Here is a 128,263-nt window from a genome sequence, read left to right on the forward strand (position 1 = left end):
TAAATTTTGGAAAAGAAACATTAGCCCCCCACTTCTATGGAAAGAAAGGTGATCTAATTCCCCTCTTAAAATCCACCCCCATGATCTCCATGAAGGCACCTGACTCCTTCTCTTGTGGATTCATATCCCACCACTCCCCAAGGCCACAGTTCCAATCACTGGACCCAGATAAACTTATCAATTTTTATTTTAAGGCAGAAATAATCAATAGATATCAAGGTTTCAAGACAACTCAACAGCTGGTTTGTTTCTGAGTCCTCTGTCATGATCCAAATTACAGACATGTCCTTTCAGCCAGGGTCTGTGAATTGGCACCGCAGGTTGATGAGTCAGGCCAGTGGTTGCCATCAACATCTTCATCCCTGTCACAGGTATCTTCAGTGGAAAGGAGCATTAACTCCCCCTGGGCCATGTCCATCCTGTGGGAGGGGGACACTGGACAGAACCAAGGCACACCCTGAGTACGGGGACAGAGGCAGAGCAGGTGGAGGCTGAGCCCCTCCCTGCTGCTGACATCCTGCCAAGAGTGGATTCCTCAAGAGACAGAAGGGCCAAAAGACTCAGAGCCTTGAAAAGCCATTCAAGGAACAGGGCGTGGGTGTGTGCTACTGGGTCCCTGTTCCTCAGTCACAAAACTTGTGACTTTCCTCCTAAAATCCCCAGAGCGCTGAGTAACATCCAGGGAAGTCTGGGGAGGAGGTGGGGAGGGAGTTGAGACAGGTGTCCCTGGTGACACAAGAGCCCTCTCTCTCCACTCTATTTCCCTCCCTCTGAGGCATCCCAGCCCTCACAAAGTACCCAACTCCCTCCTACCATGCACTCAAGTCTTGGGTTACAGAGCTTTGGTAGGTCTTTCAGATATCCAGTAGATTATGGCATCCACTATCAAGGTGGGCATGTAACTCATGGGGAGGTAGAGGAGCTTGGCGTCCCAGCCACATGAGTATCGAGTGCGGGGGTGGCAGGCTGTTAGGGCATGTTCCATGCAGTTCGTCACCAAGTACAGGTTGTTGCAACATCTTGACTTCAATTTTTCCACCGATTTCTTGACTGTCCAAAGGGAATGACATATTCTCATGTTCTAATCTTCTTGCTTTGGGATCAACTTGGGAGAAAAACTTCTACAAGCATCCCACCTTTCCCCAGTCATCTCTAGGTTGAATCCATGGATTTCATTGGAGTGTGTCCCAACTCCTGCTACAGGAACAGTCTCCACACTAAGCCCCCTCTGCCTCTATTCCTGGGAATAGAGCAGAAACTGAGGTCTCTACAAACACCAGAAATCTAAGCACCTGAAAACCAGCTGTTCTAATGCCAGCTTGTCAGGAGTCCATGCATGTCTTCCCTCTCTGGCTTCAGTTTCCTCCACAAATAATGAGGGCACCAGAGGAAACTGTGGCCCCTAGGTCTAACAAGCCTGGCTCTTCCTGAGGTGACCAGGTGACCCCATGGGACCACGGGGATGGAGTTCAATATCCCCACTGAGTGGGCTGAGTCAGAGCCTGGAGGTCCAGCCCAGTCTGTAGGAGACACTAGTGATGGGCCCAGGCTGCCACACAAAGGTTTGTTTCCCTCCCCTCAGTCCACAGCTCACTCACTAGATTCTAGGAACTTCTCCCCATAGACCTCCTTGGCCTCTGGGCTGGCCTGATCCCATGCTTCCTGGATGGCCCCAGAAATCTTCTCAGAGTTGGTTACTTCCGTGTTGAAGAAACCAGGCTCGATCATAGCCACCTTCACCCCAAAGTAGCAGAGCTCCCTCCTGCAAGGCAGACAGGAAGAGGGGCAAGGACTTCAGAAACCTTGGGGGCAAACACAACAAACAAACAAGCAAACCCTATATACACCTAACTTGGGATAAACTCAAAAGCTCAGACAGATTCTAAGGACAGCATCCAGGTGGAGAAAATAATGATGATGTATAGTCTCTGCATCAGGTGTGCACATGTTTCCCAGGATTGTCCATACGCGTGCTGGCTAGCTCACATTCTACCTCTTCTGCTGCGAAAGCACCACTTTCATGCCATCTCCTCCTATTTCCCTTCACATCCAATCCATCTCCAGACTTTGCCCATTCTACCTTCTGCACCCCGCTCCCTATTCTGCCTTCTGTCCTCTAAGGAACACCTCTGCCTACATCTCAGCTCCCCAACACCCAGAGCCAACCTCTGCCCTGTAGCCAGTGGGTTCTCCAGAGGCTGATTTGATCAAATTGCTCCCCTGAGTAAATCCCTTCCACGGGGTCCTGCTGCCAACAGCATGAAGGTTTGCAGCCTGTCCGGAGCCCCCCTGCCTCCATGAGACCACCCAGGCCCACCTGCCCAGCATCCCCTGCCTGACCAGGCCTTGTTCACTAGCCTAGAGGACCCCATAGCATAGTCAGTCAGCCATTACTCACCCTGGGCTTGGGCTCGAGTTGTTCCCTCATATTGGAGGCCTTCTGACCCTACTTTGCCAGGTTTCCAAGTTTACTTCTTCAATCCTCAGCTCAGGCCCTTCTCCAGGACTCTCCCGTTGTTCCACTGGCCGCCACCACCACCATAGCTAGCTAAGTTAGTCACGACCATCCTGATTGATGGTCACGCCATTTGTGTCTGTCTTGTCCTTTTCTCAGCTGTCAGACATTTTAGCTCAGTTGTCCTCAGACACATTTGTTGTGCACTCACAGAAGTGAGTATCTGTTGAACTGAGTCAAATCTTGGACCTCCATGTCGAGGGCCCCCTGAAGCTGAATATTATAGGAATCATGGACATGAGCTCTGTAGCCAAGTGATCTCAGGTCCAATTCTGCCTCAGACATTTCCCAACCATGGGCCCTCCCCCAGGGCAACCATAGGTGAAACCAACTCTGTAGGCCTGGGGCCCATCCCAATGCCCAGGACATGGGAAGGTGTTTCCCAATGAATTCCTGGCACAAAGCAAGAGAGAGGCATCTGGAAGGAAGAGCCTCTAAGACTGTGAGCAAATGATCCCCCTGGAAAATCTCCCCCAGAAACACAGAGGCAGGAAGACTGAAGGATGGCCTCTGTCCCAGTCCAATACCTGAGGGAGTCCGAGAAAGCCTCAACGCCATACTTGGAGATGCAGTAGCCTCCACTCAGAAGGGACACCCGGCCCATGATGCTGGAGATGTTGACCACGCGGCCCCTCGCCTTCCTCACTAGAGGCAGCAGGCTCAGGGTCACCTCTATCAACCCCAATAGGTTCACGTCCAGTATCTTCATGAAGTCCTGCTTGGTCAGCCACTCATTGGGTGCGAAGGGAATGGAGATGCCAGCATTATTCACCAGGCCCCAGAGTCCTGGTTATGGGGTGGGGAGAGAGCAACATTGTGTGCCTAAGTAAGAAACAACTGTGGTTCCAAGTCACCTTCCAATCCACTTTTTTACCACATCAACAACATCTACACCCATAAAGGAAACGAGTGCAAGAGAGGAAGTAGGAATGCAGTGGCTGCAGGGCATCAGAGTTTGCATGCGCGCTGAGCTATTGGACCGCAGGGATGTTCCTTCTCATCTTGCTGCTCCTCAAGGCCTGGCTTACAGGAGGCCATAAGTGCATCTTTGTCAAGAGTATGCCGAGTGGGGCGCCTGGGTGGCTTAGTCGGTTAAGCGTCCGACTTTCGCTTGGGTCATGATCTCGCGGTTCGTGGGTTCGAGCCCCGCGTCGGGCTCTGTGCTGACTGCCAGCTCAGAGCCTGGAGCTTGTTTCAGTCTGTGACTCCCTCTCTCTCTGACCCTCCCCTGCTCTCTCTCTCTCTCTCTCTCTCTCCTAGAAATAAATAAAAAATATTAAAAAAAAAAAAAAAAAGAGTATGCCCGGGGCACCTGGGTGGCTGAGTCGGGTAAGCGGGTAAGCCTCTGACTCTTGATTTCAGCTGATGTCATGATCTCGTGACTTGTGAGATTGAGCCCTGCATCGGGCCCTGTGCTCACAGCTGGAGCCTGCTTGGGATTCTCTCTCTCTCTCTCTCTCTCTCTCTCTGTCCCTCCCCCACTTTTGCATGCTCGCTCTTTCTCAAAAAAAAAATCATTAAAAAAATATCTTTAAAAAAGAAAAAAAAAGATTTGACAATGAAAATGCTGATCATAGGATACATAACTATGTAACAGATTCTGGAAACTGACATTTGGAAAATGTCCTTTTATCTTTATCCTCTTCTATGTTGTATACAATGAGCACGTTTTACATTTTTAATCACAAAAACAAAAACATCAATGGTGTCTTCTTTCCCGAAAAGGGCAGGCAGCATAATAGAGGGGAAAGAACAGGACCCCTCACCCATATTTGACCAAAAGTCCCTTCAGCTCCCTCATAAGCCTCAGCGTCCTCATAAGTTAAGTGGGGCTGATCTTAAAGCCCTGCAGAGGGCCTGGTGGGAAGAAAATGTGTACCTGCTGAGATCAGGAGCCTGGATCTAGCCTGGCCCAGCCCCACGCGGCCCCAGAGCAAGCCCCCAGGGCCCAACAACTCCTCCAGACTACTGGCCCTAAACTCAGGCTGGGCTCATTTAACCCTGGGCTCAGATTCGGGCACTACAGGCCTTCTCCTCAGGAAACTCCAAAGCTCGAGGCTTCAAAGATCAAAATATCCTGAGAAACTTCCCAGTTAGCAGAAGAGAAGTTTCCCTTGCACAGAGAGAAGCAACAAAGAGACACAAACAGGACTCTGTGCAGTACCTCTGTCCCCCACACGCTCCTTCACCCACTGAGTGGCCGCAGAGATGCTCTCTGTCTTGGTGACGTCCAGGATTACCGTCTCCAGCCTGTCTGACGTCTGGTCTCTCAGCTGCTCGGCCCCCTTCTCAGTCAGGCACGCGGCCAGCACCCTCAAGCCTCGCAGGTCCAGCTGACTGGCCAGCAGGTTCCCGAAGCCCGAGTCACAGCCCGTAATGAAGACGTACTTGTCTTGGAGGTTGCTCACCACCTGCCTCTCCCGGTACCAGCGCAAGAGGTAGTACAGGCCCACGAGGGCCGCCAGGTACAGCCACATGGCTCTGCAGGGAACACACAGGCTGAAATGAAACAAGAGTGTTAGCCTCCAGGCTGTCTAACATGGAGTCCTGAAGTTGTTCCTGGTCACTACCTTTAGTGAGTACTATTGATTTCTGGCCCCAACTTGTATCTCTTTGGTACACTCATGCTGTTTCTACTAGATGCAGATTTCACAAAGAACCCTTCGACATCAGGATATTTTTCTCAGTCACCTTCTCCTGGTCCTTCCACTCCTACACACACACACACACACACACACACACACACACTGGAGTCCCTTGTGTCTTAAGTCTCATAGTTCAGAACTATCTTCTTACTTTGTTCAAGCCTGGAACTCTGTCTCCCTGACCTACTGGAGATTCTTATAAAGAAGATAGATACGTTTTGACTCAAGACACATGTGGTTTCAACACCCAGCTCTGCTACCAGATAGCTGTGTGACCCTGGGCTGCCAGCTTACCCTCTGAGCCAGGGTTTCCTTATCTGAGCCAGATAAGGATTCAGAATTCATTTCTGAGAAGACTAAGTCACTGCCACTCTCACTGAGATTGGAGAAGGCAAAATGTTTAAGGAACAGATCCCCTCCAGATACAGTAGTTCTCTGGGGCAGAAACGTGTTCAGGAGCCTCAGAGGGTGTCTGACCTCAGAGGCGAAGACGGGGGAGAAGGGAATGAAGGTGGGCATGTGCAAGAGAGGGAGAGACTGCTCCCAGCTGCTGGGAGGGTGGAAAGGAAGCACTTCAGCAAAGCGGGGCTCACAGCTGCTACTCTATCAGCGGGCCCTGGGTGCTTGCTCGCCTTGCCCTCTGCCCCTCCCACATCCAGAATCTCAGACACAGACTCCCAAGGCAGAAAACACTGGCTCGCATGGGACCTAAAACCTCACTCAAGCAGGGAGGGCTGTGGGCCCCATAACTGCAAAGGGTGTCCGTTCAGTTGTATCCCGATGATGGTGGGGAGGAGGCGGGAGCCACCCCCTCAGCAGACTAAAGATGGGACTGGAGACTGGACGGAACAGATGTCCATGGAGGGGCTTCAGGGTGAGGCGGATGGTGCCATACCATAAAAGGAGAGTGGACAGAGCTGGCGATGGGACAGAAGCAGAAGCCAGTGTGACTGCTCTGGGCATGATCCACATTTACACAGCTCTGACTGGTAAGGAAAGGGAGAGTCACTGGAAAGGGGGAAGAGAGGTTTCCCCATGGGAACCATAGGCTCAATTGTCCCCGGCTCTCCCCCAGCAGGTGAAAAGGACAGAGAGGGGTACAGATGAAGCCTTTAGTTGAAACTGTTATGTGCAGAGAAGTGACTGTAGTCCTGAAAGCGTTCATCTCTTAAGGCGGGACGTGCTGGCAGCCTGGCAAGGCCTGGTCCTGCCGAGCCTCACCTGTTTCTGCTTCCTGGGGGTCACTGCCAGGACCCTCCTACAAGGGCTTCCTTAAGGGTGGGGGAGAAGAAGGCAAGAGGAGGAAGGAGCCCTGGAAACTCTCAGGGACCCAAAGAGACACATACATCCAAACTCCACTAAGGGATAAGGCCATGTTCTTTACCTGCAAGGAACCACAAATCCCTTCACCACCAACTTTCAAGGGGCCATGCAGCAGGCCCATCTCCAAGCCCTAAGCGCCTGCCGCTTCACTCTTGTAAATCCTCAGAACAACGTGACCACCTGCCAGGGGTGCCAGGAGCACCAGAGTTCATTTCTCTGAAATCACAGAAAGTGCAGAGGATAGTAAGAGAGAAAGAGGCTGGGGTGCCACTCACTTACTTGGGAGCTGTGGGGCCCAGAAAGAGAAACTCTGCAGAGGCGCCAGGGGGATGCAAACTCGCTGCTGCGAATCTCTGCGCTGAGATCCTGCACAGGACGTCGCGACGCTGAGATCCCCACGCACGCCCCTGAGGAAGGGCAACTCCTCCAGACTCCCCCCACAGCACCTGGAAGCCAAGAGCGCGCTGGAGCGGAGGCGCGCGCCCCCTGGTGGTGCCCTGCCGAAGCTCAGCAGGACCGCCTTCCCGTGCGCGTGTCCCCCGCCCGCCACCATTCCTTCTTCTCCACCCAGTGTGGCTCTTCTGAAGAGGGGAGCCATAGGTGATGGAAAAGGGAGCTGGGAAGGACAGGGAGTAAGTACTAATTGTGCAACTTGTTTCCAGGCCTACAGGTATGCAGCTTCCACTATCTGGAGTGGGAACGCAAAAACGCAGACACAACCGTGCCTTCACGGTGAGGATTTGATGCATGGATGTCATCGGAGTGTGTCCGACTCTTCCCACAGGAACAGTCTCCACACTAAGCCCCCTCTGCCTCTATTCCTGAGAATAGAGCAGAAACTGAGGTCTCTACAAACACCAGAAATCTAAGCACCTGAAAACCAGCTGTTCTAATGCCAGCTTGTCAGGAGTCCATGCATGTCTTCCCTCTCTGGCTTCAGTTTCCTCCACAAATAATGAGGGCACCAGAGGAAACTGTGGCCCCTAGGTCTAACAAGCCTGGCTCTTCCTGAGGTGACCAGGTGACCCCATGGGACCACGGGGATGGAGTTCAATATCCCCACTGTGTGGGCTGAGTCAGAGCCTGGAGGTCCAGCCCAGTCTGTAGGAGGCACTAGTGATGGGCCCAGGCTGCCACACAAAGGTTTGTTTCCCTCCCCTCAGTCCACAGCTCACTCACTAGATTCCAGGAACTTCTCCCCATAGATCTCCTTGGCCTCTGGGCTGGCCTGATCCCATGCTTCCTGGATGGCCCCAGAAATCTTCTCAGAGTTGGTTACTTCCATGTTGAAGAAACCAGGCTCGATCATAGCCACCTTCACCCCAAAGTAGGAGAGTCAGCACATCTACAGGGATCTTGGGGGAGGTACCAGGGATCAGGAAGTGGAGGGAGGGGGCGGATCCTGAGGGAGTGACAAAGGCCAGGAGATGGATAGGAAATTGCAGGGTGGGGAAGAGTGGAGGCATGCTGGGAGGCTGCTGGGTCATGCCAGTTTCTCTGGGGGCCTTCCAGTGTCTGTCAGTCCCTCAGAGCCTCCTCTTGCTTGCACTAACCTTGCACACCTGCACATGCATTCTCTTGGGAAATCATAGGGAGGAAACAATTGTCCTTCATCTTGTGAAAGCAAAGACCATTCACCTCCCCTTTTTCAACCTCTCCCCAGGTCATCCCATGCTTCTCTCAGCCTCCATGAAGGAGACTTTGCTTTCACTCAAGAAATTTCCCAGAATTCCAAAGGCTGAGTCCCCTCCACAGAAGTATATGCTGCACCCTACTTTTTTTTTCCTACCCCCATCCATGAGAAGTGCTTCAAGAGCAGTCATTTTTTAACCTCTTGGACATTGTGGACCCTTTTGAGAATGTAAGGAAGACTCTAAGCCCCATAAAAATGACTTAACACAATATATAGGATTTTGAGTATGGTTTTCAGGGAGTTCACAGACCACCTGAAGCCATTAAGTGCCAGGAATCTAGGTCAAGAAATCCTATAATAAGGATTTACTGAAGTCCTAGTGGTGTGACTTTCTCTGTGCCTCACAACACGATAGAAGTCTTGCCTATGACAGTGTAAAACAATTTAATGAGGATAACAGTACATGGCAAGAACCTTGTAATCATACCTGACGAATGGTGAGTATTCAATAAATGCTAACTGTTACTACATTTCTTTGCAATAATTCATAGTGGCACTGGGAATATTCTTGACCTTCCATGTAAGAAACAGAACACCAGACAACTAAATGAAAGAGGAAGCTGCCGTCGATCCAACTGAGAGAAAAATGGCTCATAGTGATGGGACTAGGAAGAGGTATCTCAAGGTAATTCCACAAGAAGGGATTGCTCCTTCCTCATCCCCAAACGGTGGAAAAGGAACATGCTTATGCCAAGCACTTTACATATCTCATAGGTCCCATACAATAACCCCAGAAGGAAGCATCAGTAACCTCACTTTACATATAAAGAAACTGAGACTCAGGAAGGTCAAGTGACTTGTGCAGTCACACAGCTCCTAAGTGATAGAACATGGTGTCAAAGTCAGGTCTGGTCCCTGAAGTAGTGTTATCTCCACTGTGCCTCAGTGAAGAGCCAATAAGCAGGAAAGAGCTGAGCAGAGCCAAGGACAGAGTCGCTGGACCACATCCCTCTTTGGGGCACCTGGGGAGTTCCTAATCTGGTGCTGTTGGGCAGATAAGGCTGCCTCCCTGGCATGGGAAAGCTGTGGCAGGAGGGCAAAATGACTTCTGTGGCTGGACTTGGCTTCTGTACTCAATGACCCGCTGGAAGCGAAGCTGGGAGTGGAAGGACAGTCGTTGCCAAACTCCTCAGCCTAACCCAGTCCATAGTCCATCTGCCCTCAACACACAAAGTAAGGTCCTGAGCCACACAGGCCAGACAGGCAGGGGGATTCCTGGGACAGCCTGCTCACCCCTCCTTCCAGGGTCCAGGCACAAGCCCTTGGCCCCCACCTGACCCTGGGAAGCTGCCTGCTTTTATCTGTGCCTTCAATAACTCCTCCCTGATACCTTCCTTCCTTTCTGATTGTTGATCACAATATCTTGTCTACATTTTTTGGAAAAAAAAAGTTGGGGAGGTGTAGGGAGGAGAAAGAGCAAATTTCCAGGAATTGTTTTGCAGCTGCTGTTCCTGTTACTTGGAGCAAAGCTGTGTGCTGCTCCCCTCCTCCTCAGGTTGGCAAGAAGCCTGGGTCCTGCCCTCTCTGTCTTTCCCTTCCTTCCAATCTCTCTCTCTCCAGCTGCATACCTCCTCCCTCCTAAGAAAAACAGCCACATGAAAACTGCAGAGCTGTCACTTATTTCTTCCTGAGGGAGCAGCTTTCCCTCTGTGTCTCTGCCAGAAGGCACCCCATCATTTCCTCCTGCTGCAAATACACATTCAGTGATGTGGGGAAGGGGGGCCAGGGAGCAGGTGGAGGGTGATGTCTCCATATGGGAGGGAAAAGATCCTGGGGTCAAAGATTCTGGAGACCCAGGAGACATGAGCTATTCAATGCTGTCTTGAGAGGAGTGGAAATGGCAATGAGTCAGAATATGTAGAGAGAGCGGAGACCAGAACTGGGTCTTGCTGGAGGGTGCTTGGTCTAGTAGACCCTTCGTCTGCATGGGTCAAAGTTATGGAGAAGGAAGTGAGAATTCTCAGAAGGCTCCCCATTGAAAAATGATATCCATAGGATAGAAACTGAGATTCAAAAGAGAGAGAAAACAGAACTGTCTGAAAAATCAAAGTAAACCACATTTTACATTGTCATAGCTCATCATGACGGAGTTCTTGATCTAGGGGCGGTCTGATGTGTGAGTAGACATGTGACATAATAAGAAATATGCATATGGTCTCTGCCCCCCCCCAATTCCTGAGCTCTTAAATCCTTTGGAATTTCCTAGATAGTTTCAGGATGGGGACTGACTCCCAGAAACACCAAGCCTTGCTTAGAAGCCTGGAACTCCTAACCTCACCTCTTGTCCTCTGGGAAGAAGTCAGAGACCAGAGTTATAAGTAATAATAAATCATGCCTATATGTTGAAGCAGGCTTAAAAATTCCTAAACTATCAAGCTCACAGAGCTTCTGGGACAGTGAACATATATCCACATGCCAGGAGGCCAGTGGACCCAACTCCATGGGAACAAAGCTCAGGACCCTTCCCGACCTCCTTATCTGACTGTTCATTTGTATCCTTTATAATAAACCAGCGAACAAAGTAAATGTTTCCCAGAGTTTCGTGACCTATTCTAGCAAATTATTGACACTGAGGTGGGGGCATTATGGGGCTTTGTTACCATGTTGGACAGAGTCATGTTTGTAACTGGCATCTAAAGTGGGAACTAAGGGAACTGAGACCTTAAACCTGAGGAGTCTGACGCTAACTTCAGATTGGTGTCAGAATTGATAAATTTTAGGATTTCCACTGTTATAGGGTGCCCAGGGAGTTGGAAAATTAATTGGTACTGGAGAAAAACCCCTACATATTTGGCATCAGAAGTGTTATAAATAGAAAATGCTTTTCTATAGAAGGGTTTAAGAAAACTGCAAAATTAAAAATACCCCTCTCATGGAGATAGTTGCACAACAATGGGAATATCCTTACTTAATTAATTAACAAAAGTATTAATTACTTTACTTAATTAATCTCTACACCCAATGTGTGGCTTGAACTCACGACCCCCAGATCAAGAGTCACATGTTCTACCTACTGAGCCAGCCAGGCACCCCTTACTTAATGCTACTGAACTGTATAATTAAAAATAGTTAAACTGGTGGGACACCTGGGTGGCTCAGTTGGTTAAGCATCAGACTTCAGCTCAGGTCGTGATCTCACAGTTCATGAGTTCAAGCCCCACGATGGGCTCTGTGCTGACAGCTCAGAGCCTGGAGCCTGCTTCAGATTCTGTCTCCCTCTCTCTTTCTCTCTCTCTCTCTGCATCTCTGCATGCTCTGTTTGAGTCTCTACAAAATAAACCCTTTTCAAAAAATAGCTAAAATGGTAAATTTGATGTTATATTTATTTCACTACAACAAAAAATTAATTAGCAAACTTAAAAAAAATCACCTCTTTGAATGGATAAACAAAATGTAGCATATCCATGCAGTGGAACATTACTCAGCCATAAAAGGTAATGAAATACAGATACATGCTACAATGAGGGTGAGCCTCAAAAACAATATGTTAAGTGAAAAAAAAAAGACACAAGGCTCACACATTTTATGATTCCATTTATATTAAATAGCCATGATAGGTAAATCCACAGAGACAGAGAGCAGAATGGTTATTGCCAGGGGCTGGTGGAAGAGGGAAGTAGGGAATACTTAACAGGTATGAGGTTGTCTTTGGGGGTTTTGAAAATGTTAGGACCTAGATAGACATGGTGGTTACATAATAACATGAATGTACTAAATGCCACCAAATTGTACACTTAAAGCTAGTTAATATTGTTATGGGAACTTCACCTTGATGAAATGTGCACACACAATTCCCTCCAGCCAACATACCTTGCGATGTGAGGCTTATGGGACGGGCTATCTCTCGGGGCTTAATGGCCCATCCTTTCCCCCCACAGGGGATACCACAGGGTAGCTCAGGGATCAAACGATTAACTGAGGTGAAAGTAGTCTGAGAAGCAGGAGGCTCTGCTGACACGAGATCTTCACCAAAAACATGCATCCATGGACTCTGAGCCTTGCCCTCTAGCTTGGAAGGAGAGAGAAGCTTGGTGTCTGTCTCTCTCTCAGCCACCCTTGGCCACACTTCACGGGAAGTATGAGGCAGTAGGGGAAGGATGCTGTTCTCCCCCTCCCCGTCTAGGAAGCTCCCTGAAGCTCAATGCAACCCCCTTTCCTACCGCACATTTAATCTTCTCTCTGTCTCTAGATCCTCCACCCAGGGCCAAGATGCAGGCTGGGGAGAATGGCAAGGGATGGGTGCGAGCCAGCTGTGAAGGGCAGAGTAACTAAAAGCCTGGCTGATTTTCAGATTTATTTTAGCCTGCCCACCCCCATCCAGTCTTGCTTTTGTAGGAACCAGCAGACAGGGGAGAGTGGGATTCCAAGCCAATTTAGGGTAGAAAACACATACATGTGTAAAGTAAGAGGGCCAGCCCTCTGCTAAGCACTTCACCTTGTTAGCTCAATTAATTCCCACAACATCCGTTAGTAGATATTATCGTCCCATTTTGCAGAGGAGGGGACTGAGGCTTAAAAAGGTAAATTCACTAGCTAGTGACTCAAGAGTCTGGATTTTAATGCTTGCAGCCTGACTCCTCCCCGCCCCTGGCACACTGGGTCTTCTGCTGTGACTTCCCCTCTATCTGGATTGGGGGAAGGCAGGAAAAACACTGACCCTCTCCCACAGAGCCTCAGCCAGTGATACTGCTTCCTGGATGAGAAGGACGGCCCTGAAGCCCACAGCAAAGCCAGCCCCACGGCCACAGTCCCTTCAGTCTCCGTGCAGCTCCCCAGCAGCCCAGACCCACTGGACCTCCAGGACCAGAGGCGCTCACGACAGAAACTCAGGTGGGTGTCAGCCTGTCTCAGGGAAGAAGGGAATCAGGGCTTTCCTGCACAATCCACAGATGTTCCTAGGGATAAATCAGAGGTGTGTGTGTGTGTGTGTGTGTGTGTGTATGTGTGTGCGCGCGCGCGCGCGTGTCCCACATCCATAGCCCAGATGGTGAGACAGAGTAAGACTTCACATGAAAGGGCCAAGGGGTGGCTAGGGCTGGAGACAGGATGGGACTGGCCAGGCCGGGGAGGAATCTGGTCGGGCACCAACAGTTCTGGTCTCTGCCACCGCTGAGTCCTAACAAAATGTCTCTGCTCACAGGTGAAAGCTGGCAAGGGAGTTGTGTGCTATTTATCTGCAGTTTGAATGTTTAAACTGCCTTCCTTGCCTCTTCAGACCCAGAATCTTTCCCCAAAGCCTCCTGGTCCTGGTGGCCCACTAACTTGAGACGTAAGGCTGCTTTTGAGGTCTTTGTTCTCTTCCAACCCTCTCTTCTCCCTACCAGGCATTTGCTGGTCCTGATGTCAGGCAAGGGCAACACGGGGCCTACCCCCACAGAGGGGTTCACCACAGCACCTGCCAGTGACTTTGGAGAGATCCACAACTGGAATGAACTGCTCTACTTCTTCAACCACACTTTGCCCGAGTGCCACATGGAGCTGAGAGAAGACACCAAGCAAGTGACCCTCTTTGTCCTCTACCTGGCCATCTTTGTGGTGGGGCTGGTGGAGAATCTCCTGGTGATCTGCGTCAATTGGCGCTGCCTGGGCCAGGCAGGGCTGCTGAACCTCTACATCTTCAACATGGCCATAGCGGACCTGGGCATCATCCTATCTCTGCCTGTGTGGATGCTGGAGGTCATGCTGGACTACACCTGGCTCTGGGGCAGCTTCTCCTGCCGCTTCACTCACTACTTCTACTTTGCCAACATGTACAGCAGCATCTTCTTCCTGGTGTGCCTCAGCATTGACCGCTACATCACCCTCACCACCACCTCTCCCTCCTGGCAGCGCCACCAGCACCAGATGCGGCGGGCCGTGTGTGCAGGTGTCTGGGTCCTCTCGGCCATCATCCCACTGCCTGAGGTGGTGCACATCCAGCTGGTGGAGAGCTCGGAGCCCATGTGCCTCTTCATGGCACCCTTTGAAACATACAACACATGGGCCCTGGTGGTGGCCCTGTCCACCACCGTCCTGGGCTTCATGCTGCCCTTCCCACTCCTAGTGATCTTCAACGTGCTGACGGCCTGCCGCCTTCGGCGCGCAGGATGGCCAGAGGGCCGGCGCCACTGCCTGCTGGTGTGTGCCTATGTGACCGTCTTTGCCATCTGCTGGCTGCCCTACCATGTGACCCTGCTGCTGCTCACGCTGCACGGGACCCATGTCTCCCTCCACTGCTACCTGGTCCACCTGCTGTACTTCTTCTACGACATCATCGACTGCTTCTCCATGCTCCACTGTGTCGCCAACCCTATCCTTTACAACTTTCTCAGCCCAAGGTTCCGGGACCAGCTGCTGAGCGCTGTGGTCCATTACCTCCCCAAGGTCCGGGCCAGGGGGGACAGACGTGCTTCCTCCTCCTCCTCCTCCTCCACTCAGCACTCCATCATCATCACCAAGGAGGGTGCCCAGCCCGCCCAAGCAGGCCCCAGCACCACCCAAGCCTGAACCTCTAAGTGCCAACTACCTCATCCATTCCTGCCCCTCAGGGTCTCCTAGGCAACTGAGGTAGCTCCTACTCTTCTCCATCAGCAAACTAGAAAGCTAGAGATATAGGTAAGAGACTTTGGGAAAGGGTCAGAACACTTATGGTCAATTTTGAGTACGTCTTACAATATTGAGGTGGGGAGGAGGAGAGGAGCCAGGGAGGTGTAGAGAACAGGTCCTTGGTGTTGTAGTATTTGTCTCGGTCCTCGGGACTAAAGAAGACACTCAGGAAAAAAAAAAAAAAGGTGAAATAAATAACAGAGACAGCCATGACTCTGGCTCTTTCAAAACTCGGTCCTTCCAGCTGGAATAGGCTAAAGGGATGATCAGCAGAGAGATGCATTCATTTCAGCAATCCCCCTGGCCAGAAGGAGTGTGCTCCACAGCGACCTCACACAACTTTCCTCTGTTTGTGTGCTTGCTGTTCTCCCGGCACACTATGCAGGCCGAGAGGACAAGAGGTCAGAGGCCAAGGAACCAGGAGGCCTCAGCAGGACGTTCCTAGCATCCTCAGTGAGATGACAAATGGAGAGGGTGAAGCAGAGGTCTGGCTCCCCACCCTCCCCACCATCCAGGAAGTGGCTCCATTTCCTTGCTGACACTCTCTCCTTCATCCACCCTACTTCCCTTCCCCCAAAGCAGAGGAGCCATCTCAGAGTTAGTGCTCCTCACAGCTCACTTGCTCTCTGCTTCAGATCTAGGGTATATCCAGACTTCCAGAAAGGGAGGCTATCAGAAACCCATCCCCATCCCTCCCTTTCTTTCCATATCATGGGCAAATATCAAGGGATATCCATTCCGGGAGCAGACCTTGGGACAGCCAGCAGCAGGCACTGACAGATGCTCTGTCCCTCAGCCCTTGTCCCCTGCATGGGATGGGGAGGTAGAAATTTTCTGATTCTGTCACAGGGCAGAACTCCGGTATTCTTCTTTTTTTAAAAAAATGCTTATTTATTCATCTTTGAGAGAAAAAGAGAGTACAAGCAGGGAGGGGCCGAGAGAGGGCGAGACCCAAGATCCAAAGCAGGCTCCGGGCTCTGAGTGGTCAGCACAGAGCCTAACGTGGGGTGTGAACTCATGAACTGTGAAATCATGACCTGAGCTGAAGTCGGATGCTTAACCAACTGAGCCACCCAGGTGCCCCACTCGGGTATTCTTCTAAGTCAGTTGTCACCCTTGAACTTCATTCTCCCTGGCCAGGTCTTTTCATAATTTTCTTGTCCTGCAACTTCTATTCATGCTTGTCCGATAGATAGGAAAAGTCTTCTTATCAACAAGTAGGTCCTCTGGGGGTTCCTGGGTGGCTCAGTCAGTTAAGTGTCCAATTCTTGATCTCAGCTCAGATCACGATCTCAAGGTTCGTGAGTTCGAACAGTGCAGAGCCTGCTTGGGATTCCTCTCTCTCTCTGCTCCTCCCCTACTCATGCTCTGTTTCTCAAAATAAAAATCAATTTAAAAAATCTTAAAAATAGGTAGGGCTCTCTAAAAGATTCATTTATCGGGGCACCTGGGGGGTTCAGTCAGTTGAGCGTCCAACTTCAGCTCAGGTCATGATCTTGTGGTTCATGAGTTCGAGCCAGGCGCTAGGCTCCATGCTGACAGCTCAGACCCTGGAGCCTGCTTTGGATTCTATGTCTCCCTCTCTCTCTGCCCCTCCCCTGCTCACGCTCTATCTCTCTCTCTCTAAAATAAAATAAAACACTTAAAAAAAATTTTTTTTAAAGACTCATTTATCAGTTGGGAATAGGCCTGTGTCCATGAAGGCAAAACCTAAGATCAGGACAGAGCACTGGTTGCACGTCTCTGGCCTCCTAATCCTGCCTGTGGAGAATGAAGGGCCTGTGTACGTGATCACTGGGAGCCTCTGTCCTGCTTAAGTTCTCAGTGTTTCTGGAATGTTTACCTTGGAATGAGCCAGAGCACTGACCCAGAGCACTCTTCTCCTCTGTTCTTAGATATCTGAAACCATATTCACCAGATGCATGAAACGCTGCTCCAACAGTGTACATACCTGTTTGTCAGGAGCACAGAGGGAGATCCTCCTATGATCCTCCTGCTTGCTGGGCCCAAATCTGAAAGGGTCTTAAGTGACAGATAAGCAGCTGCTCAGTGGCAGAGCTAGAGTCTTTTCAGCCAGAAGAGTCCAGGTTGTACCATGGAGTTGCAGTAAAGGCTTAACCTAATAATATAGAAAATGCATTAAACAGACTCTCTTCCCTTGTGCTCATATGAAAACCAAGCCAAAATCTGATGCCTATATCACTGCCTCCTCTGACTTGGGCTCTAGAAGTTTCCTAAAGGAAACCCAATTTTACACCTGTCACAACCCAGGTGACCTCAGAGGCCATCCCCCCACGGTCTCACTCTTCTCACAGATTTCTCTGGCAACCGTTCTCACCCAGGGAAGCATGAATACATTCTTAGGGCCTCAGGAGGACAGAGACCCTGCAATGCTGACTCTGTAGCAAGGCTGCTCCGCTCAGCACTTACTGTGCACTGATGAGGGCCATGCCTGGCCCGTGCTGAGACCAAATGGCCCAAATGGGCTGAGGTCTATCTCCTTTTATGCGGAGGCACATTTGTTATCGACCTCGTGAGATTATGCCAAACCTCTGCCTCCTTCCTGGATTGGCCTCTGTCTGCTCCGACATACTGTGTCAGTGAATCAGATGGCACTGGCAGGACAATTTGAGGCCAGATCTCTGGTCCAACTAGACATGAGCAGAGTCCCACTACTCTCTGGGCCAATGGAAGATCCCCTCAGGGAGGTTTCCCTTGGAAAGGTTGGGTTATTGACTTAATTTCCCACTAAAAACAGGTCAACAAGTTAGCCCTGGGGAATTCCAGCTGCAGGAAAGGAAACTTGTCACCTGGAAGAATGTTGGCAGCTGCTGAGAATGCTGGCGCTCCCGGGTGCTGGGCCCTGACCTCCTCAACAACGGACAGTAACCCCAGTCAAGAGGAAAAGAATTCCCGTTTCAAATTTCTTTTTTTTTATTCTAAATAAAAACCACACTTTGTGCTGAACAATGGAATATAAAAGAATCAGATGTACAACGATTTTAGACATCTACTGTTTGGGAAAAGAAGTTTACAAAATATACAAAACTTTACAGCAATAGATAGTAAACACTTAAATATTAGGAGGTCAGTACTCATTAATTTAATGGAAGGAAGTTAGACGTCAACAACTCTTCTTGGTTTCGTAAGAGACTTTCACTAGCAGAGGCGGCAGGGGAGGGCGGGCTGGACAGGGGAGGGGTGTTAAAGAAACCTTGAAATCAAAACAGTTTCATTTCAATTCGGGTGTTCAGCTTACGACACGTGATCACGATGAAATTGATGCTGTGTGCCTGCACTTCCTGACTCACTCAGTGCAGGCCTGAGGCAAAAAGAGGTGTGGGGACCTCCAGATGGCCAGACTTCTCCACACAGCCCACTCCCGTGCCAACAAAATCAGTGTCCATCTATAAAAGGATTTAAATTCGCTTCCAAAGATGAGCAGTCTCAGGACTAGGGCACAGCATGAGGCCAGAAGACGAAGAAAATCCATCAGTAGCAAAACCTGACTGGGGAGAAGGTATTTAAGCCCAAAGGTTTGTCCTGGAGACAAAGGGGTGCTGACAGATCGGGAAGGAAGAAAGTCAAAAACAAATTTTAACCACTTCCTGGTTCTTAGGGGCCACCTTTCCTAAGGGCCCAACTCCCACCTCCTTTTTTTCCACCTAGTCATGAACTATAGAGGCTCCCTGGGGTCTTAAAATTTAGGACCAAGTACTAAAGTACAGCAGCACATCCCAGCAGGCGCTGTGGCATCAATGAGCCATCAATGGGTCACAGGAGAAGCGGTAATGAGTACCTCTGACCAGCTTCCCTCCTCTGGCCAAAAGCAGTCTCTGCTATTTATTTCCATGTGCCATACAAGTATTACCTTTTCCCCTTAAGAAACAGGTTGGGAATAGCCTCATGTTGGTTTAATGCTCTATATTCGCCATCTTGAAATTCTTCATTTTTAAACAAGGGGCTCTGCAAATTATGTAGCTGGTCCTGAGTACAGAACAAGAAAGAGGGAAAAGGGAGAAGACAAGACATTCAGGGGTTAAATAGAACCTCAGAACAATACAGCAGACTGCTAAACTGAGCTCCAAGGTGGGGGTGCAGGGGTGCAACAAAATCAAACAAAAGGTTGAAAAAAATGTAAAAACTCAAAAGAAAATGAATACCTCTGACCAGGTATCCCAGAGTGCCCTCTGCCACAATAGTTTCAAGTAAAACAGTTCAGAAAAGAATGACCTGGAGGCAGCAAACATGACTCCAAACAAAGGGAAGGGTCAGGTGTGAATAAGGGGACAAGCAGAGGAAGAGGGTTTGGTCAGTGAGCCTCATGAGCTACTGACCCTGCTACATGTCTAACTGCAACCAACCAGGTCACCCTGATCAACCTCAGGGTTGACCTCAGGAGATCAGGGGATGCAGTTTTTTGTTTAGTGTTTCAGGGACAAAGTTTCAAGGATTTGCTTTTTGGTTTACAGGCAAAAAGAGAAAACTTCACAGTTTCAGGTTAAGTATACAGACTACCCAGCATCTACAATGCCCTCCGTTAAGGAAGACGGTTTCTCCAGCACATTGATCCATTCTCAGCTACCTGGTTGGGTTCCAGTAAGTATCACTTCTCTCAAATCTGACCATTCAAAAATCAGTCCTCATCAAGCATCTGGGAATTAACCAGCCTTGAAAAGCTTAGCAGACACTTGACTGTAGCCCTTCACACATTCTCCTTAAATATCTAATGATCAGCATGGGAAAGAAAGGGAGAAGTCAGTCAGGGATGAAAAGTCTCAGCAGTGGGGCACCTCGGTGGCTCAGTCGGTTAAGCATCTTGCTCTTGATCTCAGCTCAGGTCATGATCTCCCGGTTCGTGGGTTCGAGACCTGCACTGGGCTCTGTACTGACAGTGTGGAGACTACTTGGGATTCTGTTTCTGTCTCTGCCCCTCCCCTGCTTGTATTGTACTCTCGCTCTCTCAAAACAAAGTTAAAAAAAAAAAGTCTCAACACTGCTCTCCTGACAAGAATGTCCTGAGGGAACATTTAATAAGTTGGGTTTAAATGGTTAAAAGTGGCCACTTGTACAAATCCCTTCATGTTAACAGTCACCTCGCCAGAGACATGCACCCTAACCGGGAGGCTTTATCAATTTAGGGTTAGGGACAGAGACAGCAAGTCCAAAAGCAACGGAGCTTTGGCTTGCCTTTACACCTTGTCTTAACATAGCTTTCCAAGTTTAGGAAGGATGAGAAAATGTGCAAAAATGTCCTTCATATAACTTGTTACCCTCAACACAATGCCCAGTCTATTCAATCACAGGAAGGAAGAGGGATAAAAGTCCTAGGAATTTAATAAGCCCCAAATTTCAGGAACTTACATCCATTATCTAAAGGGTAATGCAAGAGACCATCTGGAGAGAAAGAAAAGAATTTGCTTGTTTAAAGGCTTGATACATTCTCCCCTAGTTCTAGCCCCTGTTTCCCAAATCTCTGGCCAGGACTGTCCCCTGGAATATGGCTACTGGCTGGAGAGAAACTCATTTTCCTGAAGTCACTAATCCAAAAGAGATGCTGGATAATATGTATATAAAAGCAAAAATAAATAAATATCATTGTCCAAAAAGGCTTTGTGAGTTAATTAAAACCACTTGCTTGTGAAACAGCCCGGGGTGCTGCTGAGTCCCACCAAGGGCAGTGGCAGGGCCTAGGCCAGGGACTCCCAGAGCTCGCCTGAGCAGGGTGAGGTAGTGAGTTACTGAGGTGCTACCTTGTGAATATGCGAGATCCGAGGGCCCTCTCCCTCAAGCCTTCTTTGGGCAGGAACCCCTCAAAAGCCACTGAGAACAGAGCCAAGCAGCCCCAAGGACTGCGCAGACTCCATCACAGCCACCGAGGGAGGGCCTAAACCAGCTGCCGTCTAATAGCGCCCCCTGGTGGCGATGCCATGACAGATCAGGATAAATTCCAGCAGGTCAAAGGTGAGCTGCCAAAGCTCCCGGCCAGTTAGAGTACAAAGTAAACAACAGGTTACCAGACTGGGACAGACAGACAGAACGCGCAACCCGCTACACACCGCGTTACCCGGGTCCCTTCGATCCTGAAGGGGTCACAGTCCATCACTCTGCCACCTCATGGGGTCTTCTCATCAACACCATAGGTCAAACACACTTCTAGGTGGGAGACTGGATGTAAATTAAGGCAAGGCTGCTGCTGTCAGAGACATCCCCACCTCTCCACCAGGAAACTCAAGCTCGATGGAGGTGACTACATCAAAGTGGCTCCTTGTCCTCTTTACCCCGCAGGAAAGGCCTAACAACCTGGGCTATAACTCCATAAAATCGTATTTCTTTGGAATTGAGGAGAAAGGAGAAACTTCCCATCCTGTCCATCCTGGCTGCTGCCTCTGGCAGCACAGCGGGACACCTCTTCTGACTGGCAAGGACTCATCCCAAAGCGTTCTGACCTAAATAGAAAGCTTTGTCCCCAGTTTGGATCTAGCTGCCAAAAGATTTTCCTGTCCCATCAGCAGATTAGAGCGTCACAACCAGCAGGTGCCTCCATCCCATCCGCCTTTTCCCTGCTGAGGGCTGGGCTGGGAGCCTGAGGGGAGCTGCCCTGCTGACTAGTCTTTTCTGAAAGACCGAATTTCCAAAAATCTCTCTCAAAGATGGGTGTCCCAGTTGGAAATCTGGTCCTAATACCCACAGTGAAAAGCCCTCTCTCCGCCTCCTCTATTCAGTGAGGCCGTTGGTTGGATTCTTAGCAGCATAAAACCTATCCGTAAACGAAAACTTGAGAGGCTCGGAGAGGGGATCTAGTGGACACCAACTGCCTGACCAGATCCCCAAACCAGCCTCAAAAGAATCAAAAACCACAGCCCTTCCTGGGCAGGAACAGGTAAGGAGGTAAACATGATAGGGCCGTTGCTTCTCAAATACAGTAACAGCTCGTGTGCTCTTTCTTTTTTTCTTCTTGAAACGCAAGACAGAACAGAATTCCTAGCAAGGCAAAATTGAAACTTTGGCTGGAGAGGGACCAACAGCCACTAAAAAATCAACGTCCTGGCTGCCGCCTGGGAGCTCCCCTCAGCTTCGCTGGGGCCCAGTCAGCTGTCCGGGTTCTTTTCTGCCTCTTTGGAATGGATAATGTACATGAAGGTCTGTTCGATGGTGAAGTCGGGCGGGAGGCTGCCTTTGTGCACACCGACGTGCTTGCTCATGAGGTTCAGCGTGGAGCTGTAGTGGCCACAGACCGTGCAGCGGTACATAAGGGCCCCCGAGTGCGTCTTCAGGTGGCACTTGATGGTTGAGCGGCCTCGGAAGAACTTGTGGCACACCTTACACTGGTACGGCTTCTCGCCCGTGTGGATCCGCCGATGGTAGTTGAACTCGCTCGTGTGTGCGAACCTTTTGCCGCAGACCTTGCAGCTGTACTTGCTGTTCCCAGGCTGGCCCTGCAGAGCCAGGTCCTCACTCAGGAACTCCTCTGCTGGCAGCTTCCGCTTCTGGAGAGTTGGGTGCTGGAGCCCAAAGCCAGGCCGGGCGTCAAGGCCACTGCTGCATTTGTGCTGGCTGACATGGTAGCGATAGGCAGCCTCCGACTTGAAGCTCTGGCTGCACAAGTGGCAGCGGAAGAGGGCGTCCTCCAGGCTCTGGTGCACAGCCATGTGCTTCTCCAGAAGCTGCCAGTCGACAAAGCTGTTCGCACAGACAGAGCAGGAGAAGACTGAAATGCCGAGATGGGACAGCGTGTGCCACATGAGGCTGCAGAGGTTGAGGTGACGCTGGTCACAGACGCTGCAGGCCTGCCCCTTCAGGTTCAGGTGGTCCAGGATGTGTCCCCGGACCACATGGAAATCTTTGGCCAGTGCCTTCCCACAGGCAGCACACTTCAACTCTGCGGAGGCTGCCCCTGAAAACAAACCCAGCTTCCCAGACAGGGGGTCATTGGGGTGGACAATAATGTTGTTCTCAAATATTCCATCCCGTCGGTGGAGGGTCAGCTGCCATTGGGTAAAGAATTTAGTTTCACACATGTCACAGGAGAAGAGGAAAATACCAATGTGGGACAGGACATGGGTCACCCGGGAGTTTCGGTCCTGGAAGTGGGTCTCACAGACCTTGCAGTTGCCTGTTAGCAGGTCCACGTGGTCCCGAGCATGCTGTCGGATCAGCTGAATGTTGGGCTCTAGAACTTTCTTACACACCTGGCAGGGCATGGCCTTATTCTCTCGGCTGTCATGCTCCCCAAAAGTCAGCTCATCCTCACTGTCGTCACTCAACTCGATCACCTCCTCGGCTGTGCCTATCTCCTCAGTGGGGTCTTCAAACTGCAAGTCATCGTCCCCCAGGTCCTCCAGCTGGAGCTCGTCCATCTGCCCAAAGCCTGGATCTTTGGAATGGTCGCTATTGCTCAGGCAGGAGTTGGTCCCAGTGGTAATGTCAATCGCATTGTCAGTGGTGAAGAAACTGTTTTTACTGAAGTCTCCGTTGCTCTGAACTTTGTATGGCTGGCAGGAGCTCGTGCTGGTTTGGACGGCCATGCTGGCAGTGCCGAGGCCTGGCTGAGTCACCATACTGGGAACAGATGTGAAAGGGGCAGGAGCATCATGGTCTTCTGTCTTTGGTGGCAGTGGCTGCTGTGGCAGAGGCAGGCTGTGGTTAGTGTCACCGGTAACATTTCTCTCTTCGTCTTTACAGCTTCCTCCAGCATCACAAGGTAACACATAATTTCTATCAGGGCCGAAGTGCTCCCCACCAGCCCGGAAGTCTCCAAGGGGATAGGCAGGTTCTGCCGCGCTACAGCTCTGGGCACCAGAGTGGCCCTCACTGGCACCGGTCAGGGGCTTGGCCACGGCAGTGCTCTCCAGATCAGGAAAGGTGGAGTGACAGGCCCGAAGGAGATCTTCCATACCCAGGCGCTCAGCTACCTCGTAGATAACCCCAACATTGATCAGGTCTGTGAAGAGCTCTGACGTGTAGACAAAGCTCAGGATCTTCTCAAAGTTGGCGGGGGTGATGAAGTCCACCACGTAGGTCCTGGCGGCATCGAGCCCAGTATTCAAGAAGAGGTTCTGGAAGTAGCCAGCGGCACAGGCCAGAACAGCTTTGTGGGCCGGGAAGGAGCGGCTCCCCACCACAATGGTGACATCGCACATGGTCTCTGAGAGCCGGCACTTGTTGAGTTCCTTCAGCAGGTTGTTGGGGTGGTTGGTGCTTTGCAGTTTGATCCTCATGCCCATCTTAGCAGCTCCTGTGAAGTCGCCTCTGTATCAGCACGGTTCACCTGCGGACAGTAAAAGCAAGAGGTGGATGGCCACACACATCCCTGCAGGCAAGGAGCTCTGCGGAAGAAAACCCCGCTCGTCTAAGAGTGTCCAAGCCCTGGGTGGAAAGCAGAGGACAATGGACGTGGAGAGCTGGTCTATGCTGCTGGGCACAAGGACAGCACAAATGACGGGAGAATGACCTCTCTCCCTGCACTTTCACAGAATCGCCCTAACAAAATCCAAAAGTATTGGGGAAAATAATGGATAGCTTGGTCTTTAAGAGTCAGTAAGAGATGTTGTAGGCCTGGTTGGACAGGAGCTAGTGCCTTAGAGCCAAGCGAGAGGCACCCTTTCAGACACAGTTTTTATTTCATTATCAAAGCCATGGGCTCAGACTTTACTCATAACTAATTTCCCAATTTCTTCCTGAATACAAGCTTTCCTATCTCATTGAGTACATTCACTTCTCTTACAATTGCCAAATGCCATAGACATCCTTGGACACAATAATCAAGGATCCATAAGCCAGTGAGGGCAAAATAAGGTTGCTCTATCTTTTAGTTTCCTATCAATGCTGTGTCCTTTCAGTCCCTAAATAAACTTCTTGCTCATTCAGGAGTTCCCATCTCTCCCTACCTCACGCTACCTGCTTACTCTCTTGTCTTGCCATAACCCAGACCCATCCAGATAGTACTGTCACCTTCTCTGTATGCTGTGGATGAAGCTAAGCGCTCAGGACCCAAAGAAATAAAGCAAAGTAGAATACACTGTGGTATTTACTATTAATTTTTTTTTTTTACCACCCTCTTTGGGACTTGACGCATATGCTGACCAGAACTACAAGAGTTACCTGATGCCCTAAGAAGGCACCTAATTATATAGAGAAGACTCCTGAAGGCTTGCCAGATCCCACTTTCCCCCCTTTTCGAGTCCTGCATGCCCAAGGAAGAAAAGCAAGCTACATTCTCCTTCAGTCTCACCACTCGCCCCGCGCGACACAGCCCCTTTCTCCACTTCACCACCTTCTACTAACTCCCAACTTTTTCTGGGGTCCAGAAAGCTTCTGTGCATTTTGGGGAAACCAGTCAAACATCTCCCGGGCCCTGATGGTCACACATCAGGTCGGGGCACTGGGAAGCCTGAGTCGCGGGGTGCGAGGGACGCAGACTGGGAACTTCCGAGAAGGCACCCCAACAATCCCTTGGCGCTGCAGTCTCCCCTCTGGAGGGTCGAATCCAGGAAGAAGGGCGTTGGATTGGGCTAGGGTGCTCCAATCTGGGGGCCACCGAGCACCTCGGTCCCTCCTCAAAGGGCGGGGGATCCCCCGGGGCGCCTGCGGACAGGGGCCGGGGCGCCGGGCCGGACGGGATAGAAGGGATGGGCGGCGGGACCGGCCGGGGTCGGCGCGCGGCCGGGAATGATGGGTCCGGCCGAGGGGAGCGGGCAGGAGGGAGCCCAGCAAGAGCGAAGGAAAGGCCGGGACGGGGGTCGGGCCTCGGCCAGGGGCAGCCCTCTGCCCGGCCGCGCTTACCCGGCTCCGCGGGGCCCGAGCACCATCGCCACCGCCGCCTCACACAAAGGCCCCGGCCCGCCGTGCCCGGCCCGACGAGGAGGCGGCGCCGCCGGCCGCGGCCAGACTCTCCATCCGCCGCGCTGCTCGCCGCGCCGGCCCGGGCCGCCCCCGCCGCCCGGCCCGCAGCGCCCCCCGCCGTCCCGGAGGAGGCAGCGCCCCCCGCCGCTTGGCCGCAGCGCCCCCAGCCGCCGGGGAGGAGGCAGCGCCCCCCCACGGCGGGGCCGGGAGCCAGGTGGGCGGGGCCGGAGCCCCCAAGACTCCTCCCGCCCCAGCAGCCCGCCGGGTCCCGCGCGCCTGGGGACCCCTGGCCAGGCCTCACTTCCCACCCCCGCGCGGTGCTAGCAGCTGCGGGAAAGCTTTCAACCCCCTCAATCCTGGTTTTTCTGAAATGTTCTCACCCTGGGACCTGGACAAGTGAAAAACCCTATCCGGACGCAACTCTCATCCTTTACCCTGATCTACGTCTTCTAGCCTCAGAAGCTTCTCAAAACTTCCACTTTTGTAGTTTTGCAAAAAAGAGGGGGAAAAAGTAAGATTATTAGATTAATTTATGTCCCCGCTAGGCTGTAAACTCACTAGGCTGAGAGCTTCCTGAAGGCAGGGAAATGTCGTTCTTAATAACTTAACGCAGTGCTTACCACATAATTCCTGGTCCTTATGATTGGTGCTTAATAAAGCCCGATTGAGTGAATGAACTTGAGGGCTGGGCCCCTGGTACATCCCCCTCTGAAAATTCGAGAATTCCCCTCGTCCCACCTAGGGGCCAAAGGAAGGAATTCATTCGCAGGATCCCACTCCACCTTGGGAGCCCAAGGCTGTTTGCTGCAGCCAGAAGGGGAGCAGGATTTGTCACCCCAAATATGCCTTTTTGGTATAAGGATTACTTTAAGCTGATTATTTTTAAGAAACAGCAGGCAGAGGAGAAGCTCTGAAACAGAATAGAAATTTCATTTATAAGGGAAATCTCCATTTGTAAGGGTGTCTCCCTCTCTGTACCAGAAAGAGAAAATGACTAAATCTCCAGAAACTCTTATCAATGGAGAAGGCAGGGAATTAAATTGGCCTAGCAACCATATCCTTATTCACCGTGGTTGGCCTGGAAACCCTCCATAACTGACTCTTTACCCCCAATATATTCTTTTGTCTTTAGCTGGAGACGGTATTTAAGGTGGTGGCTTAGGCCATTTGAGGGAGTGACTCTGTTTTCCTGCACATCTTCCATGTATACAGTAGGTATACTGTTGAGGTTACTCAACTTCTGTTTGTTTTTCTCCTGTTAATCAGTCTTTGACTATAGGGTGGTCTCAGCCAAGAGCTTGGAAGGGTTGAGGGAAAATTATTTTTCCTCTCTTATATCGCCAGCTGTTTCTAGAGCTCAATTGTGCTGCTTCTCCCCCCTTCTCCCTTAGCACGGCAGTTACCCTCCAAATCCTCTCCTAAGATGCCCCTGCCCAAGAATCGTCATCAAACCAAAACTCCTTGCCCTCCCTGCCCCCTCCCCACCACCACCATTACCATCAAAGACATTAGCAGTCATGGTCATCCTGTTCTCCCCCCTCAATACATAGGAACCCCTCACGCTCTTGGACCCTTCTGTTTCAGCCTCTCTCCCATCACATTCTGTCCACTGCCAGATGATACAAGGTGGCCAGGCACAACCCCCCAGGGCAGGCATAGGGTAGAGTTCAGTCATTCCTCCACGGGTGAATGGGAAAAGGAGGACACGCTGGATGTTGTCAACTGATCTAAGACAGTTTGGCCATTCAGCAACCGTCAGCTAGCTTGATGCATTTGGGAGACTGTGTGTCCCCTCTTCCACGACCCTACTAATTGGTGTTAGATTATACTGAAAGCAAGTGTTATACCAAATGATGCCAATCATGTAATATTTATTAGCAAGGAGATACAAAAACGGTCATATGACTCTCTTGTAGTTTGGGGGGCAGGCAATCCCACTTAGCTCTCTCATGAAAGGGTCACTTGGAAGTTGATACACCTTCCAGTGGCAGGCCCACCCCCCACAGTTGGACGAAGTGACTGAGTGTGCCCCTAAAGTGGAGCCTCACGCAACTGATAGACTCCAAACTTCCAGCATGACTCTGAGACATTAGGCTGCAAGAGTCTTCAGTCTCTTCAAGCTTCCTAACCAAATGCCTTAACTATCTCTGGGGAAGTGTTGACCCCAGTAAATGTACTTCACGTGCTAAGAAAACACTCTAAAGGTGTGGATTAAAGCTTATACTGTTTATACTTGTGATTTTGTGATTTATAATATATGTGTGTGTGTGTGTGTGTGTGTGTGTGTGTGTGTGTATTTGGTCTTCATCCCCATTTCTGGCAGAGCTCCTAAACCATTGGAATTTCCTAAGTGATGAATATTACAAGAGTGTCTTATGTTATGTTAATGAGTGGCTTTGTGGCATCACCTAAGATGGGGGTGGAGGTTGCATTAATTGCCAATGACCAATGATTTACTCAATTATACCTATGTAGTAAAGCCTCCATAAAAACTCAAAAAGATGGGGTTCAGAGAGTTTTCTGGGTTGATGAACACATGTAGGATCCCGGAGAGGGGAGTAGTGCACTCAAAGAGAACGCAGAAGCTCTGTGCCCCTTTGCCCATGCCTTGCCCTATGCATTTCTTTTATCTGGTTGTTCTGGAGTTATGTCCTTCTTTTGTTTGTTTGTTTTTTGTTTTGTTTTTTATTTATTTCTGAGAGAGAGAGAGAGAGACAGTGTGAGCAGGGCAGGGTCAGAGAGAGGGAGACACAGAATCTGAAACAGGCTCCAGGCTCTGAGCTGGCTGTCCACACAGAGCCCATTGCCGGGCTCAAACCCACAAACCGTGAGACCATGACCTGAACCGAAGTCAGACACTCAACCAACTGAGCCACCCAGGCGCCCCTGGAGTTATGTCCTTTTATAATAAACTGGTGATTTAGTAAATAAACAAGTCTCCCAAGTTCTGTGAGCCACTCTAGTAAATTAATCAAACTTCAGGAGGGAATCATGAGAACTGCAGTCTGTAGCCTGTAGATCAGAACACAGGTAACGAACTGGACATGAGATGGCATCTCAACCGAGGGGCAGTCTCATAGGACTGAGCTCTTAACTTGTGGAATCTGATATTACCTCTGGGTAGACAGTGTCAGAGCAATACTTGTTAGTGTGGTGAAACCACTCCTCTAGCCACGTTGGAATTAGTCCAGAACCTTTAAGACTAAAGTCTTTGTAAAGTAAATCACCATGCAATCCCAGTAACACACACACACACACACACACACACACACAGCTAAGTGGAGAAGGGCCAGAAACCCAGTCAAGGTCTTATTGGCCAGTTCTCCTTAGGCACCAATCTCTTAGCAACAGGAAGAGGAGGGCCAGTATTCCTTCACACTAGTTCTCCAAGTACAAAAACAGCAATCTGACTTAAAAGTTGGCTTCATTTTTACTGGAATCCCAAGGACTGCAATTTTTGTCAGCCCCACCAGAGAGCAACCTTTCTGCATTTATGCTCCTACTTGGGAAAGCATTTGTGTCATCTCAGCACACACGCCCATCTCCCAAGTCTGAGCAGAAACAACTCTTCAAGCTTTCATGACCCAAATAAATTCCCCAGATTCTGCAAAAGTTACTCTGCTTAAAAACCCTCTAGTTAGGTTATTTTGAGAAGCCAACATGATGACTCACTGAAGAAAGGCTTGAGGCTCTGGGGTAAGAACATTCTTTGACCTCTAGCAATAAACCTGACCTAAGGGATACTGAGTTGAGCTTTCTCTCCTCCCCCACCCACACTGTTCAGCTGTAGGTCCAAAGTTGCCCCATTCAGGTTCTGGGAAGAGAGAACTTCCACTGGGGTGAAGAAACTGTAAGAAGTAACCTCTGGCTCCATGGCCCTGTCTCCACACAGCCTTGGGAGAATGGAGTGTTGATGTTGTATCAGGGCAGTTCAGAGACACAGCCAGGCCCTGCACCGGTCTAAAATATGGAGCCTGAGGGTCTCCCAGACTATTCCTTTAGGGTACAGAACACCCCCTTGGGATCCCTTACGTACTCTGTGGACTGCTAGACCAGTGCTACAGGGGCTGGTATGAGTTGCAGTATAGAGGAGTCTGAAACAAGTATTTTCCATTTATAATAACTGAAAAGGCCAGCTGACACTGAAGATATCGCTCCCTTCTTTCTCGGCCTCTGTAGTAACTTCCCCATCCACACCCCATCCTGGCAAAACCAAGTGTTGTTGGCCTGTCCACCACCCTGCTACAGTGTAAACAATGTGTATAGCTCACCATTACAGGACCCATGCTCGACATTTGGAGACAGAAATACAGTACAGTTCAATAGATTCATCCTCCTCTGTGGCTGGGTCCTTACACAGCCTTGACCTCCCTGCCCTTCTCTAAGTAGAGTCAGATTCAAGGACTGATGTCTCCTAGGCTTATCCTACAAACACAGACACGGTCATCCAGAATATATTTTTCCTTTATCTGAAGTCTGTGAAAGTCTTTGAGTGCTAGAAACCACCTTCCATATTCATCCATTTATTATTTTTGAAATGTTTATTTATTTTTGAGAGAGAGAGAGTGAGCAGGAGAGAGGCAGAGAGGGGGTCAGGGCACCGAGGATCCAAAGCAGGCTCTGTGCTGACAGCAGTGAGCCCAATGCAGGGCTGGAACTCATGAACCATGAGATCATGACCTGGGCCAAAGTCAGATGCTCAATCGACTGAGCCACCCAGGTGTCCTTCATTTATTTTTTAATTACTAAATAAATCTTCCAATACTAATTGTATGAAGCCCTGCTTAAGGCACTGTTGGGAAAATTGATATGTGTACAAAATAAAGATGCTTCCATTTATAAATGATACATGTATGTGTGCATACATGTATGTGTATGTGTGTATTATGTAGCTTGAAGAGTCCAGGAAGAGAAAAACTCACGTAGCAACCAAATAAATCCATCACTCTAGGTCATATGTGAAAATCCTTTATTGTTGAGGAGTGGAAAGAGATGTCATGTTTTTAAGTGTAAGGACACTTACATTATCCAAGGGGATCTACAGCCAATGCCCACTGGGACTAAGGATGCTCGCTTTGCAGTTTCTCCATCACAGTGAGGTAGAGGGATGGGGAAGGAGTCAAAGCACAGCAGTGTTACACGGCTGGGGAAGAGAAAGGGAGCTAGAGCACATGCAGCTGGGGGTTGGGAGAGGGGACAGGTGTCTTCATGATGCAGCCTATAAGTCCAGAAGTGGAGTGCTGAGGAGTGAAAAAATAAAATCACATCTTCTGTCCTGTAAAACTCCCCCCGACCACCGGCTAGGGAAGCAGGGGAGTATGTAAGGGAGGAAAACAGAGAACAGAAGTCTCAGCCCTCAGCTATCCCTGTAGCCTCTGAACGAGAGGACTGAACTCCTTTAGCCACAGGAGCTTGCTCCTTCCCAGCTGCAAGTTTACCATGCTATTTATTTTATTTATTTATTTTTTAAGAGAAGGAGAGGGGCAAAGGGAGAGGGAGAATCTTAAGCAGGGTCCATGCTCAGCATATCATCCTCACATCCCCATGAGCAAGGCAGGCACACACATAGCCCCATTCAATGTGCCTGGGTGCTAATGCTTCCCCAGTCTCAGCTAGTCCCTCCTCCTCTTTCCAGAAAACCTCCCAGAGGAAGAAGAGGCCCAGGGATCACTTCCTTTGTTAGCAGTTTCACACGAATGAAATCAGCTGACACAATGATCTGTGTTGATCCATCTCATCTAATCTCCTTTAAATGCCAGCCGCCAGGGACTTTATGTGCTATTCTTTCTGGCACCTAACAGGTTGAGAATGCTCCATCAGTGGTGACATTATGAAGGCTGTAATTATGCGACTGGTCCCTCTGAAAGAGCCTAGATTCACCAGCAAGCATTAAAAGTAGATTTCCACAATGCACTTGTTTCCACCATTTGTATAAAATACTATGGCAAAATTGCACTGTAATTATCTTTATGGCCGATGCATAACGCTGAGGGAGACTATGTCATCCAGATATAGCTGCCCGTATAATTATCTGGCGGTCGGCAGGACTGAAATAACCGTCTAATGAGAGCAAAATGATACGGTAAGTACCATGTAATCAGCGAGTTACGGTTATTACGGCTCTTTGTGCCCTCTCACCCAACACTGAATGGGGGGCTAGACCTAGTCTCCGGGCCCACGAAGCTATGCACAGGCAGTTTCATCGAGAGCTCTTGCTCCTCTGGTCTCCCCTGAGACAAATGACTGTGGGTAGCAGGGACACAGGGAGAGGGGCGGAGTCTCTCTGTGATCACAGACGCTTCCCAATGCCTCTCTTTTTCTCCCCCCACAACTTCTTTCTTCAGAATGCAAAGAAGCCCATCAGTGGGGCCGCGTTGCTGTGTGGGGGAAGATGAGGCTGAGACTATAGCTTCTGTGTTTTGACTAGACACTTCCCTGGGGGACTCTCATTTTTGAATACCAAGCAAGAGTTCTGTCAGCCCACTCAAGCCCAGGGTCCAGCCCAGTCAGCTCTAGGCAGACAGACCAGAGCCAGCCAGGGGGGACACTGGGACATTACTCATACCTCTCAGACGACAGTAATCATAACACAGCCAACACACAGCACTAGGCACTATGTGCCACGTACTGTTCTGAAGAATTTACCTATGTTCAATCCTCAAAACCACAACCCTGCAAAATAATATCACCCCCATTTTTCAGATGAGGAAACAGAGGCAGAGAAGGGTTATATAACTTGGCCAAAGAGACACAGCCAGCGAGCTGCAGATACAGGATTCAAACTCAGGCTATGCTCTTGTCCATTTTGCTACACAAAGCAACCAAGCTAGTTACACCCTATTAAATTTCAGAGTTTCTTGCATTTCTTCCTAAATCACCCTTGTGAAGAACCACACGCTCGACCCAGTCACTGGAGATTCTGAATGAGGTGAAAAGTTTTAGCCCGCCTCGGATGTAGAACACTTTACATACAAATTGGATGTACCTGTAATTATCAGATGATGGTCTCTTCGTCTTATACATAGATAATGAGAGAATGGATTCCAAACAGCAGAAGTTATCCTTCAGAGAAGCCACAGAGGAAGCTCCTCTCTCCCCATTCCCCACCACTAATGCCTGCTGATGAGTCAGCCAGGGTCCATGATACAGGAGAAGGAGAGGGAAAGCGGGGTGTATGCTTGTGCACGTGTGTGCATGTGAGTGTGCATTTTCTTGCAGATAATATGCACCTCTAAGTGATGGTGTGTTTGACCAACGGTGTGCTGGGCACTGGCAGTATATTTTAGGGCAGATATATGAGTATTAATGCCTGTAGCATCAGAGGAAATGCCTCTCTGGCAATCCCGTCTCCCACTCTCCACCCCTTACAGTCTCCTCTCCTCTCCTAACCAACAATTCTTACCTCACTCCACACTGGGGGGATACTTCAGGGTGCCAAAGCTGGAGACAGTCTCTTGGTTTACATCAATAGAAGTGTCTGGGGAAAAGTAAACAGTGTGGTTAAGAGAGATGTTTCTGAATGTGACCTTCACCCTGACCCAACAGCGAAGGGCTAGCCATGAAAGCCAGCATTGGAAGACAGAGTCGGGAACAAGAAGCACATTGTGTTTGGGAGATAGGGAGGAAGCAGGGGCCCCCAACTCCTTCCAAGCGCAGCAGCACTATCTTATAAAGGTCTCCCCATTGTGCTCCTAGGGAGAGTTGGACTATGGATCCAACCCAATTGGATAGAAGGGCCAAGGAATACTCACTATAACTAAGAAAAGTCCTGTCTTACCCTCTGGTGAGAGAGATGAGACACTTGACCTCTGCCATATCTTTGCTAGTACCCAAAACCCTCCCATTGTATCGCCACATACTCCTACCTGGCTGGTTGTTCCTCTTGCCCATAAGTCCCACAAAGAAGTCGTGCATGTCACCTGTAGAAAAAGGACCAACATCGCCAACGGTGATAATGGGCAGTGGGGGCAGAGGGAGATGTGTCAAGACTTCTGAAATTGGGTTTCTGTTCTTTGGTTCTTTAACATGCCACAGCTTGTCCCCCAAGTTAGCAGCCTATCCCCAAAGCTCATCCTCTCTACCCACTTCTCCCTCCTCCATATTTCAAGAATTCTCTGCCCCCACAGGTGCCTGGCTTAGAATCTTCACAGCCACCAAGAGATCCTCTTGGTTCCCAATGACCCGCTGATGGAGGGGGAGTCCACCACACTCCTCACACCTGCTTCCTACTGGTTCCCAGAGACCTCTCACATCCAGGAAAGGCTAGCTGAGCTGTTGCAGCTGGCATATTGTTTGGGCCAGCTGAGATGGGGCAGCCAGAATAGTCACTGGGCCCCATGCCCATGGAACTCTAGCAAGCGGTCAGCAGAGACAGGGAGGGAGAAGAGGATACTCACGTTTCTGGGGAAGTGGCAATTCCTTAGGATCTGTGAAAGCAAGGACAATGTGTAACTGGGGAATGGAAAGTGACAGAGGGGATTCAGATCACAACCCTCAAGTATACACCAAGCCACCTCCAGTCTCCATCCCACCTAAAGGCTCCTCCCAAGCCTATTTAATGGTCAGAATCTTGCCCCCCACCACCCTCTCCCCAGGGCTGTTTCCTACCCACGCTAGCCTTGCTCAGCATTTTGAGCAATCCATCCAGAGAGACTGAGCGGCTGTCATAGAGTTTCCGGAGCAATGACGGGGGCAGCTGGTAGAGGTCCAAGTCCTTCTAAGGGACAGAAACAAAGAGGGCTGAGGCAGGGGGCTCACACCTAATCCATTCACCCCTCCCCACAAAGAATGGCCTCTTCTTGAGCCCATCACGCCTAAACCTAACATTTTATTTCTTCAGGATTTCCTCTGGTTTATACTGGAAGAGAAGTGGGCTCTCAAACTGTGTACCACGGAACAGCAGCATCACTGCTGTAGGCTTGTTAGAAATACATAATCTCAATCTCAGTCCTACCCAACCTACTAAAACAATCTGCATTTTAACCAGGCCCCCGGGGCAATTCGTATACACAGCAAGATTTGAGAAGCATTGTAAAGGGAGCACAGTGGGCATTCCTGTAGGCAGACAACTGTCCTGGTTTGTCCCGGACTAAGAGCTTCCCTGGGATGTGGGGCTTTCAGGGTTTAAGCTGGTGGTCCTGGGAAAACTGGGACAGTTGGCCACTCTGTCTCCCAAGCTCAAAGGAGACTGTCCCTTAGGGCTCTCTCCCAGCTCCTGCTGACTCTCAGTGAGAAGGGCCATTGGTCCTTTCTCCTTGGCCCATCAGGAACCAGTTTGCCCAGGGATGCGGTGCCCCACTACAGGAGTGAGCCATGATTGCCACCACTCCTAAGAAATGCCCATCGGACAGAGCAACTGTCCTCTTTACTCCATGACTGAGTCACAGAGAGGGCGCAGTCCTTGCGATGGGTGTTGGTAGGCAGCTGGGGCTGCGATCCTGAAATTCCCTTACTCTGCAGCACGTCTGTGGATGATTCTCTGCCTCTGGTTCCCACCACCTCTCACCCTCTTTTCTTCTCCATAGATTTCTGCCTCTGGTTGTCTCTTTCCTTTCTACACTGAATTCAGATTTAGATTATCTGAAACAGTGTGTTCAGAATGACACCTCTTGTCCTCTGCAACTGAACAGAGCTCTACATTCTGGACCTGCTGCCAGGAAGGGGCTCTTCATTGTCTTGCTGATTTTTTTTTTTTTAAGCAACCTGGGCACAGCAGAGTGGTTGGTGGGGACACATCACACAGCCAGCTAGATGCAGCTGCAGAGAGACAATGGCAATGATCATGTCTGGAGATTCTCACCTTGAATCTTAGCGGTGTCTCTCTCTCCAAAGCCCAGGTGTCCTTGGACTCCCGAGCACACACACAGCACATTAACACAAGTTGTACCGTGCATATACCAACCAGTTGGCCAGGCACACATATATCCTACCTTCGCCTCACCCCAGGTTCCCTCATCCTCACAGACCTTCGGGGAAAAAGGAGGGGATGGCAAACTCTCTCTTTCATTGACCATCCGGTCCAAGGTCTTGAAGCAAGCTTGTCTTAGAGAAACATAGCCAGATATTCTGACCGTCTCCAGCTGGAACTCTGGGCTCCGAACCTAGCTTCCAGCCCACCTTTGGCACTCCTTGTGTATTTTTTGTATTTTTGAACTGGCTCTGGTCTTTTGGATCTGGTGCAACGGCTGCCACCTGCAAGGCTGCCCGCCTATCATGCCCTGGAACACGTATAGATGAAGGCTGGTTTCTCTCTTTGCCCTGTGCATGGCATCCTAGGCAGCCACTTTTCCCAAATTGTTCAAATATTCTGCCCACCTCCTGTAATGAGATGCTAAACAGATCTGAGCTGGAGAGGCAGTTAGACTTCACACACTGAATTTGTAATGAGTTCCACCTATAATCATCTTAAAAGCATGTGTACCAATGTAATTGCTGCCATTTCAAAACCTTGAAAAGACTTCCTCCCTGCTCTCCCCCTGGACCCCTTCCCTGACAACTCCTGTTCTTTTTCTTAGAGAAACTTTGGAAATTGAAGCCTGGACTGTTTCGTGGGGGATTTTGCCCTCTATCCTGACTAAACAGAGGCTAGAGCAGGGTGAAGGAAAGGAAAAAAAGGGGGTAGGGCTTACAAATACCTGAGGTTACTGGGAGTGGATGAGCAAAATGTATAGGAATTTATTTGAATTTTGAAGATAAAAGAATATACATAACTGGTAGGTAAAATAGCATATAAATGACCATTTGGGAGAGAAATTCTGAGTATATTTCATACCATCCAGGGAATGGAAAGGATCTGCCCCCTGCAGAAGGACAGAAACTGAGCTGGACCACCCCAGCTTACCCCTCACAGTATCCAGTCCCCAAGTCACCAGTCAATCAACCAACAAAACAACGAATTGGTAGGGCACTTTTTAGGTACAGGGCTATCAAAGACACGCAGAGGGACAGAGACACTTATAGACACATACCTAGAGACAGTGAGAACATGAGACCGCCAGAGGGGCAGGGAAACCCACCCTCTGATGGATGACCCAGGTAACTCCCACCCCACCTTCCTCTCAACAGCTGTGGAACAGGCAGAACGCCAGCTCTCATGACGCTGCCCAGGACTCTGCCAGGGTGGGCGCAGCTAGAGGGGGTGTCTTACCTTGTTGTGGCCCCCACCGGGCACCACCTGCTCCCGTGAGTCCTCACAGACAGCCCCAAAACTGTAAGCCAGGCTGACGGCCAGAATGGCTGCGAACAGCAGGGCGCTCCGCATGGTGCCTAGGAGGGCAGAGGGACAGGACAGGAGTGCAGGGAGCATATACCATGGGTGCAAATGTAGGAGACATTATGCAGCTGGCAGCCTGGCTTGACCCTGCTTCTCCAGCCCCAACTCCCCCATCCAAGCCTTGGTCTGGGGAGAGTATCTCCGAGCAGGGAAGCCATCCCTTGGGCTCAATTTCCCTGCTCCCCCACCACACATCTCCCCAGGCTGAGCACCTGGCAATGAGCAATGTTGCAATAGTGCCAGACGCTAGTCTTCCAAGGAAGGTGATAGATCCGTAGGACATGCACCAGTCTCTCTTCTTAGTCAGCTTGAGGAGGGATCCTGGATTCTATTTTCCAGCACTAGGTAACCCAAGACTTAGGTAAAAACTTTCTAGTATTAGAAGAATCAGTCTGAACCCAGAGGCTCCAAACATTACTGGTTTTGAAACCCTATCGGCGCTTTATGCTCACCTTCCCAGTACCCTGTTCCCAGATCAAAAGCTGCCACCTTTATTCCCTCCGGTCCTTTATTCCCTCCTAACTCTGGCCTCTGTCCTTTGGTGCCAGCTCCAGTCCATCCCACATTCTCCCACTCGTGCCTACCTGTGGAGCAGCTTTGAGCCTAGGGCAGATGGTCTAGCAGGATCAGGGAGCTGGCCAGCAGCAGCAGTACCCACTCCCCACACGCTGGTGGTGCTGGTGGTGCTGGTGGTGACGCTGCCTCTTTGTAGAGAGAGGGGAGTGGAGGGGAGGGGATCTGAGGATGTGGCAGGAACACGGCCCAGCTCCCAGATAAAGGTTCTGGGAGGGTCTGGGGGAGCTGGAGGAGGGGCTGTGAATCACCAATCCCAGGGTGGCTGGAGGGGAGGGGGAAGGCTGGTAGAGAAAAAAGAGGATATAGGCTGCAGCCACATACACACACACACACACACACACACACACACACACCACAAACCCTGCAGTGAGCTGGAGTTATCCAGCAGCCCACTTTCCAACAGCCCCTGAGCTGGCCACACTAAAGAATGATATTGTATATGCTTAGTCCCACAATTTCCATGCTGGATCTAACTCAATAGGTATGGTCCTTGAGTCTCTTTCTACTCGTTGTTCACCCACCAGCTCCTTGCCCTTTAAACCTTCAGACTCAACTGCCAGGCCAGAAACAATTCAGGCAGGTGCTTCTCTGGTCCTCCCACACCACCAGGACAACTAGCCTCAGGCCCCTGAGCATTGGTTGGTGAGTCTGGCATCCCTTCCCATTCTCACTTCTCCCTCTGTCCTCCTCCCAGCTGCAGCTGATGCATAACCTTGGACCTTAGACCAAGTGAGGGTCAAGACCTCTCCTCTGCTACTGAATGCAGAAATTCCCCTATCTGCCTCCCTCCACCACTTCGGTGCAAATGCCTCTCCCCACACCACTACTTCTTGACCCTTGAATCAGCCTGATTTAGCTGCATTCTTCCAGAGTTCTAACTTCTATCCCTTCTGCTATAATCTCTGAAGGGAGGAACAGAACACTGTGGCCGAGCTGCCCTCCAATCCTTGCCCAGCCTGGCCTGGCCCAGCCCAGCATTGATCTCTTAATTGCTTCTTTTTTTCCTCACAATTACATGTTTCCCCAACTCTAATCTGTCTCCCTGCGGCCCAGGCATCTTCTCCCCAGACAATTCAAGCCTCTTCTTCATGGCCCACTCTGTTGAGGATGCTTATGCTGCTCACTTCATACCCAAGGTAGAGCCCCAGGGGAGAGTCAGAATAAGAGTGGGGATGTCAGGCAGAGAAGGACAAATATCATATGTTTGCACGTATAGGAGGATTAGGAGGAACTTAACTGAGGACCGTGGGGGAGAAGAAGGGGAGAAATAGTGGGGGAAAGGGGGAGAGGCAAATCATGAGAGACTCTTGAATGCTGACAAAAACTGAGGACTGATGGATGTGGGGGGGAGGGGGGATGGGCATGGAGGAGGGCACTTGTGGGAATGAGCACTGGGTGTTATATGAAAACCAACTTGACAATAGACTATTTGTGGGAAAAAAAAAAAAAAAGAATAAGAGTGGGGATGGAAGGAGAACCAGAGGGAGAAGATGCTGCTGAAGGGAAGAGAAGGGGTGTGGGGGGAAAGCGAAAGCAACTTCAAAGCCATGTGTCACTCTTAGCATTTCCTATTTTTCAGATGAGGAAATTGTGGCTCAAAAAGTTCAGTCTTGGGGCACCGGGCTGGCTCATTCGGTAGAGCAACAATTGATCTCAGAGTTGTAAGTTCGACTCTCACAGTGAGTGTAGAGATTACTTAAAAATTTTTTAAAATCTTTTTTAAAAAATTCAGTCTTGTGCTCCACAACACATAGTTTCTGGAGAAGAGCCACAAATTCAGTTTTGGTTTTTCACTCCAATCTTTCCCTTTATTTTATTGTAGTGCTATGAACTTTGACCAGTAAGGAATTAGTTAACTCTCCCAGAGGGAGTGTTGTCCCTCTCTCCAAGAGACCTGGAGATTTGGGAACTTCTACTCTTCTACATCATGGGTTGAGAAGAGAACCACAGCTGTTGGGTACTTACTACAAAGACTCCCCGTTCACCAATGCCTTCCCCAATCACCCTAAAAATGACCATCATTCCATACTCCATATCCCCCTTCTGTTTCTTCTCATCACTTATTACATCCAACATACTAAATGTTTCACTTATAGTCTGTCTACCCCACGTTTCACCAGAACGTCAGCATCACATTGGCAAGGACTCTGTTTTGTTTACTATTGGATCCTTAGCAATATAGCATTTGGCATATAATAGGTGCTCAATAAAAATGTATTTATAAAACAAAAAAGGAAGTCTGAGTCTTCCTTCTTGCATTGCAGCCTGCAGTGTGAATCCTCCATAGAGCCTCTCAAGTGTTGCTAGGATCCTGAAATGCTTGTCTCTCCCCTCCATATCCCAACACCCCACCCACGCTGGGACTTGGGCCATACTGAGAGAAGTCACTGCCTGCACATGGCCCCCACGTTCACCCAGGAGAGAGGGCAGCAGCTGCGTCTCAAGGCTCCTTTATTATGTGAGAGGCCAATGGGGCCTCATTTAAAGCTTCCCATTATGCAGCTAATTACAGGGCTGTATGGGCCAATCATGTGCCAGGACCCAGGTTTGGGGGCCTTTGATGGAATGAGGGGTAGAAGCTGGAGCCTGTCTACATGGAAATGGCATGGCAGATTCATGCCCTTGAGAAGCTCAAGTGCTGATCCCAACTGGACGTAGCCATCTTCTACCTCCTCTACCAATCTGGAGAAGAAAGTCCAAGCTAGGTAGGCTGGAGGGAACCAGGGGTGCAAGAGGAGGAGTGTTAGACTGAGGGCTGAGCACTAAAGCCTCCTGGGTCCCATCTCTGAGGCAGACCCTCCCCCCACCACCAGCCCACCCATCCCTGCCCCCAAGCCCTGGCATCAGGGAAGCAGGGCTTCAGCAAAGGTCCGCCATGAATAATGTCCTTTGATGATGCAGCATCTCACAGAGGATGGCAGGAGCCAAAGACGGGGGGAGCAAGGGAATGGCAGGGAGAACTGATCACCCCTTGATCTCTGGGAGTAGCAAAGACTTGAAAGAGCTAATGCTAAACTAAGTGAGAGAGGTGATAAAGGAGGGAGGCTTTGAAGGGTTAGGTTCTTGCCCGCAGACCATATGCAAATGGCATATAAAGTGGGTGTTGCACTACAGGGCACAGTAGGTATTTAGGGCTATCACTGGCCTAGAAGAGCAGGGTCCCTAGCAGACCCTCCCTGGGGGACTCCTCCCCTTTGTTGCTTGGGTGGATTGGGGGCAAGGAAAATGTGTGTTGCATTGAGCTAGGATGAGATGGGGTTTGTGGGCCGTTCTTGGGGGTAGAAGTGGATGCTGACCCAGTGCATGCTGTGCATGCCAGATGACCCGCATATTCCCACCACATGCACAAGCAGGCTGCAGCATGGGGGCTCCTCCAACCTCCTGGAGGGGTGCTGCGGGGTGGGGAGGGAAGGGCCAGGGCTGTAGGTAACACTGGGTGGAGATACTAGAAAAGATTGGAAGGATAGTGACTTCTTCGAGCTAGTATAAGCTGACATGCTAAAATGGTTTCTCATGGGGGTTAGGGGACTCCAGGGTGGCTTGTGCCCCCCAGAAAAACAACCCAGACTTTGAGAATGTGGGCCTGGCCGGGTTGCGGGGGAAGGCAGCAGAACTTTAGCTTCTCCCATCACACAAGTGGCACAGGTGGGGCAACCGACCCCTTCCTCAAACCAGCAGCAGTCCAAATGACTGTCAGAGGAGAGACAGAAGAGAGACCAGGCCCCTCCTTCCTCTCCCCTCCCCAGTCCAGAGAGCTGACAGTGCCTTCAGCCCTGGGGAAGGAAACGCAGGATGGGGAGCAGCAGCTGCATATTCTCCTGAAATTGCTTCTGAAAATGACCAGACACTTCACTGGGAAAGTGACGACAATTTGGGCCCTGGGAGCAGGAGATGAGGCAGAGAGCGGGGGCGGTCAGGCTCTGGTAACCAGCCCCCTCTCACCAGACAGGATCTCCTCCGCCTGATTCTGAGAAGTCAAGGATGGGGTGGGGGGGAGCCGGGGGATCTGTGGGGGGTGTGGAAGGCTGATGGGAGCCTGAGCTACCCTCACTCAGGCCCCCCATCTGCCAGGGATGAACGGCCTCCCTGGGCCTTCTCCCTGCTCAGAGCAGGGTGTGCCAGAACATGGGCTTGTGCTCAGAGAGCAAGATTAATCTGCAGGCAAGAATAGAAGTTAATCAGGTCTCCCGCCGTCATGATTACCTGGGGCCGTGAGCTGCCTGCCTATGGCAGCACCGAAGTGGAGGGAAACCCCAGCCTCAAGGCACGGTGAGCTCACTGGTGGAGACAGGGAAGAGGCAAAGAAGGTAGCAATCGTGCAAGGAGGGAGACACATCCAGAGACAGGAACAAAGGCAGCCATTTGTAAGCTCTCGCAGAGCACGCATCTACATTTTACTGCAAATATAGGAGCTGCTTGTTCCCTAAAGGATGGGAGAGACTGAGACAACACAGAGTCTATGAGGAAACAGATATTAAGGGAGAGGGGAGTTTTTAAAAACATTATATAAAATATTACATATTAATATTAGTCAGAGCCCACAGAAATGGGGACTAGATGGTGTGAGACAGTTGAAAATTGAAAAAAAATAATGGCGATGACACAGGGAAAATAAATGAAGACAAGGGAGGGGGCAGTCATAGGGGTGGGAGAGTGTGGGTCAGGGAGCCCCCCCTCCCCTGTCAAGTGCCACCAGCTGCAGGCCCCAGCTGTGGGACAGTGATTAGCAAGATAACTGTTGGCAGGAGCAGCCTGGCATCTGTGGTGTATGGAAAGGAAGGGGGTGGGGGGGGCAGATGTGACAAAGCCCCAGTGATGAGCTTGGGGATGGATGGGGCAAGGGAGCTCCTGGGTGCAGGGGACCCTGCATTCCCCAGCAGACCTCAGCTCACATGAGCCCTCCAGCCTGAGGCCTCTGTTTAGGCTAAACCTCCAAAGGATCCTACTTTCCACCAAGACAGGGATCCTCACTTCTTCCCTCCAGGGACACACTTAATGAATCAGCCCACTGGCCACCTGCGACCTGAGCCCCATCGCTGGCTGCCCCACCCCCACACCAGTGTCTCCAAACCCCCGCCAGAGCTCAGCCGGTCAAGGAGCCCGAAGACAATTTCCCTTCTTTTCCATTCTTATTATCTGCATTTGCTGGCTCCAAGGAGCCTGAGGAGGAGATGGGGGGTGGGGTAGTCGAAGTACAAGCACTGTGAAAGTGGGGGGTCAGGGACTCACACACACTGAGCAAATATTTGGGAAGTCACTTGCTTTATTAGTGGGCAAATCAGCTGAGGGTGGGAGGAAGCTAAGTTCTAAGGGAGAGGGACCTAGGAGAGTTTAAGAGAATAAAGGTCCTCTTCAAGGGTTCCTCAATCTCTGAGCCCCACACCACAGAGAGGGGTGAGACACGAGATCCTCATACAAACAGGGTGGGTGGGATTGGCACAGGTCCAGAGAAGCTGCTGTCTCTGCATCAGGCCCCCACCTCTTCACTATACAGTCACTTCCAGGCAACGGCTCCCCTTCTTCTTGCATCTTAGCTTGTCGTCCTTACCACCCTCGGGGCCTTCGATGACCTTGACAGCCACACTGCTCTCCTTGAACCTCACCGAAAACCTGGAGGGGGAACAGACAGAGGGGTAAAGCTGGTACCCTCATCCCTCACCCCTACTCCTATATTTTCATGATGGCTTCCCTTGTCCTTCTTAAAGGAAGTACATCTCTCCTCTCCTCATGTCAGAAGACTCAAGGCCCCTGAGAACCTGGGTGGGAAGATGAAGAAACACCTCCAAGCCTTGCCTTGACAGAGTACGCTTCACTTTCTGACTACATGAATTTTCCCGGTCACAGTGACCAACAGCTTGGTCATGCCCCCAAGCTGGCCCTCACCCCCAGCTCATGGCCTTACTTCTCAGTCACAGTGATTTGAAGCTGCCTCTGTGTGGCATCCAGCACAGCCTGGTACATTTTGGTTAGCAGTTCGATCACATGTTCGCTAACCAGCAGGAAGTCCCCCTTGGAGCCCACCGAGGATATCTTAGGAAGGGAGAAAAAGAGTGGGGAAGGGATTCATTTCTCCTCTGCAGGAGCAGCCTGAGAGGCATTGAAGGCCCAGAGTGAAAGGTCTGGTCCCCATTACCTCCAGCCCACTCTAGCCCCATGATGCCCACCACCTTTTCCAGTGTGAGATCCTGCACCCACAGAGCTCTGATACCTCACTCAGATGCAAGCTGAAAAGCCCATCCTTGAAGCTGGTGACTGACACCTCGGTCACACTATCTAGTCCAATGACAGTTTTGGCCTGGGACTTCTTGGCATCTATCAGAATCACATGCCCCGTGGTCAAGAGAAGAATTCTAGAGGAAATCTAAGGACAGAAAAAGAAAGCGTGAGGAAAGGCGAGGATTAACTCCACCCTTCCAGCTACCAGCCCCAAGGCTCTGGATCAGGCAGTGGGCAGAAGTCCAGGGTGCAGGCATTCACCTTGCCATTGCCACGATTGACCTTCTTCACAGTGTCTGCCATCAGAACAGAACCTTCCTCCCCGCCCTTCAGCTTCTGCAGCTTGGGGTTCCCTTGCAGCCCAACGTAGTCACCGCAGAATGGAATGGGGACACTGAGGACACACAGGAGGTATGTGGTGGAGACAAGGTCCTCACCGCTGACCCCCAAAGGCCCTGAGACTCCCCACAGTGAGTTCCCATTCCCCTTTCCCCATCCTCCACCACGTCCTCTATCTCAGTGGTTCTCAGAGCATGGTCCAGGACCAACATCAGCAGCCCCTGGGAACTTGTTAGAAAGGCAAACGACTGGGTCCCAGCCCCAGATCTGCCGAATCAGAAACTCTGAGGAGAAGGTGCAGCGATCCGGGTGCTATCAAGCCTGCCAGGTGCTGCTGATGCACACTAGTGTGGGAACCACTACCCTACCCCACCTCAGGGACCCTCTCTTTGCTCTGGATGAAACTGACCATGCAGGGTCTGAGGGGCCCTCACCTCTGGGGGTAGGAAGCCTTCTTGTCCTTGAACAGTTCACTGGCACAGAGCTTCTCCTTCAGGATCTCTACCTGCTTCGCGGACAGTCCATCCCGGAATTTCTTGCACTGTGAGAGGGAGGGGCAGGGGCTAAGATCATGGAGGCAAAGGGCAGGCCGAGGGCAGGGGGTTGGGAGAACACTGAGAAGTGGAAGGAGAGCAGGGCTGGAGAAGAGGAGAGATGGGGAATAGAAGAGGCTCTAGGCACTTCAGAGAGGGCAGTGCTCCTCCAGCCACTGCCTCCAAGGGACTCTGGGGGAGGGGGATGGAAACAATAAAATGTGCCAGCCCTCGGAGGAGGGCTATATGCCAGCACACAGCGCAAGGCCTAGACTAGACAGGTGCTCAGTACATATTTCCTGAATGGAAGCACACTGTGCTGAGTGAAATAAGCCAGACATAAAAGGACAAATGTATGATTTTACTTATACAAGGTACCAAGAACAGTCAAATTCACAGAGAAAGTCAATTATAAGTTCCAGGGGCTACAAGAGTGCAGAATGGGGAGTTACTGCTGTAGTTTGAGATGATGACAAAAAGTATGGAGATGGATGGTGGTGATGGCTGCACAACAGTGTGAATGTGCTTAATGCCACCAGACTTACAAATGGCCACTTTTGTGATGTGTGTTTTTTCACAGTAAAAAAAAAAAAAAATTGAAACAAGTGGAAGAGGAAAGCAGAAGAGGAAAATCAGAGGGAGGAGGAAAAAATGACAAATGAGAGGAGACAGGCTGGGCCCCACTCACCTTCCAATGGTAGAAGAGCTGCCGCAGCTCCTGGTTCGCTGTGTTGAAGCACCTGTACGGGGCTGCGGGCCACGTTTTGTCCAGGATATTGGTAGATGGCAAATTGTTCCTCAGCCCCAACAAGAACTTCTGTGTCTAGATTGGGAGCGGGGGGATTGGGAGTGGAACGATGAGAAGACATACCTCCCAACAGGCAAACTCTCATCCAGGACCTGCCACCTGAAAGGAGGGAGGCCACCCAGAGTAAGAAGCAACAAGTAGAGTGAGGCGATGGAAGGGAACCACCTCCTGGATCTCTTTTAGGGTCCAGCATAGGCTGGAGGCTGGGCAGTGAGAGCATGCATGGGAGACTGGAGGGAGGGAAGGGTTAGTTCCAAGCAGAGACCTGCTGCCCAGGGTAGTAAGGTGAGAGCAACCAAGATGAAAACTGGCTTCAGTATTTTGCTCCTGTGACTTCCTATTGTCTCAGTTCATAGCTGCCTACAGCTAGCTGGCTGCCACTGTCTGCATTGGCTATAGGACAGGTACTAAATCTCCCCTCCTCTCTGATCAGTCAACCCCGATGCCTCAACCTGGCATTCAAATTCTTCTGTTTAGAGCCCAACCTCATGCCCAAGGATCCCCTGCATGATTCCGGCACACCACTCAAGTAGGATTCCTCATCCACCCCTTGGTCCAGCCCGGGCGTTGCTCACTCTGTGCATAGGCCCCTGCTGCTCTCAACTCAGCTCTGCCCCTCTAGATTCTACGTATCCTGGGGCGCCTGGGTGGCTCAGTTGGTTAAGCGTCTGACTTCAGCCAAGGTCAGATCTCACAGTTCGTGGGTTCGAGCCCTGCATCAGGCTCTGTGCTGACAGCTCAGAGCCTGGAGCCTGTTTCAGATTCTGTGTCTCCTTCTCTCTCTGCCCCTCCCCCACTCATGCTCTGTCTCTGTCTCAAAAATAAATAAACTATTAAAAAAATAGATTCTACATGTCCTTTCAGACACACCCAAAGCCCTCCCTGATTTCCTGGGCCAAGGCCGCCTCTCCTTTCTTTGAAGCCCCACAGCACTTTGTCTATACTTCTGTGTTTGTACTACTATTTTCTATGTGGAAATCTTTTCCCTCTTCTAGACAGTGAGTCCTTGGGAGTCTGGATCCCAAGCTGAGTTGGTACCCCCACCCCAGACATTCAACAACATTTATTGAGTATCTGCTCTGTGCTTGGCATATCACATAAGGTCAGATAATTATATACGCTACAATGCAAAAAAGCTGGCCCTGAGACTGGAAATGAGGGGTAGCATATCCCAGAAATGAAAAGAAAGCGAGACTGGATTAAATCGAGCAAGAGGAGAGAAGATCAAAGAATTGGTTGGTCAAGTACTGTCATGAAGGGCCTTGTAGGCTGAGATAAGAACACTGGCTTTTATTGGGAGTGAAATGGAACACCATTAGAGAATTTTAATGGGAAGAGTGACATAATCTGACTTAAGTATTTTTTATCTCATGATATTTATTGTCTTATTTTGAAAGTTTTTAAACTTACATAAAAGTTGAAGAAACATTACAATGAACATCTGCATGCCATATATCCCTCACCTAAATCCACCAACTGATAATGTTAACACTTTGCCATATTTGCGGGCTTTCTAACACATGCACACATATATGCAAATGGGTATAAATAAATATATACACACATTCACACATATATATATCTTTGCTACCATATTATCCTAAAGTAGGCTATATGAATCATGACATTTTCCTCTAAATGTTAAGCACACTTCTCCCAAGAACCAGGACAAATTCTGGTTCTCCTACCAAATCATAATCCCACCTCCATACCTAAGAAAACTAACATTAATTAGATACACTCATCCAACAACAATGCATGCTCAAATTTCTCCTAATGTCCTTTATAAACTTCTAAAAATGTCCTTTTTAGCTTTGTTCTTATTTTTCCTCTTCCAGGATCAAACCAAGTGTCACCCATGGCATCTGTTTAGTGTCCCCCAATCTAGAATAAGGACTCTCTAGTCTTTATATTCCAGGGAGTACCCAGCACCCTGTTTGTTTGTGGGATAGAATTACTGAAGATATAGAAAATGACTTGATCTTGAGTACTTCCAAGTTTTTACAATTCTTTTAAGTTTATTTATTTAGTTTTGAGAGAGAGAGAGAGAGAGAGAGAGAGACAGGCTTAGTACTGTCAGCATGGAGCCTGATGTGTGGCTCGAACTCCCAAACCGTGAGATCATGACCTGAGCCAAAATCAAGAGACGGACACTTAACCGACTGAGCCACCCATGCATCCCCAAGTTTTTGAAATTTTTATGAAAACTTTACTAAGACATTAGGTTAAAAACATTTTCATGGGAAAAGGCAGGTTATGCCGTATATTGCTGTACCTCTCCAGGAACTATCCAAGCTCTTGGATTCTTCCACTACAAAGATCTTGCAGGCTTGGTCTAATCACCTTACACCTTGGGTTAAGTCCCCAGTCCTTGGTCTGGTCTAGTTTGATTTAATTCAGTAAACATTCCTAAGCATTTCCCACAATCCCTCATGTGCTAATTGATGTCAAACCTCTGAGGGTTTTCTTTTTTTAATTGTTTGTTTTTTCTAGATCCAGAAAGTCTTGCCTTTCCCTATATACAACCCTCTTGCCCCAGGTAGGTCTCTATGGTCAGGTCATGATCTCACAGTTTGTGACTTCGAACCCTGTGTGGGGCTCTGTCCAGACAGCTCAGAGCCTGGAGCCTGCTTCTGATTCTGTGTCTCCCTCTCTCTCTGCCCCTTCCCTGCTTGTGCTCTGTCTTTTTCTGTCTCTCAAAAATAATAAATAAAAGTTCAAAAAAAATTAAACAAACAAACCAAAACTCTGGGGTCAGTTTGTATCCCATTTCTCACACTTACCACCTGTGAGACCCCTAGCAAGTTATTCAGCCTCTCTGGGCCTTAGTTTTTCACCTACAAAATGGAGGAAAGAAAAGGGCCTACCTCACAGAACTGTTGACAACATTAGAGTTAATGCATGTCAAGGGCTTAGCGCATAGTAGGTGTTCAAAGAACAGTAGGTATTAGCATTAGTTATAGGCAAGGCAGTGGCAAAACACAGACTAGTCAGAACACTGGAGGAATCGATGCCAAGTGTCCCCTTGTATGCGTGTTCTGTAGGGAACCTAATTTACTGAAATACTGGTCTAAGCCCTACAGCTCCTGGGGCGACATTCAATAGATGCCTGATATAATATTCAGATGAAAGAAAAGGTAGAAGAGGGGCCAGTCAGGAGATAAGAGCCAAATCAGATCATAGGCCTTGGGTATGCAGCCAGAGAGCTGGTACTCTAGGAAGGCAGACACGCTGGAGCCAGCACAGCTGGAGGAGACACAGGTGACAGAAGAGGCCTGGGAAGACGGAGCTTCCTAGAGTGGGGCACAGCAAAGGCTCAGGGAGGCCACAAGGAAGCCCAGAGCCCCCATTCCACAAGGCTGGCCCAGGGATCCCACCTCTCCAACCACAAAGGGGAGCTCCCATGAAGGCGTCTCATGTCTGAATGAGCATAATTAGTAAGAGTCCTAACAACTGTCAAAAATGGAATTGGCAGCGGTCAGTTCTCAGTTACCCTAGCCCTCTGTCCGCTATCTCCACACTCCCTCCTTCTCTCTGGCCTTTCTCAAGGTTTCACGGGAGGGTCTGCTCTTTCCCTGTCTGCTTTTCGTCACCACTCCTCAGAAGCACCGTTACTGTTGGATGGATGTCTCTGGAAATCCCCCTCCTCTGTCCCTGTTTTGCATGTCCTGGCTTCTTCCAACTATCCTGACCCAAGTCCTCCAGAATTAAGATCTTTCCTGAGATTTCATTTTGGATTTGCTTGCTATAGCTTCAGAAGAGCTGGAAGAAAGATACAATCCCTCCACTTTCACCCCCACTTTAAAATGGATCTTGGAAGGTTGAATTAGTTAACCCCGTGTCCTCACTCTGCTCTTCCATGAGCCCCAGTCTCTTCTTGGGAGTATTCACCATGGACCAGTCAGTGGGTGCGCTGGGACCTCTTCCTGCCACAAGGTTGCCCACAGTGTCCACTCCTTCCAGAGTGCACTCTGATTCTGCCCCTGGGCGCTGAGGCATCAGAGCCCCATTCCCTCTTACCGTAGGACTTAATAATTTAAGTACCTGCAGATCAAAGAAGCCCTTTGGGGGAAAGCTTTGAGTCACCTCTTCTCAAACCCCTCATCCTCCTTTTCCATACCCGACCCTCCCTCCTCAACACCCCCTCCACCTTCCACCGTCAACCCCCACCACTTACTATGCTCTTGTAGATGAAATCTGCCAAGGTGAGGGCAGCTCCCGACCGGAAGTATTTTCGATAATCCTTGCGGGCCTGGCAGGGACATACGAGAAAGGAGCCAAAGTAAAGATAGACAGTTAGACCTAGAAGATAAGGAGACAGATCTCGAAGAGGTTCTACTATTTTTCAACCACACAAAGAGCATGGTAAGATAAAGCACTGAGACTGTATTGGAGGGAGAGAGTAAAGCCAGACAAGCTGGCAATGAGGAAGGCACTCAAAGCCAAGTCAGAGACACACCCAGACGTATACACACATCTCCCCAGCATGCACCCACACTCCCAGACACACACCCAGATGTAGGCATGCCATCACACAGAGGTAGGTCCTAGGTGTTGGCAGGACTTGCTTTTTGCTACCCTTTCCTCCTGGCAACTGGCACAATCCAGGAGAAACCATGTAGGGGAAGGACCCAGGTGTGCCGAGGAAACCCCTCTCCTCTTCCTCATTACCTTCCACCCTCTCACAAAAGCCTGGATCAGCACTGTTGATGCCTTTATCTTCTCATAGCGTTTCTTTTGCTGCAGAAAACAACAGGCCTGTTAGAAAAAACTCCGTCCCCTGAACCACCTCTCCTACTTCCCACTCTCTCCCTCTCTCTTTTTTAAATGTTTTTTAAATTTATTTTGAGAAAGAGAGAGAGAGAGGAAGGGAGGGAGAGAGAATCCCAAGCAGGCTCCACACTGTTAGTGCAGAGCCTGACATGGGGCTTGATCTCATGAACTGTAAGATCATGACCTGAGCCAAAATCAAGAGTCAGATGCTTAACCGACTGTGCCACCCAAGCACCCCCTACTCTTTTATTAGAGTGAAAGGGATGGGACTTTGGGGGGACATCTGATACCATGTTGCCTCGAAACCAAGAGGAAATGAGGATCTGACTCTTGCGCATCAGCTGGTAGTAGGTGCGGCAGCGCCAGCCCCGGTAGATCTTCTGGATGAGCGTGGCCAGCTGCTGCAATCTCAGGCGCCGCTGCTCTTCCAGGTAGAACAGCTGTGGAGAGGTGGAAGGTGGCGCAGAAAGGCTGGGCTAGGGGAACAGTGCTCTCTCCTCCTGCAGCCCAGGCACCAGGAATTTCCCAGCCAGTGTTTTACTCATTCCTTTGACGTCTTAGTGCATTCGTTAATTCACTCATTATTACTCTGTTAAGTGTTATTCACTTAACAGAAACCTACTGAACTCTAACTCTGTCATAGCCACATGTGAAGTTTGGAAACTTAGACATGAGTGGCACATCACCTTGACCTTCAGGAGTTCTGCTACAGGTAGAGGCACTCAGAGTGGGCCATGCAAGCAGAGTAGGGTAGGAGCCCAAGGATTCAGTTTCCAGGGACAAAGTCCCTGCAGAGAGCAGACTTCCTCACTCACCATCCATCCTAAGTTACAGATGCTCCACTCTGCCCCAGCCTCTAACTCATGGGCTCTCCAACTCTTCTGCCTCCTACCCCAACCAAACACAAGTACACTCTCCAACTCACAGTCCTAGGGCTTCTGATGAAGATCTTTGTCTCTCCGAAGGCCAGCTCCTCTGAGGACAAGCTCAGCTCCCCCATGACCTTCTCAACTCCCTCCCTACAGGAGCAGATGGGGAAAGCTGCCAAGGGGCATCCCGGAGAAGGATCCTCTTTTACCTTTTCCCAACCCCTTATCCCCAGGGAGAAGAGTTCAGGGCTTGAACAGACTTAAGAGCCTCTGCAAAATGATCAGTCAGTTCACTTCAAGTATCCATTCATGGAGCTTTGGCAATTTACATAGCACTGTCTGCTCTCCCCCGACCTCTGCCCCAGATGTTCCCTGCACTACCCTTCCCCACTCTCCAGTCTCTCTAAGGAGTCTTACCTGTCTCCTCCATTCCAGCGAGGCCACGTGCTCCGCCCCAGCAATCGGTACCTTTCCAGGAAAGGCCCGTACCTCTGGCGGTAGGCATAGCCTGCCCGACGTACCCGCACATTCTCTAGCAGTCCCAGGTACCGAGTCTGGGTAGCCACCAGCTCCGACGAGAACTGCCCTCGCTGCTGATGCTCATTGGGCTTTATACACCTTGGAGTGGGGGGAGGGGTGCAAGGCACAGCCATCAGTAGCTTTACCTTTGCAAGTGTGGCCCATCCTGGTGTCCATAACCCTCTTCTGCACACATTCTCCTTAGTAGAACATTTTCAGAGGAAGTGAACACACTGGTCTTCCCAGTTTCACTCACTATAGCATGGTCTCTACTAAAGTATGATGCTCTCCCTGACACAAGACTCTCAGTTCCTCATGTTTTTATGAAGAAAGGGCCTTCTGATACCCTTATTCCAGAGACACCCCCCCCAACAATGGACAGGTTCTATAGTGCATGGACCCTGCATTTGCCATCACGCATGCTGCATTTCGCTATGTGCCCAGCATGTCACCTGATATAGTTGGGGTTTTTGGAATACAGGTTCTTCATGAGTACGGCCACAGAACTCTTGAATTGGGTCCCAGCAGTTGGAGGGCGTTTGAGAGACGCCTGCGTGGGATCTCCCTCAGGGAACAAGGACCGAAGGAGGGAGTGCTGGGCCTTCCACATGACCTGGGACAAGTCCCGGAAGAGTAGGTCGTTGTTCTTATCAATGAAGCTGTTCACGTTGTAAGTCACCTGTAGAGGAACAGCTATGGGTCTGGAGGGCCCTTGACCTTGTCCCAGCACTTGGCACTCCCAATCTCATTGTGAAGTATTCCCAGATCTCATCTCCCCCCAGGTCCTCCCCCATTGTCTTTCACCTATGCCCGGGCCCATCTCCACCCTCTAGCCCTGCCATGTCACCTTGCCCGCATAGTGGCAGATGCGAAAGCAGCTGAGGCCCATGGTGTGGTCATACTGGCGCTGGGCGTTCTGGGTGACTTTGCTCTCATAGTAATCATGCTTGGAGAAGACCTGGTTCAGCTTCGCTAGGAAGGTGGAGTCACTGACCACCCCAGGCCGTAGGCACTCCTCATCCAGCATGGCCAGGATGCCTCGCTGATTCTGGTCAGAGAAACAAGATCAGCTCAACCTAGACCTAATCCTCCAAGATGTCCACATCCTCACTGCTATCTCTCTGCCCCCTCATCTTTTACCCACTTCACCATCCTTACCAAGTGGGGCAAGGGGAGGGACAGGACAAGGATATTCAGGCAGTCTGGAAGAGGAGGTCTCAGAGATAACAGAAAGATAACTCACATGCTCAATGAGGTTACAGATAATGCCATTATCAAAGTAGTCCACCTTTGTCCACGGTATGCCCTGGCAAGAAGAGACATGACAAGTTACAGGAGCAGGTCCAAGACGAGTCTCCAAAGACCTCACCAGACTCAGGCTCCCTCTCACCCAACCCACAAAAGACTCAGAAAGCCCTATCATTATGAGGGGTCTTTGGTGTGGCTTCTGTTTAGGTCCCTATCCCTCCAAGGCTGATAGAAAATACGTGGGAGGACCCAGAGCAGCTGTGAGAGGGAGGGAGATGCTGCAGAGAGCCCTGTAGGTGTTGTGGGGTGGAGACTGGGGTAGGACTGCCCCACTGTGGGAGTGGGGAAGGATCCTTGAGTATGTGCAAGAGTGAATAGCCACCCTGATCTGGCAATGACCAATAAAACCAAAGCACATGAGTGAATTTCATCAAACGACAAACCTAACTTGATCCATCTTCAAAGACCTACATCAGTGCTTCTCAAACTTGCATGGCAGTCAGCTGGGAGGCTTGTGAAGACAGACTACTGGGCCCCATCCCCAAGGTTTCTGATTCAGCATGTCTGGGACAGAGCCTAGAAATCTGCCTTTCTAACACCTTTCCAGGGGATGCTGTGGTCTAGGACCACACTTTAAGAACTACTAATCTACCTGATACTTTGAGACTATATAGGGCTTTTTAAAATATTTTTTATTTATTTCTGAGAGAGAGAGAGAGAGAGAGAGAGAAACAGCGTGAACAGGGGAGGGTCAGAGAGAGAGGGAGACACAGAATCGGAAGCAGGCTCCAGGCTCTGAGCTAGCTGTCAGCACAGAGCCAGAAGAAGGGCTAAAACCCACAAACCATGTGATCATGACCTGAGCCAAAGTAGGAAGCTAAACCAACAGAGCCACCCAGGCGCCCCTATAGTTTTTGTTTTTAAGCAAGAATGGTACAGACGAAGACCCAAAGACAATGGTTCCCCATTTAAGGATAGCAACAGACAAGATAGCGCCTGATCCCACCCAAGGGCCAGCCCTCCCAGACTCAGGCCATTCCTAGGTGCGGGGGTGTGGTTGAGGAACAGAAGCCTCTCTCTCCCACCCCCTCTCAGATCTTAAGGGAACATAGAGTGGAATTAAGTAAAGTTGCCTTCCCATTTCATCCCCAAAATACCTTCCCCACTAGTTAAATGAAGTATGATACCCTTACAATCCTATGTAGTTATAAAGACGCATCTTTATATACAATATGGAAAGATCTCGTTAACTGATGAAAGCAAGATGTAGAGCCGAGTGTATCACTGCCATTTGAAAAAATTCTGTGAGAAAATAAACTTACACATTTGCCTGACTACACATAAAAGACCTCTGAAAAGAGGGCCACCTTAGTTGCCTCTAGATGGGAGGAGAAGTAGGAGGCTGGGGATGGGCTGAGGGAGCCCTTTCTTTTTTTTTTTTTTTTAATATTTTTATTTATTTCTAGGAGAGAGAGAGAGAGAGAGAGACAGCGTGAGCAGGGGAGGGTCAGAGAGAGAGGGAGACACAGACTCTGAAATAGGCTCCAGGCTCTGAGCTGGCAGTCAGCACAGAGCCCGACGCGGGGCTCGAACCCACCAACCGCGAGATCATGACCTAAGCGAAAGTCGGATGCTCAACCGACCAAGCCACCCAGGCGCCCCGGGAGCCCTTTCTTAATACACCGTTTTAAGCTTTTTGAATTTTGAAGCAGGGGATGTAGTCTCTAGTTGATCATTTAAAATTCTGAGACAAAAACATATAAAACAACTAAAAAACCCCTTTCCCACACATTGTGACCACATTGTCTGAAATTCTGCCACAACAGATTCCTGAGGGTTCACAGGCAGCATCCTTGGGAGCGTTTTGATGAGTGAGACTCTCAGCCATTCACACTTTAGGGGAGATTAGCTCAATCAGATAGCTTTTCTAACACCTAGCCACAGAAAGCAAGGGTTCTCGCTGAACAGGGGAAGGAGTGTGGAAATGTTGAGCCATGGGGCACTTGTGGGGAGGAAGTCTGGGAAGTCTGGGACCAGGGTGCTACATGAGGGGACAGAGACATCAGCCAGGGCCCGAGGAGACAAAGAATTGCGAGGCGTCAGAGAAGAGCACCAAAAGGGATGTGGTGGGGTGACAAGCCTGGGAGAAATGTCCCTTCCAAATCTGGCTCACAGTGTGCCACAGGCCATGCACAGCTGTCGCTTCACCCTTGTGTGGACTCCTCCCACACAGCCTTCCATCAGTCTGCGCCTTGCTTGCACGTCTGGGGTGGGAGCAGGGGACTGGAGGATGGAGAGCAAAAACTAGGGCTTCTTGGTAATGCTGCACTGTTGAGCTGTGCAAGGGGAACTTTTTGTCCTTTGTGTTCCCATCTGGGCATGAGTGAGAGGAAACTGGGATTGAGAACAAGGACAGGCATGCACCAGTGTCACTTCAGAGAGCAGACGTGGGGGGAAGGCTCAGCGCACCTCTCTCTTATACTCCTCTTGCTCCTCTTTCAGCGTCATCTCGATGAACACCTGCTGCAGCTTCTCATTGCAGTAGTTGATCACAAACTGCTCAAAGCTATTGTCCTGAAAGAGGGGACCCAGGTTAGAGAGAGCAGCTCAGCCCAAGACCCTTCCTCCCTCTCGGCTCTCCCCTCTTTCAAGCCCCTCCCTTGGAGCCTCCACACTCCAACCCTAGGGAGCAGGGTGGCTGTGGTTGGGGGAAACACTCTCACCTCTAAAATTTCAAAGCCGTAGATATCCAGGACCCCCATTACCTTCTTCTTTTTCCCAATGCCCACCTGAAGAGGAGGAAAAGATACGTCTGAAGACGGACCTCCTCTGTACACCAGACCAGGCCCTTCTGGGGTGGATGTGATTGGAGCAGAAGGCAAATAGAACTAGGGTGAGCCTGACCAGGCTGGAAAAGAACCGTTGTGATTTTATTCTCCTTCCTACTCTACATGCTAGGGACCAAGCAGAGGGAGGGGAGGAGAGGAGTAGGGAGATGTAAGCAGATTCCAGGATGGTGCTCCCAGGGGATGAGGTAAAAAGACTTTAAAATCTTCTCGGGAAAATAACCATCTCTTACATTTATAGAGCATTTTACAAAAAAATTCTATGTTCTTACTTCATTAAACCTCATGATAACCCTGTATGGGTGTGATTATTCCCATTTTACAGATTTAGCAGATCAAATTTCAAAAGGGATGAGCATTTTTAAATCCCCTTTTCCCCTGTTGCCTTTCCATTATAGCTTCTGAATTGAAGGCATTTTCACATACAAATTTAAAAAAAAAATTTAATGTTTATTTTTTGAGAGAGAGGCAGACTGCAAGTGGGAGAGGGGCAGAGAGAGAGGGAGAGACAGAATCGGAAGCAGATTCCAGGCTCTAGCTGTCAGCACAGAGCCTGATGTGGGGCTCAAACCCATGAACTGTGAGATCATGACCTGAGATGAAGTTGGACGCTTAACCAGCTAAGCCACCCAGGCACCCTTCATGTACAAAAAATTTTAAATAATAGCTCTATTTTTAGATAAAAATTCACATTCCATAAAATTTACCCTTTAAAGGTATACAACTCAGTGGTTTTTCAGTATATTCAAAATGTGTATTGGGGCGCTTGGGTGGCTCAGCTGGTTAAGTGTCAACTCTTGGTTTCAGCTCAGGTCATGATCTCACAGTTCATGAATTCATGCCCCACATTGGACTCTGTGCTGACAGCACAGAGCCTGCTTAAGATTCTGTCTCTCTCTCTCTCTCTCCCTCTCTCTCTCTGCCCCTCCTCCACTCTCTTTCTTAATATAAAGAAACTTAAAAAAAAAAAAAAAGGTGCATGACCATCACCACTACCTAATTCCAGAGCATTTTCATCATCCCCAAAAGAAATCTTGCACTCATATTCATTAGCTGTCACTCTGCCTTCCCCTCTCCCTCCACTCTGAGGCCCTGATAACCATTAGTCTACTTCCCATCTCCATGGATTTGCCTATTACATTTCATATAAATGGAATCACCTTTTGTGTCTGGCTGCTTCCACTTGAATGTTTCATGATTTGTCCAAGTTGAGAATGTATCAGTACTTCATTTCTTTTTATGGCCCATTTATTTATTTATATCCCATTGTATCGATATACCATATTTTATTTACCACTTTTTGCCTATTATGGATAATGCCTCTATGAACTTTTGGGTAGAGGTTTTTATGTGGACATCTATTTTCAGTTCTCTTGGATCTGTATCTGGAGTGGAATTTCAGGGTTATATGGAAACCATGTCCATAATTTTATCTGATCCTCACTAAGCCCTGTGAAGGGAGGTAGGCATTAGCATCCAAGTTTCCAAATTAGGAAACTAAGGCCCAGAATCTCTGTGAAACTAAAAGGCCACACAGCTGGTAAGCAGGGGACCCAGAGAGTCAAACTCAAAAACCAGAAATACTTCCACAGCAACACACTATTGGAGAGAACTGCACCCTACCCTTCATCCTTCTTACTCTCTCTTTATCTCAGAACCCAAAGTATAGGGATGGTGACCAGAACAAGAAAAGTGAGGCAGACAGGAGGGCGCTGAGGGAGGAGAGTGATCTCTCACCTTGATACTCTCATTGATTCGATTCACTATCCAGTTGAAAAGGCGGCTGTAGATGTTCTTAGCCAGAGCGTCCCGAGCATACTGAGCCTGCAAGGCAGGGCCAGCTTGGTTAGGGTGGCAGCCACAGAATCGTCTCAGAATCAGTCTCCTCCCATAGGGCCCTTACCTGGATGACATTCAGTGTAGTGACCACCTTCTCTTTAGCTGTTTTCATGGTCCTTGAGCACAAAGCTTTCTCTAGTTCCTCTGAATTCAAACCCATCATTTCCCCAATCTCCTGGACACCTGGAGCGATGAAGAAATACAACGTGGCCTGAAAGAGGGCTATCTTTTGGGGAGGGAGGGCTGAAGGCTGAGAAGTAACACTGCTGGGAGATTGGTCTCTCAAGGTCTTGCTGGGGACATCCTTGCCACGCATCCATAACATGGCGCAGGAGGAAACTCTGGGGAGGAGAAGAGGGAGCTGTGGACACTTTAAATGCATTATCTACTTTTTTCTTTAGTAGGCTTCACACCAACATGGAGCCAAATATGGGGCTTGAACTCAACCCTGACATCAAGACCTGAGCTAAAATCAAGAGTCAGACATTTAATGACTGAGCTACCCAAGTGCTCCTTCATTATCTACTTTAATAGGAGGATCTCCTGAAATTCTTTGCAAAGACTCCATTTAGACTCAGAGAGGTGCCAGAACCAAGGTCTATCGAACTTCATAAACTCACTCCAAAATGCCTCACTAGGAATTCTTGATGAGTGTGTTTGGGGAAGAACTCAGGAATGGCTGAGTGGGACTGAATCAGAGTGAAGTCAGTTACTTAGGAGATGCTGGAAGAACAGAAATTGTAGGAGATTCAGGGAGCTGCTTAGGGGTACCAGCAGGGTGGTGCAGACCTCTCTCATCACGGATGCTACTTGCTGATATCCCATTGGCCTGGGACTCATCTCCTAGCTCCACGTTCCCCAGCTTCAGCACCAGAGCAGTCACCTCTAGCACCTGTTGAATTTCCACCTCCGAGAACCCAATCACAGTCATTGCATTCTGGAGGAGAGAGCAGAAATGAGAAGCTTAACTGTGGCGCCAGCTCAATGCCTCCCTTCTCAAAGTCAAAGCCTGGGCTCAGAAGATGGCCTAAGGCCCACCCTGGGCACTCACCTGTACAGACACGAAGTTGGAGGCGTCATCCATGCCATCAATTCTAGATACTTTCTGGTTCAGATAGGCATAGCGACTTGTGTCCCGCTCGAGCTTCAGGGCCTCTGGGTGGGTCAGTGTGAGGAAGGAGGGTTAGTATACAAGCTCTCAGAAGCCCTCCAGCCTTAACTCTCACAGCTCTTGCCCTAGCTTGGTTTACTCATTTATTTGAAGGAGCCATTATTGTTTTATGTTTATCCCTACCTCCTTTGTTTTGGGATCATTAATTCCTATGATAATAGACTAAATTTTCAAGCAGTATTTAGGGTTTGGGTATTCTTAATTGTTGAGGGTTTTCCCAACTTATACGAAGGAAAAGACTCTTTCTACTCTTCTTCTCACCCTCAGGGTTCTAAACTATAAAAACAAACAAGCAAACCCTCTGTCCTGCTCAGTTCTCAGTGGCTCATAGAGGAAAGATAGGTGAGCACATATCTCCCACCTACCCAGAGCCTCAACACCTCACCCTAGGCCTGGGTTTGCTCATTCATTATTTGTTCACTAAGCACCAACAAAGTGGCAGGTACTATGTTCCCCAATCCTGACCCTTCTCCTGGAAACCTTCCTCGGACATTGTGGGGCTGAGCCAAAAGGCTCTCTTGAGTTCCCCCATGGTAGACTCTATCCCAGCCCATAACACATGGGCTAGGTTTTGTTTTTTCTTTCTCTCCCACAAATGAACAACTTGTGTGTTGGGATTGTGTTTTTCATCTTAATTTTCTGTGTGCCTGGCTGGCATACACAAACTTTTTTCTTTTCAATAAATGAGTCAAGGTTATGGTCCAAGTTGTTCACCTGAGATAGGAAGAAGTAGGTTAAGCATGGAGCTTGAAGAATATCAGTGATCTATTATTCAAATGATCTGAGAATCAGGGAAAGTCCCTCGAACTAGAGTTTAATGGCAGCTTCCCCTGAGACACAAATTTCGAAAGAGGAACCTGCTAAAGAAAGGTATCTGGATAAAGAGTGAGTCAGAAAGGCCCTGGGATGCTGACACCAGGGAGGCCCTGCCCAGGCTTAGCTTAAGCCAATGGGTGACAGCCAGAATAACATACTGGTATCTATGATTCAGACAAATTTAGCACAACCAAGACTATTGAGCTAGGAGGAATAATGAGACCTGTGGGGGCTCTTGAACCATGAAGATCCCTAGGAGGAAAGAGGAGATAGGCACAAGTCTAGCAGAGAATAACCAGGAACCCAAAGGACAGATCCTTGGGGGCCATATACCCACAGTGCTCACAGCTAGAGGGGGCATTGGGAGGCAAGCTCTGGCAGGACCTAAAGTCCCACAAGACTCTGTAGTGATGCCCACCCAGAACCATTTCAGGCCCATCCAGCATCCAGGGCTCCCCAGGACAAGGCAGACAGCCACCTGCACAGGCCTATTGAACGTATCTGCCATCCCTAGAAGACTGTAAGTTCTTCAAGGCCAAGGTCGATGTTATCTTATTCAACTCTGCATCACTAGAGGCTAGCACAATGTTTGATCATAGTAAGTGTTCAAGAGATGTTTGATGAATGACTAAATGGAACCTCCATCAAATCATCTAAGAAGAGGAAATCAAGGACAGGGGCTTGAGTGGGTGAGACATATGTAGACCCAGAACAACTTCAACTACTACTCATAAAAATTTCTTGAACACTTAAATATCCTGTCTGATTTTCTGCTGAGCTATTGATTAAGTTCCTTAAATTGAAGATAGGAAAGAATGGTAGATGGAAATAAATGTCCCATTTCTGAGGCCAGCCTGGGTAAAGAGGAACCCAAGCAGGACAGAGGAATAAGAGCAGGTCAAGAGACAAGAAGGTTTATTCCTAGCAATACAATCCCAGAAAAAGAAGAGAACACAGAGGTCAGGTGACTGTTCCCAACAATGGGTGAATGAAATTCAGTGTGAGGAATGCAGGAGGAGGGAGCCTAAGGGCTCAGGGGAAGGGGGCTGCAGGGGCACAGAGGAGCCCAAAGATTCTAGGGATTGAATGGAAGCTGGAGACCTTCTTCCATGTGTCTGGGACAGGCACGTACCCAGCAGGTGCGTATCTGCTCCGGCCAGTAGCTGATAGAAGATGTGGAAGTTCCTTTCTCCGTCAAGCTGCTTCACCACTCGGGATTTCTCAAGCAGATCTGGCAGGGAATTGGAAAATAATGTCCTAGGGCTCAGGGAGATTCAACAGCTTCCCTCTAAGCCTGCCCTCCTCGCTGATGTTCCTAGTGGTAGGGAAGTCTCCTGGTAGCCTACTATTCCTTCTTACAGTAGCAAATCACCAGAAAGGGACACTGCGGGATAGGGAGAAGAGAGAGGTGGTAAGCAGAATAGGGAGACACGTACAGTTTGTGATGACTCCACCGAGGGGGGCTCCCTTGAAGTCAAACTCAATATCCATGTATTTTCCCTTGAGAGACCAGAGAGAGAGAGACTTTGCTTCCTCTTCTTCTCACCACCCTGTCCAGGAGGGGTCCGTGCCGCATTCCTCCTTCTGGAGCCCCCACACCCACTCCTCCCAGCCCAGGGAGATGGTCACTCACAAATCGAGAGGAGTTGTTGTTGCGAATGGTCTTGGCATTGCCAAAAGCTGCGGAGATGAGAGAGGAGGTGAGGCAACTGAGGGGAGAAGAGGGGCTCTAGAGAAAGGGAAGGAAAGAGGTCTTCCAGTCATCAGGCCAACCTCAGATTTTTCAAGCTGAACAAGAACAGGGTAAGAGGGTGTAGGGCTGAGTGTCTTTGGGGCTAGCAGGGTGGGGGATGGAGAGGGCAGAGACTGGGATCCTTACCCTCCAGCACTGGGTTTGACTGAAGCAGATGCTCCTTCACAGAGTTCACCTGCTCCCCTTTCCCACAGACTGCCGCCACATAAGACATCACAAGCTTACTGGCCTCTGTGCAAGAGAAACCTTCACATGGAGCCCCACCACTCTCCTTAAGTCCCCCCATTCCAGCACCACACCCCTCAGAATCAGAAAAAGCAGGAAGGAATTTCTGGGGTGGGGCAGGACCAGGCCTGGCTCAGAAAGAGACAAGGGGGTGGTCCCAGCAGTGACTCCACGGCCTCCCCAAACCAAGCACCTCACCAGTCTTGCCAGCTCCACTCTCGCCCGTTATGAGGATACACTGGTCTCGGTCCCGGTCCCTCAGTGACTGGTATGCCACATTCGCCAAAGCATAGCTTGGGGGAGGAAGCAGATGATGGCTGATTTGGGGGCTAATCCAAGATACTATCTTTCATTTAACCTCCAACTTCCAGAGTCATCCACCCTCCTCACTTGGACTAGACTGAGGTGAGTGATAGATCCACACCCAGTGAAGGATCTTCCTGGGACCAGGGGGTAAAGGGCAGCTGGAGAGCTTCCTTCAGGAGAAAGGATCGAGGAAATTAGGGTGTCTCACTGTCAGGAAGCCGGGGCCCTGTCAGCCTTCCCTCGGTCCCTTTACTTACATGTGGGGCTTTAGCTCATAGAAGGTATAGTCCCGGTATTTGGCAATGAACTCCGGACCATAGATGGGCAGCTGCTGGTAGGGATTCACAGAGATCAACACGTTCCCAATGTAGGTCTGGAGCCAAAAAAAGTAAAGAGAATGAGCAGGGGTGGGGGTAGGGGAGGCTGAGTGGGGAAGGAAGGAGTGGGAGCACATGAACTCTCTGGCCACATACCCACAGCCGGGGGCACCCACATGCACTCACATAAATCTCCTTGTTTTCATAGCGCAGCTGGAGGTTCTTGAGCAGAGGCTCCTGCTCCAGAGGTTCCAGGAGCACGAGGTCCTCCACCCCCACACAGCCTTCCAGGAGAGTCATGTCCCGAGGGGCTGATGATCCTGGGAGTAAGGGGGTCAGTTTGCTGAAGTCTGCTTAGTTTTAGGGGCCAGTAACTATGGGGGGGGGGGAGTGAGGAGGGCAGAAGGACGTAAAGAGCCTTCTCCATCTCCTGGCCCTAGAGAGAATCCTCAACCTAGGGGTCCTCTGGACTAGCCCAAGCTAACTGTGGGAGGCTGCAGAAACTTCCCATTGGGGAGAATTCTCTGCTCTCTGTGTTAGGGCCAGTAGGGGTGGGGCAGGGGTGGGACAGGACCACCTGTCTTTGACCAGGGTAAGGAAGGCATCCAGCAGGTAGCAACTGGGGAAGCACAGTTGTGCTTGCAGGAGGGCTGGGGAGAAAAGGGTAAGCTCTAAAAACTTGTTCCTTCCTGTACGGAGGCCCTGGCCAGGATCCAGACTCCCTGACTCTCTGCCTTCAGTTCTCCTTCTCAACTCCCTACCTCTCACAGCTTCTATTTCAGTCACCCAGTCTACCCAGAACCATTGCAAAAGTTCTTCCAGAGGCCCCTTCTCATTGCCACATCGAGATTCATCTTTTAAATGGGATGAGTTGATGAGTCAGAGGAACAGAGGCAGGAGTTCCTCCATAAAAAATTAGAATACCTTAAAAAGAATAAAAGTTAGGTTGGTTTCTCCAACATGAAGTAGCTGTCAGGACCTCTGGATGTGCCTATTTTTCCATCTCCAGCTTTTACACCTATTGCTATAATCTTCCAGCATGGACTTTGCCTCACAGGGACACACCTAGCTTTTTAGCAGCTGGTGGGAGTGGGCAAGGAGGAACAGAGTTATTGTGGGGCTCATCCCCTGCGCACATGGCAGGTACAACCTAGGAAGCCCAGCCCTCTTCAGTCTGGCCTGTGGGACTGAGTAGGCGGGGTGGCCTGGGGCAGGACAGAATTACTAGTACAATGGTCAGGGCTACTCCCTAACAGGAATAAAAGAGCCACATCCTCCCAGTCTCGGTAACGCTGAACCTGGGTGGGGGAGGCGAGGGAAGCAGGAACTGAAGGTGGGGCAAGAAGAGAACACAGGCTGCCTTCAGCCTTTACTATGCCTCCCCCTAGTTCCAGAAAATTAGAGCACTTGTCATTTCCTGGAAGGACACAACTGAGAGACCAAAAGAATACTGACAGGAGCAATCTCTTAACAATCAGGTGCCATGGGCCAGGCAGGGCTCTAAACACTGTACAAACTAATTCGATGCTTATAAACAATATCCCCATGAAGTAGATACTATTATTATCCCACGTGCTCCAGATTAAAAAGGAAAGTTAAATTTTTAAGTAACTTGGCAGGCAAGGGTGAGAAACAGAAACAGGGCTGCATGAAGCCATCTTCTCTGGATTTGGATTTGAGGGGAGTGGGAATGTGATTGGTTGGAGGTGGGAAAGGGAAAAAAGGAGCATCTCCCAGATAGGGTAACCCAAAAGGTGCAGAGCAGTGACAGGTCAAGGTAAGACTCACCCAACACTGGAAAGAACTAGGATGTAACTTCAGTGTCCCTTAAAAATTGTGGATGAAATCCCAATTTGACAGTAAGGGGGCATAAGAGTTCCAAGGCCCCAAGCGTGGAGAGATGCCTTCGTTATTGGGAGCTGTCCATGGTGTCCGAGAGGCCAGGAAAGAGGCTGCCCTCCTCTTGCCAGTGTCCACTCTTCTGACCTTCCACTGTGCTGCCTTCTCCAGCCCAGGCTCCCTGTGCCAATCAAGCCAAGAGAGGCCAGAGACGGCTGCTCAGCACAAAGTCCGAGGCTGTTCCTGCTAAGGGTGTGGCTCACTTAACTCTTCACAAGCCTGAAGGCCCAGAGGGAGATGCTCAGTCACATGAGAAAGCCCACTCTAGGTAGGAAAGGGTACCTGGCTGGGCTTAGCTGAGGGGCTCAAGTAGAGTTCTTGCTCTACTGCCCTCAAAAATGAAGTAAGAGCAAGAGTGGAATTTATAGCCGAGAAAAAGCTTTCCAAAAAGTTGGGAATTTTGTCAAAGAGGGAGGTAGGCTAGAGTGTCTTCCTAGGAAAGAGACAGTACTTCCCTCAAACCTTCCTATCTCATTGAGAATCAGAGGGTGTTAATGACATTACTTGGGGAACTAAGCAGACAAAATCCCCAAATTCCCTCCCCCCGTGAGTCAGCCCCCACAAACAGACCTAAAGGTTAAAGTTAGTAATACCACCTGGCATCTGTATAGATGTCAGTTTCATTGACTCCCACCTATATAATTCTCACTGAATCACAATACCCTGTGCGCTAGGCAGTGCAGCTACTCACTCCATTGAAAAGGAAAATTAGAGGCAAATACTGAGGCTCAGAGAGGTTGCACAGACAGTATATGGCAGAACCAGAAACAGAAGGCAGCTTCCTGACCCTAAGTCAACCATAGGTTTCAGCCCAAGTCTTGGGACTTCTGATTTTAATCCTTCTGTGCAAGGAAACTGAATGAGACTCTGAGATGCTGCTTCCCGGGCGCAGCTAGAAATAGATGCCTCCAATAGATAAGAAACTTACCCTATCCTATTTTCCAGGGCACCCCCTCACCCACCCAGGAAAATTCCTAAACAACAGCCTCCCTCTGCCCACCATCCTCTCTCCCAGGCATGCACAAAGAGCAAATCGGGTCATTACACACACTTAGCTGAAGAAGACTTGACCCTCCAACTACCGGCCACAGCTACTTGGTTCAAGGTCCAAACTCTACTGCTTTCACAGAAGCACTCTGCATATGCCTGGCCCATCAGCAGTTCCATTATCAACCTGCCCTTACACGATTTATTGATCTACTATATATATCTGAAGGGAGAAAAAAAAGCAAGGAAAGGAGCTAGCAAGCTGAGTGAAAGTGCCATCAGTACACAACCCCATGTACAAGTGGAAGCAGTATCTATGTCAGAGGCAGAAAGGGCTACGGATCCCCTATTTCACATGGAGAAAACAGACCTGGGGTGAGAAGCCACTTTCCCAGGATCACATGACTACAAACCTGGCAGAACCAGAACCAGAACCCAGGTCTCCTCCTCTCCAAGCCAGGAATCCACAGCTGCCTACAGCTTGGGGTTTATCTGTGTGTCCACCCACTCATTTACTGAGTGCCTCCTATGTGCTCACACAAGAAAAATGATTCTAAAAAATGACAAGGCAACCTTAGGCTGAGAAACAGTGGCATAAACATCACAGCTGGGGTAACCTACCATCCTGGTGTGTCTGGGACCTGGGGTGAGATATCTGAACATGGGCACTTGGGATACTAAAACTGGGAAGGTTCTGGGCCGGGATGAATGGGTCACTCTGAATTAATGAGCTACAAGTACACATCCAAGTCAGTAGGGACTTAAACATTTGTCAAAGCATTCTCGGGGGTGGAGGAGGCAGGGAGGACGCAAGACTATGATCTTCTGATCCCCAGGCAAAACTGAAGAAACTGGAGCTTATTGGTCTTCCTCCACTTTGATTCTGAAACTCCCTTCTTCTTCTCCCCATTAACATTTCTAGTCTGCATAAAGGGCATGAGGGAACTTTGGGTGTGATGGAAATGCTCTTTAACATGTTTATGGTAGTGATTTACACAACTGTCAATCAACTCCATTTGTCAAAATTCAGCAAAACTTAAAACAAATTTTATTGTATGTAAATTATACTTCAAAAAAGCTGACCAAAAAAAAAAAGAAAAAACAATTCTAGGGTTGCCTGGGTGGATCAGTTGGTTAAGTGTCCATCTGACTCTTGATCTCACCTTAAGTCATGATCTCATGGTTCATGAGTTCAAGCCCCACAGTGGGCTCCTCGCTGGCAGTGTGATCTCGCTCTCTCAAAATAAATAAATAAATAAATAAATAAATAAATAAATAAATAAATAAAATTTTTTTAAAGAAGAAACAAATCTAGATCCTTTAGTGCTGATTTTTAACACAGTTGGGAAGGCAGTAATTTGATTAAACTAATTCACACGCAGAAGTCCTCCCAAGGGTATTCATTTTTAAAAGATGCCACACAATAAAAACACAGAAGTTTTCAGATTTGGTGAAGATGTTTGGTGGTAGAGGGTCTTCTTGACTTTCATAAATTATTTGCTGTCAATTAGTAACAATATTGATCAAGTACTCACTGTGTACCAGGCAAACAAGCTAAGTGTTTCACATCCTTGCTATTCAAAGTGAGGTCCACACCTCACATCAGAATCACCTGGGAGTTTATTAGAAATCCAGAATCTTGGGGGCACCTGGGTGGCTCAGTAGGTTGGAGTGTCCGACTTCAGCTCAGGTCATGATCTCACAGTTCAGGCCTCACGTTGGGCTCTGTGCTGACAGCTCAGAGACTGAAGCCTGCTTTGGATTCTGTGTCTCCCTCTCTCTCTGCCCCTCCCCCACTCATGCTCTGTCTCTGTCTCTCAAAAATAAATGTTAAAAAAAGAAAAGAAATAGAGAATCTTGGGCCTCAACCCAGACTTATGAATCAGAAGTCTGCATTTTTAACAAGCTTCCCAGATGATTCCTATGCATGTTCAAGTTTGAGAAGAACTTCTTTACACACTTTAATTTTTTTTTAAGTTTTATTTAAGTAATCTCTACATCCAACGTGGGGTTCAAACCCATGACCCTGAGATCAAGAGTCACATGTTCTTCTGAGCCAGCCAGGCACCCCACACTTTATCTCTTTTTGTCCTCATTAAAACCCCACGCGACATCTAGCACTTATGCCTTAAGTTTTTATTAATCCAATGATTAATAATCACATATGTCTCTTATTTACCTAGCATGGTTATAGAAAGGATAGGAGAGGGGCACCAGGGTGGTTCAGTCCGTTAAGTGTCTGACTCTTGACCTCAGCTCGGGTCATGATCTCACTAACAGCGTGGAGCCTGCATGGGATTCTCTCTCCCTCTCTCTCTGCTCCCTCCCACTTGCATGCAACCTCTCGCTCAAAATAAATAAACTTAAAAAAAAAAGAGGGAGAGGAGAAAAGATGTCAATAGCGTGCATTAATCTACATAAATTTACATACGGTCTACATCCTGATTCTTAGTCTTTCACTTACTGTCTGAAAAATGGACAATAGACTTCCATGTAGTCTAAATAACTGAGAGGAGAGGACACATACACAGAATTAATGCAAATGCTCTAACGGATCCCCAGAGCAAAGAAAGTAGCTAAAACATAAAAGAAGGTGGAAGGTATCAGACTCCTCCTATTGAAGCTGGAACTAGACATAACTTAAGTTTTTATTCCATGGCCCTTAATACGCACTACAGCCCTGCTCCCTCTCTCACCCTATACAAAGCTCTGGGCAGATATCCCACCGCTGGATGCACAGACCTTCCTCTCACCCCAGTGGAGGAACAAACGACATTTTATGCTATTAAAAAGAAAGAACTAGGGGCGCCTGGGTGGCTTAGTCGGTTAAGCGTCCGACTTTCACTTAGGTCATGATCTCGCGGTTCGTGGGTTCGAGCCCCGCGTTGGGCTCTGTGCTGACTGCCAGCTCGGAGCCTGGAGCCTGTTTCAGTCTGTGACTCCCTCTCTCTCTGACCCTCCCCTGCTCACGCTGTCTCTCTGTCTCTCCTAGAAATAAATAAAACATTAAAAAAAAAAAAAAGAACTAACGTACAAGGACTAGGAATAACCAATACATGTTGTTGTTTTTCTCTGTGAGACAGCATGGTAGTTACAACCTGTGCCTCCTGCAAGAATACGCCTTAGAGCTCTCATATTCTGACAAATCACCCAGTCCAAGGACAGAAGTAGACCAGGACAGCCCCAGGGTGGAGAGCGGTGGTGAAGAAAGAGAACAGATGGCATGCACCACCACCTCATCAGAAAGATGAAACTTAGAAGCTAATTGTTTCCAAAGATCCAAATAAGAAAAGTATATGTTCATTAAGAGAAACCACTATACAGTCTATAAAACTTTATTAAAATTGGGATTACTTTCAAACTTGTACAATAAAAATGAAAAAATATATATAATAAGACACTGTTATTTTTTCTTACAGAAAAGAGTGAACATGAGACCCATGGCAAAGAGCCATCCCTGATCATTTTGTTCCTTTCAAACATTCGTGAACATTTATTTTAAATATAAATGACAAGTCTTTTAAATAACACTAAGGCATTACCCATAGGCTAAAACTTACCCAGTAATTCCTTACCCCTGCTCTTTCACCATTGATTCTAGAAACTGAGTCAACTGCAGGCTGTAACAGTTCTAATACTTACATTATGAGCTATTATGTTAACATGATAAGAATGTTGCTCAGACTGTAGGAAAGTTCAGAGAAGATGATTTCACCATTTTCAAGTTATGGTCAAGAGTGTAAAGAGGAACATGACACACACGAGCAGGGATGTGGGAGCCCAAAGTCCCAAATTTGGGGGAGGCTGTGTGCCATTCCCACCCCCACTAAAGCTGTGTGTGATGTTGACATGAATCTACTTTACTTCCGGCAGGCTCTGGCTAACATCACATAAGGCACCAAACACCCTTTTCAAGGTAGTGACCATCTAGAATCCAACTCCACAGCAACTGAAACCATAAGCTAAGTTACCAAGAGACACCACTGGATCACCACAATTGCATAGGTTTCTCTAAAAATAGTAATCAATTTCTGCTACATCAAAACATAAAAGGTTTTAGGTGCCTTTGTCTTGTGCAAATGGCTATTTTATGTGTTTATTACTTGGTTTCAGTGCCTATGTAACATGAAGGCATAATAAATCTGTCAAACTGCCCTCTCCTTGGTTGAGATAAAGTTCTTGGCATTTTAATATAGGTTATTATCTCATATGTCAGACCTGAGTCCAAAGGAATACTAGAAGGACATTTAATTTCCTTTCCTCCTACTTCAACTTTCACTACTCAATTCAGAGAAAAGTTATGAGTACACAGCTAAGAACCATTTTTACGCAGGCATCCATCTGAGCCCGTCTTTTTTTCTGGAACAAAAAGATTGAGGGCAATTGCATAATCCATTCCCAAGCTTTTTATGGATATCAGAGCAGGGAGGGTTATCTGGCCTATTTGGGCCCTTTCATTCATCAGCTCTCTAATGTAAGTGCCAGGTGGGAATTGAGTTGAAGGGAACATTGTCAGTAAGGAAAGAGCTAGGTTTTGAATGGGATGTAACAGCACAAAATAGAACACTGGGACCCAAAGACTATGATCAGCAAAATCTCCTTTGTAACATCAGAAAGTCATGAATTTGGAGGAAGAAATAAACTAGTTTGGGGGCACCTGGGTGGCTCAGTCAGTTAAGCTTTTTGGTTTTGGCTCAGTCATGATCTCCTGGTTCGTGAGTTCGAGCCCCACATCAGGCTCTGTGCTGATAGAAATATTTTTTTAATAAAAAAAAAATGAACTACTTTTGGTGGGATGAAGTGGCTGTTAGGACTTCTTATTAGAAGACCTCTAAGTTGCTAAACTGTCCTTATTTTTGGTGATTGGTTCCATTGGTCTCGAGAAAGCAGTATGAGTGGGAAAGTGAAAGGGAAATGTTTTAGGCCAGCTGGCTCTCATAGTCCCATTAATGGCAGTCATGCTCTATATAACTTGGTCAGACCAATTAGAGGCAATAGATTTCCGATGCTGAAGAGACCCTGGTCCTGAAGAGGGCCCATTTATAGTTTGATATTTGCAAGCAAGACGCTGACATGGCAGCAGACGTGGCTCCAATGTCCAGCTCACTCCATGGTTATCCCTTCGATCCTTCCTGATGAGATCAGTCTGAGAGATGAGACTATGCTGGATTGCAAGAGCTGCAACTGCCAGAGAAAATTAAATGGGGGCTTCAAGTAGTGACTAAGCCAGCAGACTAAGTGGCCAAGAGAGAGACAAGAGCAGCTCCTGAAGAAGGCTTATGGAGTCAAGCAATCTGCAGGCACACAGAGGCTCTGAAGCATCTGGGGCAGAGCCATACAGGCAGGCAGGGCAAGGACACACAGCACGCCAAAGGGCACCGGGCACCGTCCTTCACTGTTTGAGAGCAGCTCTCATGCTGTGAGATCTGCCGTCAATTCTGCTGCCTACAGCTCAGTTCTCTGACGACCAGACATGGAGTAATAAGCAGAGCTTGAGTTTACTCACCTCAAATTCAAACATGGTGAAAAAACTGGTCTGGAGATAAAAACTATATTTCATAAGGAATTTAACTAAACAGAAAAAGAGGAGACTCTTTCCCTGCTTCACAGTGCTCTCTCACTGAAATAAAGACAAGAGTCAGGAGAAGTCACCCTGGAGGCAAGCTACCGCCTCTCTAAGGAGCGATTTGAGGGAAAGCACCAAAGTCGCCAGGTAATCCTGAGACCACCTGTACAGATGAATTATTTTTTCAAATTAACTTATGCTCAAATATGCTAGATCTTGATCTCTATAAACAGAGCAAAAAATAATATATTCCAGAGGTCTTAGCAGTTCCTCACAGAGGAATAAAATTTTACCATGTACATAATTTACAAAGGCATAAAGGTTTCCTGATATAAAGCTCCTTTGCCCTGCAACTTGAACCCACAGCAGCTGCCCAAATACTGCTTTTTCACTTTCTACTATATGTATATTTGCTGCCAACTGAGGTAGTTGTCACTTTAGGACAGTTTAAAGCTGTGGGAAACACTGGTGGTAATAATCAACTGGCCACCTGGAGGGGAGTCTCAGCGCTGACATTTTGGAAGTCAGCAATGAGCCCAGGGCCTTTCAAGATTATCTAAGTGGCTGGTCTGAAGGAGTCATTGCAGCTTTTTAAAAATTCATCTGCCTTCTCCATGATCATGGTAAACCAGTGAGCTTGATGCTAGCTACCTTCAGTGCCTATCTTCCTGGCTAGCATAATTACGGCTTCTTACAAGGTACGAGGGTGAAGATCATAAAGACAGAACCAAGCAAATGATAGAGACTTGGGAATTTGCTCCCTCATAAATGACATTGCTGGTTTATAAGGGTACTTTCCAATGGCAAAAGAATCTGAAAGTAATGCCACTGTAATAAAAGCAGCATGAATCTCTGGCCAGAAATGGAACTGCAAATAAGTATGCTAAGTTCATGGAGAAAATGTGTCTGATCCTGATGGCTGAATGAACATTCAGAGGCATGAAGATTACCTGGAGGTCTATTTCATGGTAATGCAAACTGAGGCAGCTACATAGCTATAATTTATATGTTGTATCAAGGAAACTTCACAGATAGTTTCAGGGCTTACAAATTAGCCAAACTGGGAGGTGGGGGGGTATGCAAGTGATAAGGAAAGGCTGAAAGGAATAGGAAACAAAGGAAGAGAAAGGAAAAGGAAAGGTTCTTGATTCCACAGCAACTCAAAGATATGTGTCCCACTGACAGGAAAAATGGAGAACCTGTAAAAAGCATTTAAATTCTCTAAAAATGATCACTTCTCCCAACTAGCAGGAATAATGCTACAAACCAAGAGGGAGAGAATGTAAGAAATGCATTTCCTTCACAGTTGAGGAAATAGATACTTCCTGAAAGGGCAAAGGGGGCAAGGAGGAAGGGGAAGGAAAGAATGTAAAGGTCTTTTTAAGATACAATTAAAAGTTGGGATATAATAAAAAGCCTGACAGACCTCCCCTACAGAAGACTTTACAAGCATGTTCCTCAAAGCAAGCAAGACTTAGAATATCGTACCGTGAGAATTCAAAGCTCAACACAACAATTCTGGGGCTTTAATGGATAATCCATATTAATAAACATAGGGGCCTATGGGTTTGTCAATCTGGAGCACTTGCTGGTTCTGGAACATGAATCTGTTACATTTAAAAATATATATTCATTTAAAAAATAAGACAGACATAAAAATCTATTTTCCTCTTAAAATAGCTAAAACAAGGATTATTCTAAAGTCACTGAAAGAAAAGCAGAAGTGAAGGAGGCTCAGATGTGTGGAGTTCTCTCTGGAAGATGCAGCGTGTGGTCTGAAAGCATTACTGCACACATATAATGGTTCTCACTTTCGAGTGCCAGCTATGGTGGCAGACATGCCACCACCAAATGAACTCTTAAGAAGAGCTAGAATGCCGTGCTGGCTGTGGCCATCCAGTTGTCTGTTTGTTTGTTTTTGTTTTTGAAACATAAAGGTGGGCCCACAACCAATGGGAAGCACTGAGAAGCATTCAATACTTGATCCACTCTCCCAGGGATCCCACAGAGACCACCAGGACCATTGCGAGGGAGGCCTCTTCAGGCCTCTAATTTGTGTGGGAGAATTTCTGCACTATCTCACCCTGTTTCAAAGAGCTGAGAAGCAGCTACACACACATGCAACATGAACCATCAGGTCCCACGCCAGTCCACATAAAAATAACCAACCACCACCTAAGTCAGGAGTTGATCTGCTGTGTGACAGTGGGGTACCGAGAATCTGAGCCCTCCTCATCAGTGGATGTTTCTTCAGAGAGTTCATCCTGGGCAATAATGCTCCCTAATCCATATTCCTGCTCATGGACAGAAACTTCATTTGGTGTGAGGTGAGAAGAACCTTCCACAAAATCAGCAAATCTAGAAAAGAGAAGACAATAATCTTTAAGAACCTGCCTTCTGCTCTTTCAAGTTTCCTTTCAAAATAAGAACAAATTGAAACATCTGATGCACTCACAACTCAAATTATATTAAGTCTAGCCTTATTCTGGCAGGCAAGTAGACTAAAGCAAGAAATAAGGAGAACAGGAAAGCTGGGATCATAACCCAACAATCCCTGAAATGCCATCCTGCTTAATAAGCACTAGCCTACACTTTTTTTTTTAGTTAGGAAAGTGCTAAGGTTCCTTTAGTCACCTGTAATCCTGATAAGAGAAGATTAAGGGGCATTACACATTTATTCATGTTTATGGCTCTATGACCTTTATGCCATCAGGACTCCAAACCGAAGCTTCACATACTTATTGGTACAGTTGCTCCCAAATAAAAAAGACCCCTCCCTGCCCTACACATAGAAAAATTCAGACACAGAGAGTAAGGCAAAACTATCACAGGGGAAAATTAATATGGTCCTGGAGTCTTCTCATCTCAGTGCTACAATCAAATCTAGGGTAGATAGTTCCTTGAAGAAACAGAAAACAGGCTACAGCTTAACATATGATGATACATGTATCCTTCTGTCAACTACTCCTAGGTGAATAGGAAAACAAAGCCACCAATACAAAATGATTATCTAGAAGTATGATCTCTGTTAAAACTCAAGGTCACAATTAGCCTGATAGATGCTTAGCACAGCTGGTCAAGGATTTACCTCTTTGGAGACTGGATTCGAGAAACAGTCTTCCAGGCAGAGCAGTCTGGACTGTTACAATATTCTCGAAGCTCCTCTAAAGCCTTTCGGGTCTCCACCTCTCCTTGTATCCGATATTCTTCTTCTGTCAGGAGACGAGGGGGGACAGTCTTTTCTGTTGCCTTACACATCTTTCTGTGCTCACCAAAATAACATCATGAATCATTAATCAGCAATTTTTATTCAGCCTGCCCTCTAGCTCCCTTCAGTGAGCCAAGTATACAGCAGAGAGCCTGGGCATTACAAGTCATCATTCCCACCTTTCTTCTATAGACACCTTGACTTATAATATACACCTGACATGTGAGACTAGGAATGACAAGTCAGAATAATCCATATTATTCACTAATGTGGATAAATTCACTTATTTGCCAACAAATGACAGACAAAATATTTATCTTCCAATAAGTGGAAAAATGACAAGAAAATGATGGTATAACATTGTGGTCCATTAACTTGGATTCCCCAAACTGAAGACATCATCTTGACTACCTAATAAAACAACCACTGATAACCTCAGAACCTATGACCATTCCACATTCACTATGGAAGATGATAACACGCTTTGAAATACATCTGAGGACCAGAACTCGCAGAGCAATCTGAGAGCCAATGTGAAATATTCTGAAACCTGGTGACCTGAGGCATGTGGTGTAAAAGTGATATACTCTGCACCACCTAGTGGTCACAGGGACACATGACACTTTACTGGAAGCTTTTATTTTATATAAAATGGCTAGAATGAAATTATAAAAATGCCCAGAGAGACTCTAAAAAGAAAGACTCGGAAAGAACAAAAGCAGAAGCATAATACAATAAATTTCCATTAACAAAGAGGTTCCCAGGTCAACACCTCTGTACCCTTTTGCCGCAACTGCATCCCATATTGCATGTTTCATTACAAAGTTATATTGCCTTTCAGTCACCTGTAGGTGATGTACAGCCACTGAATAGGGTACTCCAGGTTCTTAGTACACAGTGCAATGATGATAATGGCAAGGGCAATGTGTGGTATCTGGATACCGGAATACATGAAAAATAGGCCCATCAACTGCAAGGTCCAGGTCAGCAGGTTGATACTTCGTTCATTCTCCAAGGGCCCATACTTGTAACAGACTGCAAAACTCATGAATCCAACTGTGAGGACATAGCCTATGAGAAGAGTTATCAGAAAACATTCTTTTTCATCTATTACTGGTAAAAATCATTTGTGTGGGGAGCAACAATCCATTCACTATATAGCACCTATTGAATTAGGAAAACGGACAAGATCTTTACTCAATTATTCACACATTTTCATTACTCAAATATATTTATCTCTTTAAGTTTCTACCTTTCTGTTGCTCCCAAGTTTATTTGGTTCAAACGGAAGACTGAAGTTACATGTTGAACAACACTACAACAGTCTGTTTAAAAAAGCCTAGGGGCACCTGGTGGCTCAATCAGTTAAGTGTCCAACTTCAGCTCAGGTCATAATCTCACAGTCCGTGAGTTTGAGCCCCGCATCTCGCTCTGTGCTGACAGCTAGCTCAGAGCCTGGAGCCTGTTTCAGATTCTGTGTCTCCCTCTCTGCCCCTCCCCTGCTCATGCTCTGTCTCTCTCTCAAAAATAAACATTAAAAAAAATGTTCTTAATTTAAAAAAGCCTAATATATGAAAATCCAGATTAATTACCTCTCAAAAGGTAGATTAAGGGTTACCATCTGTATAAGCAAAGGATCTTCAGCTTACAGAAACATTCATGTAGAGTCCTTTACTTCTTAAGGTCTTTAAGTGGACTTAAAATACAATTCTATTGGGGCGCCCAGGTGGCTTAGTCGGTTAAGCGTCCGACTTTCACTCAGGTCATGATCTCGCTGTTCGTGGGTTCGAGCCCCGCGTCGGGCTCTGGGCTGACTGCCAGCTCAGAGCCTGGAGCCTGTTTCAGAGTCTGTATCTCCCTCTCTCTCTGACCCTCCCCTGCTCACGCTGTCTCTCTCTCTCTCTCTCTCTCTCTTTCCTAGAAATAAAACAGTAAAAAAAAAATTTAAAAAAAAAAATACAACTCTATTAATATAGTCAATTAATATAGTCATTTTCAGGAAAATGCCTATTGTGTAAAGAGAGGTGTACTTATAGACACCAGCCAATTAAAGTCTTCTCCCTGGCAACACCATTTTCACTTAATGTGACAACCGCACAGAGTTAGGAATAAAGAACTACGATTCTTAAAAATTAATAAAATAGAATGGACTATGAGCTCCTGTAAGCAAGCAACACCTTTTCATGATCAAATGAATTAAAATAACCCATAAACATATAAAAAGGAAAGCAAAACTGACAACACTTACTTAAAAGATACTGCCAGTAACACCTCCAGATCTCTTGTAAATTTTTTAAAACTAGCTGAATGAGGTACAGAGAAAAGGACCAGCCTCCCACCAAGATGACGTAAATGGGACTTTTCTAAAACAGAGTAGAAGTGAAAACAAAAAGTTACAACAGGCTTTCTAAACATAAAAGAAGCAAAATGGAACTATCATTTCAAAGAACTTCAACCTACTAAAATACACAAAAACCACATCTCTTAAAAAGACATCCTTTATATTTAAAATGGTATAGTCTGCAAAGACCACTGGGAAAATGAGGTGCTGAGTAAGTTAAAAGCCTGGCTGTGTGATTAGCAAACAGGAAGGAGACTTTAATTCCCCACTATGCAAAGGGATTTTAAATGAAAGGCAGAATCTGTATGTAATCAAGCTCCAAGTTCCATCATGGAAAGTACCTTTCTGAATCAAGGAAAAAGTAGGAAGGACATTGACTTATCAGCCACCAATGCAATTTTCAGTGCTGTAAGATTATTCAACAAAATAGTCCCTCAACTAACTATCCAAGCTCATCCTGACTGCATTTGAGGATTCCGCTACTTACCTTGGGCATAAACTTGAACAGTATGAAAATGAGGATTAGCAGAGAAGCCGCAATTCCCACACTCATCCCAGTGGAATAGTAGAAGATTTGGCTTCTGCAGAGAGAAACATTATATCATGACTACGTGTATATTCTTCATACATGGCATCATTCAAAGTAGACTATCCCAGCCAAAAGACAGAAAAAAGTCTAAGATTAGAGCAGGTATTTGTTTAAAACTTGAGGTGTCAACACTGATGGGACTTGGTACAATGTAACTGCTGCCAGATTTTGAGGATTGATATCAGTGAGGCCCCTCAAATACCTCCCAACAATAAGCCTCTGCTTAGTCACCCACTCCCATCGCAGCATCTCTCCCACCCCAATTTTTAATGAGTCTTTCTTCAGAACTGCATGGCCTCAGTGGGGAAAAGGAAGGTACAGGTATACTATCCTACTGGAGACCGAAAACTGGAACTGAACTGATTACCCAGAAAGATAACCAGACACACAGCCTGGAATAGAGAGAGCGCCTGCCCTATTCCAGGCTCTTGGTGCCAGACTTTCCTCCTCCTCACTGTGAGTTTCTCTCAGGACCCCCAAAATAAGGAACAACTTCTACCAATCTCACTGCAGCCTGACTTCCAACTCCAATTGTTAAGCTTTCATTCATTATTCCATAAATATTCTTTTCACTTGTGTACAAAGTTAATGTTGATACTACCCTTGTTCAGTGTTTTGTTTAGTTATCTGTATGTTTTCTGCATATTTGTACATGTCAGTTTTACCTACCTTAGCTAGTAGGTTCCTAAAGGCAGGAAATGAATAAGTGGTTGGTGTTTGTTTTTTTACCTCTGAATGGCATGAAACTCATCAACAAACTCATGGCCCTGTAAAAATGGGGACTTAACACGTTATTTCCAATGGTGAAAAGGGTGGTGATATATTGACTAAATCCCATGACATGATGGTTCAACCTAATCCAAGAATTTTATTCTTGCCAATCTTATTCAATGTAAGAATATAGCAAAATCCTAACACCTACTAAAGTATTAAAAAATATTTTCCAAGCAGGCAGTGGCCTAGCCATAAATCTCATGGAAAAGGAAAGAGCAGCACCTAAAGTCTTCATGATAAAAGCCAAGCAGGGTGGGTCTAAGCCTTGTCATTTTGCACTCTAGCCCAGGAACCTACCTGCTCAGCAAATCTCCACAAAAAAATAGCACAAGTCCAAGGAGGAAAATGAAGAAGAGTTTGGGGTCAAATCCTGAAATAAATAAAGACTTCTGTTTAATAGGGGAAATGAACAGTTTAAGCCTTTATAGAATAAAAGGCAATGTTGGCATTATTAGTCAGCTAATAAAACATAGTTGACCCTTGAACAACATGGGTTGAATTGCCCGGTTCCACTTATACGCAGACTTTTTCTGACAATACATCACAATACTATAAATGTATTTTCTCTTCCCGTGATTTTCTTAATAACATTTTTTTCTCTAGCTTACTTTATAGTAAGAACGCAGTATATAATACATATAGCATACAAAGTATGTGTTAATTAACTGTTTAGGTTATCAGTAAGTCTTTCGTCAACATTAGGCCATTAGTAATTAAGTTCTGGGGAATCAAAAGCTATATGCAGATTTTCAACTTGGGGGGCAGGGTTAAATCAGCCAGCACACCAACCTCTGTAAATGCAAACAACCCACCTAAACAGCATTGTAAATTCCACTTAAAGCCTGGGAACCCTTCCAAATAGAAAATATAATTATTTTCTCTCTCTAACCTGTGCTTTTCTGGAGATCTTATTTTTGTTTTGGCTACCTAAGCTAAGGCTAAAAGAAACTAACTTTGCTTTGGATGGAGCCAGGCATAATGCCATCAGCGCTTCATGCAATCGCCCACAAGGGGTCTCTACTACTCTGGTTTTCATGCCTTCAATCACTCACAGGTTCGGATTCAGCAGATTTGCCTAGAACTTTGGGTCCAGGCCCTTTGTTGTTCTCTAACTGGCTGCTTTTCTTGCCCAACACCACCTACTTCCCTCTGCTACACAAGCACTGTATTGGAAAAGCCTACACTCAAACACATCTCACCCAGGACCAGGGGGCCCAAGCAGAGGCCCCTCAGGGGCATACCAGACACTCCCACAGCATTCACATTCAAGGGCTCTGAGTCTAGGGGAGGTCCACAGACAGAACAGGAGCAAGAAGAATCAGTATTTGTAAAAGGAACACCACCACCCCCTCCCAAAAAAGGCAAATTCTATACAACCAAAAAAATACCGTGGAACCCTAGGACTTTGTAGCAAAACCCAGGAATGTTTCTGCTATTCGCAACATCCCAAAACCCTGGGTAGTAACCAAAGAGAGACCAAAAGTCAGAAAATAAAACAGGATAACGATTCCAGTCCTCTGTGAAACTTTCTTAAATACATTCAGAAAAGGGAAAACTTTTCCAGTTCCATTGAATAAGCCTTAAATAAACTGTAGTGATCTTCAAAGTTACTTATGGTTCCACAAATCTTTGTTTGTGAAGCATTAATATTCAGTTCTACTTTCTTCAGTTTTTATTATTTAACCATTCATGTCTTCAAATGTAGGCCTATACATTTCAGGACATCTAACTGTCTAGAAGTGCCCAGAGGGCAGGAATAAACCTGTCTTACTCTGAAGAACACTAAGCAGATCAGCTCAGGGCCACTGGAAGTATTAGGAACACAAGTCTTCACAAATCTAGGTAAGGAGACATTCAGAATGACCTAACGTGAAATCTCTATCCTAGGCCTAAAGGATTTTATGTGGGAGAAGGTCTCTCTCAACTGTCTGGAGCAGGGGTATGCTCAGGTTATAATCAGAACCAAAAGGGAGCTAGTTGTCTTGGGCTGACTTCTCTGTCTCACTACTTACACTCTCCAAAGCTCAGTCCTGTTTCACTATAAAATCCACAGAAAAACAGAGGTAAGACTTACTCCGGGTCACAATGACACTGTACTCGGTGTCTTCCTCTAGAATCTCAACTTTGAGGCAGGTTTTTGTGCTGTATAGGCCCACGTTAACATAAGTATCGTTCAATTTCTCTTTTAAGAAGGAGGAAAAAAAGTTCCAGATACTAAACTGCTCTAACTCCTTCAGTTTCTCTTCATTCTCCACCTGGGTGATGCGTACCAGTTTGGAACTATTTACCCGGATCTGTAACACAAGTAAAATCAGGATGAGAAAGAAGCAGAAATTTTAAATATTCATAAATACAATTTAAAAAACCTTTAGAGTATATAACTCTAGGGTAGATATCAGTAACAGTGCCAGTTTTCCACAAGGCTTATAAGAAATTTAGAGATGCAGCGGCTAAAACATAATTGGGCAAATAACACTGCACATGGTACAGAGAGGCAGCTGTTAGGATGTCTTGTTGTTACCATGAGCTGAATCTACTATTAAGCCAGAACAACATGGTGGGGGGGGGGGATGAGTGTGGGGGGAGACTTCCAAGCTGAAAGACTTAGCACTACAGCTATTTATGAGAGAGCATACAAAACAAGTATCTGGAATATTAAGAAAATTGCTAGGGAAAAAAAAAAGAAAAAGAAAAAAAAAGAAAATTGCCAGGCAGAAGGCCGCCCTAGAAAACTGAAAATGTTTCCCATAATGACAGGCTGAGAAGTTCAACCCTCCGTCACAAATCACTGATTATGGGTAAATGTTGGTTATAATGTGTCTCAGATGGAATATGATCTTTATATCAGACAATAAAAAAAAGAAAATTAAAAAACCCCACAAGCCCACCCTTATGTTTACGATGTGAACAACAATGCCCTTATCAGTAACTATGCTTATACCAGCAGCAGGGTTTCCAAAAGGACTCATTTTGTTCAATCATTATTACAGCCAGACATTCTTGTTTGCCAGGTGGCTTAATAGTGTTACGAAATAAATGAAACGAAAGTCATCCTATCAAAGGGAAACTTCAGGCAGGGGGGTAATGAAATATTTCGTGTAGAATCAAAACAGAATAGGAACAGCAAGGCAAAAGAGTTTACATCCTGATAGGCACGCAACAGTTTCCAGGCCGAAGAAGGCATAAGGCCTTTAAAAGAAAGAGGGGGTTGGCGTGTGTGTGCTTATGTGTATGAAGGACAGGGAGGAAGAGAAGAAAGCTTCTTTGGGAAAAAGAGGAAGGAGGTTACTTCAGGGTCAAGTATTTTAAGTTACTTAAGGGAACAAAGATAGAGGAACACAAAGCAAGCATGAATGCGTACTGATGAAAACACAACTGAGGATAATCTGAGCCCTAACAAGGTTGTTGACAATACTTCTTTTCCAATTGTGTGTGAAGGGGGAAAATGTGTCAAAGTACTCCCTAATCACAGACAGATATTCACAGAAGCTGCCCCAGCCAGGGGCCTCCAAATTATTACCTGTATCCGTGTCCACACATCATGCCACTTGGGGATAAGCACATTTTTATAACAGAACTGTTGCCTGTCACTCATATTATAAACTTGGGATTCCTTAAGCATGACCACGTTTATGTCAATTCCAGCTTTATGCAAAGAAAGGAAATAAAGATTAGGATAACAGAACAAGCTAATAACTACAACCCATTACATAAAAAGAATTAAACCAATCACTATTTTTTTAAATTGAAGTATAGCTGACATACAATGTTACATTAGTATCAGGTGTACAATACAGTGATTCCAGGAGCATAGCTATGCCTTATGCTATGCTCACCACAAGTGTAGCTACCATCTGTTACACTATGATGCTATTACAATACCAGTGAAACAAACCAATTTCTTAAGGTTAAGGTTAAAATGTCAGTGATTGAGAAACAAGAAAACTGAAACAAGAGGGGTGCCTGGGTGGCTCAATTGGTTGGGTGGCTGACTTTGGTTCAGGTCATAATCTCACAGTTCATGGGTTGGAGCCCCATGTAGGATTCTGTGCTGACAGCTCAGAGCCTAGAGCCTGCTATGGATTCTGTGTCTGCCTCTCTCTCTGCCCCTCTCCCCACTTGTGCACATGCTCGCTCTCTCTCTCTCAAAAATAAACAAACATTTAAAAAATTAATAAAAAAAAGAAAACTGAAACAAGAAACAAGGCAGTCTTATTTCCATTAAATTTAATCATTTAAATGTTATAAATAGCAACTAACCCAGAATAAGCAGTAATAGAAGCTACTATTAAGCGTTTATTAAGACAGTATGTTGTCTTTCATTTAACTCTCCAACAATTCTATGAGGCAGGCACTCTCATGATTGTTGTTTCACAAATAAAAAACTTGATGCTTAGAAGGATTAAGCAATTTGCCCAAAGTCATACAGCTAGTGAATAGCTTAACTGACATTCACACCCAGGTTCTGCTTCCCTTATAAAGGCAGAGTTAAAGTAACCCCATCTATTTATTTTCCCTATCTCCTGAATAGGATGAACAGACTTGGCAATGTTTTTGCATATATAGTACTTTAAGAAGATGCTGAAAGATCACAAAATCACGTTTTTCCAGCTGTTTTGTTTCAAATTTTATGAGCAGTCAATTAACGTATGCAGTCCCTCTCATTTTGCCAAGATAGAAGATTCTCCATTCAGAAGTTTGTATTCAATCTCAAGGCTTACAAATGACCACTTTCTCATACCTTTCCACCCAAGTTTGTACGAGCTACCTTCTTTACCACAAAACAGTTAAATAACTTTTTCCTTGAGTTCTATATTGTACTTACCAACTTATTAAGGGCTACTCTAAGTGGAAATGCAGTTATCACTTTGATCTAGGTATAAAGATCGATAGATTTAAATAAACTAAAAAACAAAACAAAACCTTAAGAAAGCAAAGTTATACGCACAAAAAAGGCAAGGATGCCTGCCAGTCCAAAATGGTTTTAGTTGAAGCTAGAGACAATTTTGAAGTTAAATTTAATCTTAAACCTAAACATAAGAGCAAAAGTTATAAAACTCTTAGAAAAAAACACAGGGGTGGATCGTCATGACCACTCTAGGCAATGGTTTCTTAGATATGACATGAAAGCATAAGCAACCAAAGAAAAAACAGATGAATCAGAGTGCATAAAAATTTAAAACTTTGTGTTTCAAAGGACCTTGAAGAAAGTAAACAGATTAACGCACAAAATGGGAGAAAATATTTGCAAATCATATATCTGATAAAGGTCTACAATCCATAATATATAAAGAATTCTACAACTCAGCAATAAAAAAGAAACAACTCAACTGTAAAAATGGCCAACGGATCTGGATAGACATTTCTCTAAAGGAGATATAAATAATGGCCAATAAGCATATGAAAAGATGTTCAACATCATTAGTCATCAGGGAACTACAAGTCAAAATCACAATGAAATACCACTTTCCACTCACTAGGAAGGCTAAAATCAAAGAGGACAATAACAAGGGTTGGGCAGGATGTGAGAAACTAGAACACTCAAACATTGCTGCTGGGAATGTAAAATGGTGCATCCTCTTTGGCAAACAGTTTGGCAGTTTCTCAAAAAGTTAAACATAGAGTTATTGTATGATCTAGCATTTCCACTCCTATGTATATATCCAAGAAAACTGAAAACATGTTCACTCAAAAACTTGTACATGAATGTTCATAGTAGTAATATCCATAAATAACTAAAAAGTGGAAACAATGCAAATGTCCATCAACTTATGAACTGATGGATAAAACAAAATATGATAGACCCACCTGTTCAGTGGAATATTATTTAACCATAAAAGGAAGTACTGATACATACTACAAGATGGATGAACCCTGAAAATATCATTCTGAAGGAAAGAAACCAGATCAAAAAGACCATATATCGAATGATTCCACTTATGTGAAATGTCCAGAATAGGCAAATCCACAGAAAAAGAAAATAGATGTTAGTGGCTGCCAGGAGCAGAAGTGAATGGGGAGTGACTGCTAAGACATATGGGGTTTCATTTTGGAGTGATGAAAATATTCTGGAATTAGCCAATGATGATGGATGCACAACCTTGTAAATATACTAAAAACCACTGAAAGGGTGAATTTTATTATACATGAGTTACATCTCAATTTTCTTAAAAATTCAATCTTAATATTGTAAGGAAAGAAAAAGTTTTCCTTGATCCTCTTAGGGTCCCTGGCTGGGTCTGAAATTTTAAACTGATACAGATTAACAACGGAAAAGCATACACATTTAATAAAAGTTTAACGTGACACAAAAGCCTTCGTAAGGAAATGAAGACCCAAAGAAACAGTTAGACCTATGTACTTTTATGCTATGTTTGATAAAATGTGGACAGCTATGAAGGAATATGGTAAAGGGTATGTGGCAATTGTAGTAAACTTGCTTAGATTCCTCTCAAATGCCTCTGTGTCTTAAATTCCTCAACGTATAAGGAGAGAGGGAGGGCACCTCTCACAAGATTTTATGGTCTGTTTCAGAGAAGGATAAGGTGGGGAGGTCAAAGAGACCTTCCTGCTCCTGTGTTTTCTTAAACTCCCTCAGCTTAAAATATATAATATGCCAAGATACTACATCTTGGGGTAGCATGCCCTAAACCCCCGCTCCCATCTGTCAGTTTCTCACTACGGTTTAATCCAGTAGTAACTGGGATTTCCTCCTAGCCTATCTTTCATAAAGTGAAACCTTTTCCAAATCCTGTTGACATTTGTCTCACTAGCAAGCACATAAATGTACTGAAAGAATATCCACTCACAAATATGGTTCAAGAGTTTATTCACTTGGCTCAGTCAGAAGAACATGCAACCTTTGATCTTGGGATTGTGAGTTTGAGCCCCACGTTGCGTGTAGAGATTACATAAATAAATGAAACTTTTTAAAAAAATGTTTATCTTCTCCTGGAGAGTATAAGTAAGGTTATGTGAATGCTAAAACTACTGTCCTGAGAAATTCATGGAGGCATACAAATACATTGGGCACCATTTTTTAAAAAAATGTTGTTGACGGGGCACCTGGGTGGCTTAGTCGGTTAAGCGTCCGACTTTCGCTTAGGTCATGATCTCGCGGTTTGTGGGTTCGAGCCCCGCGTCAGGCTCTGTGCTGACTGCCAGCTCAGAGCCTGGAGCCTGTTTCAGTCTGTGACTCCCTCTCTCTCTGACCCTCCCCTGCTCACGTTGTCTCTCTTTTTTCTCTCCTAGAAATAAATAAAACATTAAAAAAAATTTTTTTTAATTAAAATAAAATTAAATTAAAATTAAAAAATGTTGTTGAACAAGAACCTGACACTTCCTTAAAAGAATATCCAGTCTATGTACAAAGTCTGAAGTGGAAATATGCACCTGTCCAATAAAAAAACAAAAGCAAGAGTCACACTTGTTACTCCCTTCTCTCCCACAGCACCAAGTAATAGAACACTACACCTTTTTAAGCCCACTATTCTTTTCAAGAAGATAGAAGATACAAATAATGTCAACAGCACAGGGAGTTTGAAAAATTTAATGCCAAGAAAAGGCATTATTGTTTTGAAACGAATTTTAAAATTCTGACACCATTTTCCTAAATAAATAAAATTATTTTATAACCAGCAACATCTTTTAAAATCTAGTTCTTCCTTTTCCCAAGTTACATAACATTCAAGGGAAAGAATTTTAATTAAGTAAATAAATGCCTTGAATAGCAACCTCCTGTGGAAATCAGCACCTTGGTCAGCCACATCTTTGGAAACTCATTGAGAGGTGAACTATACCAATTCAGCCAAAACGGCTAATTTGTAGAACAATCACCACTCCAGCTATAGCTTAAATTGTTAGCAACACAGAACTAAACCAAACGACCTTAAATATATATAAGTTGTCAAAATGCTCATTTAAAATGTTGTGCTTCCTGTAGCAAAACGATATACACCACCTTTCTTCCTCTCCCCGCCTAAGTGAGTTGGCCAGTATGTTAAAAAGTAGAATGAATACGCTTAGGTCATGATCTCGCGGTTCGTGGGTTCGAGCCCCGCGTCAGGCTCTGTGCTGACTGCCAGCTCAGAGCCTGGAGCCTGTTTCAGTCTGTGACTCCCTCTCTCTCTGACCCTCCCCTGCTCACGCTGTCTCTCTCTGTCTCCTAGAAATAAATAAAACATTAAAAAAGTTTAAAAAAAAAAAAAAAGTAGAATGAATAAAACATTCAAGAAAATGCTTTTGAGCCCAAAGATTTTGGAAAATGCCTTCATGGAATGTAGTGAATCATAACTTGCTTATTGCACTTAAAGCAATTAAATATTGCAATTAAAGCAGCTATTCAAAGGTTAATAACTTTATACTTGCTTACAATCCTTTAATCAACAGCACTGATCACTTAACATCCACAGGCAGAATCAATGAAAATGATTCATAATATGTGAGGACTGGAATAGACCCTAAATAGTCATGAAAAACAATTTCTTTTATTTATTTATTTTTTACATTTATTTATTTTTGTGAGACAGAGAGAGACAGAGCACAAGTGAGGGAGGGGCAGAGAGAGAAGGAGACAGAGTATGAAGCAGGTTCCAGGCTCCGAGCTGTCAGCACAGAGCCTGATGGGAGGCCGAACTCACAAACTGTGAGATCATGACCTGAGCCAAAGTCGGATGCTTAACCGGCTAAGCCACCCAGGCACCCCGAAAAGCAATTTCTTAAATAGCCTCTGTTCATTTCTTAACTTAGTTTATACTTAAAAGCCTTCTTAAAAATAAGCATCTTAAACAGTGCACTTAGCAAAGAATCATTCAATGGGATGCTGGGACAACTGGTTATTTGGAAAATAAAATCTATCTAAAGCCTCACCTCACACCAAATCCTAACATTAATTATAGATTAAAAAAAATTAAAGTATACCATAAAAAATGATATAAATTCAATTTTGGAGGGCTCTTTAAGCATAAAAGCTATGGAAATAAGAATAAAATGAAGCGACTACATAAAAATACAAATATATTTAAAAAGGTAAAAGGGATCTACACTTATTGCGGTAAACATTGTGTAATGTACAGATTTGTCAAATCACTATGTTGTATTCTTTTTTTTATGTTTATTCATGTATTTTTTTTTTTTTTTGAGAGAGAGAGCAAGTTGTCAAGGGGCAGAGAGAGAGAGGGAGAGAGAAATTCCAAGCAGGCTCCACACTGTCAGCACAGAGTCCAATGCACAGCTCGAACTCATGAACCATGTGATCGTGACTGGAGCCAAAATCAAGAGTCAGATGTTTAATCAGCTGAGCCACCCAGGTGCCTATGTTATATACTTGAAACTAATATTACACTGTATGACAACTATACTTCAATAAAAAAAAAAAGTAAAAGACAGCAAGCAAATTAAAGAAAATTTTCAATAAATAAATATATTATAAAAAAATATATACCCTTGGGGCACCTGGGTGGCTCAGTGAAGTGTCCGATTCTTGATTTAGGCTCAGGTCATGATCTCTTGGTTCCTGGGTTCGAGCTCTGCATGAAGCTCCCCATTGACAATACGGAGCCTGCTTGGGATTCATTCTCTCTCCTCCCTCTCTCTCTCTCTCTCTACCCCTCCCACAAATGCTCTCTCCCTTTCTAAATAAATAAATAAACTTAAAAACATGCAAAGAAAAATAAGACACTTTTTAAAAATATTTTGTCTCTTTTTGGGACATGACTACTTTTTCTTAATGTTTATTTACTGATTTTGAAGGGGGGGGAGAGGCCGAGAGAAAGAGAATCCCAAGTGTGCCAGTGCAGAGCTTCATCTCAGAAACCATGAGATCAAGACCTCAGCCAAAATCAAGAGACGGACACTAAATCGAACACTCAACCAACTGAGTCACCCAGGTGCCCCGACACTACTTTTGATCTATCAAATTAGCAAAGATGTTATAGTCTAGAATATCCAAAGCTGGCAAGCATATGGGTCACAAGCAAATAGTGCTGATAGTGGTGTTTTCACAGTTGTACCTGAAACCGGTACAACTTTTCAGGAAAATATTTCAGCAAGATGTTTCAAGGGTCTTAAATATGTTTTAGCTTTTGATCTAATAAATCTGAGAATCTATCCTAAAAATATAATCAGTAAAAAATTTATACGCAAAAATGTTCACAAAGTGTTATCTACAACAAAGAAAAACTAGAAACACCACAAATATCCAACTAAATGTTAAGTTCAGAAACATTAAGTAAATGGTCTGTCCAAAGAACAGAATACAAATAAAAATAACAATTATGAAGAATTTTAAATGACACAAAAATGTTTTATGGTACAAAACAATTAAGAAAACTATCTCTAGTAATAACTGGTGGGCTTCAGGGAAGAGAACTGGATTGCTGACAGGTGTATGAATATATTACCAATTCAAAAAAACTTTTTTAAAGATTTTAAGTACCCCACAACCCAGCAAATGCACTACTAGGTATTTATCCAAAGGATAAAGATGTGCTGTTTCAAATGGACACTGGCACCCCAATGTTTACAGCAGCACTATCAACAATAGCCAAAGTACGGAAAGAGCCCAAACGTCCATCAATGGATGAATGGATAAAGAAGACATTGGGGTGCCTGGGTGGCTCAGGTCATGATCTCACGGTTCATGGGTTTGAGCCCTACGTCGGGCTCAGTGCTGACAGCTAGCTCAGAGCTGGAGCCTGTTTCAGATTCTGTGTCTCCCTCTCTCTCTTTGATCCTCCCCTGCTCACACTGTCTCTCAGAAATAAATAAAACGTTAAAAAAGATTTTTAAAGGAAGATGTGGTATATACAATGGAGTATTACTCAGCAATCAAAAAGAATGAAATCTTACCATTTGCAACTACGTGGTTGAAACTAGAGGGTACCATGCTAAGCGAAATTAGTCAGAGAAAGACAAATATCATAGAACTTCACTCCTATGAGGACTTTAAGATACAAAACAAATGAACGTAAGGGAAGCAAAAATAATATAAAAACAGGGAGGGGACAAAAACAAGAGACTCTTAAATATGGAGAACAAACAGAGGGTTACTGGAGGGGTTGTGGGGGGGGATGGGCTACATGGGTAAGGGGCATTAAGGAACCTACTCTTGGACTATGTGCTAACTAATTTGGATGTAAATTTTTAAAAATTAATTTAAAAAATAATAATCAATCAATCTTTTAAGTAATCTCTCCATCCAAAGTGAGGCTCAAACCTGCAACCTCGGGATCAAGGGTGGCATGCTCTACCAACTAAGCCAGCCAGGTGCCCCCAAAATTTTATTAAAAACATGGGGAAAACTACCAGGCTAAAATGGATTGCCTCTGAATGGAATAAAGAGTGAGGGTTTTCTCTACTTCTTTATACTTAATTGTTCATGCCAAATAGTCTAAAATAAACTCACATTATTTTTATAATCAGAATGAGAAAAAACTTTCTACCTTTTGAAGTACTGTATTTTGTCTTTAAGTGCCTCTGACTTTTAGAAAATTCTTGTCTATAACTTGATTGTCTCTTTGTAGCTGCCACCCACATGATCTACCAGGCCACGCAGAATATCATCCCAAATTCACCCTTCTCCAAGCTAAGAAGCTCCTGTTCTTCTCAATAAAGAAATAGTGCTGTTTGAATCCTGACTAGGCAGAAACATTTTTGCATATATTTTCTCTTTCACAGAAACAATCCATAACCCCATTTTAGAGGTTAACCATGTGACCCAAGTTCATTCAGATCATATGTAGCCCTTCAGGGCACCTGGGTGGCTCAGTCCGTTGAGCGTCAGACTCGGGCTTAGGTCACGATCTCACAGCTCATTAGCTGTCGGCAGAACCCCTTCAAATCCTCTGTCCCCCTCTCTCGCTCACTCTTTCTCACAAGTAAATAAACATTTTAAAAAATCCTCTGCACTCTTAAAACTTAAAAAATAATAAGTAGCCCTTCAAATGTTACTCTGGGCCCCTGCTCTGGAAAAGTACCTTCCTGGATACCTCCGTCTCCCCCCCAAAAAAGGAGTTCAGGAGGACGTTACAATTTGGAACTACATCCATGTATCCTGAGACACCCTTAAAGCTGCAGCTAAGGATAATTGTGACAGCCTGAGATAGGCAGCAAAGGAAGGGAGAAGTGAGAGCATAATGTGTTTACAAGATATGATTATCCTTAACCGCGTGAGTTTCAACGCTCTCCAGTAGAACTTGGAAACCTTGCTTATTTTTCTGTTGTGCGTTTGATAAGAGGGTAGAAGGAGGTGGGTTTTTTTTTTTTTTTAAGAAAATGCTAGGTTTTATGAATTAGAGCAGAAAAGGTAAACAGTTCAGTTTGAGTCCAAAGCCAATTATCCAACCATAGGTAGATACCAATGTTTGCTTCAAAAGCGAATAAACTTCCAAAAGAGGGGCGCCTGGGTGGCTCAGTCGGTTAAGCTTCCGACTTTGGCTCAGGTCATGATCTCATACTTTTGTGGTTTCGAGCTCCAGGTCGGGCTCTGTGCTGACAGCTAGCTCGGAGCCTGAAGCCTGCTTCAGATTCTGTATCTCCCTCTCTCTGACCCTCCCCTGCCCACGCTGTCTCTCTCTCTCCCTCTCAGAAATAAATTAAACATTAAAAAAAAATTTTTAAACAATCAACTTCCAAAAAAAAGCCTATCTGATGGTGAATGGTATTTTATCTTTTACTTTTTGGAAACGCGAATTAACGGCGCCAGGTCCTTCCTATAGGGCCGGATCTTATAAGAACGTAAGAAGACATAAGACAGAAATCAATCCATTTCGGTGAATTAAAATTATCCGTTCAGCCACCTGAGTCCTGACAGAGCATACGCCTAGAAGGTGTTGCTAATTTGCTGAATGAATGGAATGTCCCCTTTCCAGTGGCAGCTCGGCCTGCCAGGAATGGTACTGGGGTCCCCTTACTCTTAATCAGGAAAATCTAGGCCTGTTCAGCGCGACGCAGCCCCAGGACCGCTCCTCACCCAGTCCAGGCCACCGTTCACGTCTCGGCCAAAAGGCTCCAGCCTCCTCCCCACTCTGGGTAGCTCCCCCAGGCCTCCACAAGACCCTAACCTCTCACTGCAAACGAAGCTGCTTCCTCCGCCCCACGCCCGCACCCCACTGCAGAATAACGGTCCACACCCTGGGGACACTCCCCACTTTTCTAAATATAATCCCCTCAGCACCCGCCCCCACGACAGCTGCTGTCCCGGGGGTACCTGAGCCGCAGGCCAAGCAGCCGGAGAGCACGAGGAGCAGCCGCACTGCCCCACCGCCCCCATTGCCTCCAGCCCTCCAGCCCCCCGGCCCGGCACCAACTGCCGGTGAGACCGCCACTTTCATTCCTCCCGCCGTGGTCGCCTCAAGCCGCCTCCTCTTCACGTGCCTCTCCCCAGCAACTGGCCGGAACAGGCAAGGCCAGCAGCCTATCCACTGCAAGACCTGCCCCCTATCAACCAATCGGATGGGCGGAGCCTCGAGCATTCCGTCCTTTACGGACTCTATAATCCCGCCTCTTAGCAACTGCTGCGAGTGGGCGGGAAAAGCAGCTCTCAGCCTATCAGAAGACGGACCCTAACGTTAGCAATGGCGACAGGAAGATCCCACCCCCAAACAACATGCTTCCGTCTCCACTTTATTTACAGCTGGTGCAATTGATGGTAAGCTTAACCAATAGAAAATCAGAATGGGCGAGGCCTCTACCAAATTTGATATTTCCCTCAAAATTCTCAGAAATTCTTTCTGTAGTCTTTCTTTCCTTTTTAAAAATTTTTTTTTAATGTTTATTTACTTTTGAGAGAGAGAGAGAGAGAGAAGAGAGAGAGCGAGAGAGCGCGCACAAATGGAGGAGGGGCAGAGAGGGAGGGAGACAAAGAATCTGAAGCAGGCTCCAGGCTCCAAGTTGTCAGCACAGAGCCTGACTCAGGGCTCCAACCCACGAACCCCTGAGATCACGACCTGAGCCAAAGTCGGAAGCTTAATTGACTGAGCCTCCTAGGCGCCCCGTCTTTCTTTCCTTTTTACACGATCTTTTTGTTATGGGTAACTTACCCTTGAGACCTCTTTATAAGTAGGGTTCTGACAGGACAATTTTTTTTAAGTAAGACCATGTGTCCTCCAAAGTCCTAGATAATTTAAAACAAGTCACACAAAAAATTATGTCAGTGTTTTATGGGAATAAACATTATTCAAAAAGGTAGGCAGGGGGTGGGGAGAGTGTCTGGCTGGCTCAGTGGGAAGAGTGCTCTTGATCTCTGGGTGGTGAGTTCCATCCCCAGATTGGGAGTAGAGATTACAAAAATAAATAAGTTTTTAATTTAAAAAATTTTAATGTTTATTTTTTATTTCTGAGAGAGAGAGAGAGAGAACACAAGTCGGGGGTGGAATGAGAGAGTGGGAGACACAGAATCCTAAACAGGCTCCAGGTTCTGAGCACAGAGCCTGGTGTGGGGTTCTAACCCATGAACCAGGAAATAAAGACCTGAGTTGAAGTCAGCCACCCAACTGACTGAGCCACCCAGGCACCCCCAAAAATAAATAAACATTAAAATTGTTTTAGTGTTTATTCTTGAGAGAGAGAGAGAGAGAGAGAGTGCAAGTAAGGTAGGGGCAGAGAGAGAGAGGGATACAGAGAATCCAAAGCAGGCTCCATGCTGCCAGCACAAAGTCTGATGGGGGCTCAAAACCATGAACTCTGAGATCATGATTTGAGCCAAGTCAGATGCTCAACTGACTGAGCCACCCAGATGCCCCAATAAATAAATAAATAAACTTTAAAAAATAAAATGTAGGCAAAAGGTTTTGAGGGTTTTTTAAAAGTTGTTGTTATTGTTGTTTTTGTTTTCAGTAATCTCTACCCCCAACATAGGGCTCAAACTGGACCCTAAGATCTAGAGTCGCCTGCTCTTTAGACTAAGCCAGCCAGGCACCCATGGTGGCTGGAAATCAAATGAATGTGAAGATTAAGAGAAAGATTTTTATTCCTTAAGGCGTCTTGTGAGACAAAGCTCTCCACTGAAGAAGCCGAGGCTAAGTCAAAGAGCCTGCCTAAGATTGCATAGTTATTTGGGCTGGGCTGCAGTTTCAACCCAAGTCTTACCCAAAGACTGAGTTATTTCTATGCAACAAGCTGCTTCCCATTACATGATTTAACACAGTGTGAGGCCCTAGAAGAGTGCCTGGCACATAAACAGGTAATCAGTGAATGTTAATAGAAATTGAAGCATCTTATTTTTTTAGAGAATCTGATAGTGGTGGGTAGGAGCATTAGAGATGATGGAGTCTAGTGAGTGGAGAGGAAATTTGGAAAGGAGGTTACTGCAGGGGAAGGTTCAAACTTTCAAAACAATATATAGATAGATATAGATATAGATACAGATATATCCCAAAACAAGGTATTTTTTATAAGTCAAAATGAGTCGGGATGCCTGAGGGCTCAGTCGGTTGGGTGTGCAACTCTTGATTTCGGCTCAGGTCATCTCACAGTTTATGAGTTTGAGCCCTACATCGGGCTCTGTGCTGATAGTGTGACCTGCTTGGGATTCTTTCTCTCCCCTCTCTCTCTCTGCCCCTACCCCATTCACTCTCTCTCTCTCTCTCTCTCTCAAAAATAAGTAAATAAACTTTCTAAAAAGGTCAAAATGGGTCTGAGCTATGGGCAAAAGAAGAAATTGCATCCTCAAAAGGAAAAGTCTAGGGGCACCTGGGTGGATGGTCAGTTGGGAGTCCAACTTCAGCTCAGGTCATGATCTCAGGGCTTGTGAGTTCAGGCCCCGCTTTGGGCTCTGTGCTGACGCTAAGAGCCTGGAGGCTGCTTCGGATTCTGTGTCTCCCTCTCTCTCTGCCCCTCCCTTGCTCATTGTCTCTCTCTCTCTCAAAAATAAATAAATATAAAAAAATATTTAGGGGCACCTGGCTGGTTCAGTCGGTTAAGCCTCCGACTTCAGAGCAGGTCATGATCTCGCAGTTCATGGGTTCAAGCCCCGCGTCGGGCTCTGTGCTGATGGCTCAGAGCCTGGAGCCCACTTCAGATTCTGTGTCTCCCTCTCTCTCTGCCCCTCCCCTTCTCATGCTCTGTCTTTCTGTCTCAAAAATAAAATAAAACATTAAAATTTAAAAAAAAATTTTTAATTAAATAAAAAGTCTAGGCTACTGCTACTGCAATAGTAATCCTGTATCTCTCTCACACACACTCCCTTGGCTGATCTGGAGAGGTCAATATCAACAGTAATAAATCACACTGATACTATGTATTCTTGATGTCATGCGATGAAAATGGCATTTTATGTTTATGGTTTTCCTCTCCCCCCAAACCCATAAAATTAACCTAATCATAAGAGCATTAAACAAATTCCAATAGAGGGTCAAACTATAAAATATCTGACTAGTGCTCCTCAAAATTATCAAGGTCATCAAAAACAAGGAAAGACTGAGAACCTGTAACACCAAGAAGAGCCTAAGTAGACATAAGAACAAAATGTAATATGGTATCATGGATGGAATCCTGGAATAGAAAAAAAATTTAGTTGAAAACTCAGAATATCTGAATAAACCATAGACTTTTTATTAATAACCATGTATGGGGATGCCTGGGTGGCTCAGGTCACCATATCACAGCTCATGCACGGGTTTGAGCCCCACGTCAGGCTGTCTGCCATCAGCATGGAGCCCACTTTGGTTTCCTGTCTCTGTCTCTCTCTGCCCCTCCCCAGCTCCTGCTTTCTCTCTGTCTCAAAAATAAATAAAAACATCAAAAAATTAAAAGAATAATGTATGAATACTGGTTCATTAATAGTAGCAAATGCAACATGCTGATATAAGGCAATGATGGTAGAAACTGGATGTGGGGTATATGGGAACTCCCTATCCTATCTTCTCAATTTTTCTGTAAATCCAAAAGTTTTAAAAAATAAACATGTGCACACACACACGCATTGACTTCTACCAGGCCCCAAATCCCCACCATGCAGAGTTCATTCTTTGGTTTTGAATAAAGCCCAGAGAACAAAGGAACTAATTCCAGATTTGGGAACTAATGCCAGGAGATCACTGACCATTGACTTTTAACATGGGCAAAGGAAGGGGGGGGTGTGCCTGGGTGGCTCAGTCAGTTGGGCACTTGACTCTTGATTTCAGCTCAGGTGATGATCTCACGGTTTGTGAGATTGAGCCTCTTGTCAGGCCCTGCACTGACAGCATGGAACCTGTTTGGGATTCTCTCTCTCCCTCTGTCTCGGCCCCTTTCCCCACTCTCAAAATAAATAAATAAACTTAAAAAAATAAAAAAACAAAAAACATGTGCAAAGGAGATATACAATAATGAGACTTTATTGTCCCTAAACACATGATAAGTTACCATCCAAATAAGTTCTGTCACTTCAAGGTAGTCACTGAAGAAGATTTCAGTCTTATTTTAATCATGACACTGCTCAAAAACACTTTAAGAATCATCTTTAGGGTCCAACTTTGGCTCAGGGCATGATCCCACGGTTCGTGGGTTCGAGCCCCGTGTCAGGCTCTGTGCTGATAGCTAGCTCAGAGCCTGGAGCCTGTTTCAGATTCTGTATGTCCCTCTTTCTCTGACTCTCCCCTGTTCACACTGTCTCTCTCTCTCTGTCAAAAATAAATAAAACATTAAAAAAAAAAAGAATCATCTTTAATGTGTGCCAGCCTGGCTCAGGGGGTAGAGTATGTGACTCTTGATCTTGAGGTTGTAAATTTGAGCCCCACATTAGGTGTAGAGATTATTTAAAAATAAAATATTAAAAAAAAAAAAAGAACCATCTTCAGAGTCTATAGCACACAATGCAATGAATATTCATTATCTGCAGGTGGATCTGATTTATGCAAATAGCCAAAAGAACTCAGGCCAATACTGTTGAGTAAATGGGGTGGACAATCTGGATAGTAAATGTGCTACAGAATATTTTTGGATTTTAGAAAGGTAATATGGTGCAGATAGAACATATAAGGCAACAATCCCAATGGGGCCTGGGACACCCTGTAATCAAACTAATTTTTCTTCAATGAGACATAAATACTCATATGGGGATAAATGAAAGGGGGAATCAATGAAACTATAAACAATCTCATGTAAGTTTAGGTCTGCCACAAAATAAGTTCCAGTCAAATTAGGTTTTGGCATCAAATGAGTTATGGAAGAGTTTTGATTTTCATAATTTCTTTTTTTTAATGTTTTTTTATTTATTTCTGAGAGAGAGAAAGACAGTGTGAGCAAGGGAGGGTCAGAGAGAGGGAGATACAGAATCCAAAGCAGGCTCCAGTCTCTGAGCTAGCTGTCAGCACAGAGCCCAACACGGGGCTCAAACCCACAAACCATGAGATCATGACCTGAGCTGAAGTCGGACGATTAACCGACTGAGCCACCCAGGCACCCCTGGTTTTCATAATTTCTTAAGTTTAGGAAAAGGATTACAGACAATAAATATTTCATGAAGACACTGCATTCCATCTACTCAGTCACCCAAGCTAGAAGCCCAAGAGTTACCCTAAAGTTTTCGTCCCCCTCAACCCATTAGCCAATCATCAAGTCCTACGTATTTTACTTCCTTTCTTGTGAACGTGTCCTTTCCATCCCATCCCAGTCATTTAGTCTAGCATCTTGCCACCTCTCACGTGGACAACTTTAGGTTCTCCAAGCTGGTTTCCCTGCTGTTTTTGCATCCATAAAACCCTTCATCCATACTACTCTTAAATGCAGATCTGCCTATGTCTCTCCCGTGTTGCAAAGTCTTTATGATTCCATAGTATCTCAGGATTCCATAGTATCTAGGGGCCTTAGTATGATCTAAAATACAGCTATAAAGAAACTAACTACAACAATGAGATTCAAGGGGCGCCTGGGTAGCTCAGTCAGTTGAGCGTCTGACTTCGGCTCAGGTCATGATCTCACAGTTCGTGGTTTCGAGCCCCGCTTTGGGCTCTGTGCTGATGGCTAGCTCAGAGCCTGGAGCCTGTTTCGGATTCTGTGTCTCCCTCTCTCTCGGACCCTCTCCTGCTCACCCTGTCTCTCTCTCTCAGAAATAAATTTTAAAAAAGACATTAAAAACAACAACAACGAGATTCAAAATTTGTACCAATCTGCAATGAAAGCATTTCAGAAGTTAAATGTAAGCATTTAGAAAGTCTTCCAGCAATTTGACAGAAAATTTTTATATTCATTGAATCTAATAAAAATACAGATTTTATTTCCTTTTCTAATAACTCACATGTAGAGTATTTTATAAAAGTAGGAGACAATAGAATGGAATTTTTTTAAGATTTTATTTTTTAAGTAATCTCTACACCCAACATGGAGCTTGAACTTATGCTCCCAAGATCAGGAGTCCCATGTTCTACTGGCTGAGCCAGCCAGATGCCCTTAGATTGAAATTTTTTTTAATTGTATTTAAATTTTTTTTCTTAATGTTCATTTATTTTTGAGAGAGAGAGAGACAGAGCACAAGCAGGGAAGAGGCAGAGAGAGAGAGAGAGGGAGACACAGAATCTGAAGTAGGTTCCAGGTTCTGAGCTATCAGCACAGAGCCCAATGCAGAGCTGAAATCCATGAACTGTGAGATCATGACTTGAGCCAAAGTTGGACACTTAACCGACTGAGCCACCCAGGTGCCCCTAGATTGAAATTTTTTGAATTAGTCTTTTACTATAGTTTGAGAAGCAGTAGTCTATAATACACTTAATAAAATGGCCTTGTACACCTCCCTGCGCTGGTTTTTAACCACCACCACAGCCTATCCAGGAATAATAAACAATTTCTAGTTTTTGAAACACATCATTATGTCTCATACTTCCATGTAAGTTTACATTCTGCTCTCCTGACTTGACTGTCCCTTTCTTCTGAGAATCTATTCATTCATCAAAATCCTAGGCTACATGACCACATTCTTTGGATGCCTGTTTAAACCAGTTTCCTACAACCCGAAGCAGAAGACACCACTTGCCCCCTATATTTCTGTCATTATTTGTACCCCTATTATTGCACTATCTCTACTACCTTAAAGGCAGAGTAGCAATTCTTTGTCTTCACAGGGTGAAGCATCTCTTCTAAAATGACTAAACTGAAGGACGACACTCTTTAAACTAATTAATTGTAACATGTTACAAAGAGGAAAGAAGAATCATTATTTTATATTCATATTTTTCTGTTCCTAACGAGGATTTTAGCCTTCTACCTTTCACATCTGGGCATGAATTAATTTACCAGAACACTGGACATTTTATTTTTATTTTTTTATTTAAGTAAACTCTATGCCCAGTGTGGGCCTTGAACTCATGCCTCAAGAACTGAATGCTCTACTGACTAAGCCGGCCAAATGCCCCACAACAGTGGACATTTTAGAAGGCCAAAGAGCCAGACTTGGGAGATTCACCAGAAACTTTAAGAAAGGAGACCTCTCCACCTAACAGTTTTGCCCAGGTTCAGCTCCTTTGGGAGTAAAATGTGTCAATCACCCTTTTCAAGATTGTTCAGACCAGGAAATAGCAACATCAACACATTCATTTCAGAGGGCCTCCCAGATACCAGACTTAACCTGAAGTACTGGGCTGAGGGTGAGACAAGCAAGTATAACTGAAATGTGTACAAAGGGCCACGAGGCCTCTGAGGGATGCAAGTAATTAATTCTGCCTGGAGGGGGTGCAGGAAGGCGACATTTGAGCCAGTCCTCCCTGAGTGAGCTGGATTTGGCCTGGTGGAAAAGGAGCGAAGGGGAATGTGAGCAGTGCAGTCTGCTAGATGAAAATCTACCCGTGCCCGGGAATGACAATCCTCCTGGTTAGCAATTTCCTCACTCCTCTTCCACCCACTTTCTTCACAATCATTTCCCCTGTTCTTGGAAAATTGGGACTCAGGATACTGTTTCCCTTCCTAGAAGGGACCAGTGTAGACAATAGATTAATCCTTGATCAAATAGGATCCGTTGCTGTGCTCTTTGTGCCTCTGAGAACACTGAGGTGGGGGAAAGGGGAAGCAAGTGAGTCAAGCAGGGAAGTGGTCCTAAGCCACACCGGGGAGCATAGGGCTCACAGAGAAAAAGAGAAGAAATGAAGATTTTTGTATTTGTGCTGCCCCCTTTTATGATCACCCCCCCCACACACACCCCCTATCTTTTATCTTTGTTTTCTATAGCTTCTCATAGTCTCAGTCTCTTTGTCTCTGTCTCTCTCCATTTGCAAAAGGCTGGAAATTCCTAGTTCTCAACGGAAGGGAGTAGGAGGAGAGCTGGGGGTGGCAGGAGTGGGAGGGAAGCGGAGAACAGACATCTCAGCAGCTCCGGCTGCGGGGGCGCTTTGGGCCTCTGGCGGGGCTTCGTAAGTCAATGATTTTTTAAATGTATGTATTTTTAATTCCACACATAGGGGCTCACATACAAACCTACATAGAGACAGAGACACAGATACACAAGTCGATGTAAAGAAACACATAAATACATTATCTCAGGATATATAGACACAAACTGGCAATAATGTCTTAAATTTGCTTGGCACTTTACAGAGTTTTCATATACATCCTCCCATTTGAACCTCACGATAACCCTGAAAAACAAAGACACAAACACTCGGTAGTTTCACTCTCCCACGCAGGTCTGCACCCAGAGACCCCTTCCGACTCTCCTAGGAGAATGGGCAAGCCAAGGCCTCTGAATTGGTCTCCCTTCCTCCTCCGGCCGAATACCCGCCCCAGGACCGAGGAGCGGAGGCCACAGAATCGGCTCCTCCCTCGTCCTCTTTCGAGCTGGGACCCAATCGCCCGGCGCCCAGTTGGTTACCCCTCTGTGGCTACACTCCCCACCCCGCCCTCTTCCCGGGGCCTGCGTCTCCGGACCGGGGATTCAGCGCCGCCTCAAAGGGGCCGGGGTGGGAGTAAGGGGGGCGCCTGGAACAGAGGCTGCGTGGGCGGAGGATGTGCGTCACGGGGAGCGTGGGCAGGGGGAGGGAGGAGGCACGTGGAAACCCGGGGCCAGCGGCTGGCAGCCCAGGCTCCAAAATAACCGGAGGAGCGTGGGGGAGGGGGCGCCCACACATTTCAGAGGGGGTCGGGGAGAGTCCCCCGAGGGAGCCCGTCTAGCCGCGCCCTCCAGTTGCAGGACTGGGGACTGGGAGGGGGTATTTTGCTCGTTCCGATTAACCCCCTCACTGTGTTCGGGGCTTCAAGGGAAGGAGAGGAGAATCTTAGCTACCGAAATCCCACCCAGTGATGCACTCCCCCTCTCCTGTCCCCACCGGAGTTGGAAAGGTCCCCTGCCGAGCCGGAATGTAGAACCAGCCCCCGCCTACGCCGCCCACGCCCTGCCAGGACCCGAGCCACTCAGAAGTGCGGAATGGCAGGGCGGGGCTGAGGTTTTGGATTTCGGGAGAACCTTCTCCTTCGTCCGCTTGTTTCCCCTTCCACCAAGCCTTCATTTTGTCAGAGCCTGGAGCTACTGGACCGGGCCCTCAGAGCCCCTGCCTGTGCCCCCCCCCCCCAGCCCCCCAAGCTCCAGCCCTCCCAGCCGTGGGCGGGAGTGTAATGGGAACCAGATGGGGCTAGGAGAAACAAACGGGGGGGGGGCTGGGTTGCGGAAGGGGGGCTAGGCTCCTTGAAGGAGCTCCTCCCTCCAACTCCTCCGCGGGGAGCCACGTCGGACGCTGCCGGCCTTCTGCCCATCTTCCATTAGACTCTCTCGAACGTAGTCCTCTAAAACACGTCCGCAGAAGGATTATGCTTCCTATCCCAGCTTTGCCTCACCGAATGCCGGAGCAGATCCCCCATCTCAGCAAATAGAGTGCGACAAGTAAAGGAAGGATGGGTTCCCCTCCCATCCCTGCCCGACCTAGGCTCTGACCACTCGACGCGACAGATCATCGCGGTAGTTTGTAGCATAACCCGCCCATTCCTGTACCCTAAACTTCGGCAGAGATTCGAGGCAGGGATGGAGGCTTGGGTTTCCGAGAACGGCCCTTCAAATTACTCCTTATGCAGCGGGGTAAGAGCGCTGGGATGTCCAAGGAATTCCTGCAGAGCCCCGCGCTCACAGATCTGCCCTAAGTGCACACTCTAGGGCAGTAGAATGCACGTCCCAGAGGAGCCGCGCACCCCGAGCCTCCGCCAACTTTCTCGGGCTCACTCCAAGCAGTCACACGTAGAGCACCGCGGGGCCAGAGTGTGGGCAGCCGGCGTCCGCGTAGTTGTTGAGGCGCGTGTGCACGTTCGTGCGTTTCTCTGTGTTTTTGTGTACCCGTGCGTGGTTGTTAAACTCGGCTCCCCGCTCGGTGGGGTAGGAGCGGGTGGGGGGGGGGGGGAGTAGGAATGTCGCCGGCTGGGCGCTCACGTGGGTACGTGGGCGCGGAGAGGGCCGGCTGTGCATCCGGCGTGGGCGGCACAGAGCGACCTCGCCCCGCCCGCTGGGTCCCCAAGCCCGCCCTCCACAGATCGGCCTCGGTCACCTCAGTCCCCAGCTCGGCGCCGCCGCTCCCGAGTCCCCGCCCCCGCCGCCTGCTCCACGCCCCCTCCCCCCAAGTCTCCGCCTCTCTCCGTCGCTCAGCCGCCGCGTCTCCACCGCCGGCCCGGAGGCCCGGGTGCCCGCCCCCCGCCCCCGGCCCCCGCCCCCGGCTCTGCCCACGCCCTCCGCCCGCCCGGCAGCCAGCGCAGCGCCGGGCCTCGCTCCCCGTGCGTCCTGCGGGGGCGGCGGCGCGGAGAGGCGGCAAGCGCAGCCGGGGAGGGGGGGGCAGAAGCACAGACAGAGGCGCGGAGGCTCGGAGAGGAGAGACGTGGAGGGAGGGACGGAACCCGGACAGCGGCGGACACGGCAGCGCCCGCCAGGCGCCGAGCGCTGGGCACCGAGAGGGGCAGCCCCTGTGGCCTCGGGCCGTCCATGCACAGAGTGCCCTCCCCCACAGCCGAGCAGCCGCCGGGCGGAGGGGACTGCGCCCGCCGGACCCCGCAGCCCAGACCCAAGTTAGTGGGCAGAGGGAAGCGGCGGGGAGTGGAGATGGGTGGAGCTGGACTCGGGAAAGGGGTCCGGAGGGCGGAGGTCGAGGAGAGAACGAGGGGAAGCGGGACGGGGGTGGGGGGTGGAGACTCGTGGAAAAGGGGGTGCGTCTTTGAATTAGGGGGCCCTGGGAGCAGGTAGGGAGCGGGTGAAGCTGGATATGAAAGAGTAGTACCTAATTCTTTATCCTCCGTTTACTCTGCCGGCATGACCTGGCACGTGAGCCTCTTGCAAAGAATGTGGGGGCCCCCAAGCGCCAGGGGAAGCCCTGGAGCTCTGTCTGGTAACAGGGCTGGGGAAGGGCCGCTGCGCTGGTTCAGACTAACGTTGGTAAGGAGTACGCGGGCCCCAGGGTCCGGGAGAAGCCGGCGCCTCCAAGGCAAGGAAGAGCATCAGCAGGGCTGTGGGGAAGCAGGGCAAGCCTTAGGCGTCTCTCTTCTTTTTGTAGCTTTATTTACAGCACGCGGAGGGGAGTTTCGGTGTGCAGCCCCTCCCTCAAGAGGCCCTGAGCCGCGCCTCCGCTCCACTTAGAGGTGTGGGTGGAAAATGAGGGAGAGGAGGGTAGGCGGGAGCCCCCGGGGCGGTTTTCGCCCACTGACGCTGCCGCTGTGGGAGTGTGTGTGGGCGGAACGGGCCCCAGAGCAGAACAATTGAGGCACTCCTCTCCTGCCTGAGCCGAAGGGACTGGCCCACCTACTCAGCAGGTGGGGAAGGTCACTGCTGGGAGAGGGGCCAACTAAGGAGTATGGGGCAGTCAAGGGGGGGGAGTCCTCGAGGAGAGGGGAGGTCTTTGGGAACAGCTCAGCAGAGCAGAGCAGGGGTCCGTCCACCTGGCTTGCTGAGTGGGAAAGAGCCACACCCCTCCCTCTCAACCCCCTGGGTAGGATGCCACCAGAGAGTGAAACTGGCCAGCAGTGGTCCCTGGTGTCCACTGTGGACAGGACAGGAGGTCCTAGTTCACCTCAGTGTGGAAAGTCACCTTGAGTGGTGCTGAGACTGCTGGATGTTTAGGGTGGACGGTGAAGACTGTTCTGGGTGAGAAGGAGGTCCAGCAATCCTAGGGGTGTGCTGGCCGGCCTCAGTGCTCAAGGTCTCCTTGTCCCAGTCCAGAGAAGTAAAAGCTGAGAAAGGTGGTGAAGAGCCTTCGACTTCAGCAGATCTTGGGCTGGCTTTTGGTATTTGTGGCCAGTCTCTGATGGCACTGGCATGTTTATGCCTCTGGGTAATGCCTGAGTCTTTTCGTCTGTGCGCAGCCTTGGGTATTGAGCAGCGGGAGCCTTCAGAGGAGGGGAAGAGAAGCAGATAGGAAAGAGGACAATTGCAAGTGTGGGCTGCTACCCAGCAGGGGGACTTGTACTGACTGCCTTCCTTTCCCTCTATTGCGCTTCTCTTCCCAGGCCCGGTGCCCGAGCCATGGCACTGCCTCGGACACTGGGGGAGCTGCAGCTGTACCGGGTCCTGCAGCGCGCCAATCTCCTTTCCTACTATGAGACCTTCATCCAGCAGGGAGGCGACGATGTGCAGCAACTGTGTGAGGCCGGTGAGGAGGAGTTCCTGGAGATCATGGCACTTGTGGGCATGGCCACCAAGCCCCTCCATGTCCGGCGTCTGCAGAAGGCACTGAGAGAATGGGCCACCAATCCAGGGCTCTTCAGCCAGCCGGTGCCTGCCGTGCCTGTCTCCAGCATTCCACTTTTCAAGATCTCTGAGACTGCAGGCACCCGGAAAGGGAGCATGAGCAATGGGCACAGCAGCCCAGGGGAAAAGGCAGGCAGTGCCCGCAGTTTTAGCCCCAAGAGCCCCCTTGAACTTGGAGAGAAGCTGTCACCACTGCCTGGGGGACCTGGGGCAGGGGACCCCCGGATCTGGCCAGGACGGAGCACTCCAGAGTCCGACGTTGGGGCGGGAGGAGAAGAGGAGGCAGGTTCACCCCCCTTCTCCCCACCTGCAGGGGGAGGAGTCCCTGAGGGGACTGGGGCTGGGGGGCTGGCAGCAGCTGGAGCTGGGGGTGGTCCGGATCGACTGGAACCAGAGATGGTACGCATGGTGGTGGAGAGCGTGGAGAGGATCTTCCGGAGCTTCCCAAGGGGTGATGCTGGGGAGGTAACGTCCCTGCTGAAGCTGAACAAGAAGCTGGCACGGAGCGTGGGGCACATTTTTGAGATGGACGATAATGACAGCCAGAAGGAGGAGGAGATCCGCAAATACAGCATCATTTATGGCCGCTTTGACTCCAAGCGGCGGGAGGGCAAGCAGCTCAGCCTGCATGAGGTGAGGACCCCATTCTCGTAGCGTTGCCCTTGGCTCCCAGGCCTCAATCTACTGACCTTGGAGAATCTTCATACTCCTCAGGTCTGTTTCATTGCCCTTTGACCAAGATCCCAGGACCCATACACCCCAGTCCCAGCTGCTACAATGCTTTCCTCCCCAACTGAGAGGGAAGCAGAGATATAGGCAGGAGCCCAGGTGTCCTGCTCTACGCTGCTCAGGAACCCATGGGTGGAGGCGGCTCTGGACATTCCCCGGAAAGCTGTGGTGCTGACCTCTGTCTTCCTTCTTCAGAAAGCTGCATAGTGTCAAATCCTAAGCAGGCATCTAATGTATGGGCTTCATTTGTCCACTCGTGTAGGGGTGTGAGGAGGTCTGGGCGAGGCAGTGGGGAGTTAGGATTCTGACAGCTCTGGTGGCCCCCTCCACAGCTGACCATCAATGAGGCTGCTGCCCAGTTCTGCATGAGGGATAACACGCTCTTATTGCGGAGGGTGGAGCTCTTCTCCCTGTCTCGCCAAGTGGCCCGAGAGAGCACCTACCTGTCCTCCCTGAAGGGCTCCAGGTGAGACTCTCTTCTCCCAGGTTCTTTCTGAATTAGACTCCTGCCAAGGAGCTGGGTCATAGCCTAGCTGCCAGTTGAGGCGCATGTAAGCCTGCTTCCTGTCCTGCATGTCCTGCTTTTTGCCAAGTCCACTTGTCTGCAGTCCGGTTCCTCCTCCTATCCGTCTCAGGTCCTCTCTTAAAGTACTCTTAAAGTAACGCATGCTTCTCACCAGATTCTGTGTTCCCCCATCATGTGTCCTTCCCCAGCCTCACTCTCCTTAATCCTCTTGTCTTTGCAGGCTTCATCCTGAAGAATTGGGTGGTCCTCCACTGAAGAAGTTAAAACAGGAGGTACGTTTTCCAGGGTGGATGTAGGGGGTTAGTGCAGTCTCTCCCAACCGCCTCTCTTGCTAGGTCCTCATTTCCCCATTTGGGGCACCCGCAGGTTGGAGAGCAAAGTCATTCTGAACTCCAGCAGCCTCCCCCAGGCCCTGAGACCTATGCACCCCCATACCGCCCCAGCCTGGAAGAAGACAGCGCCAGCCTGTCTGGGGAGAGTCTTGACGGACACTTGCAGGGTGAGTGTACATCAGAACACTTTTCTTCTCACTGTGGGGGTGGAGTAGGCGGGAGGAAGGAGCCAGGAGGCAACTGCCTGGAACAGGGTTGGGAGGCCTGGCTGGATGGGGGCAACGGGGCCTGGGCCGACCGGTCTGCTCTGCGGTTGAGGGTGGGGGTTCTGTTGACTGTAGTCCCTTACCTGATCCATGCCCATGCCCACAGCTGTGGGGTCATGCCCAAGGCTGACGCCGCCCCCTGCTGACCTGCCTCTGGCATTGCCAGCCCATGGGCTGTGGAGCCGCCACATCCTGCAGCAGACACTGATGGATGAGGGGCTGCGGCTAGCCCGCCTCGTCTCCCACGACCGCGTGGGCCGCCTCAGCCCCTGTGTGCCTGCGAAGCCGCCTCTGGCAGGTGAGGCAGCAGCAGTGCTGTCCCCAAGCACCCCTACCACCTAGGCCCCACCCAGCAATCCTGGTGTCCTGGGGCCAGGTGGGAGGAAGAGGGATGTAGTCGCCAGAGAGGGCAGGCAGTAGGATGGTTGGGTGCTAGCCAACCAGGCCTTGGGTTGAGGAAGGGAGGACCCCGCAGGGCTGTTCCCACAGGGGAGGGTCTGACCCTAATGGAGATCTGTGAAGGGGGAGCTGGGCTGAACAAGGGGACAGAGAACCGGGGACTAGGGGAACAGGAAGCAGGGTCACCAAGAAGGGAAGCGGAGGTAGAACTGCCATCTAGGTGGGAGGGTAGAGCAGGCTAGGAGTCAGGGTAGGGTTGCCCAGCTTGGACGTAGAGGAGCCCAAAGGGGGATGCTTTGTGTGTGGCTGGGGGAAGGGAGGAGTCTGCCAGAGGGCCAGAGCGGCTGGGCTGAGAGTGATGCAGCAGACAAAGCCACCAACCCTGGCTTGGTATTTTTAAACTGTGCGTGGGTGGGAAGTGGGGGCGGGGACTTGAAGGGGGGCTCTTCTTTGGGGGAGGAGCTGGGAGGCTAGCTTCCTGTGCTCCCCCTGATTTGGCTTCTAAGAAACTTGAGGGGCATGATAGGGTAGGTGGGGCCTGGGAGGGGGCCAGGGAGGAGTGGGAGCAGTGGAGCCTGGGGGGGCGGGGGGAGAGGTCAGAGCCAAGCCACCCCCACAGCTCCTGACAGAACCAGAAATTCCAGCGGAACGGAGGCGGGAGACGGAGAAGGAGAGAGACACGTACAGAGAGAGAGAGCTACACACGGCCAGAAAGGGGAGAGGGGCATACACACTTGGGTGTGGAACCCCCACACGCACCTGTAAACGTGCGGTGGGCAGGAGGCAGTAATTCAACAAATCTAGCTCTGCTGCAGTCCGTCCAGCCACATCTCTGCATGGTTCACCCCACAGCCTCCTAACCTACCTCTTCTCCTTGCAGAGTTCGAGGAAGGGCTGCTGGACCGATGCCCTGCCCCAGGACCTCATCCGGCTCTGGTGGAAGGTCGCAGGAACAGTGTCAAAGTGGAGGCTGAGGCCAGCCGGCAGTGAGGGGCGCGCTGGTGTCCTCAGACCCAGGACTCAGACTTCTGGCTCATAGACTCCTATGTTCTCCATCCCTGGCATCTAGTCACAACCCTGGATCCTTCCGCTGCCCTTCTCCTGCCTCCCCACCTGCTCCATGGGCATTGAACTATGGGGCTTCAAGCAATAACGAGCAGGGGCCTGGCAAGAGGACACAAGGAGGGTGCGTGGTGCCCCTTCACCCTTGCCTAAAGCAAGGGGGCAAGGACTCTGCCTCCAGGGCATTTGGAGTTCTCCCCTCCCTTACACAACACACTCCCATTCTCTGTAGCTTGAACCAGTGGTATGAACAGTTGGATTCAGTTTGGACGTGGGGGAAAGGGGGAATTCCCTGGTAAGGTCCAACAGCTAAAAATGGCAATGTTTCCCCCCACAACTGGGGGCCCGGGAACACTGGACCTGCTCCTCCTCCCCTCTGCTCCCCCATTTTTGTGCTTCTAGTTTGTTTCTTTAATTTAACAAGTGCTGCAGTTTGCCCACCTGTGCCCATCTTTCCCCCCAGTCCTCAGCAACTTTTTCCCTCCTACCCTCATGGGGGGTGGGGGGAGAGGGTGGATGTGGGGTCCCCTTCACCGGCCCCCTCAGGAGGCCTGGGTTGGACTCAGGGTCTCCCTCAGCTGGGGGCTGGACCGCAGCACCTGTCTGAGCAGTTAGAGCGTCTTTCTTTTCAGATTGTGTACAGTAGATTATTTATTTTGTTATTTTGGAATAAAATTTATTTTATGGCTTAGGATCGATGGCCCCTAAGAGGGAAGAAGGGTGGCATGGGAATGGGGAAGTGGAGGGAGGCTGGCAGTGGATGGGAAAGTAGAAAAGAAGCAGCAGGTAGGGTCCCCTAATACACTCAGAGGACCACACACCTGGGCCTGGGTCCCAGACTCAGCCCCCGCCTCTGGGCAGGATTGGCCATGTTGAACCACCAAAGCTAGAGCCACATACAGATGTCACAGCCACACTAAAGCTGAGTACATTTGGATGAGCATGCATCAAAGAAGCCAGCACATTTGCTGGTGTCTTTTGTGCAGTGTCTCACACTTCCAAACTTGTGTCGTGACGCAGGCAATGTCAGATAGATACATGTTCTTTGTGGACAGAACAACTAACGTGTGTGACGTCCATGGATTAACGCGTCTCAGGTACACACGCTTTCACACAGCAATACGTGAAACGCAGCCCTCGTACTTCTACACAATCTCCTATGTGTAGCCAAAAGCCTCCATCTGACAGCAATTTGGGGCTGTTTGAAATTTGTTTTTTAATCTGGGCATCACCCACATCTGTAACCCAGGTGTACAGACCCCCCCCCCACCTTCTCCCCCCGTTAGGGTCTCCTTAGCTGCTTCTCCATCCCCCCAGGACTGGGACCCAAGCCCACCCCTCAGGCCCCAGCCTCTAGTTAAAGGTGTGCACGTGTCTGTGTATTTCTACATGGTGTCCTGGGCCCTGGCTCGAGGTGGGCGGAGAAGTCCTCCATGTCCTAACCTGTCCTCACGCCCAGCCTCCTTCCTACTCAGCCCCATCTTCCAGGGAGAGCTGTGTGTGTGTTCTGCGTATGCAGGCGTGTTGGGGCGTGTCTCACTTTGGAACCTGAATTTCCCTTCCAGCACTGGAAGGGGAAGGACAGGGGTGTGTGGTAGGAGGGAAGGAGTGGATAGGCTCCACCCACTGTGCATTTTCCTGGCAGTCTTTTCCTCCTGACCAAGGAGTAGGTGGGGATAGGAGACACCCTTCCCATCTGCTGCTTGGCAGGAGCATGGGCAGGTGTCCAGAGCAGGTCCGTGGGGGTAGAAGAGCTGTCTCTCTGGGTTCCCCTTCCAGCTGGGATCACCAACTAGGATTGGCCCGTAGGTCCAGGTGGGACAGTGAGATCCCAGACTGCCCATAGTGAGAGGGCTGCAGGAGGGGCTGGGTTCCCATGGACCCTCCCCCTGATTCCCCTTGGCCCTCCAGGAGAAGCTTGGTGAGGTCCTGTTCGGTAGGAGGCAGCAAGGGTGGGAACATGTCTTCACCGACCCTGCAAGGAGGAAGCGGAGAAACAGTAGTGTAGGTATGGCACCCACTCCTTTAGCCTCCATCTGGCCAATGCCCGCAGGCTGCCACTCACCAGGTGCCCTGAGGGAACCCTCGGATTGGCTGGCTCAGGCAGCTCTCTTCTGCCATGGTCACATCTGAGCAGAGCAGGGGCTCAGGAGTAGACACAGCATGCTCCTGAGACGGGCACGGGAGCAGGCCCCTGCATGACCAGAAAAGTAAATAAGACGGGTGGGGGTAAGGCTGGAAATGAATGAGGAGTATGGTACCAGGAGGGGTACTGTCACTTACTGTGGGTGAGCTTGGTCGAAGGGCAGGTTAATCTGGCTCAGGTTGGGGGGCATCTGCAGGTGAGGTCTAGAAACGGGAAGGAGGGCAGAGTCAGAGAAAGGAAGGCTAGGCAAGGGTACAAAGTGAAGGTCATTGAATGAGGAAACAATTTCCAGCAACTTTTCCTGACTGCTTAGTCTTAGGTAAGCCATGAGCTCAGTCTTCTCATCTGTAAAATGTGTATGTGTTGGGGATTGGGGTTGGTGGGGGGAGAGGAGGGCTGCATTAGCTAATGTCTAATGTTTCTTTGGATTCTGGTGATTCTAAACCCCTGCCCCTGTCTCGACCCTACCTCAACTCCCAGGAGGGGAGATGTCCTGCCTTGACTAAGAGTTAATAAGCACCTGCGATTATTATTATAAGAGTGTTACTTGGGGGACAAAAATGCCTAGGCCACTTCAAGGCCAAAACAGATGAATAAATAAAAATCAAGACAACAGATAAATGACAGTGGATTTCAAGAACAGGACAGGTAATATTAATACTAAACATAGCCCTTGCTATGAGCTTTACAGGTATTACTAACTCAATTAACCTTCAAAACAATCCTATGAGGAAGGCAATATTAGTATTTAGTATAATTGTCATTATTCCCCATTTTACAGATGAGGCACCAGACCTAAGAACTTGCCCAAAGTCAGTAAATGGTGGAGCTGGAATTCAAACCCGGCTAAATCTGGATCTTAATGGCTAACACCTCAATGGAGTGGACAGAAGAGACAGAGTGTTAGATTTTTGCTACCCCTTTCTCACAGAGGAGAGTCTCCTAACAAATGCAAATACCCAACCACCCTTGCAGGATACTCGCCCCATCCCCAAGAGGTTCTTCCACTTACTCCTGGAAGGTTGATAACATGTCTTCCCGGGAGAGGGTTTGGTATGAGGGCATGGAGTGAGAGTGTGGTGGGTACACCTGGGACCTGGGGAAAGAAAGCAGATCCCTCTGATGCCAGCCCTTCTCCTGGACACCCCTAGACCCTGCCTCAGGATAGGGAATCCCTTTCACGGAAAGGAAAGTTCCCTGCTTCAGCTCCCAATGCCAGCTTTCCCAGCTGCCCATGCTAAACGCCTGTCTTCACAGACTACTCCCATTCCTGTATCCCAAGCTCCTTACACCATATCTGGACTGAGCTGCATATTCATGGAGGAATCAGGGGCCATTCCAAGATCATAAGTGGTCACCATGGTAGGCATTTGGGGTTCCAGGGTAGGAAGTGGCTGGTCCCTGAAAGAGGCAAGGAGATACATGTGACCGACAAAGGGTTGATGCCATCACTTCTTCCTGCAAGTAGTACCAGGCCCCAGCTATCATCCACAGCATCACACTTACCTTTCCACAGTCATCTTGATGGTAGCTGGGACGTAACCCCTGCCATCCTTACCCATCTGTTCAGCTGTTGTGGGGAAGAAAAGGAGAAACATGGAGTGCCCCGGGATTGGAAAGAAAGGGATGTGGAAAAGGTGGGAATAGTTGGTGGGCAAGTAGGAGAAATGGGGCTTCTAAAATGGAGAGATAAGTCAAGGATGACGTGTGCGTGGAGAGGGGCAATGGAAGTACGGAAAAGATGGGCAAAAGAAGGGTTCAGAACTGCCAGCTTCAGCTCACGCTTGTAGTGGCTCCGGAAGGCTTCATCCTTGGGTTTCTTGGGGTAGAGGTTTTTGAGCTGAGCAAGGTCCCGGATTCGGTCCCCCAGTGAACGAATGGATAGGTCTTTGGCAGAGAATGGCTGGATGTTCTCTATCTGTGGGGAGCCTACAATGGGAAAGAGACCCTGAGTCTCTCTGTCCAGACACTCTTCCCCCTGCCCAGCCCCACCACAGGACTCATTCTCAATCTACCAAGGCAAGGGGGAGAAGAATGAGGGTAAGGGTCTTGAGGGAGAGAGACCCACCAGTCTCCATTCCCACAGAGCTCACAGTGAGAAGGCAGACTGCAGAAGGGAGGAGAGAACTTGGATCTATGGAAGAACTTCCTGAAGATCAGGGTTGGCATCAAGGAAGGCCATGACATTTCCTTCCCAGAAGAAACCCCAGAGGGCATAGGCACAGAGACAGAGGACTGGCTGGGGTGACCTCACCATCCTGGCCCCGGATGACATGGGCAATGGTGATGCCCCCAATCTCTGAGTCGCTGAAGCGAAGGAGGAATGTTCCATCAGGCTCGTTGAGAAGAAGGCTAGTGACGTACTGTTTGCTGATGAAGCCAATGATCAGCCTAGCCAGGATGAAGGAGAGGATGGGGGTAGGGGCACTGGCTGTGGAGAAGAAGCTAGAGGTGCAGCTATTCAGGTCACTGGGGCAGGGACTCACCGATCTGACCAGTAGCTCCGGAGACAGCGTTTGGTGAGGTCCAGGACACCATCGAACCATTGCCAAAAGGTGAAGCCACGACCCAGCAGGATCTCCTGGGGAATGGTGTGGGGGGAGCTAGTGTGAACACAGGAGGGCCAGAGCTAGAGCCTGGTTAGGACAGGCACTGGGCCGTGAGTGCCCAGTCAGGAGAGTCACAGGGCTGAAGGATCAAACTGGACCTGAGATCTCATCGATGACAATAGCCAATCCTCACATTTACCATGTGCCAGGCAGTATTCCAAGCCCTTTCCACAAATTAATTTATCTGCTCTTTATAAGCCTATGGAGGTATGTCCTATAAGTATCCCATCTTACAGATGAAGAAATGAAAGCCTAGAAAGGTTAAATAACTTGCCCAGGTCTATACAGCTGGTGAGAGGCAGAGCTGGGATGTAGCCCAGGAAGTCCAGGCCAGGGTCCGTCATAACCACCGTGCTCCACCTGTCCTTAATTAGGCCTGGTGGAAGTTGAGTCCAGGGAAGGTGGTTTTGCCAAGTGTGAGTGTCCTGCTCCCTTTGCTAACACATCCTCTGGTCATGTAGACTTTTCTTTCTTTTTTGCTAAGAGAGCAGTACATAACTGCGTTTACCCAGCTGGTCATCAACAAGGACACCCAGATCTTTCCCCCCATTCTTATAACAGATACAGTCCTGAGCCACCTCATTTTGGAGGCAGTAAAATATAGTAGCTAAGAGCAAGAAATACGGGGTTCCATCCCAGCCATGCCACTCACCTGCTGTGAGGCGTTGGACAAACTACTTAACCCCTCTGAGCATCAGGTTCCTTGTCTGTAAAATGGGGATAATAATAGTACCTACCTCAAAGGGATGTTGGGAGGAGTAAGTGAGATAACATACATAAAGTGCTAAACATAGTGCCTGGCATGTAGTAAGGTGTCAACACACGGTAGCTGGTATTACTGAGTATGTCCCTGTGGGATTTCATCCTGGCTTTTTGCAGTAGGAACTATTTTCCCAATGGGTCAAAGTCATTTTGAATCAGAGCTGTGTTTACACAAAATCTGGATGAGTCATACAAGTCACTGGTGAAGAGGGAGGACACAGGGCCCCCAGACCAAAACCTGAGGGATGCCAGAGAACACATCCTCTGGGCTTACCCCCCAGGCTGAAGGGTTTTCCAGCCTGGGCTGTGACAGAGGTCTCCCTGATGAACATAAGGGGGCATTGCGAAGACCCCAGTGGCCAGTCTCGGGACAGAGGTTGGGAAGGTCCTGAGTGCCTCAGGGATGAATAGCTTAGGGGTGTGAGGTCCAAAGAGCAGGGGAATGACCTTGTTGAACTGTGACCAGGACACAGAACGATGCTGGAAGGCCTCCATGCTGAGGCTGTTGTCATTGAAGATCTTCTGGGCGAGGAAGAGGAAGTGCTCTGGGAGTAGCCCCCTATTGGTCCCCACTTCAGCCATGAACTTGAGGTTCAGAGTTTCACACATCTTCTCCCAGGGCACTCGCTCAGCCACCACAAAGGGCACACGGTCCTGGTGTGAAGTGAGAAGGACAGAGCACTTCAGGCTGTCATCCTCATTCTTCCTCAGGAGACGGCTTCATCATTCCCACCTCCCCAAGGCTGCCCTTCCCAGGCATTGTCCCCCTGAGCTTGCTCACAAAGATGGCTCATTTCCAAGAGTAGTTTAGGGTACTACAACATGACAGTTGTTAAGACTGGCATGAAAAGAGGTCAGATGTACAAAAGCCTGAGGTTAGAGAGTATGAAAGAGTTAGAAAAAGTCCATGAAAGGGAGTTAAGGCCACTCCCATTTAAACATGTCTGACCCCAGCCCTTCCCCGCCATGTTAGAGCCCACTGTGACCCTGTTCCTCCCCGCCACCAATTCCAGGTCTTTTCTCACCATCTCAGAGAAGGCATTATCCCACAAGATGGTGGCTTTGGCATTGTTGTCTTGGTTGCCGTGGACAATGACCACCAGGGGCAGAGACAGAGCCTGGCAGGGGTGAGAAGGGGGATCTTCTTACTGGAGCAGGGGGCTTCGGTGCAGTGAAGCTACTGGATTCACACAACATAGTAAAAGTTCCTGGTGATTTATCAAATGCTTTCCGAAGCTCGATTAGGGCCTTACTGTAGAGAAGTGGTTATAAGTCAGTGCTATGGAAGCAGACTTCCAGATTTCAAATGCCGGCTCCAACACTTAGTAGCTGGGCAAATTACTCAATCTCTCTGTGTCTCAATGGAGTCATCTGTAAAACGGGGCTAATAATAGTACTTACCTCATAATGTTATTGTGAAAACTCTGTGTGTATGACTTAAAATAGTGCCCTAGTCTATAAAAAATGTGTAATAAATGCTAGTTGCTGCCACACCACGATTCCGTGGCAGATGCACTGGTGCTCCTGTGGTGGTGCACCCCCTCCGCTTTGTCCCAGTGCACATGAATCCCAGACACATAAGGTATGGAGCTATCATGAGGAGTGAAGATCCAGGGCCCCAGCATGTGTGTGGCATGGAGGGGACCTAGGGCCCCAGCTTGGGCGGCCTGAGGTTCAGTTCACCTGGAGCTGGATGGGGAGTTTGTTGGGGCCAAGCGTGAAGCTGGTGGAGAAGAGCACGGCACACTTCTCCTCAGTGACAGACTCAGTGCCCTTCCGCTCACAGCGCTTGATTTTCTTCAGAAGCTGTAGGGTGGGGTGAAGGAGAGCAGGGGTGAGGACAGAGATAGCATCTTCTGGATTCCTGACATCCTCTCTGGGGACACTCCCTTAGTCTGAGGACCCCTGCCCCCTCTCCGCCACTGCTCCCTGAAACCCTCACCAGGTTCTTGAACAGGGCAGAGCAGCAGTTGCCAGGAATGCTGTTCTCCAGGGCCACGGTGTTGTTGATGATCTCTCCAGTGCTCTCTCTGTCGGGGGAGGTCAGAGAGTGAGTGGGCGCTTTCCAGCTGGGCCAGTCCATGGGTGAATGGTGTGGACTACTGGCCCCAAATCTCCATCTCCCTGCTTGGGTTCTTCAGGAGAGTTCCCATCTTGGCCAAATCATGATTCCCCATCCATTCCAGTCCCTTGCCTTCCTCTGCCTTGACCATTGAGGGTCCACACACCCCACAGTCCTCCCTCCTTATCACCTGGCTCTTTGTGGTGCCAGTTCCCCGGGATTCTCTGGCCTCCACCACCCCAAAAGGCCTTCTCCAGCCCCAGCTTACGCTCCAGCCCCGGGTCCCTGGGGCATGCTCAGTTCCCTTGCTTGCTTCTCAGTCACCATGTCGGCCCTGACCAGTGGAGGCTTGGCTGGGGCACCCAGGAACCGTAGGCCCAGCAGGAATCGAACCCCAGCCTGGAACTTGGTCTGAGTCTTCAGAACCTGGGGGGGCTGCTTCTCCACCAGGAAAGAGCTGCGAGGAGTGAAGACACAGGGCAGTTAGTGGGTGGCTCCCTCCTGGTAACCTTCCCACAGCTCCAACCCTCTTCCTTCCTTGGGGGTCTGCTCTAGGCCAGGCTGGGGGTTAATGGGAGCATACCTGGTGACGAGGGTTCGCAGGACTTCATCCAGCCGGCTAATCAGCACTGCCCGGGCTTTGGGCTCAAGCTCCCCACCAGCCGCCCCCACTTCCTGCTGCAGCTGGGAATAAATGTCCACCAGGCTCTCACACCTGGGGCCAGGACAGTGGTCAGGGGGCACAGGATTCAGGCTGCCTGCGCCGGCCCAACCCCCTTCCCCTAAACCCAGAAAGAAAGCAGGAGTGTGTATGGAGGGGTGGGATAGGCAGTGGGTCTTGCTACAAGGCACCAGGGCTGAAAGGGCTGTGGGACCTGCCTTGACTCTGGGTGGGAGGTTCTTTCTCTGTGCCTGGACCCCTGTGGAAACCCAGCTACTTCTTCCCCAGTACTCTGGAACCCAGAGACCAAATAGGAAAAGGCTTTCCATTTCTCTAGGCAAGGGGCTTGAAGAGAAAAGTATGGGCCTGCTCGCGCTCCCTCCTCTGGGCGTACTTGTATAGGACGCCACCTGACAACAATGTGAAGAGTTCTGCTGGAACTGGCTTCTCTGAGTCTTGGCCCATGCCAACGCCTGCCTGCCTGGTTTTTCTCTCCTGCATGTGGGTCCTCCAGCAGGGACAGCAGACAACCACCCCCAGCCTGACCTCCCATTCCATCAGTCCTGCCCTCCCATTCCATCATTCCATCCAACCTCTCCTGTAGTGGCGCCAGGCTCTCCTCAAAGGGTGCGCCATTCCCTGCCAGCTGCTGCTGCCGTTTCCAAATCTGGATCCTCTTCAGCACCAGGGCCTGGGTTGCCTCCAGCTCCCCGACAGTCTCCTGCAGCAACGTGGCCAGGGCCTGCAGGCAGTGGAGGCCTGAGCCAGGGCCCCCCAGTCTCTTCACCCAGCCCCCGAGGGAAGGGCTCTGTTTCTCACCTCTCAGGTGTTCCCCTACCCCACCACCTTGTGTGACCCTCTGAGGCCTGATCTCCATCCCTCCACAGAGCTGAGATCCCTCAGAGATTGAACTTTGAGTTCAAACTCCACCTCCCAGTCCATCACTTACCTCACTTTGCCCAGTTCCACTGGCAGGAGCGTCTATCAAGTTGTGCAGAGACACTGAGGATGAGGGTAGAAATCAGGGGTACAGACAGACCTGAGTCAAGCATGAGGTCCAAGAGGGGATCACTGCCACACACTCCCCAGAGCACTCCTAAGGTGCCAGGCCCAAGATCCCACCTTGGCCAGCCTCAGCACCAGGCTGCAGAGCTTCTCGGAGAAGGCGAGTTTCCCCCACCCGATGCTGCAGCCTTTGCAGGGCTGTGTTAAACTTCATCTCCTCCTGCTTCCAGTGGAAGGGCATTGGCAGGTGGCGGAACTGCACAGGAGGGACAGACGCCAAGAGGTGAGATACTCTGTCCATCTCTCTACACTAGCCTCCGCTCCCTAGAAGGTTGCTCTGCAAAAAGGAGACAAACTACTTCTCTTGTCTGGTCCCCTTTCTCTTCTGATGGTTCTCCCTGGCCTTTTGGAATCTCCCGGGAATAAGACCTCTCTCAGCAGAATCAGCTTCTCACCCCTTGCTCTCTCCTCCCCAGACCTCACTACCTTCAGTCCCTCACTTTAAAGCTTCCCTGAGCTTGGCTTGGGGGTGCACTCTGATCCTCAGGTACCTCCTTTGGTCATTCTGGGCCTAAAACATTGAGCTTTTCCTCAAGTTCAAATTCTTCCTAGTTTCTCCTGGCTCAGGCTGAAGTCCCAGGGAGCTGAGTTGGGGTGGGAGGTGGGGCATTAACAATACCTGTTCCATAACAGCTTTTTTCTCCCCTTGAAGTATTTGTTTGAAAGTGGCCACCAGCTTCAAGGGGTCCCTTTGATATATGCTCTATAGAAATGAAGAGTGGCAGACCAGATTAGCCTGGCTCTAACCCATGTTGTTCTCCCCCTCCAGTCCACGCCTCCCCCCTCCATCCGTACACACACTGAAAAGGCAGCACAACTGTAGACTCCAGAAGTTTTCATGCATTTGCATGCTTTTAAAGCCTAATTTGCATACTAGCTAACAGCTAACTACAGGAACACCAATTTGCTTCCAGCATCCAATTTCTTCCAGTGTTCAATGTTCATCCCAGCTCCACTCCAACCGCACCCCAGCCTTGTCCCCTATGCCCCTGCCCCCACCTCCAGGGTGCTGATGTGTTGCAAGATGGCGCTCCCCTCCCCCTGCTTTCCGGCTGAGGCCTGAAGGCGCTGGACAGTGGCCGAAAGTAGGGCGCTAGCCATGTTGCAGCAGAAGGTGTCTGAGCCGACCAGGAACTCCCTGTGGAAAGATCAGGATGAGGAGGCCTTGGGTCAGGTCCCCTTTAGCTCTACTGACCTTGCACCCCTCAGCAAACAGCTCAGCAGCTCCTTCCCAATTCTTTTCTACATCCAGGCCCTCTACAGCTTCATCCATGTGCCTTTTGTTCCTCAATTTCCTAGCTGCTGTGGGAAGTGTCCACCTTCCTCTATAGCTCAGCCCCCTCAGGGGGCGGAGGACTCCATGTGTCAATGTGCTTAATAATCTGGTTGGTGTGGCACAGACTCTCCGCTAAATATAGGCCACCATATATGGAATAACGGGTCCCAAGTCCCAAAATGGGACAGAGAAAATCTAAGGAGAGGGAAGGTGAGTGGGGGAGGACCCGGGAGGACCAGCATGGGGCAGCCAGGACTCACCAAGGCTGGTTCTCTAGCCAGTCACCCAGGAGATGCCGCAGGTGTTGAGGAAAGTCGACATAGAGCCGCTGCAGTTTTTCCGGAGGCATCTTGGAGACCAGACCCCACAGAGACATGATCTGGGGTTTGGAGGCTGCCTGCTGGAAAGAAACAAGGCCACTCCAAGAGGTGCCCAAGAAAGCTGGCCTGTGTTCTGGGGGCAGCCAGCAACCTCCTGTAGACAGCCCTCCCAGACACCGTCCCGACATGTCCCCACTACCACTCACAGCCGGACCACCTCAGACCAGGGACATCTTTGGTCACTGTCTGAAACAAGGTAATCTCTTCAATGGTAGACAAAGGGGTGAAGGGGTGGGAAGCGGAGGACAGGGGAGGTGCATAGGATAGAGAAAGCTCTCTGAGAGAAGGCAGAGGACTCAGGTTGCCACTCTGAGCTTGCTCTGGCTCTGTAGGCAAGGAACCTCCCCACTGTGAGCCTTGATCTTCTCATCTCATAAAATATGAGGCTTGGATAAGTGCAGAACTTTCCAGAAGTTTTTAAAGTAGTAGGCGATTTTGGTTTTTAATCTGTGGAATCGCAATTGTATAAAAGGTATAAAATTGAAGTTTCACTCTTGAAAGCCAGTGTGGTAGGCCTGGAACTCTACTGCTTCTACTTCCTTCTCCCAACCCCCTGAACCCAAAGGTGTCCCTGCAGAAACCCAAAGGTTTCAAAACCCCAGGCCTCCATGAGATAATCTGAAAACTACCAAGCTGGATGAAGAAGAGAATGGGAGACCAATAACAGCTACCGTTTATTAAACAGTTACTATGTATGAGGCATTATACAAAGCTCATAATCCCATTAGAGCTTTGCAATAATTTTTAAAATATGTAATTATGCCCTTTCATAGATGAAGAAACTGAGTCTAAAGGAGGCTCTCTAACTTGCCAAGGCCACTAAGCAAGTGAGTTCAGAAATCAGGATTTGAATCCAAGGGTGTAACTGACACCGACATCCAGCTGTGAGGGCCCCTTCCAGATCCAGATCCCATCATCCAAGGAGGAGGGGCTGTGGGAGGAGAGGTGAAGAAGTAGAGATGAAGGAAAGGGAAAAGCAGAGGAAATTGGGAAGAAGGTGGGAGAGACTGGAGAAAAAGTGGGGTCAATAAGCCTGGAGTGAAGAGCTTAGAAGTTGGGGAGTGGAAGCTAGAAGTTAGGCTAGAGGCCAAGGGCAGAGGAGAAAAGATGGACAGAGGAAAGGAGAAGATGGGAGAAGTAGGGGGGAAAGGTGCATCCCCATTTCTGGGTGGGCTGCAGGGTGGGGAAGTTCAACCAGTGTTTTCCCAGGGGTCTCTCAGCACATTTCCCATAATGCCCCTCTCCTAGAAATGAGAGAAGATGAGGATGGAAACTCCCCGAGGCTCCCCCAACCCAGTATCCCCAAGCTCTCCTGGTGGGTTTTTAGCGTCTCATCTCTCCCAAGACTCCTAAAGGACAGAGAACAAGGGGTCTTTTCTCTGGAGACTCTTGCTCCAAAACCCTCTTGTCCCCCATGCCCCGCGCCCCCCACCTTCTATCCCCTCTAGCTTTTTTCTCACAAAGGCAGAATCCCCCCTCACTCAGGGTCTTCCAGTAGGCCTTTCTCTAGCACCTCCCACTCTAGACTGAGGCATCTCTAGGTCTGTGTTTCAAACTCAAGGGAGGGCTCCATTCCTCTCTTCTCTCTTCCTCTCCTGTTTCTCACGGTGTACACACCTTTAACCCTCTATCCTTACCCGACTGAATACTCAGGTAATCCTTAAGCAGAAGGCAGCCTCCCGTTCCTCCATTAACCCCTTGAGTGACCAGCCTCCTGGCAAGGCCCTGACCTCAAACCTCCTCCTCTACTCCATCCCCAGACATTAGGGAGGCCACACTCCTCCCTAGCCCACCCTACAAAAACGCAGGTGGCCCTGCCCATGGGCCTGCCCGGACTGCAGGCACTTGAAGCTTTAAGCCCCCTGAAGACTAGTCGGAAGGAGGAGCCACGGCGCGAGGGGGCGGGGCCAGTGCTCCCCAACACTTCCCAACCGGGAAGGCGAGCCCGGACGTCCACGGTCCTCAGCAGCCTGCTTCGTGGCCTAAACCCGATCACCTCTATCCCTACATTCTCGAGCCCTCTGACCATGGGACCACAGGATCAAAAGTCAAAAGAGCTTCTCTGAGTTACCCAATATGTGTTTGTGGCGGTGGGGGCGGGGAGGTGGAGCCAGTTCAGCACGAGGAGGGTTAACTCCGCGCCGCCACCGGGAAATCTCGGCGTCTACAGCAGCCAAGCGTGGAGCACTTTTGAGGGGGAAATTCCCCCTCCTCTGGGGCACCATGAGGTCTATATCTGGGGCTCGCTCACCCCCAGCCACACCCTTGAACAGCAACCTTTACGGGGGGGACAGGATAGGGGCTTGTCAAGGACCCACCTCCTTCTGGCATCAACCTTCTAGGGAGGGGCAGCCACCTCCCTTCCCCCCAGGGCAGAGGGGCACCTCCTTGCCCTCTTTTCCGTGCCTTTACTTGCCCCTGGAGGTGCGGGGGCGGGGGTGTGGAAAAAGTGACCCGCGCGGGGAGGTGGGAGTTCTGGGCCTTACCCATACCAGATTGCTGTGAGAATTTAAACCTGCCCAAACCCGGGACCACCAGCTACCAAAACCAATTGAAACAATTTCTCAGGGACCATACACCCCGCCCAGGGGAGGGTAGCGAGAGGACCCCCGCTAATCCACCCCCCCCACACACACTCCAAGTCAGAGCCCCCCACCCCCTCGGAGGCATCCCCTCACCTTGGCAACCCCTCTGCTGTCTTCTCCCTCTCTCAGCGGGCACTGCCAGGCCCCATGGGTCTGTAGCTCTGTCCAGCGAGTTCAGGGCTGGCCCTGCTGGCACCCCCCCTCCACCACCACCACCACCACCGAAAAGAACACACACACACACACACACACACACACACACACACACACAACCTCTCCCGTCCTTCCTTCCTCAGTGTAAGCACTGGCTGCCCCAGCCCGCTGTTTCCGGCTTCTCCGTCTAACCAGGTCCCTCCCTGGAGCTCTGACGACACAGAGAAGAGAAAGTGGGCTGGAGGAGGAAGAGGAAGAAAGTGGGGTGAGCGTGTGTGCCTCCTATGCCGGGTGGGGGAGCACGGGGTCGAGGGAGCCAGGACTGGGGCTCGGAGCCCTAGAGCCAGACTGGAGGGGAGCCTGATCCCCACTTATTCTATCCCCTCAAAAGCGATCAACTTTTCTCCAGAAAGTCACCCAATAATAATACCAAGCGGCGACTTGCGGCCCTAAACTGCCTCTTCCACACGCAAACTTGTTCAGGGGCCCGCGGTTTGGGCTCAGGAGGAACTGGGCACCCCGGGGCCTCTGGAAAAGCAAATCCCTCTAGGCTCTGCGCTCCCTCCAGTGGATGACCCTGAAAAGCAGCCAGGGTGCTCGAGGTTGTCTGGAACTCCTAGGTCCTCCTCCCTTCTTGGCGGGGCGCGCCTTAGAGGTCGCGTGACTACGGATGGGAGTGTGTGGGGGAGGGGACCCCAGAGCTCAGAATTCTGGAAGCCTCCACAGGAGTCTCATGCACTGAAAACTATCTCAGCCCCCTCCTCACAGGTCCTTCAGACCCTTGTAGGAAACGACACAAGCTAGAGTTGCTGCCTGCAGATTCCCAAAGGACAAGTTTGAACAGGAATCTGCTGTGCAGCCTTGGCAAAGTTCCTGTTTCTGTGGTAAACACTGAGACACACCCAGAAACAAACACATACATGTACAACTTCCCTGGCCCTAAGATCGCGCGCGCGTGCGCGCGCGCGCACACGCACACATGCTTACACATGTGCGGGCTGGCTCACAGACACGTTAGCCCCCAGAGCAGCAAACAAGTCACAATAAGACACGCACATACACAAGGCTGGCTCAGCTTCTGAGTCATCGTCACAACTGGTGGATGGTTTTTGCAGCTTTTGCTGGAGGAGTTGCTGAAGGAGGCCGAGGGACCCAGAGAGGCCTCCATGGCCCCAAACCTGAGAGACAAGATGTATATAGAAAGAGTGGTCTCTGGGGGATGGTGGAAGATGGGAGGTTTCAAATCCCTCTATCCCCAGACAGGGCTGGGCTGAGGGGCCAAAGCTAGGCCTATGCTGCCCCCTGGTGCTTAAACTGATTCCCAGAGCCCAGCTCCTCCCTGTCCTGTCCCATGTGGATGGTCATGTGTATGCAAGAGTGCACGTGTGCATGGAGGTCCCAGCCAGGCAGCAGAGGGTAGCAGTTAAGAACTGGGACTCTGGAGGGGCGCCTGGGTGGCTCAGCAGTTAAGTGTCTCTCTTTGCTCAGGTCATGATCTCATGGTTCTTGGGTTTGAGCCCCATATTGGACTCTGTGCTGATAGCTCAGAGTCTGGAGCCTGCTTAAAATTCTGTCTCTCTCTCTCTCTGTCCCTTGCCCACTTGCACTCTGTCTCTCTCTCAAAAATAAACATTAAAAATTATTTTTTAAAAATAAAAACAAAAGAACTGGGACTCTGGAGACAGGCTGCTTGGGTTCAAATCCTGCCAACACTGCTAACTGCACAAGTCTGTGAAGGTCACTCTGTGTTTCAGTTTTGTCATCTGTAAAATGGAGCAAGTAATAGTCTTAACTCATAAGATTGTGGGAATGAGATGCAATAATATACGTAAAGACTTAAAACAGTGCCTGGCACTTAGTAAATATTAGGCACTATTTTTATGGTCCAGAATAAGCCAGGTATGAGGAAGGCAGAAGGGCTTCTATCCTACATAGGGGTCCCCAGGTTTGGAAGTAATAATACTGCCACAAAGACAGAAATATCAGAAGCATGTGTGTTTATGTGTTGACTGTGTCTGGAAGGCAGTGAACTGAGGAGATGGTATGGGTGGAGATGGCAGGTAGGGAATCTGTCCATGAGTTTGGGTGACCAGCAATGCTGGGATTGCAGTGTATGCACACAGGTGCTCAAAACACATGCTCCCAGGTCCCCACTCTGCCCGCAGATACTCACAGACAGTGGCTGAATTCATAAGAATTTCAAAAGGTCCAAGTTCTCCCAAATTTTGGCAAGAGAAGGGGAGGATTGAATGCAGTCTTTAACTTTGGGTCCTTTTGCAGGGTAGAAAGGTGAGGCACAAGTACTAGTAGGGACCCACTACTTTTTGTCATCCTCTCTAGCTGCACCCATGGGGACCCTGTGGGGTCATGGCAATAAGCCAGAATTAATTAAATAATTAACTGATTTTTAAGAACCCAGGATTTAGGGGTGCCTGGGTGGCTCAGTCGGTTGAGCATCTGACTTCAGCTCAGGTCATGATCTCATGGTCTGTGAGTTCGAGCCCCACATCAGGCTCTGGGCTGACATCAAAGCCTGGAGCTGCTTCAGATTCTGTGTTTCCACCCCTCCCCTGCTCGTACTCTGTCTCTCCCTCTCTCTCTCTCAAAAATAAACATTAAAAATTAAAAAAAAAAAAAGAACCCAGAATTTAGAGGCCAATCCAGCTTGGGTCTGACGCCACTTAAGAGCTTTGTGACTGTGTACCAACCCCTCAAATGGAGACAACAGTTTGGCAAAATTTAAGGAGCACTCATCTTCAGGGTTTACAGTTGTAGGGTCTGCTAGACTTTCAGCCATGACACCCCCACTTGAATGACCTGCCCAAAAGCCCTGCCATCCCACCAAGTGGGCATTAAGATTACATGAGAGAAAGCATAGGAAAAAGGAACTTTGTGGTCTGTAAAGGGCAGTTTGCAAGCCAATAGTGAGTCACAAAAGCAATCTGAAGACTGTTTTAGTTTGCTAGGGCTGCCGTAACAAAGCACCACAAGCTGACTTGGCTTAAACAACATATTTCTTGTCTCACAGTTCTGGAGGCTAGAAATCTCAGATCAAGATGTTGGCAAGGTTGGTCCCTTCAGAGACCTGGGAGGGAAAAGTCTGTTCCAGGTATCTCTCCTTGGCTTGTAGATGGCCATCTTCAGGTTCACATGGTGTTCCCCCTATATTTGAGTCTGTCTCCAAATTTCCCCTTTACATAAGGACACCAGTCATATTGGCTTAGGGCATACCCTTAATGACCTCATTTTAACTTGATTACCTCTGTAAAGTCCCTATCCCTAAATAAGATTACATTCTGAGGTACTGGGTGAACCTCAAATGAGTATGAATTTTTGAGGGACATAAGAATTCAATACAAAATATGAATTAAAATTGTAATTAATTAAAGTAAGCTCCATGCCCTACATGGGGCTTGAACTTACAACATCGAGATCAAGAGTCATATGCTCTACTGACTAAGCTACCCAGGTGCCTCTGAAAATATGAATCTTTGAGAGACACAGTTCAATCCATCACAGTGAGCCTTAACCATCACTTTTTAAATAGTTTATTGATTTTTGAGTGAGACAGAGAGCTGGGGAAGGGCAGAGAGGGAGAGAGAGGATCTGAGGTAAGCTCTGCACTGACAGCAGAGAGCCCAATGCAGGGCTCGAACTCATGAACCATACTGTGAGATCATGACCTGAAGTTGGATGCTTACCCTACTGAGCCACGCAGGTGCCCTTAACTCTTTAAAAACAAAGTAGGATAAAATGGAACAGAAAATATCAGAATGCATCACACAAAGCAAGTATTGGTTAATGAAACTTTTGTTTCAGTTTTCTACAAGTATCTGAGTTATAGGTCATGATATAAAAGATCATTTTTATTGCAGACTATGATCACAAATCAAAGTGCCATTTGGATGTTGGTAAACATCATGTATCACTTTGCATTGCTTTTTAGTTATTTTATGGACATTTCCTTCTTCTCTGACAAGAACAGAAGCTCCCAGGGGTGGGGATTCATATCATACTAACACATTCCTATGCAGCTAGAAAAGACAACATGCATTCTTGCTAATGAAGACAAGGACTACTATTTACTGAGTCTTTACCAGGTAACTGGTGCTGGGCTAAGTGTTTTACACTCTCTTATATAAGGACTAAACTTAGTTATGTATTGATGGCAGGAGCTCAGTACATTTCACAGATAAGATGAGTGGCCACATGTTCAAGAGCACTGGGTAGTGTCCTGAGATTTGTGGAGGACTGAGGGATAGAAAGAAGAAGTCACAGAAGTATGGGAAGCTGTGGTGGACCCTTAGCCAGCTCTGTCTCCCAGGCCTTTGCCATTCTCTCCAGCTTTTCATCCACCTTGATATCAACTCAACACTTAGATTAGGTGAAACAGAGACCATAAATTGGAAACTCTCCCAGTTCCCTTCTCTCAACCAACACATATATTCATCGGCAACTGCACCTATCCCATAGGCTCAGAGGAGAAGGAGCCCCTGTCCCTACCCTTCCCTGAGGTATGTTTCTCCACCTGTGCTCAGGATCCCTGCCTCTGCCTCCTCAGGCACCCTTCTATTCATAGTCCCCTTGAGCCTCCAAATCTCCAACTTCATTCTCTAATTATTATATCTCTTTACTCTGAGCATATAAACAAACATATTCAAATTCCCCCTCCCCTTTAAAAAAGTAAAGTGGAACGGATAGCAAACATATAAAACGATCCTTGGAATATATATTTAGTTAAGTCAGCAAAAATTGTTGGTGTCTGTTCTCAGGTTCTTACAGCCAAGAGCAGGAGTCAGGTTAGGTAGCAAACAGTGATAATATAGGATAATCAGGGCTGTGATTCCAGTGAATCACAGGGTGCCATGGGGACACATAGGAGCGGCACCTAAACTAGATAGTGGATAAGAGATCAGGGAGCTTCCTGTAGGAGGTGATGCCTGAACTAAATCTTGAAGGAAAAATAGGAGTTTCAAGCAAAGAACAAAAGGAGAGTTAAACCAGGAAGAGGATCTATCATGTTGACAAGTATGGATACTGTGGGAGCATGGTACCTTCTGGAAATGGGTAGTAGTTGGCAATGGGAAAAATTAGAAGATTTGGCCAGGTGACTAATACGATGAAGTTTCACAGAGAGCCTACCCGATGCAGTGTAGAGAATGGATTTATTTATTTTTTATTTTTCTTATGTTTATTTATTATAAACATATAATAAATATGAGAGAAACAGAGCATGAGTGGGGGAAGGGCAGAGAGAGCGGGAGACAGAATCTGAAGCAGGCTCCAGGCTCTGAGCTGTCAGCACAGAGCCCGATGTGGGGCTCAAACCCACGAACCATGAGATCATGACCAGAGCTGAAGTCGGATGCTTAACTTGACTGAGCCACCCAGGCGCCCCAAGAGAATGGACTTAAAGTGTTAAGTCTGAAGCCAGGAGAACAGTTCAGAAGGTTAATAATATTGGAGGAGGAGACCATTTCGTGGAGGAGTAGAAGTGAAGCATTGTAGAATCAAGGCTGGTTAGGAAGAGAAGTAAAGACATGAGGAACTGGTGGGTAAGAAAGAATAGAGTCAAGGAACTGGAAAGCTCAACAGACTTAAAGAGTAGCCTTACTGGAAGCAAAGGAAATAAGAGTTAGAAGACTGGAATGTTGTAGTTGGAGACAAGGGGATAAGATTTCAGTCCAGATCTCCTGGGAGGGCACAGTATAGGTCATGGCTCTGGGAATGAGTGACTATGGCAACATGACGGTGAGTCATTGGAGTTGAGGAGGGCAAGGAACCAAGAAGCCAGGGTGCTGGCTAGACCATCTGCATGCGTAGTTAACACCATCTGGGTTTGCAAAAGACCTGAGGTGGGACAGGAATACAGTAGGTAAGATGCCAAAGTCTTCAGGGAGTGTGGCCAAGTGACCAGGACATCATCAGTGGATGATGGCAAAAATAATAAGAACTAATCTTTAGTGAGAGCTTATGTGTCACTTCAATTCTTACCTAAAATTCTAAACACTGTACATTTTATCCTATAACAATACTATGAGAACTATGTGCCCAAAATGATAACCACTAACCACATGTGGCTATTTAATTTTAATTTAAAAATTCAATTCCTGGAGTACCTGGGTGGCCAGTTAAGTGTCCAACTCTTGGTTTTGGCTCAGGCCATGGTTTGATTCATGGTTCATGGGTTCGAGCCCTTCGTTGGGCTCTGCACTAACAGTGTGGGGCCTGCTTGGGATTCTCTCTCTCCATCTCTCTCTCACAAAATAAGTAGGGCGCCTGGGTGGCTCAGTCTGTTGAACCTCCGACTTCAGCTCAGGTCATGTTCTTTTGAGCCTGGCTCACTGCTGTCAGTGCAGAGCCTGCTTTTGATTCTCTGTCCCCCTCTCTCTGCCTCTCCCCAACTTGAGCAAGCTCACTCACTCACTCTCTTTCTCTCTCCCTCCCTCTCTCAAAAATAAATAAACTTTAAACAATAAATAAACATTTTTTATAAAGTTCAATTCCTCAGATATACTAGGCACATTTCAAGTGTTCAATAGCCACATATGGCTAATGGCTACTATATTAGCACAGACATGGGATATTACCATCCTCACAGAAAGTTCTACTGGATAGTGTTGATAGCCCTCATTTTACAGATGAGGAAACTGCAGTGTGAAAAGGTTATGTATCCTGCCCAAAGCCAAAGACCTGGCAAGGGAGAGAGCTGGGATTTGGACCCAGTTAGTCTGGTTTGATCACTGTTGCCCTGAAGCAGTGTGCTACACATCTTCTCAATGGAAGGTGAAATAGCTGGCCCTTAAAAGGTAGAGGGATTTATAGGACTATCAAGGCAAGCCCTGATGGTACCTCCTCAGTAACAAACGCTTCTCCCTTGCTGGCAAAGTCTGGATTTTGTACAGGTGTTCCCCTCCCATGCATTCAGGGGATGACTCTCATTGGTCTAGACAATCTCAGTATTTCCATTCCCCTGGCCAATAGGACCTTAGGGGGTTCTTGGGAAAGATTTTGCTCTTCTTCAATCCTAAGTCCACATGGGAGGACTGAACAGTTGTGACCATGGATAGCACATAGGAGAGAGTAGCAGTGTGAAGAGGTAGAAAACTGTTGAATTAGCCAGCCCTGGCTCTGCTCTAGAACACCTCCTTGTTCAATTTACTTTAATTGGGTCTTGTGTTACTTGTTTCTAGATGTAGCCCTAACTGAGACTTCAGTGGAGCATCTGACTATTGGAAATGGAGACCCCAGAGCATCTGACTGCCCATGCTCCCATACCACCCATCTTGTTCACCTGAGAGAATAAGTGATAGCTCATTAAAGGAAGAATGTCCTCAGGAAAGAGGCAGGTTTCAGACAAACAAAGAGGGTCAAGGACAATCTGGGCCAAGCCCCCCCCCCCCTTTCAGGCTTTGTGCAAGGAGGGGGATGGGGATCAGTGCAAGGGTGGTCAGGAAGAGGAAGCACTGGGCTAAGTGGAGAAGGGTGGACGCCCATGAGGCCTGCCAAGGATGACAGGATGTGAGCAATGGTGGGGTCAGATGATCTCAAGGTTCCAAATGGAGCCCTGGGGCCGTCAGAGGATTACTGTTGGCCCACAGATCTTCATCTCACAGAGGGAGAAGTGGCAACCTTGGTGGGTGGGTGAGCATCTCTGTACGGAGCCAACTGTGGTCAGGACTGAGCCTCTGCAAGGAAATCCCAGCCCTCTAACTGGCCCTCTAATTACTGTCTTGCATCTCTCTCTCTCTTCCCCTGTGTAACCAAGCTTCTTGGGAAAGTTATTCACATTCGTGGTCTTCCCTTCCTCACCTCCTTAGGACACTGCCAGTGAGTCGCTTTCCCCACCAGTCATACATGCCCAGGCCTGTCTTTGCTGGACCTCTTGGCAGTATTCAGCACTGTTAGCCATTCTTGACTAAGCCCTCACCTTTTTGGTTTTCCTGTTTCCTCTCTCCTAGTCCTCCCCCTACATTTCTAGGTGCTCCTTCTCAGTCCCGTCTTCGCAGGCTACTCCTCCTGTGTAATCTCATCCAGACCCAAGGCCGAAGCATCCCAGCAGCAAAGCAATATAATATGGTGCTTAAAACCATGGCCTCTGGGGCTAGCGCACCTGGGTTCAAATCCCTGCCATACCACTCCATTGCTGTCTGACATCCATACCCCTATCAGAATATAGATCGTTAGCCTCACCCCATCCCCTGGTGAGGGGAGGGGACTGTTCTGATTTTATTTTCTG

At 48.3% G+C, this 128,263-nt stretch overlaps 8 protein-coding genes across 14 annotated transcripts in view; 2 read left to right on the plus strand and 6 right to left on the minus strand.

Annotated features, from left to right (window-relative positions):
* Window positions 1–6,890, minus strand: part of RDH16 (retinol dehydrogenase 16) — a 15,465-nt gene extending 8,575 nt beyond the window's left edge. Inside the window, exons 1-6 of one of the 3 annotated variants that reach the window (XM_039223132.1) lie at window positions 6,763–6,886; window positions 4,680–5,014; window positions 3,043–3,301; window positions 1,599–1,762; window positions 814–1,050; window positions 170–435 (exon numbers count right to left, since the gene is read on the minus strand). In XM_039223132.1, coding sequence (XP_039079063.1) covers window positions 833–1,050; window positions 1,599–1,762; window positions 3,043–3,301; window positions 4,680–4,992 — 954 coding nt within the window. In that variant the 5' untranslated portion in view covers window positions 4,993–5,014; window positions 6,763–6,886 and the 3' untranslated portion in view covers window positions 170–435; window positions 814–832. Of the gene's footprint in view, window positions 1–169; window positions 436–813; window positions 1,051–1,598; window positions 1,763–3,042; window positions 3,302–4,679; window positions 5,015–6,762 lie in introns of those variants that run through there. The other 2 variants (XM_039223134.1, XM_039223133.1) reach the window with 2 other exon arrangements.
* A 6,626-nt stretch (window positions 6,891–13,516) lies between these two features.
* GPR182 (G protein-coupled receptor 182) lies at window positions 13,517–14,662 on the plus strand. Its single transcript, XM_039223101.1, has one exon. It carries the CDS (start codon window positions 13,517–13,519, stop codon window positions 14,660–14,662), a length of 1,146 nt encoding a protein of 381 aa, XP_039079032.1.
* Window positions 14,663–19,702: 5,040 nt separating this feature from the next.
* Window positions 19,703–25,571, minus strand: ZBTB39 (zinc finger and BTB domain containing 39). Its single transcript, XM_039223100.1, has 2 exons — window positions 25,547–25,571; window positions 19,703–24,032 (listed from the first exon to the last, which is right to left on the minus strand). The coding sequence occupies exon 2, from the start codon at window positions 23,986–23,988 to the stop codon at window positions 21,853–21,855; it is 2,136 nt and encodes a 711-aa protein (XP_039079031.1). The 5' UTR covers window positions 23,989–24,032; window positions 25,547–25,571; the 3' UTR covers window positions 19,703–21,852.
* Window positions 25,572–30,579: 5,008 nt separating this feature from the next.
* TAC3 (tachykinin precursor 3) lies at window positions 30,580–37,584 on the minus strand. Of its 2 annotated transcripts, none has more exons than XM_039223131.1 (7): window positions 37,463–37,584; window positions 36,753–36,871; window positions 34,214–34,319; window positions 34,003–34,032; window positions 33,472–33,525; window positions 33,009–33,083; window positions 30,580–30,846 (listed from the first exon to the last, which is right to left on the minus strand). In XM_039223131.1, exons 2-6 carry the CDS (start codon window positions 36,864–36,866, stop codon window positions 33,010–33,012), a joined length of 378 nt encoding a protein of 125 aa, XP_039079062.1. In that variant the 5' UTR covers window positions 36,867–36,871; window positions 37,463–37,584; the 3' UTR covers window positions 30,580–30,846; window position 33,009. The 2 variants fall into 2 exon arrangements, with proteins under 2 accessions (XP_039079062.1, XP_039079061.1); XM_039223130.1 differs by having other exon boundaries at window positions 34,214–34,322.
* A 5,147-nt stretch (window positions 37,585–42,731) lies between these two features.
* MYO1A (myosin IA) lies at window positions 42,732–62,332 on the minus strand. The gene is made up of 27 exons (XM_039223125.1): window positions 62,219–62,332; window positions 61,973–62,088; window positions 61,608–61,702; window positions 61,311–61,415; window positions 61,065–61,111; window positions 60,868–60,931; window positions 60,564–60,662; window positions 58,496–58,599; window positions 58,234–58,381; window positions 57,509–57,627; window positions 57,343–57,429; window positions 55,483–55,548; window positions 55,229–55,333; window positions 52,755–52,817; window positions 52,359–52,559; window positions 51,964–52,190; window positions 51,410–51,610; window positions 51,049–51,142; window positions 50,414–50,563; window positions 50,022–50,090; window positions 49,528–49,602; window positions 45,231–45,365; window positions 44,444–44,550; window positions 43,932–44,064; window positions 43,663–43,815; window positions 43,357–43,484; window positions 42,732–43,064 (listed from the first exon to the last, which is right to left on the minus strand). The coding sequence occupies exons 1-27, from the start codon at window positions 62,330–62,332 to the stop codon at window positions 42,941–42,943; spliced, it is 3,129 nt and encodes a 1,042-aa protein (XP_039079056.1). The 3' UTR covers window positions 42,732–42,940.
* An 8,561-nt stretch (window positions 62,333–70,893) lies between these two features.
* On the minus strand, window positions 70,894–90,868 carry NEMP1 (nuclear envelope integral membrane protein 1). Its single transcript, XM_039223103.1, has 9 exons — window positions 90,604–90,868; window positions 80,917–81,041; window positions 79,471–79,690; window positions 77,694–77,766; window positions 76,521–76,614; window positions 75,941–76,055; window positions 74,538–74,763; window positions 73,573–73,746; window positions 70,894–72,842 (listed from the first exon to the last, which is right to left on the minus strand). The coding sequence occupies exons 1-9, from the start codon at window positions 90,866–90,868 to the stop codon at window positions 72,665–72,667; spliced, it is 1,470 nt and encodes a 489-aa protein (XP_039079034.1). The 3' UTR covers window positions 70,894–72,664.
* Window positions 90,869–101,059: 10,191 nt separating this feature from the next.
* Window positions 101,060–107,019, plus strand: NAB2 (NGFI-A binding protein 2). Of its 2 annotated transcripts, XM_039223108.1 has the most exons (7): window positions 101,061–101,339; window positions 102,771–103,644; window positions 104,073–104,206; window positions 104,487–104,538; window positions 104,633–104,765; window positions 104,971–105,162; window positions 106,144–107,019. In XM_039223108.1, the coding sequence occupies exons 1-7, from the start codon at window positions 101,257–101,259 to the stop codon at window positions 106,251–106,253; spliced, it is 1,578 nt and encodes a 525-aa protein (XP_039079039.1). In that variant the 5' UTR covers window positions 101,061–101,256; the 3' UTR covers window positions 106,254–107,019. The 2 variants fall into 2 exon arrangements, with proteins under 2 accessions (XP_039079040.1, XP_039079039.1); XM_039223109.1 differs by lacking the exon at window positions 104,971–105,162 and having other exon boundaries at window positions 101,060–101,339.
* Window positions 106,980–120,104, minus strand: STAT6 (signal transducer and activator of transcription 6). 3 transcript variants are annotated; one of them, XM_039223106.1, is made up of 22 exons: window positions 119,965–120,104; window positions 117,167–117,303; window positions 116,630–116,768; window positions 116,250–116,333; window positions 115,688–115,826; window positions 115,515–115,546; window positions 115,159–115,307; window positions 114,488–114,619; window positions 114,173–114,361; window positions 113,785–113,872; window positions 113,526–113,648; window positions 112,868–112,960; window positions 112,290–112,496; window positions 110,958–111,052; window positions 110,726–110,862; window positions 110,254–110,400; window positions 109,978–110,041; window positions 109,762–109,872; window positions 109,484–109,567; window positions 108,609–108,674; window positions 108,391–108,519; window positions 106,980–108,300 (listed from the first exon to the last, which is right to left on the minus strand). In XM_039223106.1, the coding sequence occupies exons 2-22, from the start codon at window positions 117,280–117,282 to the stop codon at window positions 108,111–108,113; spliced, it is 2,514 nt and encodes an 837-aa protein (XP_039079037.1). In that variant the 5' UTR covers window positions 117,283–117,303; window positions 119,965–120,104; the 3' UTR covers window positions 106,980–108,110. The 3 variants fall into 3 exon arrangements, with proteins under 3 accessions (XP_039079037.1, XP_039079035.1, XP_039079036.1); XM_039223104.1 differs by having other exon boundaries at window positions 115,515–115,567; XM_039223105.1 differs by having other exon boundaries at window positions 115,515–115,567; window positions 117,167–117,306.
* Window positions 120,105–128,263: the final 8,159 nt, after the last annotated feature.

The sequence above is a fragment of the Hyaena hyaena genome, unplaced genomic scaffold, assembly GCF_003009895.1.
Source record: "Hyaena hyaena isolate Hyena2069 unplaced genomic scaffold, ASM300989v1 scaffold_1279, whole genome shotgun sequence".
Lineage (NCBI taxonomy): Eukaryota > Metazoa > Chordata > Mammalia > Carnivora > Hyaenidae > Hyaena > Hyaena hyaena.

Coding starts and splice junctions, on each gene's coding strand:
- GPR182 (XM_039223101.1), top strand. CDS start 13,517: ATGTCAGGCAAGGGCAACACGGGGCCTACCCCCACAGAGGGGTTCACC.
- ZBTB39 (XM_039223100.1), bottom strand. CDS start 23,988: ATGGGCATGAGGATCAAACTGCAAAGCACCAACCACCCCAACAACCTG.
- TAC3 (XM_039223130.1), bottom strand. CDS start 36,866: ATGCGGAGCGCCCTGCTGTTCGCAGCCATTCTGGCCGTCAGCCTGGCT. Junction 34,323..36,752: donor CCGGTGGGGGCCACAACAAG/GTAAGACACCCC, acceptor TCTGTCCCTTAG/AAGGACTTGGACCTCTACCA. Junction 33,084..33,471: donor CAAGAGGAACAACCAGCCAG/GTAGGAGTATGT, acceptor ACTTTTCCCCAG/ACACTTCTATTGATGTAAAC.
- MYO1A (XM_039223125.1), bottom strand. CDS start 62,332: ATGACTCTCCTGGAAGGCTGTGTGGGGGTGGAGGACCTCGTGCTCCTG. Junction 52,560..52,754: donor TCTGTAACCTCATTGAGCAT/GTGAGTTATCTT, acceptor TTCTCTGACCAG/AATCAGCGAGGCATCCTGGC. Junction 45,366..49,527: donor ATTTCATCTACAAGAGCATA/GTAAGTGGTGGG, acceptor CTCCCAATCTAG/ACACAGAAGTTCTTGTTGGG.
- NEMP1 (XM_039223103.1), bottom strand. CDS start 90,868: ATGCTCGAGGCTCCGCCCATCCGATTGGTTGATAGGGGGCAGGTCTTG. Junction 79,691..80,916: donor ATGTGTGGACACGGATACAG/GTAATAATTTGG, acceptor CTTGTGTTACAG/ATCCGGGTAAATAGTTCCAA. Junction 77,767..79,470: donor CAGTGTCATTGTGACCCGGA/GTAAGTCTTACC, acceptor TATTTATTTCAG/GATTTGACCCCAAACTCTTC.
- NAB2 (XM_039223108.1), top strand. CDS start 101,257: ATGCACAGAGTGCCCTCCCCCACAGCCGAGCAGCCGCCGGGCGGAGGG. Junction 103,645..104,072: donor AGCAGCTCAGCCTGCATGAG/GTGAGGACCCCA, acceptor CCCCCTCCACAG/CTGACCATCAATGAGGCTGC. Junction 104,207..104,486: donor TCCTCCCTGAAGGGCTCCAG/GTGAGACTCTCT, acceptor TTGTCTTTGCAG/GCTTCATCCTGAAGAATTGG.
- STAT6 (XM_039223104.1), bottom strand. CDS start 117,282: ATGTCTCTGTGGGGTCTGGTCTCCAAGATGCCTCCGGAAAAACTGCAG. Junction 115,568..115,687: donor TGGTGCTGAGGCTGGCCAAG/GTGGGATCTTGG, acceptor CCTCATCCTCAG/TGTCTCTGCACAACTTGATA. Junction 111,053..112,289: donor CCTGGTCACAGTTCAACAAG/GTCATTCCCCTG, acceptor ACCATTCCCCAG/GAGATCCTGCTGGGTCGTGG.